The following is a 141,431-nucleotide window of genomic DNA, read 5'->3' on the forward strand; positions in this document are numbered from 1 at the left end:
AAAAAAAGACCCAATTGGGTGGGTGGGTGGGGGGCAAGGGTTTACAGAGTAACAACTTCTGTGTTGTTGTAAATTACCTCATCTGTATACCTTGTATTGGGACACTTCATTTCTCAGCACTACCTGTGTCTGCATTGATTAGATGGCAGGAAATGGAAAGCCAATCTAAGACACTTGTGTTGGCAATTACTCTGAAAGGTTCTTTAAGTATTTTTTTAACTTTGTTTGAAGTGCTCCCTCCCCCCTTTTAAGTTTGAAGTCATAAGTTCCCCCTCCCCACCTTGATGATTTATTGGTTGTAATTGTATTGTATTTGGTATAACTAAAACATAACTGTGCTGGGAAGAAGTTGTGCCATGAAGGTCTTTAATTTTTTTTTAATAAAAACATTTAAACAAATGAAATGTCCCTGCAGCCTGAGCAATATGCTTCTCCAACCGACACCGTGTGTGTGACAGATGGCTTAGTTCTCAAGTGCTTTGAATTTAATACTGGGCTGATGGAGATGTGAAATGGGATGAATTAAGGTTGGTTGAGGAGCACTGAAGTGTAGGAGTTTTTGACATTGAGATACAGTGAAGAGAGCATGATGTTGTTGCTAAACAGGACTGGTTTCATTCCTGCCCTCGTCACATACTTGGCTACTTGGCAAGTTACTTCTGAATCTGTTTCATCATCTATAAAATGGAGCCACTGCTTCTTTGGGATTAAATGAGAGTAAATGTCAGGTGTCTGGCACCTGTTATGCCCTTGTTCAACCTAATACCCCTGGCCCCTGGTATGGGGGATTAGTCCTTGGCCCTGACTTTGCAAGTAATTCACAGTATGATCTCTCCTCTGGCTCTCTTGGGACCAGTGTGTGTTCAGTCAGGGGAGTCTGGATGAGATGTCTTCTGAGTTCCCTTTCAGCTCTGACACTGATTTTAGAAAGTTTGAGTTAGTGCGTAAATACAGAGGTCCATGGAGACAGTTGGTTTGTTAGCAGAAAAGACCAGTGCTCAGTGAATGGCAGTAAGCCCTGTGGAAGGTCAGCCTTGGAGAGACCTCCAGTGCAGGAGGCGACGTGCAGTCTTGGTGCCTGGAATGAAGGTATTGCCGGTGAGCAAATGGGAACATACTTGGCAGCTTTAATAGAAACTACCAAAAGGGCTGGTAAAAGAGGTGAAACAAGTTTACTTGCTTATTAATGTCAAATGAGTAAATTCAACAACAGTATATACTTGAATTTTCATTTATTCTTTCTCATTTAACAACAGTTGAAAAGTTGAAATCAGGAAATGCCGTTATCCCAAATTCTTAGTTTCCTTTAAATGTTCAGTGCATCCGTATGTTAATAATATTGGGAGTTGAGAAGTGTGGTTTAGATAAAAGGAACCATTGTGTAATATCTTATATCTGAAATGCCTAACTTACATGAACATTAATTTCTCACATTTACTTTATCCATGAGACAGATAGGAAGAGTAAGTTGTTAGAGTGGGCCTATTAGAGACAGAGGAATATATTTGGTAAAATTAGATCTTCAGGGTATGGCTAATTACTGTAGTCCTAAAGTAGTAGAGAAAATTGTGGATTGGTTGACAGATTTTGAAATTTTTATTTCCTCTCAATCTTTAAATTTCATCTTGTTTCACCTGTTGTTAAGTGTGGTTACAATTAGAACTGACCTTTTGAGTATCTCTTGAAAAAATCTAGTTTTGTCACCACTCCCACTAGCAGATTTCTCTCCTGAGATTAGAATTGGGTTTGAGTAGTTGTTTAATCGTAACAGTCCTTGCCTGTACTTCCCTGCTGGTAATTTCCTCCTCCCTTGTGCTGATTGATGCTCCATCCTATGTAAAAGTCACCTCTCTCTGCTTCCCCCACTGCCGTCACTACCCCTGCACCCTTTTTCCTTATAACACCTGACCTTATTTTTGTCTCTCTCCCCACCTGCATGTAAAGTCCCTGATGACCTTGTATGTCTTACTAATCTGTGCATCCTCATAAAGAACTTTTTTTTTAAGTGTGTTAATATCCTTCAGAATTGAAGAGGATCAGATGGAGTAGCACGAGGAAAATGCTTAGCACCATACCAGGCTCATAATAGATGCTCAATAAATAGTAATTCCATCCTCCACTCCCAGTTCCACCTTCCCCCTCCTCCACACACAATAAATTAGTGGGAGTGTTGTTGAATAAAGAACATCTCAAGATGAGAAGAGCCTTGTTCATAGATGTGCAGCTATAATTATAAGCCACAGGCCAGGCTGGATTAACATGACAAAATGTTTATTTAATGTTTACTTATTTATTTTAATTATTTAATAATTTAACGAGCCCTTGGTGCAACCTTGAGTGGCTGAGGGCTGAGCAACGATCCTGACCAATTTAGTAGAATTAGGTGCTACAATATCCCCTGCTTTCCACCATTGGTATATAACAGTGTGAAATTCAGGCTGTTCTCCAAGTAGAACAGATACATAGAGGGTGTCACAAGGTAGTCTGGTTCTGGAGTCAATGTGGACAAGTGCTTTCTAGATTTCATAACTCTACTGTGATTCTGTGCTAAATTTAACCACTTCAGAGAAGCAACCTAGTAGAACTATAAATGCCCTGGTTCTGATAAGAGTTATGGCTGGCTGTGTAGTTTTGGCTCAGTAATTTAACCTCTCTGAATCTTCAAAACTGACTTAAATTATTATTGTAAAACATTTTAGATGTACCAAGTTGTAAAGAGGCTGTAACACACCCATGAACCCACTGCCCAAGTTAAGTCTATATTACCAATACAGATGAAGCCCCTTTTGCCCCTCTTCTCTTCCTCCCTGCCCCAGAGGTTCTAATATCTTCTTCATATGTAAAATTGGGGTGTTAATACCTATTTTACAAGGTGGTTATAAGATTAGATGATAAATGTTTGGAAAGTGCCTGGCACACAGTAGAGTTGGGCTAAATATTCACTTCCACTCTGAATTGTATAGTTGTGCAGGTTACGTGCAGAAAAAGATTCCATGTCTATAGGAATGCCATAGACTTGTGCATTTATTTCTACAGTTTTACAGTAGATGGCAGTAAAATACCTGGTTCTAGAAGAAAAAAAATCCATGCATTAAATATGACAGGTTTTCAACAGATGCAAGTTGTTTCTAATTTCCATGAAGGCCAGCATTGCCCTGTTCTCGCCCCCTCTCACTCTTCTTTAAGATTCTATCACTCTTATCTCCTCTGAATTTTTAATTTCTCTACTGAAAGCCAAATATTTTTGCACTATAGCAAATTACAGTCTGGATTTGCCTCCCTGCGGTCATAATCACCAGAGATTCTTAGTGGTCTCAACGTAAGAAGCTCTTCCCCAGGCACCTCCAGATGGGAGTTTATAGGATGGACAGTCCCTTTCTTAGAGAAGTTCCCGAGGGGATTGGTATTTCTGAGTCAGCTTTACTCTTGCATCATCAGCTTGGACAGAATTTTCTTGGCTCCTCTAATGATGAAAAGGAAAAGCAGCAGCAGCTGGCAGCTGGCTTCCTGATTTCACCCTGTGAGTCGGAGTCTCGGCTACAGCTAAACATTTGTAGACTTATCTAGAGAGGGAGGACTTTGCTTCTCTGTGTTGAACAGTTCTGGGAACTCCACGGTGAACTTCCTATGAAGAAACCTAAATACCCACAGCTCTCCACACCTCATTCTGTTCCCTGCTCACCCACTCAGCTCTGTCCCCTCGGCCCAGGATCGGAGTTTCTTATGGACTCATCTTCTTGACTGGTCTTTCCAGAATTCGTTTATAAAATATGCCGCTCAACAGACGTGTTGATGTCTGCGAGCCTGGTCCTACGCTAAACACTGGAGATTGGGAGAGATGAGACGCAAGCAGAAAGGCAGGAAACAAATTGTTCCCCAGGAAAAAATCATATTGCTAGTCAGCATGGTGGATTGAGCTAACTCGTAAGTACCCACCTCCTGCTCCAAATATGTGAGGATGCTGACTGACATAATTTACTTTCAAATAAATAGCCAATTTCAAAGAAAAAAGTGGAAATTCCCAGGTGGCAGAAAGGAAGACAGCATTCATCCTGAAGGTAAGTGGGTGTTGAAGTCACAGTGAGCCCCCGACACAAGGCTTGGATACAGATGGGCCTCAGAGCATAGGGGCTAAGGTTTGAATGCCCCCAGGGAGATAGGAGACAGCCTCAGTGCCTTTGAAGGTAAAAACAAAGAATCCCCTGGCACTTGAAAGAAAAGGCTGCTTCCGGGTAAAAAGATTAGAGGAAAACAAAATATTAGCTGTAGTTGCTTCTGGGAAGGGAGTTTGTGATGTTGTACAAAAACTCCTTAGGAAGAAAGAAGTCCTGAACTCTTGGGGGAGGAAGAATGGTCAGGAAAGCCTTCCCAGAGGAGGGACTGCTGGAGCTGGCTTGAGAGAGGTCCAGCCTTAGCAGGTTCGAGCTGCCAGAGCCCGCACTTGCCATCAGAACCCACGTCTCTTGCTTAGTTCGGCTTCCTGGACTGCCTTTTCATAGCTGTGCTTCCAGGAATCCCTGTCCAGGTTTCTAACGAATCATTATAGATAAACTTTCTTTCTCTTGCTTTTTGCTCTCTGGTCCTTTCAACAAAAAACACATTTATCCTCACACAGATCTCTAGGTCAGCTATAGTTCAACTGACCTAAACTGGTTCAGCCAAGCAGCTCTGCTTCAGGTTGAGGATTGACTGGGCTGGACTGGGCTCCTGTGTTGATTGGTTTCAGGTTTGCTCCATGTAGTTCCTTCTGGGTCCCATGCCGAAGTTGCGGCAGCTACCCAGGGCATGTTCTGGTGGATTGTTGGGGCACAAGAGGCCAAAGGACAGACACCAAGCCAGAGAGAAATCCAAGAAGCTCTAAGAACACCAAGCAAACTTATACACAACTAGGCATATCATATTCAGAATGCTAAAACAGAAGACAAAAATCTTAAAGGCAGCTCAGAGAAAAAAATGACATTGCCTACAGAGGAAGCTAAGAATTATCAGAGACCATGCAAGCTAGAAGACAGTGGAGTGACTTTAGTGCTGAAAGAAAAACAAAACAAACAGTCAATTTAGAATCCTATACCCACTGAAAATATCTTTCAAAATGAAGAAGAAATAAAGCTTTTTCTCAAAGAAAAACTGAGGGAATATATTGCCAGAAGAAATATTAAAGGAATATTAAATATTAGAGGAAGTTCTTCAGACAGACGGAATATGATGCCAGACAGAAACTTGGATCTACACAGTGAAATTAAGAGTACTGGAAATGGGATAAATGAAAGTAAATTTTTAAAAAAATTTAATTGCCTTAAAAAAATAATTGAAGTGTAAAGTAGGAGGTCATCAAACTTTCTGTAAAGGAACAGATAAATAGTTTAGGTTTTGCAGGTTATATGATCTCTTGCAAGCAATCTACTCTTTGTGGCATGAAAGCAGTCTTAGACAATAGGTAAGTGAGCATGGTTGTGTTTCAGTAAAACTATTTATGGACTCAGATTTGGATTTCATATAATTTTTATGTGCCGCAAATTATTCTACTTTGATTTTTTTGCCAGTAATTTAAAATTGTAAAAGCCATTCTTAGCTCATGGGCCATACAAAAGCAGTCAGCGAGCTGGTTTTGGCATGCATATGGGTCATCCTTTGCTGGCCCCAGGTCTAAAGCAAAAATACTAGCAATGAATTGTGTATTTATAGTGTACGTTAAATTTTTAAAATGTGAATAAATGAATTGATATATCCATATGATGAAATACTAAACAATAAAAAGTAATAAACTTGATACGTGCAACAACATGGGTCAATCTTAAAATAATTATGCTGAGTGAATACCAGACAAAAAAGACTACATACATTCCATCCATATAATATTCTAGAAAATGCAAACTAACTAGTGACAGAATGTAGTTAAGCGGTTGTCTGCAAGTGTGAGGTGAGGCGGGGTTCCAGGTAGAAGGGGAAGAGAAGGAAGGATTTCAGAAGTGAAGCAAAGCATGTGACAACAGCATGGAGAACAGAAGGGAGGAAATGGGAATCTACAGTTGTAAGGTCTTTATACTATCCATGAAAGCAGGATATTTGAAGGCAAATTGGTTAATTTAAAATGTGTATTGTAAACCCTAGGGCAATCACAAATTAATCTCCACCTCTTGCCTACTCTCAGTCCCAGGGTCTGGGGACTTTTCTTGGAAATTCTGAGACAAAGACGATTCAGCTATATTTCACAGGGTCAGATGCAGAAAGTATGTGAGAGCTAGGGCTGCCAGAATCATATTATGAACCCAGGGCCTGTGGGAGAATGCAGTCAACATGAAGAAATGGGCAGCTGAGAGAGAGAGGGAGAGAGGGGACGCAGAAGGGCAAGAACTTTTCAGTTACGTGAGCCAGTAAATCTTTTTGCCTGTGCTTTTTTTGGGGGGTGGGGGGGGTAAAATTTCCCGTCACTTGCTGTTTAACAAAATACCACAAATTGATTGAAGGCCTACAGGAGAGTATCTGCTGCTTTGAATTTCTCCAGGTAAGGCCTGCACCTTCTTTTAAAGCAGCGGTCCCCAACATTTTTGGCACCAGGGACCGGTTTCATGGAAGACAATTTTTCCACGGACCAGTGGGGAGGGATGCTTTTGGGATGATTCAAGCACATTAAATTTATTGTGCGCTTTATATATTACAGTGTAATAATAGAAATAATAAAATAATTATACAACTCACCATAATGCTGACAGGAGGCAGAGCTCAGGCGGTAATGTGAGCGATGGGGAGCAGCTGTAAATACAGATGAAGCTTCACTCGCTCGCCCACTGATCACCTCCTGCTGTGCGGCCCGCTTCCTAACAGGCCATGGACCGGTACCTGTCCGTGGCCCGAGGGTTGGGGACCCCTGTTTCAAAGGACTTGATCGATTAGGTCCACCCAGGCCAATCTTTCTTTTGACTACAGGGTCAACTGATTCGAGACCTTCATTACCTCTGCAGGATCCTTTCATCTTTGCCGTATAACATCACTGGAATCATGAGACTGAGATCCCGTGATAGTCACAAGACCTGCCCACACTCAAGGGGAGGGAATTAATTAGGCATGTATACCATGGGGTGGGAATCTTAGGGACCATCTTAGAATCCTGCCTGCCAGAGTGACCTAAGATGCCCCTGTGCCCTGTACTCAATCATGAATCTCTTGGTTTCTGGGATTTTCCATGTTCTCCCAGATTTCTAGGTTGCCCTCTGTCTGACCTCTTTTCACTTGGCTTTGCAATTGCCTGGTTACTTGTCTCTTCCCCTTTAGAAGTTGAGCAACTCAACATTTGTCGCTCTACGGCCCACCTCATAGCCTAGCACTGGTTTGGGCCATAAACATTTGTATGGATAAGTGGAGGTGATTCTTATTGGAGATAAGGATTAATCTAGATGACATCAAAGACCACATTCAATGCTAAAAAATTCGTTAATTAACCCTGCAGACTCCATCCAGTCCAAACTCTTTGAATATGGTTTAAGAGGTTCTGTCTAATTTGTCCCTGCACACTTCTCTGCCCTCACTAGTGTCAAAGTTCACTTTGTCTTTCATGCTGTGCTATAAGGACACTAAACCACTTGTAGTTTCTAGACCATGATTTGCTTTCTGTTAGCTTCAAGATGGTGTCTGTGCTATTTTCTCAGACTAGAATGCTCTTCCCTACATCAACTGACCTACATCAATTGACTACAAATGTGCAAAGGAACTTAATTGACTAAGTTTATTAATGGTACTGTTACCAACCCAAACTTGGGTCTGCTTGCCCGTGCACAGTAAAGCCAATCTACTGACACCAAGTTGTGGTGAAAGAAAGTGCAGCATTTATTGCAGGGCGCCAAGCAAGGAATCCAGGCAGCTGGTGCTTAAAAGACAAATTCCCTGATGGGTTTCAGGGAAAGGTTTTTAAAGACAGGGTGAGGGAGAGGGGTTGTGCAGTGCTTGATCAGCTCATGGACATTCTTCTGATTGGTTGGTGGTGAGATGATCGGGAGTCAACATCATCAACCTTTTAGTTCCAACTGGTCTATGGACAGCACACAGTTAACTTCTTCCACCTGGTGGGGGTTTCAGTATCTGCAAAACAACTCAAAGGATATGGCTCAGAATATTATCTACAGCCCTTGAGGAGGAACTAAAGGGCCTTGACTTTGTTCAATGGCTAAACTATTATTATTTTGTCTCATTTGACTGTTTTCCTTTCTTTCTGTATTTTTCTCACTTCTCAGATTAAATTTGTTTTTTGGAACTTGAGGAAGGCCTAGGAGGCTAAAGTTTTTCTACAGACAAGGGGCAGGCAGAGGACATGGTTGGCGGGTTGGGGATGGTGGGGGAGTCTGTCCTGGGAAGGCCCCATAGGGTCCTGCTCAGTTACAGTACCAAAGTGATTGTTAAAATTTACTAGATTTATGAATGGAATTGTAAAATTTGTCAGTTGAAGGAAAAACAAGGTTTGGGGATTTCTAAATTTAATACATTGAGTATTAGTTTTAAAAATCAAATGAACTTCAGAGTAATTTCTGCACATGAATGCTACCCAGAGGACATAAAAGAGGACTTAAAATGTGATGGTGGACCATGCAACCTGAATGAAACCAAGACGGGCCAGTAGTAATGGGTTCCATGTGCTAGACGCCTCAGAATAAAGAATTGTCATGGTAGGGGTCATCCAGCAACCAGAATCATGGGAGTTTCAGTGAGGGAGGCCTAGCATTGGAGATTTAAGAGGTGGGGCAGTTTCTGGCCACAGTGATAGGGGTGTGACCAAGGGAATGAGTGGCCTATTGAAGAGAAAGGACTGTCATTGGAGACGAGGCGGTCAACGACCTGATAAGACAGAGATGCTCCTTTTGGATGAATGGCCAGTTTTGTATAACTCAAAGGGAACACTGCTTACATAACCGTCTATGTGAACAGCGTCTTTGGCATTGTGCGGTGCACAATCTGCATAACCGTATGCGATGGTTCTGCTAAACCCTGACGTCACCAAGTACGATGACAGGAGTACCTGTGGGGAGTGAGACAGCAGGTAAAATTCTTGGTAAGCAAAAACAGAGTGAACAATTATGGAGTAGTTACTATATGCTTGGTAGTGTTCTGAGCACTTACCCAAGAACTCTTGTGAGTTCAGTAGTTTTATTATCATCAGTATCATTTTACAGATAAGAGAAACAAAAGAAATGATAAAATCTGCTCCTGAACACATTTCTTCAAGAGTGCCACGCGCTGCAAATTCAGTTGCAACTAACTCTCCGGGGCGCGCTCCCCGCGCTCTTCCTCTCACCGCTTAGGGCGCCTGCGCGCGGGTCCGGGTGACCGCCGGCTGCCCCCGCCGCCGCCGCCACCGCCGCCGCCGCCCGCCCGGCGTAGCGGGGTCACGTGCTGGCACGGGGCGGAGCCCGCGCGGGGACGCCTGCGCGCCGTGGGCTGACCAAGCCGAGCTTACCCCGCGGAGCCGGCGCTGGATCCCGCGGCCGCTGCCTCGTCTTCTGTCGGCTCCGCCGCCAGCCGGGGCTCGGGCCCGGGCCCGGGCCCCCGGGACATGGCCGTCCGGAGTGCGGAAGATGATGGTCCCACCTCCAGCCGCTGGGACGGCGGCGCGGGGAAGGCAGGTACGGAAGCCGGCCGGGGCGCCGGGAAGCGGCCTGCGAGGACGGCCTGAGGGACAGGGGCGGCCTTAGGGTCAGGGGACAGCTGCCGGAGGAGGGGGCCGGGGGACCCGGGACGACCGCGCGGGGTGCGAGAGAGGAAAAGGCTGAAGACCCGGGTCACGTCTGAAGTGGAAGAGATCCTGGAATTGGGGGTCAGCGGATGCTGAGGGGACCGGAGGAACCCCGGCTGCATACCCGCGCCCCCAGTGGGAAGGACGGGGCGGGCGGGGGCCCCGCGTCCCACCTTGTCGCATCTGGAGAGGAGAATTGGGTCTCCCTGAGAACCGAGGCCAAGCCTCGCCCCCGACCGAGACTGTCCGGCCACGTCCGCAGGCTCCGGGGGCCGCCTCCCTAGTAGTGGTCAGGCCGGTTTCCCAAACTTCATTCATCGGTCGCAGTCTGGAGTGACGCGGTGACCGTGGACCACATATTTCTTCTTTTAATTACCTCGAAATTCACCCTTTAAAGTGTACAGTTCAGTGGTTCTTAGTACATTTTTACAAGGTGGGGCAACCATCGCACTGTCTTAATTCCAGAGCATTTCTAATGCCAAAAAGAAAGGCCATCATTCCCCAGGCCCCATTCTCCACAGCTCCTGGCAACTACCAATCTACTCTATCTCATCCGGTGCCACCTATTTTAATGTTTAATTGTGTAAAAAACGAGTCTCTCTATTTTTTTATACTGTCTTATACTAATTTCCATGAAATCATGGTTTCGTTGTGCGCTGTTTTCAAATACCTTTTGCATACAGTTAATAAATGGAGAAGACTAAGGTAACTTTCCCACTTTTCCATCTTCTGGTGGGTGGTGCCCATAATAGAACCAACCACATATTCAACCCACGTTTTGATGAAGCACCTGGTTATTCACATTTTGTTTCTCTGGGTTCATTTTGTTATTGCCCTTTTCTCCTATTCTAATGCTGCATGGAAATGGAGCTCATTCCTCGTATTACTCCTCTAGGCCCTTTGGCCTTGTAACCCTTTGCTGATGTTTATATAACATCTGTCCTCATGGCATAATAGTCATTGCCTCAAGTGGTATGGGTCTTGTGACATGATGTAGTGCAGCTGTGCCTAGGTTGCGAGACTTTACCCTTGTTTCTTTGATTTTGCTTCTTTGGATAAGTGGGAGGAATTTAGAGATGAGAGGAGTTTGTTTTTCTGTTTTTCTTGTTTGTTTTTAATCATAGGAGAATTGACAAAGTTACTAATACTATTAACTCTCTTTTGTCGAGGTTACGATTAGATTGGTTTACTGTCTAGGATATTTGTCTCCATTTTGGGGGTAGTCTTTCTTCATATGTGCATGTCTTTATTTTTCAGGTAGTTAATGAATCTCTGATAATTTGGGTACTGTTTGTTGAAACTAATTAGTACTTCCAAAAACAGAGTTTCTTTTATTTTGTTTTTAATAGGATCCTTACTCAGAATAAGGTAAGGTTTTCCTCTCCCACTGTATTTCTCTGGTACAGATATGAAGTTCAGGCATAAATTTTTTTTTCAAGCATAAATTTTTAAGTTAATTTCCAATGTCAACATCAGGAGTTCAAGGGGTGGAGTAGGGGGTGTCTGTCTGGGAGGATCTCTTTCAGACTTGCTCTTTCATGGTTTTGATTAAGGCTAGCTCTGCCTATTTAAGTTTAACTTCTGTTTAAAGTCTGTAAAGCTTTCTTGACATGCAAACTTAAACCAAATAATCATTATGGAATTTTATTCTTGCACATAAGATTCATTTATTAAGCGTGTAGATCATTTACCTGATCTAAGTCACTGATGTGTATTTTGCTGATATGGAAAAACTTTTAGAGGAAGCATAGCTAGTGCTCATTTTTAGCCATTGCCCTTTCCTGTGTATTAAGTTCCCCAAGCCAGATGCTTTTGAAGATACCTGTTGCTCTAAGGAAGCAGAAATCTCTACCTGAGTTCCGTAGCCAGAGTAGGGAGAGGTTTGAGACAATAACAGACTCAGCCATCTTTATCTGAGTTGTTAAGAACTACTGTTTCAGTGCTCCTTATTTAAATGATCGTTTTAATAGAGAGCAGGCCAAGTAGTACCAATGTCATTCCTTTTTCCTTTGTTGAACGAATTACTTTTCAGGCAGCAGGGATTTATTTATAGCAGCATCTTATATTTTGCGGCCGGCTCTAGAATAGTCATTTCATTCTGTCGTGGTTACGAAAGCCAAGACCTTTATTATAAAGAAATTTGGAAGATATCAGCTTTGGAATATATAATACATCTCCCTTATAAGTGGAGCAATTAAAAAATTGGAGAAGAAAGGATTCAAGGGGATTTGAAAATGTGGGCTTTTATCGCAAGCCCAAATATCGCATTCTCAAGTCCAGCAATGTGTCCTACCCCAAAATCCATATGTAAAGTTTATCTTAAAATAGTTAGACATTAATTTTAACCTTTTTCCAAGCATCCCAAGAATAGCTCTGACTTTCCTCTTTCTGAGGTGAAGAGGATATGACGTGTAAATTAGTTGTGCATTTGAGACTCTGCAGAACCTCTTCTCCCTCATTGTGTAGTCTAGCAGTTGAATTCATCACTATGTAATTTATACATCTCTAGCTCACTTGAGTTTGCTGTTTTCTCCTCCCTTTTTATGTCACAGTCAAAGCCTGTATGTACGTTAGGTGCAATGAAATATTTGTCTGTGGGTGTGGCACACGTAGGAGTGCCTTCATCTGCCACTAACATTTAATTGCTAGAATATGGGATTGAGAAAGGCGATATTGGGGTCTGAACAGACAGCCACTAAAACCCACAATTGAGCAGCATTCTACTCTGGGAATCACCAATAGCTTTAGAAAAAGGTCAAAGTGCCTACAAATCTATGTACAGTTTTCTGGTGTGGATATTCTTAACAGTAATATGGGGAAAATAATGCCATTTACTATAGGCCAATTTTTCCAGAGGAACAATAGCTAAGCTAAATTATTTGTTCTGTTGCGCTCGTATGTGTTGAGTTCCCACAGAGCATCAGAATCAAGATGATAGCAGTAAATTTTGAAATGCAGGATTTAAGTAGAATCCAAACAGAGTTTTTAGAGAAATAAGTATTGGAGCTGTGGTTTGGGTTCAGAATTAGTTAAAATTTTGGCTTATTATTTACCAAAACCTACTGGAAATCCAACTGATTGCAAACAGTTTTATTTCCTCCAAGATATAAACAGTGATTTTCCTTTTCCCCCAGATTGCTGAATAGCTTAAGTGGAAAGAGGGGTAGGGTGGATATATGTCTTGAAAAATTGAGGAAAATTTTCCATACTCTTAGAAAATAGGTTAACAAGGTTTCTAAATGTCAGCTGCCTCGGTAAATATTTAGTATTACCATTTAAGTGTTCTTAATTTATGATGTGTAGGAAGTACAAGAGCACTCTAAGTTAAAAAAATTTTTTGATATCTGATTTTTTTCTTTGTTGGAAATTAATTCAATTCCTGCACATATTTTGTCTCAGCCTATGTTGTTATATAAAGTCTTTTCTGTTTTCTGTGTCTCAGTGATCCCTCTTTGGGAACATAGAGCCTTCTCTTCCAAAGGATGGCCCTTTGACCCAAAGTAAAATCCCTCCCTGTCTTCCCCTTCAGTGGAGGATAAATCCAGTCCAGACTCTTCTATTAGCTGCATTTACTGCAGTCCTTCCAGCCTCTCTTCCTTTACCTAACACTTCAGCCTCTTGGAATTTTTCTGTTTTCGGGGCATGATGTTTCTTTCATGTGACAAGGTCTTTGCACATACTCTCTGGAATGCTCTCCCTTCAGCACACTCTTCCATGTGCAAACTTTTCTTTAAGGAGGTACCACAACATATTCTTGGTGAAGCCTTTCCTGATTGCCTCAGAAGTAGTTATTCTTTCCTCTGGGTTTTCATGATTCCTCTGGGTTTTCATGATTCTTCATGGTTCTGTTATATCATGTGTAATAATTATGTTGCTCCCTACTGTGAGCCTCTCAAGGGCTGGGAGAGAGTCATATTCATGTTTTTATCCCACTATGGTGCTTACTACAAGTAGTTGCTCATTAAATGATCGACTGATAAATGAATGGATAGATCAATGGACAGATGGATGGATGGTAAGACACGCCCAAGCCAAGAACTTGAAGCACTTTGTAAATAAACATTTGACTAGTTAGGTGCTGTGCTGACAGGAAATTGAGACTTGATTTTTCATGATTTCTAGGTAGAGTAACCATTTAATTTAGCATCCAACCTGGGACATTTTTGAGAGTGTGGATGGGAAGAAGAGTTTGCTATGAACAGTTATGCCAGGACTATAGGTGTAAACCAGAAATCTCTCAGACAAACTGGAACAGATGGTCCCCTACTAGGTCACCAAGGAAAATAACAGTCTAGCCAGGAGAACAGGTTTGCCAGGGTGAAAAAGCACCTGGTCCTGTCTGCACCTCCAATTGCATGTTAACTCCAAACCAGTTGGTGCCTCTGTTTATATGGTTTATATCACAGTTCTCATAGATAGGTAACCAGGACCATTAGTACCAACTTTCATTTGCGTTAATAATGTGCAGCTTTATCATGGAAACAATTTGTAGACTGTTGCCTCAGAATAGAACAGTACTGAGGAAAGCTGCTTAGTGTCTGTTCTAAAACAGACATCTACCTTCTGATGTTAGTCCCTTCTAAAGCCTAACCTACTTCCACTGTTATTCCTCTCTAAAGCCTAACCTACCTTCCAGTGTTATCTTCCACTTTACATTAACTCCAGTGCCCTGCACCTAGTATATGCTACATAAATACTTACTATTTTTATTTTTTAAATTATTTATTTATTTATTTTGGCTGCTCTGGGTCTTAGTTACAGCACACGGGATCTTCATTGCAGCATGCGGGATCTTTAGTTGAGGCATGCGGGCTCTTTTAGTTGTATCATGCGGGCTTCTTAGTTGTGGCATGAGGACTCTTAGTTGCAGCATGCGTGCAGGATCTAGTTCCCCGACCAGGGATTGAACCCCATCCCCCTGCATTGGGAGCATGGAGCCTTACCCACTGGACCACCAGGGAAGTCCCCATAAATATTTTTTAATGAGTTCATTTACTGTTAAATGAAAGGGCCTGTGTTTCTGTCTCCACGCCTTTCTTCTGCTCTCCTCCCAGCCTCTCAGAATCCTCCCCTTTCTTTTTTTTTTTTTTTTTTTTTTCCCTTTCTTTTTAAATTGCACTCTTCAGTAATGCATTCTCAGATTAGCCTGACCCACAGCTGTCTGAACTCTTGGTGTCTGCACATACCTTTTTTGGGCAATTATAGTGTACTGCTTTGTGACATCTCTTTGGTGTTGTCTAGTTTAACTTTTCTTGTGTTTGCTGTTCCTAAAATCAGCCATTCTGGTGAAAACTCTGACAGCCTATTATTACCCCATTATTTTAGATAGAAAAATTATAATATGATGCACATTAACCACAAACTCTCAACCAGTCTCCTAAAAAACTAATTTAAACACAGCAAAATGCCTGTGTATAAATAAGAGACTACCACATAAGGATATAAGATCCTTAAAACAGTACTTCCTGATCATCAGTAATTAATATGGTTCTTGAGAAACCGTTGCTTTGTATGCAGTATCATGCCTCTCTTACCACTAGCCACACTGGAGACCCAAGTATACCCTTTGACATTCTACTTTTGAATATATCTCCATGTGATTCTGATGTTTTACCAGTTGTATTAGTGTGTAACCGGAGACTTTTTCCATGTGTGGTTTTGTTTAAAAAAGTAATATTGAGGACTTCCCTGGTAGCGCAGTGGTTAAGAATTCCCCTGCCAATGCAGGGGACATGGGTTCGAGCCCTGGTGGGAAGATCCCGCATGCTGTGGCGCAACTAAGCCCGTATGCCACAACTACTGAGCCTATGTGCCACAACTACTGAAGCCCACGCGCCAGAGCCCATTCTCTGCAACAAGAGAAGCCACTGCAATGAGAAGCCCACACACCGCAACGAAGAGTAGCCCCCGTTCTCCACAACTAGAGAAAACCTGTGGGCAGCAACGAAGATCCAACGCAGCCAAAAATAAATAAATAAATTTATTTTAAAAAGAGAGAGAGAGATGTATGCTCTGTAAAGTTTAGCATTAAGAAAGCACAGTCATTCTATTAGGAAAAACTGTTAGATATATCTGAATGTACTGAGCATTTATTATAATTGTGTGTCCTTTTTTGTTACTTATATGGCATATCTCCTTAGTGTTTTGCACACTATGTGCTAGTGAAATATCGGTAGATTGACTTCAAATATATCTACCTTACCTCAAACCAAGCAAGGAGATTGAGCCCTGAAGAGAAAATGTACAAATGCTGAATATGTGCCTAACGCCCTTTTCCCTTCTGTTTTGCAGACTTTAATGCCAAAAGGAAAAAGAAAGTGGCAGAGATCTACCAGGCTCTGAACAGTGATCCCACTGATGTGGCTGCCCTTAGACGTATGGCTATCAGTGAAGGAGGGCTCCTGACTGATGAGATCAGGCGGAAAGTGTGGCCCAAGCTCCTCAATGTCAACACCAATGATCCACCTCCTATATCAGGTAATTAGGGGTGAGGTGCTGTGAAGGGGAGCTTGTCTAGGAGGCAGGGAAAAAGAATGCCAGGGTCTTTGATTTTTATGCTCATTTCAAACCAAGAGTAGATGAGTAAACACCTAAAGCATTTTAGGATATGCTTGAGCCTACTCTGGAAATAAGACCAAACTGGTAAGTAGAATTTTAATAAAAAATGGAATGAGTTTTTATTAGGTAGGTAGGTAGCTAGCTATTACTGGCTAGTTAGGGGAGTTTATTAAAAATGTATATTCTGGGGCTTCCCTGGTGGCACAGTGGTTGAGAGTCCGCCTGCCTATGCAGGGGACACGGGTTCGTGCCCCGGTCCAGGAAGATCCCACATGCGGCGGAGCGGCTGGGCCCATGAACCATGGCCACTGAGCCTGCGTGTCAGGAGCCTGTGCTCTGCAACGGGAGAGGCCACAACAGTGAGAGGCCTGCATACAGCAAAATATATATATATATATATATTCTGGGAATTCCCTGGTGGTCCAGTGGTTAGGACTCCATGCTTTCACTGCCGAGGGCCCGGGTTAGATCCCTGGTCAGAGAACTAAGATCCCACAAGCCGCACGGCATGGCCAAGAAACAAACAAAAATGTATATTCCAGTTTACGTTCACTTAGAAGTGGGTTGTAGGAATATGTATTTTAACAAGAATCCCACCTAATTCTGACACACATGGACTGCGTTTTGAGAAACGTGGGGCTATAGGAAGAGGTAATACCTCTACGGTCCTTATAAAAACAAAAAAACTTTTTATGAGGAAATACTAAGACCATTTTGAATTCTAAAATTCTGTAATTCTATGAAAAACTGTTACAGTTGGCCCCTCCAAGTCCAAGGATTCAACCAACCATGGATCAAATATATTCTGTAAAAAAAAAAAAAACCTCCAGAAATTTCCAAAAGCAAAACTTGAATTTGCTGTGCTCTCCAACTATTTACATAGCATTTACATTGTATTAGGGTTTTTTTTAAAATTTATTTATATTTAATTTATTTATTTTTGGCCACGTTGGGTCTTCATTGCTCCGCACGGGCTTTCTCTAGTTGCTGCCAGCAGGGACTACTCTGCTATGGTGTGCATGCTTCTCATTGCAGTGGCTTCTCTTGTTGCGGAGAATGGGCTCTAGGCATGTGGGCTTCAGTAGTTGTGGTGCATGGGCTCAGTAGTTGTGGCTCGCGGGCTCTAGAGCACAGGCTCAGTAGTTGTGGCACACAGGCTTAATTGCTCTGTGGCATGTGGAATCTTCCTGGACCAGGGATCACACCCATGTCCCCTGCATTGGTAGGCGGATTCTTAACCACTGTGCCACCAGGGAAGTCCTGTATTAGGTTTTATAAGTAATCTAGAGGTGATTTAAAATATACGGGAGTTGTAAAACAACTATACCCCAATAAAAAAGAAAATTAATTAATTAATTAAAAAGTATATGGGAGGATGTGCATGGGTTATATGCAAATATTAGACCACTTAATACATGGGACTTGAGCATCTGTGGATTTTGGTATCCTTGGGGGTCCTGGAACCAATCCGCCTTGAATACTGAGGGGCAACTGTACTTATTTGCAAGGCCCATGTAGTAAAAAAAAAAAAACTTCCTTAGAATACAGTGCAGAATACAAAAGAAAGTATAGCAAAACAGTGAATCCACTTTGTCATTTATTCACTCCACAAAAATTTATTGCTTTCCTGCTATGTTTGGCAAAAGTCCAGGTGCTGGGGATTCTTTCATTCATTTGGCAAGTACTATTTGTGCTCCTAATGTGTGCCAGGTACTAGAGATGATTAAAACAGCCTCTGCTGATAAAAAGTTCACAGTGTTGTGGTACAGCCGAGTAGATGGTTTTTTTGTTTTATTTTTTAGTATACCTATTTATTTTATGGGTTTTTTAAATTAATTTATTTATTTATGGCTGCGTCGAGTCTTAGTTGCGGCACGCGGGATCTTTTGTTGCAGCGCTGGTTTCTTCTTCATTGCATCACACAGGCTCTGTTTCAGCATGCAGCCTTCTCTCTAGTTGTGGCGTACAGGTTTCCTCATTCTAGTTGTGGTACGTGGGCTCCAGAGGGTGAGGGCTCTGTAGTTTGTGGCACTCAGGCTCCCTAGTTGAGGCACGCGGGCTCGGTAGTTGTAGCGTGTGGGCTTAGTTGCCCCACAGCATGTGGGATCTTAGTTCCCCGACCAGGGATCAAACCCACATCCCCTGCACTGGAAGGCGGATTCTTTAACACTGGACCGTCAGGGAAGTCCCTGAGTAGATGTTTTTTTGTTTTGTTTTGTTTTTGCGGTATGCGGGCCTCTCACTGTTGTGATCTCTCCCGTTGTGGAGCACAGGCTCCAGACACGCAGGCTCAGTGGCCATGGCTCACGGGCCCAGCTGCTCCGCGGCATGTGGGATCCTCCCGGACCAGGGCACGAACCCGTGTCCCCTGTATCGGCAGGCGGACTCTCAACCACTGCGCCACCAGGGAAGCCTCCTGAGTAGATGTTTTAAGTTGCCCCTTGTTATTATCTTTGGAACCGGGCTGCCTCAGAGCAGTGATCTTTTTGTTGGAAGGAAAAGGCATTGCTGTATTCACACTCTAAATCCTGAGATGGTATTCTGTCAGATTCCAGATTTCCCATATCTTTATAAGATGAAGTCTGTGTATGCGGAAGTATTGTACAGGCTCCTCTAGTAAGTTTTGATTTCGGTTATGAAGGAAATGTACACTTTTATATATATAACAGCTAGAGACTGCCTCCTTACTTTCAGTTGGGCTTAACAACTGAACACAAGTACTGTCTCCTGTTTGCAGTGTCTTAGTTTTAGAATTGCAGGGTCGAGAGAGGTTAGGTTCTTTTTTATGTGAGTTTATCTTAATACTCCTTTCTGAACAGCTCAGTGTTCCCTAGACTTTACAGATGTTAGAGTTTTTCCAGTGGTCTGTGGTTTCCACATTCATGATCTTATTTGATCCTTACAGTAATCTGAGAGGTACACACGGAAGGGAGTAATCCCCATTGTACAGATGTGGGCTTTGAAATTCAGAGCAACTCCCGGTGACACACAGTAGCAGCCTGCATGCAGCTTCTGGCCTCCTGACTTCTCCTCTGCTGCTCTTTGCACCCTGTAGCCTCCTGGATAATCTGTGTTCCCTCCTCTTATGGTCATCATGACTTGCGTGAAACAGCGTGTTTGGAACTAAACCAGGGATTCCTCTCCAAATGTTGTATCTTGAGTCATGTCCCCTTCAAGAAAAGCCCGAGTATGTCTTTCAGGCCTTTTATGTCATGCCAGGATGTTTTGCTCCTGATGTGGCTTCCCAGATGTTCTTGCAATAACATGTTCTTTTTCCTTCAATAGGGAACGACCTACGACAGATGAGCAAAGACTACCAACAAGTGCTCCTGGATGTCAGGCGGTCTTTACGGAGGTTCCCTCCTGGTGAGACGTGCTCTCGGTCTTCCTGGGTGGGGGGTGGCGGGGTGGCTTCTGTCCCAGTTGCACTTACTTTCTTGTGTTGGTGCTTGCTTGTCCCAGGAAGCTTCCATCCCAGCACAGAGCGTGACCACACGCAGGACCCTACCTCCTCAGGGACCCATTGTGCTCCCCATCTGCCGCGTCATTCTTTCATTGTCTCAGTCAGTTCAGAACCGCACTGTGAAGGCCTGAGCCTAAAATAATGTGTTTTGGCCTAGAGGTGGTGGATGAGAGAAGAGGGTTTTTCCCCCTTCAGAGCCTTAGAGGAGACTTTATAGGGATTGCTAGAGCCATCAGTCAGGCTTTAAAGAGCCGATTGGTTTGGAAGTGGTCACTATAACAAGAACTATTAATATCTTCATTTATACATAGCGGTATCTTGCATATACGTATATTGGGGCCCTTGGACTGGAAGGAAGGCCAACCACTACATGTTTAAAGAGTCTGTTCCTAAAATTGTCTCCCCATCCCCAGGAATAATGAGAAGAATAACCATTGTCTCCAGTTTCACAATGAAGGAAACTGGCCAGCAAACCTCATCTATTTCTCTTCCTTTGGCAACTCCACCTTAGGTCCATGAAGAGAGGAGAATTGCTAGAGGGAACAAGAGCCTCTAAACCCATTTTCTCACTCTTCTGAACCCATGCTCTGGCATTGGATTTTGTCTGTTAAAGGGCCTCTTTCCTGCTTGCACCCTTGGTTCCTGGAAAGGCTCTTTTCCTATCCTGCTGGTCTTGAGGAGACCACGCAGGACAGATGCATTCCATGTTTTTCCCTAGGTAACCTGTTTTTCCTCTGAGCCCTTTATTCCTCTTCCGCTTATGTGACATCAGTCTATGATATTATTCTTGTAGGCTGAACTTTCCATGTGGTTTCATATTTTTTTACATTCACGTTCTTCTGAGCTTAGCTGACCTCTTTTATACTGAAAATTCAAATAAGGTTTACTTTTTTTCTCTCACTACTTTCATTACTTTACCTATCCATAGTAGTTGGTTTACTCCATGTTCTTTTTTATCTTTTCGAGTGTGCCTTTTTGAGAAGGGGTAGGTAGAAACGGGCAAGAGATGAGCTTCACTCTCACCTAAAAACATTTGTTCAGTTTAGTCTGGGCTCTTGTATTAGCTGTTTTCTCTCATAAGATCTGTTTTTGACTGGAAAACCTAATGGTGTAGGAAAGCTGTGCTGTGCGCCGTTCTTCTAAAACAGGTCATGAGGCCATTTTTATACTAAAAGCCAGATGAGCCGAGGAGCCACACTGACCGCTGCCAGAACTAGGTGCACGCGCCAAAAGGTCTCCCGAGACAGCCTTTTCTGTTTCCAGCTGCGTCTTTGGATCAAGGAAATCAGTACTTCCTGTGATATTTAGTTTGTTTCTGAGGGCAACATGCATCTCTCACGTTTTTTGTTTTTATATAATTTCATACCTACAGAAAAGTTGCAAAAGTAGGACAAGGAATTCCCCAGGTGGCTTTTACACAGATTTTCTTATATGTCAACCTTTTACTATATTTACCTTAGTATTGCTTTCTCTCTCTCCTTTGTGGTACACACATGCAAATTTTTTTCTGAACTATTAAGAATAAATTACACACATGGTGCCCCTTTATTCCTAAATATTTCAGGGTATATTTTTTTAAAACACGGCTCTTATTACATAATCACACTTAAAATCAGTATCACATTGACAGTATTTACTGCTAATACAGATTTTATTCATATTTCACCATTTATTCCAATAATGTTCTTTATAGGAAAAGGAGATACAAATTCATGCATTTTCCATTCAGTCTTCGTATCTCTTTAGCTTCCTTTATTCTGGAATAGTTCCTTTGTATTTTATGACAGGCCAGTTATTTTATAAAGTCTCCCTCAGTTTCGGTTTATCTGGTGTTTCCTCCTTTTAAGATTCAAGTGATGAACTCTTGATAGGAATTCCACCAAAGTGGTGCTGAGTTTTCCCTGCAGCACATCGGGAGGCACGTGCTGTCCACTAGTCACACTGTTGGCAGCATGACCTGTGGTGACCCGGGTTTTAAGATGGTGTTGGTTGGGTTCCCCCACTGTAAGGTAGCCAGTCTGTGGCTCTTTCCTACATGTCAGGCAGTATCAACAGTGTGTGTATCTTGAATGTGTTGCCAAATTGTTGTCATTAATTTTCTTTTATTAAACACTTTCTCTGCTAATCCACTGCTGACCGTCTTCCCAGCCTCTGTGTTACTAGGCTGCTTGCCATGTTCAAGTGCATCTCCCCTGCCCTCCCCTCCCCAGGCATGCCAGAGGAACAGAGAGAAGGGCTCCAGGAAGAGCTGATCGACATCATCCTCCTCGTCTTGGAGCGCAACCCTCAGCTGCACTACTACCAGGGCTACCACGACATCGTGGTCACATTCTTGCTGGTGGTAGGCGAGAAGCTGGCAGCATCCCTGGTAGAAAAATTGTCTACCCATCACCTCAGGTACCAGCACAAAGCAGCATAAGAGGATGGGTGTCACTCCTCAAGTCGCCCTGGGGATAACTCCTCAGCCCATTTCCTAGTCAGTGTTTTCAGTGGTTTGAACCCCACTCCACCCTACTGCCCCCAAACCCTGATCCCAGTATTTGGTCTGACCAAGCTCATTGAATTGTCTCCTTCTAGGGATTTCATGGATCCAACAATGGACAACACCAAGCATATATTAAACTATCTGATGCCCATCATTGACCAGGTGAATCCAGACCTCCATGACTTCATGCAGAGGTATATATGTGTCTACATTTATGTGTGTACGCACACACACACCCCTCTTCAGCTTTCTCCTAGCCTCTGTTTATTCTTCACAAGTGTAGCTCAGCTGCATCATCATCTCATGTCGATTAGCGTTACGTTCTTCCGAGTTGTCCTTTCCAGTTGCCAGCAGTCTGGATAATTCAGTTCTGTGCACAGTCTTGGAACACTCTTTGGGTGCTGTGCTTCTTGGGGGATAGAAGAGAGGTCACAGCCCATGCCCTTGAGGAGCTTACCTCTAGTGGAGGGAGGTGGACAAGGTAAGTACGCCAAGGTAGACTTTGAGGTTACTGCTGCAACAGAAGTACAGAGTTCTATAGGATCCAGAGGCGAGAAGGACAAGGCCATCTGTGGGTTGTTTTACTCACCACATACCAAGGAGAAGAAATACTTCTTTGCAGCTCTCATATGATTTTTCTCTTCTGTTTAGTTGGAAATGTGTCCTTGGCCAATGCCTGCCTCTGTTTAAAAAAGAAAAAAAAAAAGGCTGTGTCTTAAGGTGTTTCAGTCACCTCATGTTAACTAAAATCAATACAGTTGTGTTTTCAAGCCTGAGAATATGTGCCTGTGCCCCCCCAAAGGATGGACTTTCTCAGAAGGAAAATGGTGATGTAGTTCTCTGAAAACAGCTAATTCTTGTTGCTTTAGTTGGCGTTTGTCGGCCATTAGGAGAGACCCAGGGAGATAAGGCCACCAGGACCCTATTGTGATATTAGTGTCATGATGTTGGGTATATTGTAAGGACTTTCTGTGTTGTGAGAAGAAGAGGCTGAATTTGTAGGTGGCTGAATTTTCCAAAAAGCATGTTTCTCAAATGCTTTCTTCACACAGCACTGAGGACACAGAAGGCCCAGGGAGGGGGAAGGGATGACTCAGCAGGGAACCTAACATCTGGACTTCCTTGCTCCTAGTGCCGAGGTGGGGACCATCTTTGCGCTCAGCTGGCTCATCACCTGGTTTGGGCACGTCCTATCTGACTTCAGGCACGTCGTGCGGTTATACGACTTCTTCCTGGCCTGCCACCCGCTGATGCCCATTTACTTTGCAGCTGTGGTAGGTATAGACCATGAGCCAGCAGCTTGGTGTGCATCCTCAAACCCAGCTTGATCATGTTGCCTAAAGGGAAACCTGGTGATTATGGAAAGATGCCAAAGACAGCACTTCCCCAGGCTGGCGTCTCTGGACACTGTTCTGTGGAATGTTAATGGGAGAGTCATGGGAGAAAAAAATGTTCTGTGTAACAGTAAGTTTGGGAACTGCTAGTTAAACAGAGTTGTTAGATTTGTTTACTGCTTGATTCTTCTGAACCTTTAAAATGCTCGTGTGCGTTGTGAATTATCGGGGTTTCTGTTGACAACTCCTGGAGCTCGTACAACCCCAACTCCGGGTTTAAGAAAAGCAGAAGTGTGGCATTATGATAGAAAGTTGAGATGGCTTTTAGTCGGGGTTGAGGGGCCCCAGTTATCAGAGGGGCCTGAACCATCTGGCGTGAGGGTGGAGGTGGGCACTCACAGCACTCTTCATTGTCCTTTAAAGAGAGCAAGACCATTCTTTCTGCTGTTTCGAACCATTTCTTCTGTGCTGGAGCTAGGAATCTCCAGTAATCCTTCTTCTTTCCTTCCTCCTAAAAGAACCTCCTTCATTTAATTGGTCAGCCTTTCACGTCATGGGGTGGAGGTTTGCCTCAGCAGGAAGGGTTTGCCCAGTGGGAAAAGTGCTCAGATGTGTACATCATTATTTCCTAGATGAGTACAAGAATTTGCTGAACCTTTGGGGTGAGCCCTGTTTGGTACCAATTGAAATTCACCTCTAAGGAGAATGAAATGAAGTGGCCAAGGCCCTGTATGTTCTGCTCTCTGATGCAAGGCCTTGCTCGCCACAGATCGTGTTGCATCGAGAGCAGGAAGTCCTGGATTGTGACTGCGACATGGCCTCGGTCCACCACCTGCTGTCCCAGATCCCTCAGGACCTGCCCTATGAGACGCTGATCAGTAGAGCAGGAGACCTCTTTGTCCAGTTCCCCCCGTCCGAACTTGCTCGGGAGGCAGCTGCCCAACAGCAAGCTGAGAAGTGAGTGGGGCCACGGCACCGGCTGAACAGGGGTGTTCGTTAGTGAGCAGAAATGATGGAAGACGGTGTCTGCTGGGGACGGGGCTGAGAGTGGTGTTTCCAGAGACCTATGCTTATGCTAGTGGAATCCCCACTTGAGACTTCATGGGTCTTTATAAGAAGAGTTTTCTGAGCAGTGGATGTCTCTGCCCTTAGCCTATTTAATCTAGTTTTTTCCCTCCTTCTCTTATCCCATTCCCTTCTGTCTCCTTCTCCTCTGCAGAACGGCAGCCTCTACCTTCAAAGACTTTGAGCTGGCATCAGCCCAGCAGAGGCCTGACATGGTACTGCGGCAGCGGTTTCGGGGACTTCTGCGGCCTGAGGAGCGAACAAAAGATGTCCTGACCAAACCAAGGACCAACCGCTTTGTGAAGCTGGCAGTGATGGGACTGACGGTGGCACTTGGAGCAGCCGCTCTGGCTGTGGTGAAAAGTGCCCTGGAGTGGGCCCCAAAGTTTCAGCTGCAGCTGTTTCCCTAAATGCCTGAGAAGACACTTCCTCTTACATGACATCAAGGTCTCACCCTTCCATGGACAGATTGGGAGGGGGTGGAATTTCCTTTATTAAAAGGGTTTCTGTCAAGGGTTTTCTATTTCTGCACCCTTTCCCCGGTCCGTGGATGCCTTTGCCTCAGAGGCCAGTAGCAGAGCCTGCGTGACGCTGGGCACTCGGGTCCTGAGCACAGAACTCTTTCTGCCTCACAGTGGGCTTCTGAGTGGGCTCTCTGCTGCCTCCTCTTGTGTTGAGGGAAGTGGGTTTCTGCAGCTCCCGGCTGCCTTTGGAACCCGCTGGGCCTGGTCACTGGGGAGCATCTTGGCTGCTCGTAGTAAGCTGGACCGCTGAATGCCCTCCTGGCAGCTCCTCCCGTTCTGACTGCTTCAGCCAGACAAAGAAGGACGGAGCTGCTGCTAAAGAAGTCAGACCTTGGAATGAAGGCGAAGGGGCAGAGAAGGCCAGCCTGGGGGCAAGACTGGCCCCCTTTTAAGAACAGCTCCATTAGCTGGTCGGAAATCTAAGAGACACATGTGAACTAGGTTACTAGGTAAATCCTACCTATTTTCAGGCTAGAAATCACTTGGGCATTTCCAGTCAAACAGGAAGGAATGTTACGTTTTAGGGCGCAGACATAGGCTGGTTTTTGCCTGCCTTTTTTTTTTTTTCTCCTTATTCTCTTCCACAAGCCACATGACAATGCATATAAAAGACACTTTTAGTACTATTTTTAGAATTACATACACCCAACATGTAAAGTACCTGCACTTTTAAAGTAATAGTTCCTTCATGGAAAAAAAAAATCGTTCTCGTCAGAAGGATGAGCTTCTAAAACCCTGAAGTTTCCTTTCTACTCAATTATTTAACATTTCACTTTAGTCAGAGTTGCTATTTGTAAACAGCCCCACACTTCCATAGTGCCCTCTTCTTCTCCAGCTTCCCTTCCTTCCCTCCTGTTTTCCTCCAGTCACCCTTCTACTCCCAAATAGGCATCCACTCACAACCTTGGCTTTGTTTTTTGGGTTTAACTTATCTCCTCAACTGCTGGTCTCTCCTTCCTGGTAGGAAATGTCACTGGGAACTCGTCCGCACCCAGAAGGGGACAAACTGCATCCTGAAGCGTGTGGTGGGAGCCTGGGACAGCCAGCTCGAGGCTTCCTAAGGACTCTCCAGGTCTTAAGAACAAGATGGATATTCACTTCCTCTGGTACAGCTTTTCCAATAAGCGAAGCCAGGTTTGTTTTAGATTAACTGTGGCTTGAATAAAAGTGCCTTTTGCTGCTCTGAAGAACTGGGGTGTATAGTACGAAGCAGCCATGTATTTTTATTTTCCTGGTGTGTTGCAGGCACGTTCTCTCTTGGCAGGTGTTTTCTTAAAGTAAACATGCCAGCAGCACTCCACCCCACCACACCCAGACCTCCACGCCCTCCCCACGTGCCCACGGTGTGCAGAGTGGTTAGGAGAGGCATCTGCCCACACTCAGTTACACTAAGCACTTTACAGCCCCAAGCCCAAAGTGGCAGGTCATCCTCCATAGCAGGAGTCCCACCTGGGGCTAGCATGGTGTGGACGGATTAGTCTAGAAAGTGGTAGATTTATCAAGACAAAGGAAGTTCTTCCAGGATCCAGATGACGTGACAGAAGTTCCCAGTCTTCTCCTGCAACAAATTTGTCCTCTTGTCATCTTTCCAAATGGGCAGCATCGGCCCCTCCTGCCACAGGCCCTTGGGCCGGTCTGTAAATACTGAAGGAATTGATGGGGAAGAGGAAGGGAGGTGCATGTGATCAGGGTCCCAAGGCCATGGCTTTTTGGATCCCAGGAAGCAGGTGGCATGGACTTTTGTTGTGGCCTAGGAAGGAGGAAGTTCATTTGTTTTATAGCTTTTCTGACATCAGGATTATCCCCTGCCAATGAGAAGAAAGCATTATCTTTTTACCTTCAAGTGGTTTACTATTCTGTAAGGAATATGTGTAAATATTTTGTACAGAGCCCTGTATGAAATAAACAGCCATATGTGGCTACTAATCGCTTCTGTCATTCTTTCCTTGTTGGAGTGGCTTTAGCTTTAGACATCTGGCCTTGATGCTCCCTCCCTTCCACCCCTGACCTGGAGATGTGCTGTATCTGTGGACTCCTGGTTGGCCTTGACTTGCCCGGAGAGCTTGGACAGTACCTGCAGTCCTGTTTCTGTTTTTCCCGAGGCAAGAACCCACGTTGCCTTGGTCCACTGTTGCCTTGGCCCAGAGGGGAGACGTAAGGGGGCTGAAGGCTGAGCAGGCATCACTCGGCTCCCCGACCGTGTCCCACCACCGTAGGCCAGCTGCCCATGCTGTCCTTTGATTTGACTTGTGGAGGACACAGGGCTGGCCAGGACACCGCCCTGCCTCTGGGACCTCACCAGAGAACTGCATTGAAGGAGCAATTTGTTTTCAGTGGCAGTTTCATAGTTGATTGAATGTAAAGAGAATTTTGATAAATAGAAAACTGAAGGAAGGGTATGTGTGGTGAAATAAATATTTGGGTTTTGTCCCCACTTCCCCTGAAACCCTTAGAATTTTCTGAGTGATAGGAGTGTCTTTTGTTGTTCATAATGATTTCCTTTTGATCCCACCTGAGTTTATGCTAATGAAGTGAGTTAAGGTGGGACCCCTGGATGGCACAGGTCACCGGAAAGACCAAGTGATTAGAGCGTGAGAACTTTGAGCCCCACCACTGACCTCCTGGGAGGGGAGGGGAGGCTGGACATTGAGCACTGCAAAAACTCTTGATTCAGAGATCGGGAGAGCTGCTGGGTTGGCACACACATCAAGGTGCTGGGAGGGTGGCATGGCTTGGGAACACTGCACCCTCTTCCCCCCCGTTCCTTGCCCTATTCATCTCTTTTATTTGGCTGTTCCTGAGTTGTGTCCTTTATAATAAATCAGTACATGTAAGTAAAGTGTTTTCTTGAGTTCTGTGAGTACTTCTAGCAAATTATTGAAACTGAGAGGGTTTTGTAGAAACCACTGAACTTGTAGTTGGCCAGGCAGAAGTGTGAGTAGTCTGGGCACCCCATTTGCAGCTGGATCTGAAGTGGGACAGTCTTGTGGGACTGAGCCCTTTAACTTGTGGCATCAGATGCTAATTCCAGGAAGTGTCAGAACTGAATTGAATTGTTGGACACTCGGTGTTGGAAATCAGAGAAGTGGTGTCAGAAAATACTGCACAACACGCAAGGCTGAGGGGAAATTAGTGTAAAAATAATAGCTGAAGGGCTTCCCTGGTGGCGCAGTGGTTGGGGGTCCGCCTGCCGATGCAGGGGACACGGGTTCGTGCCCCGGTCTGGGAGGATCCCGTGTGCTGCGGAGCGGCTGGGCCCGTGAGCCATGGCCGCTGAGCCTGCGCGTCCGGAGCCTGTGCGCCGCAACGGGAGAGGCCACAACAGTGAGAGGCCCGCATACCGCAAAAAAAAAAAAAGCGCTGAATAACAAGTGTGGGTGTTTTGTAGAAAGATGGAGTGGGCAATGGCAATGGAAGGGTACGTGGGGCTCAGGCCAGGGAGAGCTTTGAGCTCTGTGGAAGGGAGTTGGGACTCTCTGTAGGCAATTTGGGGGATGAGGACGGGCCATGACCAAAACTGGGTTTGGAGAGAGTTCCTGGTGACATGATGGCAAGTGTGTTCCTTCCTGGTTATGTGAGCTTCTTCCAGTCACTACATCTCTAGAGCTCACTGTCAATGACAGTAAAATAGGGATGGTCCCATCCCACATGGACGCTTTAATGAACTGATGTTTGTGAAAATGCTTTACAAACTGAAGTTGTGCAAGTGTTTTGATTCCATTTCAGTGAACATTAATGGATCAATAAATGCCTTAAGCCAGCCCTGCACTTGGGCCCGGGGAGCTCATCCCCGGATTAAGTGGTGACTGAAAGGAAGAATAGGCCAGAGGCTTTTGCCAAATCCAACTAAAAGATGATGGGGCCTGAGGCTCAGCCTGGCTTGCTTTCTTCCTTTTGCTGCTGGTGACTCCCTGCTGCCTTTTCCTCACAAAGGCCCTTTACTTGCTAGTTGTCTTTTCTGCAGATTTACATTTGGTTGGAATTTGCCAAGCAGCTATTTTTTTTTTTTTTTTGGCGGTATGCGGGCCTCTCACTGCTGTGGCCTCTCCCGCTGTGGAGCACAGGCCCCGGACGCGCAGGCTCAGCGGCCATGGCTCACGGGCCCGGCCGCTCCGCGGCATGTGGGATCCCCGCGGACCGGGGCAGGAACCCGTGTCCCCTGCATCGGCAGGCGGACTCCCAACTACTGTGCCACCCGGGAAGCCCTGCCAAGCAGCTTTTGTGAGCTGGCAAGGCTGTGGGCTTGCCTCCAGCTTCCTGCTTTTTAAGTGAGTGGCTTTCACGGCAGCCCCGGACACTAGAAGACACATGTTACTCTGGCACGGGCTGTGGGGCCCATCCACCACTTCCTGCCCACATTAGCAGCTGCTCTTTATCTGAGCAATGTGCTTCCCCTTGCCTTCCCCATCCCTGGAGAAAAAGATTGTGTCACACAAGCACATTTGGGACTTCCGGCTGCTTCCTCAGGTAGATGGTCTGAGTCCAGGGCCTGTGGGGTTTGGTTTCAAGTCTGCCCTGGAGAGTTGGTGCTGGGGCCCAGTTTGGGGTGACCCCTTGGGAGGGGGAGGCACCTCCACTTGACCCTGCAGTAGGGAGCACTTGTGAGCCTGCCCCTCTTAGATCCTTCACCCACTGGCATGTGAAGTATGGCGCTGAAGATTAGAACCCCGGGACAGCCCTGCGCCCCTCCATTTGCCCTCCTGACCCATTTGGCTGCAGCAGACATAAACTCGATGCCCGCCTTGGTGTAGATGGAGTGGGCCAAGTGAAAGACGCACGCAGCCCATGTGGTCCCCCCCTCTGCCAGCCTCAGCTGATACAGCCATGGGTAAAGAAATGTTTCATTAACACTTCTTAGTACTCATTGGAGGAAGAATGGTGCCAGGGCACAGGAAAGGCCGTGTGAGGAGAGCTGGGGGTGACGAGGACTGTGGTGAACTGGATCAGGAACATCACGTGACTCTGGACCTGCCATGTGGAAATGAGAAGCCAGGATTACCAAGCTTCGACTTTTGCAGGAGAACTTGGGCATCTAGATTTTAAAGTAGCATCTCCAATTTAAAAATACTGGCAACCAATTCAAATTTCTAAAACAATACTGTGGCTTGCTGGTTTATACCCGTGCACCAAAAGAATGGTCTGCTTTCTTCCCTACAGGCCCCTAAGGTTCGCCAAGACAGGCCCTGGCAGGAGAGGGAGGAGGGAGGAGCCGGTGAGAGCAAGCGGTTAGCCCTGACCTGGGCCCTGCGCTCTCCTGCAGCACAGCTCTGGCAGCTCTGCTCAGCTTGCCGTTTCCTCCAGTCAGTGGCTCTGCCTGACTTTCTTGCTCCCGGGGCGGGGATGCCCCTCATCAGCCAATGCAGAGCAGGAAGGCACTCACGTTCTCTCACCTCTCTGCTCACAGAGCCTGGGGTCAACTCTTTTGAGCCTTGGCACCCAACGACAGGGTGGCAATGCCTTTCCAGGGTCTAGAATAAGCCCTTTCCGCCCCGCCCCAATGACATGCCCCAACTCCTGGAACCTGGAGTCCACACCTTGAGTCACAAAGACGCCCTCTGCCTGTTGTAATGATGATCCACATCCCGGCTCAGACAGTGTGCTGGCCTTCAAAGTGGGGGGTGGGAGGGGTGTTGGAGGGGTCAGAGAATGAGGTCAAAACAGAATGGATGCCCAGAACCGTGTTTTATCAGTCTCTGACCTGCAGAGTGGGCATAGTAAACAGCGCTGGACCAGTACTGTGCCATCTTGTCTGAGGTGTTAAAAATCAGGATCACAAGCTCACCCGCAACTGCAGGTTCACCTCTTCCTGAAATCTCTCTCTTCTCCAACACTGGATGCCCACTGAGAGGTCAGAAGTTTGCAGCAAGAACTTCCTGCCAGCCTGTAGCTGCTGCCTCGGCCCCTCCCTCCCTCCCCCTGAAGCCCACGCCGACCTGCAGACCCCGCCTTGGGGACTCTCAACACTGCAAGCTGCCTGTCCAGGCCAACGTTGACCCAGAGCATCCTGCCCCTCGAGTGGGCGCAGGGGTGCTCAGTCCAGTGCAAGTATCCCAGTGCTCAGCCGCACCTTCGTTCTACACCGACAGGGACCAACACGTCAACTTTTGGCTGCAATTCCCAGAGAGCTTGGGATCCTGCCTGTCTCCGTGTAGAGTCACAGCCCATGACCCTTTTGCTCCCTCTCACGACATCACACTCATCCCTTCCTGGGAAACCATTTTAATTAGTTTACACAGGCGGCAAAGAGGGAGATAAGGAAGCTGGGCTGGCTGGACTGTCTTTAGAAACTGCCAGGTCTTCCTCTTGGCTCTGAGCAGAATTAGCAGCAATTCTAAGAAGCCCCAGGCCTCCAACAGCAAAGCCAGAGAAAAGTCACCCCCAAAAAGCCAACAGGGGAGGTGGGAGGCTGTGAGTGCTCAGCGTCCTGCAGACGAGGGAGGTGGATGAGGGAAGTGTGGACTCACACGGGGCTCTCAGAGGCTCCATCCAGCAAGGCCTCCGGCCAGGGCTGTGTTTAAAGCTGGGTTAGGCAGAGATGGGAGCCACAGAGAGGAGATGAAGGGTCTGGTTGGCAAGCCCCAGGGGAAGGGCAAAGGCACTGGGGCAGATACAGCCGCGGACAATGGCCAGCTCGGGCAGGGCCTCTGCAATGCCCACAGCAAACAAGTCCATCCACACAGCTCAGGGGCCTTGGCCTCTTCAGGGCCCCTGTCTCAGCCAAGCGCAAAGGCATCTCCCAGCCCAGAAATCAGAGCCAAAGCACCAGCCCTGTCCCACAGCAGCTTGCAGATGTGGGGCTGGGTCAGCATGGGGACCAGGCCATCCTCAGCTCAGTGGCAGTTCTGACAGCTGGGGTGGCAAGGAGACCCATTCACCCGGCAGCGGCAGCCCCCGCTGGTGTCTCCCGGGCCCTAGAGGATGAGCAGGGAGAGGAGAAAAGGTCAGGACAGTGAAGACAGTGGGCCCCTCCCCCTCCGCCATGCACTCCATTACACCCCCAAAGCACAGACTCCCACCCTGGGCCTTGGGTCGGGCACACCCCCCTGCTAAGATGACCCTCTCAGCCCCAGCTACCGGATGGAGGCAGCCGTTAAGGCCTTTCTGGGCGGCCTTTCTGGGCTCCCGTAGCAGCCTCAATTCTGTGGTCTGGCTACCCACCCCTAGGCCTGGAGCCAGACAGGACTTGATGGATTTTTGCATATTCGGGGTGGGTCAGCACACTGGCGGCATGAGAGTGTGTTCCTTCAGCCTCCACCTGTCTCACTGTCTGCCTGTACGGATTACGCCGAGCCCCAATTCCAGGAACACTCCTCCCAACGACAGCCACCATGAGCCCCCATGCACGTGCTCACCGTGTGACAGATGCACCGCGCTAAGTACTGCTCTTGCATTTTTTCATTTGACTCTGACAGTAAACCTGAGGCCCAGCTATCACCTGCACTTCACAGACGAAGAAACTGTGACTCAGAGAGGGAGTGACAGCCTAACCACGGTCAGTGTGTGCCAGAGCCAGGGACCCACCCCTTTACCTGACTCCCACCCGCACCCTTGGCCGCTGTCCTCTAGGGCTGGGCTGGGCCAACATTTCTGTAAAGGGCAAGACAGTTCCCTGAGTTTTTGCCGGCCAGTCGGTCTCTGCCTTTGTAGTGCCAAAGCAGCCACAGACAGTATGCAAACGAATGAGCGGGGCTCCCACAAAACCTTGCTTATGGACACTAAAATTCGGCTTTCATATAATTTTTACATGTCATGAAATATTCTTCTTTTGATATGTTCAACCACTTTAAAAAATGTAAAAAACGTTCTTAGATCATGAGCTACACAAATGCAGGCAGTGGGGTTAGAACTGGCCCATGGGCTGACCTGTCCAATCTCTACTCTCAGGCACTCTCCCACAGCACCCCTGAGACCTCTGCTCCCTGGGGACTCACCCCGGGGCCCCAGCGAGGACCCTTGGTGACCCAGCAGATCTCGGTGTGGCAGACAGTGCAGCGGATCCAGTCACAGCCATCCTTCTTCTGCACCACGATCTGGCACTGTGGGCAGTGCATGGCCTCGCCCTGCTGCAGCATGGCCTGCAGCAGAGCAGGTGCTGACCTTAGGCCCAGCCCGTCTCCTGGCCCCCGCCCCACTGCAGAGAGAAACCAGCCACCCCCCCCGAGTCGCAGAATCACTCCCCCATGCTGCTCCACCCAGGCCCGGCTGCATGCGGCCTCCTCTCCCATGCGTCTGCAGTCTCCTCTCTCCACCCGGACACTCCCTGCTGCTCGCCACTCGTCCTGAGCCCCATCTCCGGATGGGAGTGATGCCAGCAGGAGCTCAAGCCTCCAGGGCTGGATGAACCACAGTCCTTTCAGAGAAGTCCCCATCCCTCCCCAAAACTCAAATCCCCGGCCCTCAGCCTTGACCCAGCCTCACCCTCAGCATCTCCGTCGTCTGCCAGGCAGCCACGTCGTTCTGAGCCCGCAGGGCCAGGTCGTCTTGGTACTCCTTGCAGTTCATCTGCTCGTGGATGGCCTGCAGCAGGATGAGGGGCTCGAGGTGAGAAAGTTCTCCAGGGAGTTAGAGAGGTGAGGGCCGGAGCAGGCATCCACATAAGCACTTAATGCTTCTGCGTGGTGTCAGTGACAGAGGCTTCCTTTGTAAACCACACACCCTGAGGCCAGGGAGGTGAAGCCAGGGTCAGCACATACGATAGTAATCATATATACCTATTTATTTTAAGTCCTGACAGGCACAGAAATCCCTAAGCCGCAGCCCCTCGTCGCCGGCTGTGTTCTGCCCTGGCTGTAGGCCTAATGCTCTGAGAGTGAGCTTGCAGGGCTGCGAGTAGGCTCAGCCCTGCCTACTCGCCCAAGACCAGTCTCTACTGTGGTCACCTGTTGAGAGGATGAGTCAGAGAGACTGACCACCAGTCTCTACTGTGGTCACCTGTTGAGGGCAGGGATGGCCTGAGGTGAGGGTCAGGCAGGGCTCAGTTCAGGACAGGAGTTGACACTCGGTCTGGGGCTAGGGCTGGGGTTGGTCTGTGACGGATCGGGGTTCATCAGAGGCCAGGATCGGGGCTCAGTCTGGGGCCAGGATTATTCAGAGGCTCAGTCCGGATTCAGGGCTCAGTCTAAGGCTTAGGCTCAGATCAGGGCCCAAGCCAAGCCTGGCCACTGACACACAGCTCTAAGTCATTGCAACCAGGTCAGTATACCAGCTCCCTTCCCAGGAGAACAAACTCGGAATGGCAGTGAGCTCCTGGCAGGACCAGAGTGACTGGGCAGTGTGGGTCCCTGTCCCCACCTTGCAAAGCAGGCAGTTGATGTGGAAACACACAGGGCAGGTGAACTCGTTGACGTCATCCTCAAAGAAGCACCATCCTTTGCAGTCCGGGGTCTTGCAGTGGTAGCTGAAGGCACTGCGGTTTTCCGCAATGGAGATGCCCAGGTCCAGAAATCGCTGGTAATCCTCAGGGCTCAGGAGCTGCCAGTAGACCACAACCTTGGTGCTCTGGGTTCAGAACACCTGACAATGTGCCCTCCTGCCCACCAAATATCCCTCAGGAAGCCCCCAACCCATAAAGTCCAACATAGCAGTGTTAAAAACTCCATTCAAAAAGTGGGTTAAGGGAATTCCCTGGCAGTCCAGTGGTTAGGACTCTGTGCTTCCACTGCATGGGGCGTGGGTTCGATCCTGCAAGCCGAATGGCTCAGCCAAAAAAAAAAAAAGGAAAAAAAAAAGTAGGTTAAAAGTTCTGGAGATGGATGATTGCACAGCAATGTGGCTACACCTAATGCCACAGAACTGTATACTTAAAAAATGGTTAAATGGTAAATGTTATATATATTTTACCACAATCTTTTAAAAAGGGAAAAAAGTGGACAAAAACAATAACAAGCAATTCCAGGAAGATGTGGTTAAACTAGCATCCTGGTACATAGCACTCTGAGAAAGCCACGTGGCAATAATGTTTCAACCATCCCAAACTTTTCTGACCCTTTGAGACTTATTCTACTTCTACAAGTTTATCCTAAGAAAATAATACATAAGAAGGAAGAGACACCATGCAAAATGTTCCCTGAAGCATTCCTTACAAACTGGAACTATTAATAATAATTAATATTAATAATTATTGATATTAATTATTAATAATTCCAGAAACTGGAATTATTAAGAGAGGAGAACTAAACAGGATGTATGCCATAGAGATTTATAATAATCTTTAGAAAGGTTTTGTAGCAAAATAGCAAAAGCTGTTGTCCCTACACTGGTTACAATGAGGTAAAAATCATGCCTATGTTCTATATCTTCACTGAGTGGTAGTCTTAAGAGTTACATTTGTCAAAACTCATCTAACTGCATGCTTACAACGGACAAATTTTATTGTGTGCAAGGTATACCTTAATAGTTAATTTAAAAAGAAAAAAAACCATGTCTATCCAGAGACACCAAAGGAAACAGGAGAAAATGCCATCAGATATTTTCTGGGATGGCAGAGTCGGTGCGTGATTTTCCTCTTTGATTTCTGTTCTGGTTCTTGTGGTTTAGGCATGTTTTTTGTAAAACAACCTCCACTGCATTACTCTGCTGATCCCTGCCCCTTCCTCTTTCTCTGCCACACTTGACTATTCTCTGAGGCTTTGGTCAACGTCCACGAGCTCCAGGGAAGCATGAGCCCTGCAGCTCCTTGGCATGAACTCTGGCCCCATCACAATGCCCCTTGGAAGAGGTGGGTTTTATAGGGAAAGCCTCTGGGCAGCGACTGTGGGTGCCAGGACATATGGAATGATCTATGTCTTGGGGCCTCTCCAGGCAAGAGTAAGGAAGCCAGAGCTGCCCTTCTCAGCTGCCCCACAAACAACAGTTAAAAATGGGGCTTCTCTTAGTGTAAAGGCTGGGAGTTCCCAAAGGCCCACCCCTTCTGTCTGCCCTCTTTCCCCTGAGGCAGAACCCCTTAGGTGCCAGGAAATACTCAGTAAAGTTTAGGGGGTTCTGAGAAGCAGCATTGTAGGAAACAGGCAGAAGTGATGTGGAGAAACGGGGTCTTGTATATGCAGTGATGGGGGTCTCTCGTTTGGACCTCAGCCACCTTTAGCCCTGCCTCCATGTTGGCCTGGGAATTCCAAGATGCCCAATTCTGGGAAGGCCATTCCCCAGCAGTTTAAAAACCAATGATCAAGTCCAACAGTCCACTTTACAGATGGGTAAATGGAGGCACAGAGAAGGGAGAGCACTTGTTCAAGATGACCAGCAGTCAGGGGCATAACTCGATAATAATAACATTAATAATAATAGAAAACACACACATGCAGACACATACAGCCCTGTGAAAGGTTGTTGGAGGAGTGGCCCCTATTTGTTCATGTCTCCCCAACTCCACACCCTTGGGTGGTTCCCTCCCACACAAACTCTGGGCTTAAGCATGTGACCTGCTTTGGCCAAAGGGACAGGAGCAAGTGAGCAGCCTTGGAAAGCGCTCCTGCACTGGCTGCTCTTGGATCCTTGAGACACCAGCACATGAGCAGGCCCTGGCCAGCCTGGGGTGGATGAGACCAAAGTGGAAAGAGGCCCTGTCATCCCAGCCATCACAGATAAGACCATCACGCCAGTCCAGCTAAGCCCAGTTGAGCTCTGCCAGGCCCAACCTGGACCAGATGAATCATCCAGCTAAGCCCAACCCAAATTGCTAACTTACAGATTCATAAGCTAAATAAATGGTGGTTGTTTTGAGTCTGGAGTAATCTGTTACACAGCAGAAGCTAACTGATACAAGGGCTAACTGATACCACGTATCAAGCACTACTCCAAATTGTTTACACGTGTCTTCCACTATAATCTTCACAACCCTTGAAATAGAAACTAAGTCTCTGACCCCAACCAAGATGAGAAAACCGAGGCACAGAGAGGCTGTGTATCTGACCTGAGGTCACCAGGCCATCTGGCCCCAGAATTCCCCCCTGCTAACTGCTCTGCTGTCTTTTCTTCATAAGGGTGTTTCTTTACTAAGTATTTCCCCTAGTTCCTGTCCTGCCCACCCCTTGGGCTTCCAGCATCCCACACAGAAAAGGCTCTTGATAAATGACTGGCGCCTGAGACTGGGACTCTCAAACCAGTTCCCACCTGCCAGCTCAGGGCCCAGTTCCCTGGGACAGGGGGGTGCCCCTTCCTCTCCCAGGCCTTACCGCCCGGATCTCCCTCTCCAGCAGCTTGCCCGAGCATGAGTAGGTGTTGTCAATGAAGGGGCAGGCAACCTCAGCCTCCTGGCTGTTGCGGATGGTGCCCTGTAGACACTCCCTGGGAGAGGTATGAAAGGGTGGGGAGGTTAGGGGTCATCTGAACCCCATCCCCCAGGACTCCAGCCCCCAGAACTCCAGCCCTCACATGGTGAGGCCTGACCCCAGGCGGGCTTCTCCTCAATACCTCCCTTCCTTCCGATCCCTCCCACCAACCCATCACTTCTGTCCCCCCCACTGCCACCTTTATCACTCCGGCCCAGGTCCCATCACCTCACCTGCAGGACTGCAGGAGCCTCCTCACTGGGCTCCCTGGGTCTACCATGTCCCTCCCCGCAGCCTCCCATCCCATCCCACCCAGAGCAAACCTGAGAGCCCCGGTGACTCACCCTCCCTAATACCTCTCTGTCCCCATCCCCTAACCCCCTCCATCCCTCTGCTCCAGCTACACTGACCCCTTGCTGCCACAGGCAGGCCAGGCACATACCCACTTTGGACCCCCTGGTCTGCTCAAGTGCAGCCTCCCTAGGAGCTTCCCAGACCTCTTATAGGGCTGGGCCTCTGTTACTTTTATCATAATCCACTGGTACTTAGCATTTGGCACAATTTACAATTATATCAGTGATTATTTGATTAACATCGGCCTGCCCACAGGAATGTAAGCTTCAGGAGGCGGAAAATGAGCTTTTTTGTTCACTCCTGGATCCCCAGGCCTAGCCCAGTCCCTGGCACCCAGGGAAGCTCATCAAATGTGTGCTGTGAAGAAGGACATGTTCTCCACAGCCCAGGGCCAGGTGTGGAGCCTCAGAGGGCAGACTGTCCACCAGCGAGGGTCAGGGCGGGGTTGGCACGGGCTGCCAGGCCAGAACCCAGGCCTTACATGGGCCTGGCGGTTGTGTGGAAGGTCGCATGCTCTGGCGACAGAATGCCTGAGCTGTGTGGCCTCGAGCAAGTTGCTGGCCTCTCTGTACCTCACATTCCTCCTCTGCAAAAAGGGGAGAGAGTGCCTACCTCGCAGGTTTCTGTGGGCGTCCAAGGAGATGTAAGAGCACTGCGCCCCACCCCCTTTCAGCCATGGGTACTGCGCAGCCGTGAGGAACTACATCGCTGGGGGTGGGGTCAGGGCCGCACCTGCAGAAGGTGTGCAGACACTCACGCAGCACCACGGCCTCGCCGGGCGCCAGCACCGAGTAGCATACGGGACACTCGGTAGGCTCGGTGTTCAGCACCAGGCTCCGCTGATCCAGTTGCACGTGCTGTAGGTAGTTCCCCTCCTGCTGCTGCTGCTTCCGCTGGGCACACGGGGGTGGGGCCGCGGGGCGGGTCAGGGTCTCAAGGGCGGGCCAGAAGGGCGCAGGACCAGGGGATGGGTCAAACCTGACGGCCGGCGGGGAGGGGGGGGGGGCGAAGCAGAATCCTGCGGTGGGGGTGGGACTGGGCAGCAGGCGATGCTGGGAAGGGAGGGGCCGGGAGCAGGGCGGGGCGGGAGGCGAGGAAACAGGGGAGTGGGGTGGGGGTGGGGCAGGAGGCGGGCCAGGCAATGGCAGGTTAAGGCTGCAACCTGGTGTCAAGCCAGGGAGCGATGGCGTTTGGAAAGGAAGGGGCCAGGGTCTGAGCGGGGAGTCAGGAGTAGCAGGGTTCCCATCTCTGCCAAGAAGCAGGGCAGGGCTAGGGCCAGGGGGGTGAAGGCAGAGCCGGGTCGAGGCCACAGAATAGGTCAGGGGTATGGGAGGTGGTGATAAAGCGAGGGAGCTGAGCAAGGCGGGAGAGAGAACAGGGTCCGGGCCAAGGCTGTAGATGGGACCAGCAGTGAGGTCATGGCCGGGGTGGGACAAGGGCAGACTGGGTCCAAGTGGGGGATGGGAGCGTCCGATCAGAATGGGCGAACGCTCAGGGTTAGGTATCTGTGTAATCAGTGCGTGCGTAACATGATGAGGGTGGGACTGTGGGAGGAGCAGGACGGAGGGCTGGGTCAACCTCCCAGGGAGCGGTGAAGGGCTAGGTCCAAGATCCTAGGAAGTCTGGGTGGGCCACAGCCAGGGAGGAAGGCGAGGTCAGGAATAGTAGGATTCAGAATGAGGTCAGGGCTGAGTGGAGCAAGAGCGAGGTCACAGGCGGACAAAGGGGCGGCGGATGGGGGAGTGGTCAGGGTCTCAGCTAGGATGTTGGGGTCAGAGCCCGGTACTGTCGTGTGCACAGTGAGAGTGTTAAGTCAAAGCCAGGGGCAGCGCCACAGCCCACTGTTGGGGGGGGTGGGGGTGGGGGGTGGCGGGGCAGATAAGCTTGGATGTGCATCACAGCTGGGGAGCAGGGTCTTAGCGACAGGATGAGCTCAGGGAGAGGCCGGTCACAGTCAAGTGCAGGGTCACCACCAGTGGTGTGATCAGGAGGGGGCAGCAACAGGGGGAGGAGCGGCAATGTGGAGGTGCCTCCCTTCCTGGCCTATGCCTCCCCCGTCCAGTCTGCAGGTGTCTGTCCGGGGTCCGCGCCCACCTGCTGGTACTGGCGCAGCGCCTCCTCCTCACCGGCCAGACGCGCTCGCTCCTCCTCGTCCGGCTGGTACGAGGCGGGGACCTGGTAGGCCTCGGGCCGTGCCCGGCAGCACATCTCGCAGCCGGGCCGCGTGGGCTTGTTAATGAAAGTGCAGCCAGGGCACTGCCAGCCCACCTGGGGGCAGAGGGGCGGTGAGCGCAGGGAGACGAGACGGGCAGGTCAGGGGCGCAGGGGCGCGCACTGGGCAGCTTACCGGCGGGGGCTCTGGCACGGCGTCGTTCTGCCCCCGCCCCGGCTCCTGGGGGCCCCCGGGCTTCGGGGGGACTGGCTCCAGGGGGCCCCGTGGCTGCAGCGTGAGGTCCTTGAAGCCCAGATCTGGGGAGGAGGGTTCAGGGGTGGCAGATCCCTGCAGCCCATTTCGTCCACACCCTGGGCCAGCCAGGAACCCTGGGCTCTGCACTGACCACCCCCCTACCCTGCCCCCTTCTATCTCTCTCCTTCCGGAGGAGTCTCCAGCTCGGTGGTCCTGCCGGGTGGGTCCAGACCTGGCCGAGTGTCCTGGCTCCCAGGGGTCAGAGCCCCTCCTCCACCCACGGCTGCTCCTGGGGCCTCCCAGCTTAAAAACCCTGTTTGAAAACTGATCTCCTGTGCTCCTAAGTGTAGCACCTAGAGGGTCGAACAACACTTCTGAGGTAGTCCTGCCAAAATACTGAATCTGAATCCATTCATGAGGGCACATGGGACAGAAAAACAAAAAACAAAACTGGCCTGGACTCTTCAAACAACAGGAGAGCCAAGGGAAGACAGGAGACCAAAGATTGAAAAAGACTGTGAGCCACCGAGGCCAAGGGCCAGGTCTTTCACTATAAAGGACATTAGTGAGACAACTGGTAAAATTTGAGCAAGATCTGTCCATTAGATCAATGGACCGTATCAATGTTAATTTCCTAAGTTTGATAGGTGTATGTAGTGAGAAAATGAGCCTTTTTTTTTTTTTAAAGGAAATACACACAAGTATTTGGGGGAAAGGGACAACGTGTCTGCAACTTACTCTCATAACAGTTCCAAAAAATTACTTATGCATAAATAAATACTGAGAGAATGATAAAGCAAAACAAATATAGTCAAATGTTAATATCTGGGGAATCCACATGAAAAGCACATGGGAATTCGTTATACAATTCTTTATACAATTTTGCAACTTTTCTGTAGGTCTGAAATATTTCAGAATAAGAAGTAAAAAATTTAGAATAAAAACTAGCTATTATCATATCCAATTTACAGATTTAGAAAACTGAAGAGCAGAGATGAGAAGAGACTTGCCTGAGGTCACACAGCTGATAAATGCCAGGGTGGGGACTGAACTCAGCCCCTCTCCCCTAGACCAGCTGTTCTCTAAATGGTTCCCCAAATGGCTCCTTCCTGGGATGTCCTTTGTCCTCTCTTCCCCACTACGGATAAGGTCTTGCAGGCACGTTCCTGACGAAAGCCCCTGGGCTCTGCTCCCTGCTCCCTCTCCCCTACAACCTCAGGAGAGTGCATGCCGCTCTGGAGCACAGCCTCACCCTCCAGCATCCGCAGCTGCCGCTCCCGCTGCAGCTCCTGAGGGTTGAGTGAGGTGTTGCAGGCTGACAGCAGATAGAGGTAGGCACTGGCCCCGTTCCGCCGCACCCCGTGGGAGTGCAGGGTCTCCTGGTCCCGGGCCAAGCGCTGCCCAATCACCCACTGCTGCAGGGTTGGCGGAAAGCCATAGTCCAGGAACACCTGGCCGGGAGGATGCAGAGGGAGTGTGGGGGGGAGGCGCAGAATAGAGAGAGGCAGGGCAAAAGGGGGACCTCCGCCCTGACGCGTCTTCCTTTTGCCCCCTCACTCACCATGTCCTTGAGGGAGGCCACCGTCATGTCAGGCCGCACCGTGAGCCAGATAGTGACTGTGTGCAACTGCGCATCCTCCACGCTCACCCACAGCCTGCGGGGAGGGCAAGGGGCCTCAGGTCCAACCCCAGCCGCCAGCCAGCTCCTGGATTCCCACTCCCCTGTGATTCCTGTCTCAGAACTCACTGCTTAGGCCCCTGCAATGGCTCCACATGGCTCTCAGAATAAAATCCAAACTCACTGTGGCATGGCAAGGGCCTCCATGCTCTGGCCCCTCCCAAGCTCTCCAACCTCTTCTATTATTGGCTATTACTGGCTCCTTAGCCAAACCACAACAGTTATTAACTGTATGCCAAGACTCTTCAAAGCACTTAACATGTATTAACTCATGTAATCCTCTCAGTGAACACATGAGGCAGGTATTGCTGTAACCCCTATTTTAGAGATAAAAACAGGAGGCACAGATAGGTTACAGTGGCTCTGCCAAGTAAACAATTAATAACTGTTAGAGGCAGGATTTCAACCCAAACAGTATTATTCCACAGAAAGTGGTTTTAAACACCAACCTTCTCAAAGATGCTCAAACTTTTTTGGAAGACCAAAAGCATGAAAAGGGAGGGCTAAGACAAAAAAAAACAGAACTGATCCCAGGACACAGAAAAATTAGGGTGTAGAACAATAACAGGAAAGCCCACTTAGAACCTCCAGAGTGATTTGGGAAAACGCCGCATCCTTAAAGCAAGAACAGCAAGAAACAATCAGAAAATGAGGAAGAATTCCTGTGAATGTAACAGTGACTCCTTACTATCCTAACCTTCAGGTCAAACTACAAGTTCACAAGGAAAATGAGAGATATTAAATTACACCATGAGGAGGCAATTCATAAACTCCGAATGTGGGAGAATTCTGGAGGTCAAAGACCAGGTTTCTTCAACCTAAGCGCCCATCATCGGATGAATGGATAAAGAAGATGTGGCACATATATACAATGGAATATTACTCAGCCTTAAAAAGAAATGAAATTGAGCTATTTGTAATGAGATGGATAGACCTAGAGTCTGTCATACAGAGTGAAGTAAGTCAGAAAGAAAAAGACAAATACCGTATGCTAACACATATATATGGAATTTAAGGAAAAAAAAAATGTCATGAAGAACCTAGGGGTAAGACAGGAATAAAGACGCAGACCTACCGGAGAACGGACTTGAGGATATGGGGAGGGGGAAGGGTGAGCTTTGACAGGGCGAGAGAGAGTCATGGACATATACACACTAACAAACGTAGTAAGGTAGATAGCTAGGGGGAAGCAGCCGCAAGGCACAGGGATATTAGCTCGGTGCTTTGTGACAGCCTGGAGGGGTGGGATAGGGAGAGTGGGAGGGAGAGAGACCAAGAGGGAAGAGATATGGGAACATATGTATATGTATAACTGATTCACTTTGTTATAAAGCAGAAACTAACACACCATTGTAAAGCAATTATACCCCAATAAAGATGTTTAAAAAAAAAAAAAAAAACACTAACAAGATAATCAAGGAAAGTTGAATATAAATACAGTATTAGGGAATTTTAAGTAATTATTGTTAATTTTTTAGGTGTAATAATGGTATTGAGGGTTTTTTTAAGTCATTTTTTAAAGACATATCAAATTACTTATGAATGAACTAAAATCTGAGACTTGCTTTAAAAATACTCCAGAAAATACCTCAAAATTCCTCAGGATAATGATTTTCAACACCCAGCCAACTATCAGGGAAATAAGAAATTTTTAGACATGTATAGACGCCAAAAGTTTACCATCCACCTCTCCACATGAAAAGTTTTTGAAATACAAGAAAAAAAAAAAAGAATAGCTGAGTCTGATGCAGGAGAATGGAAGAAAAGTAAAAGGAAATTTAAAGAAGGACGAGATCTTAACCTTCAAGACATTCTTCTGCAAGCAACAGGGGTTTTGAAACATGAAAGTGCATAAAGTTTCAACTGCACTACTTATTCTACACTGAGTAATATTTCCATAATCAAAATACTATAAATGCTATTTTAGTGGGTTTACATTTTTAAAATCAACCTAGAGGCAAAGCATAGAAGCCTGAATTTTACTTAGGAAACAAAAACTAAAAGCTATAACCTTAACACCAATAACAGAAAAATACAGTTGGAACCCTTATATCTAATGTCATCAGGATCAGTGGTGATCAGTTAGTCAGAAAAATCGTTAAAGCAGAGAACTGCAAAAACAGCTGCAGACTTTAACAATTTTACCTTACAGGATACAAATGCACATTCAATGGCCAATCTCTAGGTAAAAGGCCAATGGCTTTTCTTGAGTACAAATCTGCTACTGGAGTTCCCCATGATTTTTTCTTTTTGTATGAACCACACGCATTATACATGGTCTATGACTTCCAGTATCAGCTTCTTTAAAGTGGAGCAAAAACTTACACTCTCAAAGCATCTGAGTACAGAGCCCTTCTGGATTTTTACCATATTTTTTACAACTGTCCCACCCTAAAATGATAACAGGTATTTTTGGTGCCTCATCTCTATCTTGTCTTTCTAAAGCAATCAACTTAGTTTTCATAGACACAATTCTCTTTTAGTACTCATGTTTTATAGATTGATGTAACAGCTAATTAAATTATGCTGTGGCAGTAACAAGTGTAACTGATATAAACAAGCTGTGTGTAGTGGTATGGTTTTTCGTTGTTGTTTTTGTTTTGTGTGTGTGGTACGCGGGCCCCTTTCACTGTTGTGGCCTCTCCCGTTGCAGAGCACACGCCCGTGCGCCACAGCTACTAAGCCTGTGCTCTAGAGCCCACAAGCCACGACTACTGAGCCCTTGTGCCACAACTACTGAAGCCCAAGTGCCTAGAGCCCGTGCTCCGCAACAAGAGAAGCCACCGCAATGAGAAGCCTGCGTACCACAAAGAGAAGCCCGCGCACCGCAATTAAGCCCACGCACCGCAACAAAGAGCAGCCCCCGCTCACCGCAACTAGAGAAAGCCTGTGTGCAGCAATGAAGACCCAATGCAACTAAAAATAAATTAATTAATTAATTAATTTAAAAAAATAATGCTGTGATAACTAGATATTCACAAGCAAAAACATGAAGTTGGACCTCACACCATATACTAAAATTAACTCAAAAGGGATCAAAGACTTAAATGTAAGAGCTATAACTATAAACCTCTTAAAAAAATAAATAGGGATACACCTTTATGACCACGTATGAGGCACTGGTTTCTTAGATGACGTCAAAAGCGCAAACAACAAAAGAAAACAGATAAACAGTCCTTCGTCAAAATTAAAAACTTGTGCTTCAAAGGACACTATCAATACAGTGAAAAGACAACCCACAGAATGGGAAATGAAAATATGTGTCCATTGTATACATATACACCACATTTTCTTTATTCATTCATGGTTACTTAGGTTGTTTCCATGTACAGTATATATACACAGTGGAATATTATTCAGCCATAAAAAGAAGGAAATCCTTCCCTTTGCAACAACATGGACCTTGAGGTCATTATGCTAAGTGAAATAAGTCAGACAGAGAAAGACAAATACTGTATGATCTCACTTATATGTGGAATTAAAAAAAACCAATGTCAGAGAAAAAGAATAGACTGGTTGGCAGGGAGGGGGGTGAAGGTGGTCAAAAGGTACAACTTCCTGTTTTAAGATAAATAAGTTCTGGGGAAGTGATGTACAGCATGGTGACTATAGTTAACAATATTGTATCATACATTTGAAAATTGCTAAGAGAGTAAATCTTAAGAATTGTCATCACAAGAAAAAATAATTTATCACTATGTGAGGCAATGGATGTTAACTAAACTTACTGTGGTAATCATTCCACAATACATACATATATTAAATCATTATGTCATACACCTACAATGGTTCTGAGGCTCAATTTCCAACCTGTGGAAGGGGGAGGAGGGGGAAGGCTTCCCACACACCACTAAGCAATTTTCAGATACCAGCAGGGCTCGATTCTGGCACTCTCTACCCAGAGACAGCGTCAGCTTCCACAGGTTGAGGGCTAAGTCCTACAAGACTGCCCCACCACTTCACACATCAATTGAAAGCCCAAGTTGTCACCTGTTCTCTGACTGACTGGTTATAGGTTAGGGATTCCAACGACCTCCTCCTTGGGTTAGATTATTTTGCTAGAGCAGCTCACAGAACTCAGAGAAATATTTACTTTCTATATTACTGGTTTATTATAAAAGCCTATAACAGCCAGATAGAAGAGATGCATAGGCAAGGTATGTGAGAAGGGGTGCAATTCTCTCCAAATCTCCAACCTGGAAGCTCTTCAAACCCTTTTTGAGTGTTTATGGAGGCTTCATTACATGGGCATGATTGATTAATCCATTGGCCACTGATGATCGATTCAACCTCCAGCCCTTTTCCTCTCCCCGGAGATCAGGGTGATGGGACTGAAGGTTCCAATCCTCTAATCACAGGATTGGTTCCTCTGATGACCAGCCCCCATCCTTAGGTGATCTAGGGGCAGTCCAAGAGTCACCTCACTAACATAACAAAAGGCACCTTTATCATTCTCATCACTTAAGAAATTCCAAGTGTTTTAGGAGTTCTGTACCAAGAACAGGAAGAAGACAAATATATATTTCTTATTATAAAAGTCACAATACCTTAAACTAACTATATATGTCAATTATATCTCAATAAAACTGGGGAGGGCTTCCCTGGTGACGCAGTGGTTAAGAATCCGCCTGCCAACGCAAGGGACACGGGTTCGAGCCCTGGTCCAGAAAAATCCCATATGCCACAGAGCAACTAAGCCTGTGCGCCACAACTACTGAGCCTGAGCTCTACAGCCTTCGAGCCACAACTACTGAAGTCCGCGTGCCTAGAGCCCATGCTCCGCAACACAAGAAGCCACCGCAATGAGAAGCCCAGGTACAGCAACAAAGACCCAACACAGCCATAAAAAACTGGGGAAAAAATATGTCCATATAAAAACTTGGACACAAATGTTCATAGCAGCGTTGTACATGTTAGCCGAAAAAGTAGAAACAACCCAGATGTCCATCAACTGATTAATAAAGAAAATATGGTATATCCATACAATGGATTATTATTCAGTCATAAAGAGGAATGAAGTTTTGATACGTGCTACAACATGGATGAATCTAGAAAACATGATGCTAAGTGAAAGAAGCCAGACACAAAAGGTTATATAGTGTATGACTCCACTTATATGAAATTTCCAGAATAGGCAAATTGCTAGAGATAGAAAGTAAATTAGTGTTTGCCTAAGGTTGGGGGGATTGGGGAAAAAAAGGTAGGGAGATAAGGAGTGACTATTAGCAGGTATGGGGTTTTGGGACTTCCTTGGAGGCCAGTGGTTGAGACTCCAAGCTTCCACTGCAAGGGGCATGGGTTCAAGGGGCACAGAGCAGCCAAAAAAATTTAAAAAAAAAAAAAAAAAAAAAAAAAAGAGTACGGATACAGGGTTTCTTAAAAAATGTCCTAGAATTGGTTACAGTGATGGTTGCACAACTGTGAATATACTAAAAGCCTTGAACTATAAACTTTAAATTGGTGAACTGTTTAAATTGTTGAATATGGTCTGTCAATTATATCTCAATAAAACAAAATCAAATGGGATCCACCATTGAAAATTAGAAACTGTAAAACTATTGTCTTACTACACAGCAGGAAAAAAGCAGGAAAAAACAATGTTTATTGAGTGATTACCATGTGCCAGGTACTGTGCTAATAAGCATTTCGGCATCAAGTTTAAGCCTCCTGGGGAGACTAACAGCATCCATTAACCCTTGCCTTGAATTCTAGTGCAATACCTGGCTGTATTTCACAGCCTCCCTTCAAGCTGAGTGTGGCTGTGAGAATAAGTTCTGGCCTTGGGAGTTAAGTGCAAGAAGTGTGTGCAACTTTCTGAGCTCTGTTCTTAAGAGGAGAGTGGGAGGGGGTGCCTTTCTTCCTGCTGACAAGAATGCTGATGCAATGGCTGGAACTGGAACAGCCATTTTGGACCATAAGGTGAACCTCAGAATGGAGGCCATGAATGGCATAACAAGACAAAAGCATGAGTCTCTGAGGACTGCAGGGAGCAGAGCCTCCACATCTGGACTGTGTACCATCAAACTTGTTGATACCACTGTTAATATGTCTCTTTCTGTTATATGAGACCTAACACCCTAATACACTTCCTAACAATTCTAAGAACAGCTACTGATCTTGCCCCATTTTTTATTTTTATTTATTTATTTTTTTTTGCGGTATGTGGGCCTCTCACTGTTGTTTTGTGGCCTCTCCCATTGTGGAGCACAGGCTCCGGATGCACAGGCTCAGCGGCCACGGCTCACGGGCCCAGCCGCTCCGCGGCATGTGGGATCTTCCCGGACCAGGGCACGAACCCGTGTCCCCTGCATCAGCAGGCGGACTCTCAACCACTGCACCACCAGGGAAGCCCTGCCCCATTTTTTAAATGAAAAAAACAAACTCTGAGAGGTGAAGTGACCTGCCCTAGATCTCAGAGTTGATTTGTAACAGAGCTGGGGTTTGAAGCTAGGTCTCCTGACACCAGAACCTGCCATTAAGAATAACTTAACGGGCTATATCGCAGCCCACTGGGGTTCAGGAAGCCCTAAGTCCCTGGTCAGCTACGTACTCCTCACCTGATATCCTGTGTCAGGGAGACCTCAGGCTTCAGTTGCACGTTCAGGGGCACCCGTTGCTCTGCCAGCCATATGGCACACTGCATAGCCACCTGTTCATCCCCGCCAGCCACTGCTCGGGTGAGTCTCTGGGCCACCTCCTCAGCTGAAATCCACAGTGGAAGCAGGTTAGCACAGGGTTTATTTTTCAGGAGCTGGGGTTAAGGGGGTGAGGAAGGAGGTGATCCTTTGTACATGCTGCTTCCTCTCTGTCTTCCTGGTGAACTCCTACATATCTTTCAGCACCCAGCTTAAAAGTCCCTTTTCTCTGGGAGGCCTTCTCTGTCACTCCCCACTCCCACTCCCCACTCCCCCTCCCTGCTCATTTGGTTCTGTTTTCCCTTCATACTCCCAGGTCCCCCCATACTTCCGCTCATTTATACAACAAACATTTACTTAATTCTTACTGTGTGCCGATCACTGTCTCAGAAACTGGTCTTCAACAGTGAATAAGATAAACAGGGTCCCTCTTCTCATGGACCTCCCAGCCCAGTAAGAAGACAATTAACAAATTTAACAAAAGAAAAAGATTCAGATTGTGATCCACGCTGCCAAGGAAATGAACAGGGTAAGGAAATCAGGAAAGCCTCTAGGAGGAGGTGACATTGAAGCTGAGAAGTGAAGGAGGAGAAGTTGGGTATGTCAAGACCTGGTTAGGCAAAAGCGTTCCAGGTACAGAGAAAGGGAAAGGGAAAGGCCTTGGGCAAGAAATGGCTGGATTAGAACAGAAACCTGTGGGGCTCCAAGCAGAATGACCAAGGGGCCCAATGGGGGAAGGCAGAGGTCAGCGAAGCCAGCAGGCCTGTGGGCTACCCAACTGCCCTGGGCTTTGTTCTAAGAACAAGGAGCACAGGAGGGTATGTGAGCAGGTTGGTGACATGACCTTACTTAAGTTCTCCCACGCTGGGTGGAAGGGGCCAGGGGGAAGGCAACGACCCTTGAGGTCTGCTCCCTCACCAGCCTGGGGGGTCTCCTGTGTCCTCTGGGAGCTCCCTACACCCCTCCCAGCAGAGCTGGCCCACTGAGGCCTCAGGGGCATCAAATAAATGAATGACAAGAGGCCCCTGGAAGGAACCAGGCCCCAAGGGAGGAAACTGAGGGGCAGGTGGGTAGAGGGACGACAGGGTTAATGCCCCTCCCCCCTCCCCACCCCCGAAGTTTCTCAGTCGCCTCCAGGCTGTGCCCACCTTTCTTGATCTTCTCGTCCATCTGGCGTGGTTGTGCCCATCCCCCCAGGCAGGGGCTGCAGCTCCGGGGAAATGCCACCTCCCGGTCACTTGCTAGAGGACGGGCGACCACGAGCAACTCAGTCCAGGCCGGTGACCTCTGGCGCGGCCCAAGCCTTCTTTGTGCCTCGGTGTCCCCGGTGGCAGTCGGGTAGCATCACACTACCCGAGGACCGGGGATGGGGCCTGGGGTAGGGAACCGGCCGGGACCCCGCGTGGGAGGTGAAAGGGGGCACCAAGGCAAGCCCGCAAAGGGCAACAGAGGAAACGGGACAGGCCTGGCTGCGGGGAGGGACGACGCACAGCCGCGGCGCTGGGAGTCCCCGAGGAGGGCCTCCCCTTTTCCCTGCTGGGGAAAAGCGCCCTCCGGGGCGCTGGATTTCAGCCCAACTCCCTCCCCGGCAGAGCGGCCCCAGTCTGTCAGGAGACGGAGGGAAGCAGCCTCCATGGAAAAGAAAGTGAAAGTGGCGGCCCCGGAAGTGGGGCGGAAGAGTCTCGCGGGATCCGGGTCTCCCCGCCATTCGGGCGACGTGGCAGCGGCCCCTGCTCCGGATCTCGGCGGTCCGGGGCGCTCTGTCCCGCAGTTCGAGGCGTTCCCACCCCTCCCCCGGCCGGACCCGGACTCCTAGACCCTCACTCACCGGAGTAGCTTAGCCAGCAGCGCCGCGGGAGGGTTGGGGGAGTGGGCGGGGCCGGGAGGGGCGGGGAGCGACGTGGAGACGCCCCTGCTCAGTCCAGCTGCCAGGACTGCGGCGGGCCGGCCGGTCCTTGCTCCTTTTGCAGAAGAAATAGAGGCTCTGTTTGTTTCTGATCTGTCCGAGGCCACGCAGCCGGATTTAAATCTAGGCCGGACGGCCTCAGGAACCCACCCTTAGCCAGCCGGACGCTGCCTCTCGGCGGTCACTCTCCACCGTTTGATTGGGCCACTAATGAAGTTTATTTTCTCCGGGGACAGGCTGGAAGCCCTTTGCATCCTCCAGTCTTCCCACCCCTGAACTTTTCTCCCACCCCTCATCCCATAGATCAACAGATCCTATGGGCTCGGCCTGCACGATAGTTCCAGAATCTGTCACCTCTCACCTCCTCCACACCCCATCCCAATCCACTTCCATCCTTTCTCCTCTGGCGTACTGCACCAGCCTCCTCATTGGGCTCCTGGCTTCCCCTTTTGGTCACCACAGTCCATTTTCCACCCAGCTGCCAGAGGGCCCTGTTAGAATCAAGCCATGCCACTCCTCAAAACACCCCCAATAGCTCCCATCTCACTCGAAGTAAAAGCTGAGTTCCCCCCAAGGCCTGCAACTGCCGCCGCTCCTTCTCTGAATACTATCCTCTTGGCTCACTCCACTCAAGACCCATTGGCCTCCAGATCCTGGAACAAGGCAGACACACTCCCACCTCAGGGCCTTTGCACTTGCCATAGCCCAAATATCTTCATAGGTTGCTCTCGCCCTTTAATTTGGGCTTTAGCCAAAAGTCTTCCCTGTCCACTCTGAAATTTCACACACACGCACCTAAATCTAGCATTTTATATTCTCCTTCCTGGCTTCATTTTTTCCCAAAGCATGTATTACTATCTAACAGCATATTTTACTTCTTTATCTTGGTTATCTTTTGGCTGTTTCCCTCTTCCAAAGGGTGGGGACTTTTGTGTGTTTTGCTCATTGCTGTGTTCCTGGTGTCTAGAACAGTTTCGAACACTTAATAGTTGCCCATGGATTACATTAAATGAATGAAGGAATCTCAGACTTTCATCTGGGATCAATTTCTTTTTGCCTGAAATATATCCTATAAGGCAGAGGTTCTCAGCCTGAGCTGTATGTTTGAATCACCTGGGGAACTTTTAAAAATCCTATGCCCAGGTCACATCTCAGATCAATTGATCCAGAATATCTGGGGTGGGTCCCCAGGTATCAGGAGTTTTTAAGCTCTTTGGTGAGTGTAATGAGAAGCCAAGTTTGAGAACTGTTGTATTAGAAGTCCCTGTAGGGTGAGTCTTCTCGTGACAAACTTTCTTGGTTTTTGTTTGAAAAATCTTTATTTAGACCTCACTCTTGAGAGACGTTTTTGCTGGGTATAGAATTCTAGCTGGCATTTCAGCACCTTAAAGACAGCATTCCATTGTCTTCTGGCTTCCATTGTTGCTGTTAAAACATCTTCACCTGTCAATCTAACTGCTGTTCTTTCTTTAAATTGCTTTATTGAGAAATAATTTATATACTATAAGATCCACCCATTTAAAGTGTACAATTTAATAGTTTTTAGTACAGAGTTGTGCAACTATCACCATGATCTAATTTTAGAACATTTAAAAAAAATATTTATTTTTATTTATTTGGCTGCGTCGAGTCTTAGTTGCGGCATGCGGGATCTTTGTTGCAGCACGTGGGCTCTCTAGTTTTGGCATGCAGGCTTAGTAGTTTCGGCACATGGGCTTTCTAGTTGTGGCGCACGGGCTCTAGAGCGTGTGAGCTTAGTTGCCCTGCGGCATGTGGGATCTTAATTCCCCGAACAGGGGTTGAACCCACTTCCCTTGCATTGGAAAGCAGATTCTTAACCACGGGACCACCAGGGAAGTCCCTAATTTTATAACATTTTTACCACCCCCCAAAGAAACCCTGTACCCATAGCAGACACTATCTCCTACTCTCTAGCCCCCTCTGCACTAGTCTACTTTTGGTCTCTATAGATTTTCCTATTCTGGACACTTTATGTAAATTTAGTCTTACAATATGTGGTTCTTTGTGATTGATTTCTTCCATTTGCATAATGTTTTTGAGGCTCATCCATGTTGTACTGTTGTTCTCTTGAAAGTAATCTCTCTGGTTTTTTTCCCTCTGACCGCTTTTAAGATTTTTTTCTTTGTCTTTTCACATTTTCACTATGATGTGTCTGTAAAAATTTATGGAGTCTCTTGCCTCTGTGATTAATGTCAGCTTTCTATCTCACTAGTTCCCTCTTTAGCCACATCTAATCTGTGGTTTGACCCATCTGTTGAATTTTTTATTTTGGTTATTGTATTTTTCATTTTAGAAGTTCTTTTAGGTTTTCAAATCCACTTTGTTACTTGATATAGTTTTCTATACTTTGGCCATAGTTTCAAACTTGTTATATATTTATTTAAGCACATTAAACATTTCTGTTTTATAATGTCTATCTGATAGTATTGCTGTCTGAACTCTGAGTGTCTGTTTCTGCTGGTTTTCACTCCTATTGCCTTGTTTCCTTCTTCTGAGCCTGCCGTTTTATAATGGTCACGTTCACCTGAGCCCTGAATTCACCAGCACAAATTTGTACTGGAGGCAGATACGTTCTTTCAGTGTTCTGGTCTTAGCCTTCATCCTTCAAGGGCAGAGCTGGCATTCACTTTGGACATTTTTCATCCCAGTGGGTAGACTCTGTAGTCATTCAAACCTGGGTTCAGTCCCATAGTTACACTATCTGTGTGGCCCTGGACAAAAGATTTCCCCTCTCTGGGCCTCAGTTTCTCCCTCTGTACAATGGTGATCATCATTATCCCTCCCTCATAGGGCTGTTTTTAGGATCTGTGTCAGTTATTGGTTATTGATACATAGCAAATTACCCCAAAACTTAGCATCTTAAAACAATATAAACATGTAGATCTCACAGAGTTTCTATGGGTTAGGAATTCAGGAACAGTTTCTTAGGTAGTTTTTGGCTCAAGGTCTCTCAGAGGTTGTAGTTAAGATGTTGGCTGGAGCTTCAGTTATCTGAAGGCCTGACTGAGGCTGGAGGATTGATGTTCAAGAAAGCCCACTCATAGGCCGGGTTGGTGCTGGTTATTTGCAGAATGTGTAAGTTCCTTACCACATGTATGTCTCCATAGGGTACTTGAGTGTCCTAGCAACATGGCAGCTGGCTTTTCCCAGAACAGATGATCCAGAAGAATAAGGCAGAAGCCATAATATATTTTATGGCCTGTACTTAAAGTCATACTCGTTTATTTTCACAGTTTCCTATTAGTTACACTGTCAGCCCAGCTCAGGGTAGGAGGGAACTATATACAAGGGCATGGATACCAGGTGTTGCAGATCATCGAGGGCCATCTGGCTCTCATGTATCAAATGAGATAGTGCATATAAAGCACTTAGAACATGCCTGGCATGTAGTATGTGCCCGTAAACATTAACCATCCCTAATAAGTGTCCTGGCTCTGCTCTAGGCATGTAGGATCTACACAGCAACCACTTTCATTTACAAACATTTATTGAGCAGCTCTGTGTGCCAGGCACTGTTCTTGGAGCCAGGGAGACAGTTGTAAACAAAGCATACCCTTGGACTTATGAAACTCACGCAAACAAATGATAGAGAATGTCCTGCCAGGTGGTGCTAAGTGCTGTGCAGAGCCACAAAGCCAGGTGAGGGGAGAGAGAACAAGGAGGGAAAGAGGGCTACATGTCTCTCCCCAGGATGCTGGTACAACTTAGGTGGTGGCTGAGATTTTGACCTGATAAAGCCCCCCACATCTGTGAGCCCATCCTAGCATCATAGGCAGGTAGAATTTATGCCCTCTTTACACCCATTTGCAAACAAACCAGAGAGGTGCTAACATGAGCTCTCTGAGTCCCCAAGGAGGCAGGATTTCTCCAAACACAGAGGTTCTCCAACTCGGATGCTCAGCAGCATCACCCAGGGTGATTGTTAAGATTCAGAACCCCAAGTGTTCTAACTCACTAGGTCTGGGCAGTGTCCAGGGATCTGCATTTTAAACAAGCACCCTAGGGGACTGACTGACCACCTCTGAGAACCCTGTTCTTCGGGCTTCAGCGTGTAGGGGAGGGCATGCCCGCTCTGAAGAGTCTCTAGGTCCAGCCTCAAGGGAAGGGCAGGGCTTAACCACACAAAAGGAAGGGAACAGTCTGAGGCCCAGAGACACCAAGCAGTTGGCCCAGGGATCTCCTACCTGCAGGTTCAGTTTTAGGTACACTGTAGTCAACTTACTTGATCAAGTATACATCGTGTAGTATATTGAAGAAAAAAAAAAGGCCACATATTATATTCAGGTCCTCCCACTGAGAGGGAGAATTAATTTCTCCACCTCCTGGATCTGTCTGTGGGACATGCTGATGTGACAGAAGCACAGCTTGGGCACTGGGATTTGTTCTTGTTGCTTTTTGAAACCCCAAGACCACCACAGGAAGGAGCCAGCGCTGAGTCTGTTGGAGGCTGAGATCACGTAGAGCCGAGATGAGCCATCCTAGCCAAGGCTCCCTGGAGCCTGCCGATCGGCAGACAAGTGAGTGAAGCTGAGCTGTCCTGGTGAGCCACCCTTTGCCTGCAGCCGCATGAGTGACCAGCTGAGCCCAGCCCAAACTGCTGACACAGACAATCACGAACCACTATGTTTGGGGGTTTGTAATGCAGCAAAGACTGATACAGCCTAGTTACTGGGGAAGAGAATTTTCCTTCCTTCTCTTGTGGCAAGTTTTTCTTAGTCATGGTAATTAACATTAACTGCCCAACAGACAAACTGCAAATTGCAAGGACTTAACATAGGAAGCTTCATTTCTTGCTCAGTAAAATCCAGCGTGGATCTGGTGGTCCTCCTTTATCTTGTAGCTAAGGGAACGCATGGCCTCAAGTAGTTGTGGAAGGGAAAGACAGGGATTGAGGCCCATCAGCTTTCAGTTGCTTTAGCCCAGAAGTGACCACTCCTATGTCACTTCTACACACACACCATTGGTCAGAACTAGTCCTGTGACTGTAAGGGAGGCTAGGGCATGTAGGGGAGCATGGGACTTATTGGCGATGCTTGTCTTTGCCACAAAGAACATACCAGGTATAATTAATTTCTTCATTTGTGTGGTTATCTGTTTAACATCTGTCTCCTCTGTTAGACTGAAGTCTATGAGGGCAGGGACCACGTTGCATCCATCTTGCATAGGACCTGCTCTTCCGTTGGTTGGCATTAGGAATAGTTGTTGAATTGCTAGGTGAATGAATAATCGGGCAGGCCACAGTGTGATATTTTGTGTTGAGCTCCCAATTGCATGTAAAATCCCCAATTAAATTTCTAACAGTCCCTCTCTCCCTGTAATATATAAAGTAATATATATGTATTACCTTTGATATTGTAAAACTCTTATACAGTGATCATTCAATGAATACAAAGAGAACACGAAAGTCCCCACTAATTGCAGTCAGGGGTGTGGTTATGTGCATTGTATTGCTTGGCGAGAGTGGATGTGTATTTTTTTTTTTGGATTTGCATTTTTATGTGACAGTTTTCTTGTGGCTGCCACAGCGTTGCCTTGGCAAAAGTTCCTGCTTCAAGGCAAAACCAGGTGGGTTGTTCTCTCTGTTGTGTGGTTTTGGATGAATCTTTTGCTCTCTCTAAACCTCATTTTTCAGGAATTCAGTGGCTGTCCAGTGGTCAGGCCTCCACGCTTTCACTGCCATGGGCCTGGATTCAATCCTTGGTCGGGGAACTAAGACCCCACAAGCCACGTGGTGTGGCCAAAATAAAGAAATAGTAAACCTCATTTGTCTTATCTGTGAAATGACAAGAGCATCTGCCTCATAGAGTTGTCATGAGGCGTAGATGAGTCTCTCCGTGTAATGTAGATAAAGACCTGCCACTTGGCAGTCCCCGTTTTCTATAAGCTGTCCCCCCTTGCCCTTGTTCCACAGGCACCAGGGAGAACACAGCTTGTGAGGGAGCTGGGGCAGGATCTATGGGAGGGTTTGGGGGAAGGGTGAAAGTTGGGGACTGCTCCATGAGACCCTAGACAGAGCTAGGCCCTGTTCTGGGTGATGCTGGGTGCACAGAGAGGAGGCTGACTTGTCCCTGTCTGTATCAGTTAGCATTTGCTGTGTAACAAAACACCCTAAAACTTAATGGCTTAAAACAATGATCATTTTATTTAGCCCATGATCCTGTGGGTCAGTTGGGGAATTCTTCTGGTCTGGGTCAGCCTGACTGAACTCTGCATTTGTAGTCAGCTGGGGGGTCAACTGCTGGCTGGAGGATCTAGGGTAGCTTCCTTCACCTGTCTGCAGTTAGCAGGCCATTGGCCGAGCTTCCGCAGTTCTCTTCCTCGTGCTTTCTCCCGCTACCTCCTCCTTCTCAGAATTTGATTTTGTTCATTTATCACTACCCCACCCTCCGAACCCCCCACACGTAGCATGAGCCTCAGGGAGGCTGCTCCCACCTACAGCTGGAGAACTGGCATGATTAATTAACATAACTGCATTTCCCTTGCTGGTGATTGGCCAGGAGGTCACAGTGGCCCAGTTCTGGCCAAAACGTCTGTTAGGAGTGCTCCTGGGAAAGATTTCCCCATCCCATGGAAAAGCTAGAGAGAGAACAACTAACTCTGACTGAGGACTTGTTACGCCAGCCACTGTTTATTCGAAGTGCTTTAGCTAAAATAACCCATTTGATTCTCTTGAGTTAGGTATTATTATCCCTCATTTTACAGATTAAGAATCTGAGGTATAGAGCGATTCAGAAACTTGCCGAGCGTCAAACAGCTAGTGAATGTTGGAGCCAGGATTTAATTCCAGGTAACCTGACTCCGGAGTACTGAGTTCTCAAGTACTACCACGCCACCCTCCTTCTTCCTCTGGTCATGGGTCTCTCTTATGTGACACCTGGGACTGCTGTAGCCATTGTACCAGCAGTTACCTGGGACAACAGAGCAAGAGACAGAATGAGCCTAGGGAGCCAGGTCCTTGCTAACAGCTCTGAGAGCCGAATCAACCAGCGTGAAGCCCATTCCCCGCCTGTCGACCTCTTGCTTTGTGTGAAATACGTTTTCTTCTTTTCAAAGCCACTTTAACTCACGGTTTCAGTTACATGCAGCCAAAAAGTATCCTGAGACACCAAGACATCCAGAAGGAACACAGGGAATGAGGGAAGACCTACTGGGTCTTCTGTTCTCATGAACCACTCAAGCTGAGATTGACACACAAGGCCTCTGGCCTTTCACCCTGGGGCTGGTTTGGAGGCAGGGAAAACTCATAAGAGATGCGGAGGAGAAGATGGATGAAATAACCAGGAGAAATGACAGTACTTCATAATTCCTTTATTAGGCACAAGATAAAAACATATACTCATGGCATCCAAAACCCACAGTGTTGACATAGGGTCCTGGACCCCAAGTGTCCCCAGAACAGAGCTTGGGACTTTTCAGGAGGCCAGGGGACAGAACCTGCCTGATCCTGGCCCCCAACTCTGGTGCTCAGGTCAGGGGCCACTGAGGTGTACAGGCCTGGCCCTTCACTCCAAACTACTCTTTGAGTTAGATGAAGACCAGCCTCACCATTTGCACTCTTGATCTTCCAGCCCAAATCCTTGGCTCAGGCCTGGATGGAGAAGCCCTTGACCAAGAGGACAGAGCTGCTGGGAGCACAATTCCCAGCATGGTCTGGGCTCTAGAGTCCTGAGTTAGAGGGGAGGGGCCTGGAGCCTTTGGCACAGGGATGCTTCCCTTTCTCTGAAAAGGTGCAAGATACAAAGACAGCTGGGTTGTTTGTGAAAGGGACTGTCCCATGTCAGAGGTACCTGGGCATCAGCATGAGTGGATGCCGATACCTGCACTGTGGGTGCTCAGTGTAGACACTGCCCGGTGGGCATGGAAAGTGTTGTCAACTCTGAGCAGGAGCTTTGTCTCTGTCGTTCACTGCTGTGTTCCCAGCACTGGGAGCGGCGCTTGGCACAGTGAGCTCCCGAGGACTCGGTGAGGCATGCGCTCACGTGCACAGGTGTGTGCATCCAGCACGCTCCACACACACCTCCTCCTCTCTCCCTCCCAGAAGGCACTTAAGGTTCGGCTCAGTTCAAAGAGGCAGGAGAGAGCTTAGAGATACCCCAGCCTCAACTGGCAGTCTGGGGCTGAGAGTCCAGTAGGGTCGCGTTAGCCGTAGAGACACACATCTCTCTCTCCCTCCTCCTCCACCTCCTCCAGCCCCAGCCCTTCTGGGACCACCTGGTCAGCCTCGCAGAGGCTGGATCGTGAGGGGGGTGTAGGGATCACATTCTCCCGCAGCCAAGGGTGCAGCAGGATGCCTGAGGCCGTGAGCCGCTCAGCTGGCTCCCTTCGGAGGAGGCAGCGGACCAGGCAGCGGGCCGGGCCGAGAGGCCCTCGGGCAGGGCGAAGGCCCCACCGCGGATCTTGCCAAAGAGCAGAGCAGGCTCTGAGTCCTGGAAGGGGTAGTGGCCAGCCAGCATGGTGAAGAGGGCCACGCCCAGGCTCCAGATGTCTGCCGCCTTGCCCGAGTAGGATGGCTGGGAACTGAGGATCTCGGGGCTGGGCACGCGTGCTTGTCCCACAAGGAGTCGTCAGGCCCGGTCAGCACACAGGCATCCTCCAGGTTCTCCAGCACCAGCTTTGTCCTGTGCAGGGGGAGAGACAGGGGGTCAGATAGTGGGACCCCCACGCCACCACCCCACATTGTCACACTTAATGGCACCCATTTCCCAAGTGCCTGCTGGCATTTGCCAGACATGAGCCAGTCCTGCGAGGCTGGATCATTGATTAATCCCGTATTACAGATGAGGAAGTCTAGGCTCAGAGAGATTAAGTCATGTCTTAAGGTCACAGAGCAATTAAATTTGAACTAGGACTCTGAGAGGAACACATTTCCCAGCTGTCTGTGGGGCAGGGGCCCAGTGTGGGGAGGTGTGTACTCAGGTGGCTGAGGGCATTAAGCCTCTATTAAGCCAGATGCAAACTTAGGGTCTAGGCAGGTAACAAAATTAGAAGTAGGAAGTGGGGACTGTGCCAACTAACTCAGCACAAACCCTGCCTAAAAAGGGCACCACGAACAACATTACAGTCAGTATTTGGAGTGTCCTCTGCGAACCTGACCCTGGGCTAAGCTTCTCCCTGGTGTATGTCATTTCACCCTCATACAACCGATGAGCAAGAGGCCATTTTGCAGCCACGGGGAGCAGGGCTGGGATTGAATCCTGGCTCTCTCCAGCCCAGAGCCAGCGCTATGAGCTGCTTATGTAGTTCCCAGGTGGCTCCATGGTCCCCTTTTCCACAAGAGAAGTCAGAGATCATATTTTAATGAAAAAAATCCCAGCTTTTAAAAAGTTAGCAACCAATTTTATTTATTTTTTTAATTAATTAATTTTGGCTGCACTGGGTCTTTATTGTGGTGCATGGGCTCTCTAGTTGTGGCGCAGGCTCAGTAGTTGCGGCACGCGGGCTTAATTGAGGTATGTAGGATCTTAGTTCCCTGACCAGGGATCGAACGGGGGCCCCCTGCATTGGGAGCGTGGATAACCACTGGACCACCAGGAAAGTCCCTTTTTTTTTTTTTTTTTTTTTAAATTTTTTGGCCATGCCGCGTGGCCTGTGGGATCCCAGTTCCCTGACCAGGGATCAAACTTGGGGCCCCCGCAGTGGAAGCCTAGAGTCCCAACCACTGGACCACCAGCGGATTCCCGCAACCAATTTTAATTAAAAACACAAACGAACAGGAATGTGGGGCAAAAAAAAAAAGGGTGTGTAGACCACCATTTGCAACTTCTGCTTTAAATAACTCCCACAGGGCTTCCCTGGTGGCACCGTGGTTAAGAATCCGCCTGCCATTGCAGGGGACATGGGTTCGAGCCCTGGTCTGGGACGATCCCACATGCTGAAGAGCAACTAAGCCCGTGTGCCATAACTACTGAGTCTGCGCTCTAGAGCCCGCGAGCCACCACTACTGAGCCCGCATGCCACAACTACTGAAGCCCACGTGCCTAGAGCCTGTGCTTGGCAACAAGAAAAGCCACCACAATGAGGAGCCCGTGCACCGCAACGAATAGTAGCCCCCGCTAGCCACAACTAGAGAAAGCCCGTGTGCAGCAATGAAGACCCAACGCAGCCACAAATAAATAAATTAATTATAAATAAATAAATAACTCCCACAGAGCACTCTAGACTACTTTAATAGGAAGCTTACTATTACCACTGCTATTAGTCTTGTTCCCATGGCACCACTTCCCGGGTGCCTGTCTGAAAATGCTGACTAGTCCTGTGAATCACTGCACAGGGGGTGGGCTGAGGTGTTAGCATTATTGACCCATTTTTCAGATAAAGAAGTCAAGGTTCGGGGCTTCCCTGGTGGCGCAGTGGTTGAGAGTCCGCCTGCCGATGCAGGGGACACGGGTTCGTGTCCCCTGGTCCGGGAGGATCCCACATGCCGCAGAGCGGCTGGGCCCGTGAGCCATGGCCGCTGAGCCTGCGCGTCCGGAGCCTGTGCTCCGCAACGGGAGAGGCCGCAACAGTGAGAGGCCCGCGTACCGCAAAAAAAAAAAGTCAAACTTCAGTCAGGTGAAGCCATTGCTCAAGGACAAACTGCAAGTTAAAAAGTAGAACCAGAATTTGAACCCAGGTTTGTTTGATTCCACCATCCCTCCTCTGATGGTGCTTCTCAAACTGTTGCCTTGAAAAGGGAAGAAAGTACTTTCCTCACTTCTGGGTGGTCTGGGGGTGTTGCACTCACCCTAAGCTCAAAATGACTTGAAGCTGTGCATTAGCTTAAAAATCATTACAAAACTGACGCTCTACTTCTCACGCAAAGCACGCCCATTTTAGCACAGAATGCAAAAGGGATTAGAAAACCACCCTTAGGCAAACATCCTAGGAATAGCTGCTACAGGCAGAATGGATGGTGGCTGAAATTAGTGGGTGAAAGTTTAAGGAGAAACAGGACATTTACATGCAGAGCCCGAAAGAACCTCATAGTACTGATTAATTACAAGGTATTGCCCAAGGTATTTATTATTATTTTTTTTAATTTTAATTTTTTTTTGGCGGTACGCGGGCCTCTCACTGTTGTGGCCTCTCCCGTTGCGGGGCACAGGCTCCGGATGTGCAGGATCAGCGGCCATGGCTCACGGGCCCAGCCGCTCCACGGCATGTGGGATCTTCCCGGACTGGGGCACGAACCCGTGTCCCCTGCATCGGCAGGCGGACTCTCAACCACTGCGCCACCAGGGAAGCCCCCAAGGTGTTTATTAATTATAAATGGTAAATTAGGAAACTTCCAGTGGAGAAACTTGGTAGAAGCCACCTTAACCAAAGATTGAGGTTAACATCACAGCAATCCGTATCAGCAGCCCGTATCTCCTGATAGGATGGGCTGAGAAGGCTCTATGGCTTCTGTGGTATTCTTGCCAAAAATGCATAACCTCAATCTAACTGTGACCAGAGCATCAGTCAAGGCCTTATCCGTGGCCACGCTCACCTCTCCGGGTCAGTAAAGACGAAGCGCTGCAGCTTGAGGTCGCGCAGGACCAGCCCGTGCTGGTGGCAGTGTGCCAGGATGGTGGCCATCTGGCGGAAGACTGCTGCCGCCTCGGGCTCCAGGAGGCGCCGACGGCGGCGCACCAGGCTGTGCATGTCCCCATGCGGCCGTGGGAAGAAGGTGTAGAGGTGCCGCGTGCCTGTCAGGACCTCCACCGGCCGGGCCACATGGCAGTGGTGGGGCAGCCGCAAGTAGGGCTCCAGCACCGCCAGGGCCTCGCAGGCCGGGTACACCTGTGGGAGCATGGTGTGAACACAGGTGGGGACCCCGTGGGGCCCAGGTCGGCCTTGCAGCCAGTCACAGCCAACTACTGTGTGCTGGGCCTTGTGCCCTAGCGCTTCAGCAGCAGGTCACTCAATCCTGACCAAGCGGAGGGCCACACGGCCAGCAAGGGACAGAGCTGAGACTGAATCCCTGTTCTCCATCATCTGGGCTCTTAGCTGCGAGCTCATGTGGCCTTAAACCTCAGATAATTTAAAACAACAGGTAACCTGAACAAAAATAACCCCCCCAAACAGAGGGAGTCCAAAAGAGGAGATCATGCAGAAGTAACCCATCCTTCTCCTCATCATCAATATGGCTACCATTCTCTAGGATTCACTGCCCACCCACCCTTTCCTTTATTCCACAAGCAGGCATTGAATGCCTACCTGTACCAGCCACTGGGGTGCTAACTTGACTGACAGCCATGGTCCCTGCCCTCCTGGTGCCCATAGTCCAATACATGAGACAGTAAACAGGCCAAAAAAACTAAATACTTACAAATTCTGATAAGAATTACAAAGGAATGCTGGAATAAAGAGTATTCTGGCAGGGGGCACCTATTTTAGAAAGTGCAGTCTGGAAGGGACTCTGAGGAAGTGACCTGAATGATTGAGGTGCCCAAGGGATAAGCTTTCTAGGTGGGAGGCACAGGAAGTGCAAAGACCCTGAGGCAGGAAAGAACCTGAGCTGCTCTAGAAACCCAGCCAAAGATCAGTATGGCTAGAATGGGGTGGGGGAGGAAGGTGGGACCCGTGGTGAGAGTGGGGAGGTTGTGGGGAAAGATGCTAGGGGCTTTATGGACATGAGATGGAAACCTTGCCATATTCCTGAAAGGATGTTCAGAGGAAGGTGACTTGGAAGCCACACAGCTAATCAGTGGTAGAGCAGTCTACTCACTTTGGTTTATCTGCCTTTAAACCCTTTGCTTGTTATTTTGTCTGTGACACACAGAAAATAAAAATAAATCATATACATATTTAATCCATGAAAAAATGTAAGTAGATGTGTTAAAACAAAACAGTTGGGGTGGCTTGGAGGCAATAATCCAAAAACGGAGACTTTTTTAAAAGTCAGGGCAAGCGCATCCCTGCCTCTGAGCATTTGCACTTGCTTTTCCTGCCACCTGAATGTTCTCCTCTAGATACCCCCAGGGCTGGCTCCCCCAGTGCAAGTCACTGCTCAAAGTCACCTCCTCAAAGAGGTCTTTCTGGACTTCCCAGCTAAGATCACCTTCACACCCTCCCCTCCCCACACCCTTCTCTCCCAGCTCCTAGTTTTTCTCCATAGCAGTTAAGATCACCTGATGTATATTTTACTCATTCACCCCCAGCGCGAACTGTGGAGGCAGAGCTTGGTCTACTTTTGAGCTACAACATGCTACATGGTGCATGGTGCACGGCAAATACAAGTGCTCACTGAGAGTTTGTTGAATTAATGAATAAGGCAATAATCTAGGAAGACAGGATATAGATCTTTCTACACATCGACCAGAAAAGCCTAGGCAATGTGGAAACGGCAGGTCGGCCCCCACAGTTCATGCTGGACATAGGAACAGGCACATCCCAGAAGATTTCTTTAAATGTTCCTGAATGTCCGGGACCATGTGAAAGCATGGTGCTTCTGGCTCCAGCTTGCCATGGTCGTTCCTCTCAGCATGGACCTCCCTCCCCAGGGGAACAGAAAAAACCTGTGGTGCTGCAAGAAGGGGACCCAGAGTTCAGGGGTTCCTTAGAGCACCTGGGGTAGCCCTGGGGACCAGCATCAGGCAGCCCAGAGCCCAGTGTGATGTCCAGATCTGGCCCTGCCCGCTGCACCCCCATCAACAGGAGCTGGAGCCACCGTTGCTGCTCCTCCCAGTTGGATGGAGGCTTCAGTCCCTCTGCCTCTCTGTGCCTTCCCAAGGGGACCCAGCCCCCTTCTACCCCTCCCTGTGTACCTGGGTCTCCCTATCCTCCTTACCCCTGCCCACCAGAGCAAACCTGCCCTGCTTGTATCTGAACCACCTGTCCTAGCATGAGGCCCACGGCTCTGGGCTTAACCTGCTTGGGCCCAATCTCAGCTCTGACACCTCTTGGCTTTGTGAGGTGGCAAGTAACCACAGCTTTCTGAACCTCAGAGCCTGTCCTCTATCTATAGAATGGGCCCAATAATAGTAACTACCTCATAGACTATGTGAAGATTAGAGGAGTGATGCAGACTAGACAATCAACATAGTACCTGGTGCACAGTAAATACCTACAATTATGCTTTCTCATCTCTGTCCTTGTGAGCTGAGACCTGGCAGTGTCCTGTATGGGTCACTTGGCCCTGCCTGTTGCCTGAATTCTGCCAAGAACTCTGATTTCTGTCAGGAACCCTGGACTGTGCCCTAGGATCCAGGCTTGATGCCATGTGGCTTCATGCATGGCCCTTCTCCTCTTGACCTCAGTCTTTCCATCTGTAAAATGGCCACTGGTAGGCCCAATGACCTCCAGGCTCCCAGGAGTTCTGATGTCTACCATATCTCATCTTACCCTGTGCAAATACTTTAAATGGCTCCCCACAGCCTAGTGGGGGCTTCTTCCTAATGCTTTCACAACCAGTGGCAGCGAGCTCTCATCTGCTGGCCCTGTCTGCACCCCCTCTCCACTCCGGCCATAATGAAGTCCTTTTAATTCTCTGAAGTGCCATGCCCTCAATCCTGTAGGCCTCTGTTTCCCCTGCCTGGAACTCCCTTCTCCCACTTTTCCCTGGCTGACTCCTACTCAGCCTTTTCTGACTCTGCCTTTGAATATACTAGAGGCTTCTCTGTGCTCTCATGGCCCCTAAGCTCCACCCCAGCAACACTTATCATACTATGGGGCCTAAGCTGTGAATTCCCCCAGGGCTGGGACCATCTGCTTTACCTCTCGGTTTCAGCCCAGCCTGGAGCTTGACAGAGAGCTGGGGATTCACTGGTTGCTTCCCCAACAAAAACAGAACTAAATTAATATAAGGGTCCCTCAGCCCTGGCAATCCTTTCCCAGCCCCCTGTGATGCTTGGGGACAGTGGTCCCTGGGGCATGTACCTTGCAGATGTACTCCGTGCCTGTGGGGCAGTGCAGGGTGCGGTAGGTCCGGCTGCCCTCCTCAGGCTCCAGGAGAACATAGGGTCCAAGCCTGGAGGCAGTGGTCACAGCAGGGGTGTGAACTGGAGCAGGGGGTGGGCTCAGGGGCAGTTGGCAGGAGGGCAGCCTGGGCTGGGGCCCACATCGAGCATGTTTCTGGGTGGGACACTCTGTGTCTAGGTCATCATCCAACTCCAACTGCTTCTTCCTGGAGGGGGCACCCTCAGGAATAGCCAGAGAGGTGGCTTGCATCTAGAAAGAAGGGGAGAAAAGCACTAAAATAAGGCTGCTCGGTGTCCCCTCTTTTCGTCTGCTGGTGGGAGGATACACTGGCACAGCCTTTATGAAGGGTGACTTGGCGGTATGGATTAAATGGACAAATGCGTATACCCTTGACTGGGTGTCCCACTTCTGGGAGTTTATCCTCCAATTTAAATGCCTACCAAAAAATTAAATATGTGAAAGGCTGCTAATCAGAGCCTTGTGTCTAACAGCAAAAAGCAGGAAATTCCCCCAGATGTCCTGCAGTAGAAGACTGGTTAAAACATCACGGTACAGCCACACAGTGGAATACTATACAGCTCTGAAAAAGACCGGGAACTCTCTACATACTGATGCAATGATGCAAGTACAAGGTTATCCCTACAGCCCATATGATAGAAACAATTAAATGTCCATCATTAGGAGACTGGTTAAATACATTATATTTCTCTATATGTGGAACAGTTGTAGCCATATAAAAGACTGAGGAAATTCTTTATGTGCTAATTGGAAAGATCTCCAGAGTGAAACGTTAAGTGAAAAAAAAGTACAGTGGAGAGGTGGACTTGATGGTTGGTGAGAGGGAGGAAGAGAGACTTTGCACTGTATCTGTTGAGTGCTGTAGTATAGGCAGCTATTACCTCTGAAAGGTAGGGAGGGATGCAAGGAGGGGGCGGGGGAGTAGGGATGATGAAGGATGATGAATCAATGAAGTGTATACTAAATTTACATATGAATGGATGTTCTGGAATGAATATACTTATTGTCAAGTGAACAAAGCTAGCTGCTGAACAATGTACCCAAGATGATCTCATTTATGTAAAAAACCCCACCAGCATGTAATATGATGTATCTGCATATTTGTATATATAGGTGTGTAAATGCACAGGAAAAGGTCTGGAAGGACCCAGACTAAATTGGCCACAGTAGCTTCTGGCCTCCTGAGAGACTCCAGGAGAGGAAGGTATTTGGTAGGGAGGCAAGGGAGTTTTCAATTTCAATAATTTAAAATAAAGATTCCACATTCATTTAGTGCTTGAGTATTTCAAATCGGATGGAGTGTATTTCTTTTTTAAAATGTGAACTTTGTCTACATAGTTAGTCCACCAGCCAGCTCAGTTTTACCATCAGGTGAGAATGAGGCAGGGAGGGGAGGTCTCTCAAAGCCCCAAGATTCACTCATTCAACTTCAGAGGAAGCACCCCGCACCCCCACCCCGGGTACAGCTGTGTCACTGTGTGTGTGGTGGGTGGAGGAGAGGGCAAAGGCATGTCAGAGAGGAAAGGTTCTCTCCAGGACCCATCTGCCCACCCATCCAGGCTCCAGATGAGGAACAAGGAGGCCCAGGTATGAGGTGTGAGAGGGAGATAGACTTCAGCCATGTGAAGACCTTCCCAACAGTCCTAGGCAGGATTAGGGGGAAACATCACTCAGTCAGTTCTCTGACTGAAGCCCATCTCTCCAATCATGCCAAATGCATGGGCTCCCAAATGCATGGGCTGCCTTGGGAGGGAGGGAGCCCCCATCTCGAATGAAGGACCATAATCCCGTCTTGGTAAGAATGCATTAGGGGGTGACTGTAATCAGATATTCCCTGGATGTCATCCTGGCTCAGACCCTTCCTGGCTGGAGAGCCCTAGGCAAGTTCTTCAAAACTCCTGAGCCTCCATTCCCTCATCTGTAAAGTGGATGTAAACCCCATAAGCTTTTTGTAATGATGAAATGAGAATACAAATAAATTAACATGGCCCTGTTGCAGGGTAGGTGCAGGAAATGGTCACTGCTGTTGGTTTGTTATTATTATTATCATTATTACTCACAGCTGAAGATGCTGACGTGCTACCCTTGGGAGTCTCAGAAACTTCTGCAGGGATGAGGTTAGGATGACACTCCTTACTGCACTGGCTATTCAGAGAGTAAAGCAAGATGATCCCTGTCTGTGTAGATGCTTTGTGCCCTGCAAAGCCTGAGACTCCCTGGAGTGGCTCTCCCATGGCCACATTGGCACCCCAGGCTGCTTTTGCCCTATCCAGGGCTCAGAGCCTGGTAGGGCCTGGGATGAGCTCCGTTGGACAGATGGGGTAACTGAGTCTATAGGTGAACAAGGGAATTTGCATGCCACAGGGCAAGATTAAAATCTCTGCAGTAGGATGGAGGCAGCCCCTAATTTCTACCTCTTGCTGTTCCCTGACACTCCCAGGGGAATAAGGGCGGGTCATACCAAACACACATACTCACACAACCCAGGGCAGACGGGTGTACACACGCCCCCCCCAAAACACACTCTGTCCAAGCCAGCCAGCCAAGGCACACATACAAGGCAGAGAGGGGCACCCACATTATTAAGAGACACACACCTCGCCCTCCACCGGCAAGCTTGCACGCACACGCACACAGAGCTCTCCCAACTACCATACTCACGACTGCAGGACGGATACCAACAAGGCCACACGCTCAGTCTGACCCCCCGCCCACCCCGCCCCCACGCCCCCACAGCGAAGGCAGTGGGCGGCCTCGCCCCGTCCTCGGCAGCCGGGATCGGAAGCCGTGGGAGAGGAAGCGGCGGAGGGGCGGGGGTCCCGGAGCAGAAGGTTCAGCGGAAACCGAGGGCCGGCGAGGGGGCCTGGGAGGGGCGGGCAAAGGCAAGGAGGCTGGGCCCCTGGGCTGAGATAAGAGGCCTCGCCCCCACACCCCAGAATCAACAGGTACAACACACACGGTCGGCAACAACAGAATACGCGCGCATCCTACAGCTCGCAAACCGGTAGCCGTCAGGCCCGTCACACCCGTGGCCCATGCCCTCACGCCGCGTCCTGGCTGCCCTTGACCCTGCGCCGCCCCCGCCCCCCCGCCCACGGGCACCGCCGTCCCCGCACGGCCCGCACCTGCCGCCCGGTGCTCAGCCCTCCGCATAGCTCGCAAGGTCCCCGGAGACACAGCCCCACCCGGACCCCACTGGCCCACGCGGACCCCAGCAGATCCGCAAGGACACATTCCACAGGTAGACAGGCTCCCCCCGGCCCCCAGTGACCCCCACAGACCTCCCCGCACCCAGCCACACAACTCCCCTGCCCGCCCCACACTCACACAAATGCGGACACTACACACCCTCCGCCCCCGGGACACGCTGCCACGCCCCGTGGGTACGCATCCTCCCGCGAGCCTGCTCGGCCACGCTCGGCGACCCCACGCCCTGTGGGGCCGCGTCACCTGGGCCTGGCGGGAACACCCAGCCCAGGTCGCTCCCCGGACCGTGGGTTTCCTTAAAAGTTGTGTGTATGTGTGTGTGTGTACGTGTGACACGCGACAACGCCAGCCGCCCCGAGGCTCCCGGCCGCCCCTCAGCCCCTCCGGCCGCAGCCTCCCGCCCCCGCCGGGTACCCTGCCCTCGCGCGCGACGGAGTCCTGGTGCCGGCCAAGCTCAGAGTCCCCAGGCACCCCCGGGTGGCCCGCGCTGCTCCGTCGTGGCTGAGCTTGGCTCCGGGTCGGGCTCTGGCTTCGGTCCCCAGCAGCCGGACGCGTGCGGAGCCGCCGCCGCTTCCGCTGCGAATGTCTCGGGGACGCCGAGCGCCGGGCTACAGCTCCGACGCGGGTGATGTAAACCTGAGCTAATCAGCCACTGCCTGATGCCCTCAGGCCCGGGATTGCACCATCCCCTGAGCCCCGCCCCCCGGGGTCACCTCCGAGGGCGCCCCGCCCCACCCCTTCCGTGCGGTCCGCTTGCGGTCCCGGAACCCCTCCCGGCCCTCTAGGGGTGTCTTGTCTCCACCCCCGCCCCCTGCCTACCCCTCCCGCCCCGTACTCGAAGATTCAAAGCGATGCCGGTGGCTGGCTCTCCCTATCACCTTGGAAAAAGCATTTTGCTTTTCTGAGTCTCAGTTTTCCCATCTGTGAAATAGAAGAACATCCTTCTTTCTCAGGATGGGGCGGAGGAGAAAAAGAGCAAACCGTGACAGTTTTCTGGGTGCCCCGCCCACCCGCGGTAATAAAGCACTTGCCCACCATTGCTTTATTAAACTTTTAGGAGAACCCTGGGCAGGCAGGAAGCTCCATTCTCCCCCATTCTGCTAAGGGGCAGCCTGAGGCCCAGCTATGGGAAAGCAACCCAGGAGCTTTGCAAAGACCACAGACTTAGGAGCTGACTCTGGGCTCAGCAGAACCACTGTGGTGCCCTGGGGAGGCCTGGGTTCTGGTGGGCTTCACAGCACTCATTTAATAGAGGCAGTGCAGCCTGGTAGTTAAAAGCAAGTCCCCTGGAACCGGCCTGCCTAAGTGTGCCCAGACCCTAACTCTGCCCAGACCCACTGTGCCCAGACCCACTGTGCTACCTCAGGAAATGGATTAAAAAAGTTAACAAATGTTAAATGCTTAGAATGCGTGCGTGGCACATGGTAGATGCTCAGTAAACAGAGGGGAGACAGTGGAGGCTCAGAGAGGGACGGCACCTGTAACAGGACTTGCACCCCAGGTGTGGGAAGCCCAGGTGCCACTCACTGTTTGTTGAAGCATTCCTGTGCAGCCCCGGGGGTCCAATCCCTTTAAGGCCTTGATGTCTGAATTCACCAGTGTCGAAAAATAACTCCTCCAGGCAGAGATTGACGGGAGGCAGGTGGAGTCACCTTTGTTTCCTTGGTTGCAGAACTCCAGGCACCAGCTCACCGGTGTCTCAGAGCCTTCAGGGCACACCAGGGGGTTCTGGGATCTCATTTAACCCTGGAGACTCCCATGCCTGGGAGGGATGAATGAACTCATTTTCTACACCAGGACCTAGACTCAGCTGGACACTCCCACAGCTGTAGGGGGCAAGGAAAGGCTGGGATGTTGTTTTCCCAGCACCTCTCTGAAGCCAGACTGTGGCTGCGTTTGCTTATACATTCCTAACTTTGTTTCATGCTGTGTCAGACCCTGTTCTAAGTGCTGGGAACTCAGCAGTAACAAGACTGACTCATCCCTGCCCTCACCGATCTTATAAATCAGTGGGGAGACAGACCATTCTCAGGAAAATAAAATCAATAAACCAAGATCATTTAAAATAGGTCATGTGTCATGTATTTTCTTGAATAGCATAAATTTATTCTCTATCAGATATGACTGAGGGCTGGCTATTTTCAGTAGGGCTCATCAGGAAGGTGATGTTTAAACTAAGATCTTAAGGAAGAGAAGGGGTGAGGAGTGCAAAGATGTGAGAGGAGACAGAGGAAAGAGTAAGTGCAAAGGCCCTGGGGCACTTAAGGAACTGTGAAAAGGGCAATGTCACTTCTATTCTATAGATGAGTCAAGGTGAGGGGCTTACCCACGACCACCCAGCTTAGTATATGAAGCAGATTTGAGATTTGGAACTGGGGCAGCTGACTCCAGTGCCCACAATGTCCAGGGACATTTCACAATCTTTGCAACCCAGAAGCCTCCTCCAAGACTTGTGGGTATGGTCACTGGAACTGTACCTTGGGCATGGACCCCAGGTTTGGGGACCTTATCACTGTTAGGGGTATCAAATCCCAATTCTCTAGACCAGCACTTTTCAATAGAACATAACAAAACCAAATATGTAGTTTCAGATTTTCTAGTTATGGATTAAAGAAGCATAAAAAGGACTTCCCTGGTGGCGCAGTGGTTGAGAGTCCACCTGCTGATGCAGGGGACGCGGGTTCGTGCCCCGGTCCGGGAGGATCCCACATGCCGCGGAGCGGCTGGGCCCGTGAGCCATGGCCGCTGGGCCTGCGCGTCTGGAGCCTGTGCTCCACAACGGGAGAGGCCACAACAGTGAGAGGCCCGCATATCGCAAAAAAAAATAAAAAGAAACAGGTGAAATTAATTTTAATAATATAGTTTATTTAATCCAATATATATATAGCATATTATGATTTTAACAGATAGTAAAAAATTGTTAATGAGATAACCTAAATTTTTTTCATACTAATATCTTCAAAATCTGGCATATATTTTATGCTTAGTTTGGACACAAATCAGCATGGAAGCTAAATTGTCAGTGGTTAAAGTAAAATTGTCAGTGGATAAAGAATGTTAAAGTATCAAAACAATTAAGGTTTGTTTAATGGAGAAAATGTTTTACCTGTTTTAAAATTAAAATTAAAAAAAATGAAAAATTCAGTTCCTCAGTCACCCTAGACACACTTTTAAATGGTCAATAGCTACCTGCGGCAAATGGCTACCATATGGAGTAGCACCACCCTAGACCAAGAATCTCCGGCACAGGGTCCAGCAAGTATAGCAAAGAAGTGAAGAGCCTGTTGGGTCTACAACAAAGCTGCCAAATAGCCTTGAGCCTCAGCTTCTGCGTCTATAAAATGGGATTAATTATACCTTCCTTGCATTGTAGTCTTCAGGATTAAATGATTAAATGTACTGAAACATCCTTATGTCATAGTCAAACCACATTTCCTGGGTTCAAATCTTACCACTGCCGAGTAGGGAGATTTTGGGTAATTTACTTAAGCTCTCTGTGCCTCAGTTTCCTCATCTGTAAAATGGAGATTTTAATAGTATCTACTTCATTGGTTTGTCATGAGGATTAAATGACAATGTTTGTGAAGTGCCTGGAATATAAACGCTATATAATGGGACTTCCGTGATGGTGCAGTGGTTAAGAATACGCCTGCCAATGCAGGGGACACGGGTTCAAGCCCTGGTCCAGGAAGATCCCACATGCCGCAGAGCAGCTAAGTCCGTGTGCCACAACTACTGAACCTGTGCTCTAGAGCCCGCGAGCCACAACTACTGAAGCCCGCGCACCTAGACCCCGTGCTCCGCAACAAGAGGAGCCACCGCAATGAGAAGCACATGCACTGCAACGAAGACCCAACGCAGCCAAAAATAAATACATTTATTCTTTAAAAAAAAACAAAATAAATGCTATATAAGCATTTGTTTAAAAGTGAGAAAATAAAAGGAGACCAACACTCCCCCCTCAAATTAAATGCAAAAATGTGCACTTCCCTGAAGAGAGAGTTCAGCTTTCATGAATTTCCTTCTCTCCAGGCTCAGAACATCCCTCTGCCCAGGTCCCTGAGCCAAGCAGGCTGCATTTCTATTTGCTGTAGTTCTGAGGACCCTCAGCAATGCCGGGAGGAACTCAGAAGGAGGAGAGGAGGTGAGGTCTGGGGACTGCTGTGCTTAACTTCCTCTCCACCCAGGTGTTGCTGGTGCCTGCTGTATGCCTGAGATTCCACCAGAATCTGTCCTCAGAACTTTCATCTTTAGGTTTTCCCCCACAAAAGTGGAACGATGGCTTAAAAAGGGTTCTGGTTGCATTCCAGATCTGGCTGAAGCCACTCACCCTGTGAGATTGTGGGCAAGTCTTCTCCTCTTTGGGAGCCTTAATTTTCTTATGTGTAAACTAGGAAGAGAGTTGGATTAGGTCAGGGTTTTCCCAAATATGTTGCATACAGCAGTAGTAGGTTTTAGGTTTTAGATGGTTTTAGATGGTTTTAGGATCTCAAGACTCTATTAAATAACATTGAATCATATTGTGATACACGTATTTCCTTTTGATTTTCTTCCAGTTCCTGCAATTACTGGGGGAGAAAGTCTCATTTAACAGTGTCTGTGTTCTTAACACCTCAATGTTAAGGAAGGGAGAGCAGAGCTCAGCTAGAAACAGGATTTAAGAATTTTGTTTTAAGTGAGAGAGTGGCATGGACATATATACACTACCAAACGTAAACTAGATAGCTAGTGGGAAGCAGCCGCATAGCCCGGGGAGATCAGCTCGGTGCTCTGTGACCACCTAGAGGTGTGGGGTAGGGAGGGTGGGAGGGACGGAGACGCAAGAGGGAAGAGATATGGGAACATATGTACATGTATAACTGATTCACTTTGTTATAAAGCAGAAGCTAACACACCATTGTAAAGCAATTATACTCCAATAAAGATGTAAAAAAAAAGAATTTTGTTTTCCTCGTATTTAATTTTACAGTTACTTCCTCTTTATGGCAAATGATAGAGGTCAGTGATTTAAATTTTTTTCGCTTTTAGATGAATTTACCTAAGTTTTAAAAAATGAGCTGATTGAAAGAAAAACATTACGGAACTCATAATACAGGTGGGTAAATGGATTTGGGCCCATCAATTTGGGAAAAACGGTGCGTGATTCAAGAGTTGCAGCTCTGGACCTGTACTCCTCTTGGGGAGCATTTATTAGGAGACCGGGCACCTCCCCCGTCTCTGGGGCTTTCCAGGGGCTTCGCAGAGATCCCTCAGCATCCGAATCTGGTTCAGGCTGGGCCGCAGAAAAGGCAGGAAGGCCAGTGTTTGGGCACAGCGCCAGCCCAGTGGTGGTCCCGTTGCAGGCACGGCTGTGTTGGGTGATCCAGCTCTGGCCCGTGGGCCTGGCTTTTCTTCATGGAGAATGTGATTCTTGTGCCCATGGATCCAGCATGGCCCTGTGTGGGTGCCTCCCTTACATCACCTGATGCCTCCATAAACTTCCTCACCAAGTTGCTGTCTTCATCCCTGGAGGCAGATGAGGAAACTGGGGCTCAGAGAGGTGAAATCACTGCCTAAGGAGGGGCATTTGGAGCCAGGTCTGGCTGAAACCCTGGGTGGTCTTTGGGTACACCGCCTCCTTGGCCTGTCCTAGCTGGATGACACTGAGCAAGTCACTTAGCTACTCTGAGACCCAGAGCCCTCATCTACCAATGGAATTGAGGATAGATTCCTCCTGATAGGGTTACTGAACTGCTTACTGTTATGGGGAACTGTTATTGGATTAAATGGAGAGTTATGTGAGTTAATTACGAGTAAAGAGCTTAGACGAGCTCCTGGCACACGGTAAGCACTTGATGATAAGTGATTAACATTATTTCCGGGGGGCCCGGGCTTCTACCTCCACCCCCAAGCACACACCCCTTGAGAGCTGAGCATCCCCCATGTGGCATGCCTAGGCTGTGCCCTCCATCTGCTTTCTCATGTAATCCTGGCCACAACCCTGTGAGCTAAGAGTGAATTTATGCCCATTTTACAAGTGAGGAAACCAGATGTCAGAGAGAGGAAGTAGCCTGCCCAGGATCACACAGTAAGGCAGGGGTGTTGAACCCAGGTCTGTATGGCTCCAAAGCCCATGTTGGTCCACTAATTCAGGAGTCTCAACGAGAATGATTGAAAGTTCCTGGGGAAGTCCCATGCCCTCCTCAAGTGTGAGGGGTCCTAACCCCCAATTGTGGTGGGAGGAGCTGGAAACCCAGGACAAAAGCTGGTTTCTGGTTCTGACCTTGCCTCTGACAGTTGGGTGACCTTGGGCAGCCACCAGTTCTGCTCTGGGCTCAGCCACATAATTATTACTGTTTTGTGTGTGTTGGGGGTGGCACTCTCGGAACTTCCAGGGATCCTGACTCCCTCCTTTACCTTCCCGCTGCAGGGAGGAGAGAGCCCCAGATCCACCCGCTCCTGATACTGGAGTCCTGCTGAGTTGGGTTGCTGAATCATCTGATCCCTGCCCTGCCTTCTTTTTGATCTGCCTCCTTCCTGTCCTGAGGCCACCGGGGCCAGGGAAGGAAAGGGATTATGTGTGTTCAATCCAGGCCACTGCCTGCCCCTTCCCTTTCTGCGCAAAGCTTGCAGGGTGTGGAGTGGGGGGTGCCGAGGTGTTCAGCCAGCAGCCAGTTGCATCAGAAAGCCTTGCGCAAGGCGCCCTCCTGGGTCAGGCATAGAGCCCTGCCCCACAGCCCTACCCCCGCCCCACCCCTAGCCCGGGGCCCCCGGGGTACCAGAGTGAGGATGGAGACACTGAGCCCGACTTGGCCCCTGGGGCCTGACCTAGCCAGGGCCAGAGAATGGAGGGGAGGGTTTGGGGCAGGTGCTGCTCATCTCTCCGGGTGATGGAAATTAGGCTGGAAACTGCTCCTCAGCCAGCCCAGGTCAACCCACCCGCTCAGCCCCTCCCTGGAGAAAGAGGAGATTAGGCCAGTGCCCTGGACACTGACTGAACCCCGATCCTTACTAGTCATAGACTGAGCCCTATTCCCTGACTGGGGACTCTGACTAAACCCTGACCTGAACCTTCAGATGTAGCCTGAGCCCTGATCACTGCCCACAGCCATGGCTAGATCCTGACCCTGGTCCCAGGCTGAGTGCTGACTTGGTCGTTGACGGGGCACCCACCTTCTTCCATCTTGACCCCTGACCTAAATTCCAAGGCCAGCTCCTGACTGAGGTATAGTCCTGCAGACAGACTCAGCTGTAATCCACTACCCTTGACCCCAGTCCCCAGATAAGCTCAACTCTCACCTCAGGCTTGGTCAGAGATTCTCTCCTGAGAATCGGGAGCTGCGCTCAGGCCCGGGCATCAAGAGCTTGGCACCTGCCGGCCTCCCTTGTGGGCATCTTACCCCCTCCGAGGATGAGGATGGCCAAGGGGCTGGGTTGAACTGAGGGCCCCATGGAGTTGTCCTCTGACTAGCCCAAGACTGTGACTCAGCAGGGTGGGGGCTGGATGTGGAGTCAGGCAGGGCTTCTGGGGAGGTGCTGGGCAGGTGCTGAGTCAGTGCAGGGAGAGAGAGGACAGTGTCTCTGAGGTTAGAGATACAGGTGGGTTGTGGGGAGGCCCTGGGTCTGGAAACAGATGGTGTGCGTGGCAGGCTGGGACCATTAATATAAAGCACCTCAGCCCAAGTCCTATCTACCTCCATCTTCCCATTTATTGACCATTTTTCCATCGCTCATCCATATTTTTCTTTCTCAGAGCATCCTGTTCTTTCCCTTCAGAGCACATATTAGAATTTGGAATTATAGATATATTTTATTATACATAATTATTATATATTGATTATATGTATATCTGTCTCCCCCACTCAGCTGTAAGCCCCCTTAGGGTAGGCACCTGCTGGTTTGGCTCACCAGCATATCTCCAGTACTTGGTATAGTGCCTGACACGTGGTAACTATTCATCCCTCATCCATCCATTTACCATTCACGTGTAACCCATTCCCCACTGTTTATCCATTCAACTTTCTCCTACCATCTCTCTATTCTTCCATCTACGCTCCATTCAACCATCACCCATCCAAACTCCCACCACCTATATATCTCTCCAGCATCAATCAAACCATTTATATATTCATTCAACAAATATTTATTGAGTACCTATTACCTGTCAAACACTGTTCTAGAGGCTGGAAATACTGCAGAGAAAATAACATGTATATATCTGATGTAACAGATGATGTAATAAAAACGTGCTTACATCCCAGTAGATAGAAAATATGCAAGAAATAATTAACATAAGAAATACTTAAAGTATTAGGGTATGTTAGAGGGTGATAGGTGCTAGAGGGAAAAAGTAAAAAAAAAAAAAAAAGGAAAAGAGTGGGGGAGAGAATCAAGAGGATGGGTGGAGGTAGGTAGGAGGTAGGGCAGTCCAGTGGATGCCATGAGACTGTCTGGAGGACACATTGTTCAGGCAGGGGGAGTGGCTCATGCAAAGTCTCCAAGGGGAAGCCTGTTTGGTATGGCTGGAATGGAGCAAGTGAAGGGAGGTGGTGGTAGATGAGGTCAGAGAGGTAAATGGGGGTTCAGACCATCTGGGGCTTTGGAGGCCTTTGAAAAGACTGGAGAGAGAGGAGCAGTGTTGCAATAAATCAGCTGAAGAACTCTGGTGGCTCAGAGCAAGGCAGTAGCTATGCAGGTGGTGAGATGTGATTTGATTCTGGGTATATTTTAAAGCAACAGGCTTGCTGTTGTTTCAGATGTGGAATGTGAGGGGAAATGGTTTGTCAAGGATGCCCCCAAGCTTTGTTGGCCTCAGCAACTGCAGGTATGGAGCTGCCATCAGGTGAGATGAGCAAGGTGTTTGGGGGAAAACCAGAGATTCAGCTTTGGTTGTGCTGAGTTTGAGATGTCTTTTAGACATTGTAGAGGAGCCGTCGGATAGGCAGTTGGATGTACGCACTGGAGTTCAGGGGAGAGATATGAGCTGAAGATATAGATCTGGAGTCATGGACATGAGGCTGGATGAGCGCAGCAGCGACCGAGTGCTGGACCACTCCAGCAGGCAGGGTTGGGGAGAAGCCAAGGAGTGGCCCGTGAGGAGTGTCCTTCTGACAGCCAGGAGAGTGTAGAGGCCTGGATGCTAAGTGAAGAGAGAAGGTGTATCAAGGAGCAGGGCGTGTTCAACTGTGTCAGAAGCTATTGATCGGTCAAGAAGACGAAGGTTGAGAATTGAGCATTGAATTTGGCAACGAGGTGACCTTGACAAGAGCAGTTTCAATGGGGATGGGGTGGGCAGGTAGAAGTATGATCCAAATAGATTTAAGAGAGAAGAGGAATCAGAGACAGTGAGTACAGACAATTTTTTCAAAAAGACCTTTGCTACAAAGTAGAGTAAAAAATGAACAGTAGCTGTGGGGAAGACTGAAGGATCAAGGAAAGGCTGTTGTCCTAAAGATCCATCCATCTACCATTTATTCATAAATCCATTCAACCACCATCTACCATCTACTTGTCCATCCACCATTCACCATGCATCTGCCCAAACATCCATTCCTTATTCATAAGCTAAGAAGTTTGTCCTGAACCCCTACAGGGCACCAACTCCCATGCCAGACACTGGAATGTGGGGTGGAGGGAAAGAAATGCAGAACCCAGAATCTGGCAATGGTAGATACTCAGTTTAAGTTCATTGAATGGGTTAAAGAGCAAGAAGACAGGGTGCCTGCCCTCCAGGTGCTTGGTCTAGCAGGAGGACACAGAATGCCAGAGCTGGGGCAATATCTGGGTATGATCTAATATAAACCAGAGAGAGGAGGTATCTTGCCTGAGGTCACCCGATGGGCCAGCAAGGGAACCAGGATTCACATCTGGGCTTCCTGTCTTGGCAGACAGGTTGAGACAGGTTTTTTCTCTTCCAGGATCTGTCTGGGGGATGGAATTTAACTGGGAGAAGGAAATGTGTGAGAACATGGCATTTTCAAGAGGACGGATTCGAAAATATTTTTATTTATTTACATTTTGGCTCAAAATTCAAAAGGTACAAGGTGTCGTACTTGAAAAGTCTCCCTCCCATTCCTGTCTCCTCTTTTTGGAGGCAACCGATTTCCTTGTTTCCTTTAAGACATAAGTTATGACTGTTTTCCCCTTTTTACGCAGATGGGGGCATACATTCAGTCCTTCAGATCACTTTTTTTCTTCCTATTTAACAATTTGTCTTGGGGATTATTCCTCATCGGTTCAGAAAGTCGTTCTTGTTTTTTTCTTTTTTTTTCAGCTTTGTAGTATTCTGTTGTGGGGATGTACTAGTTTACTGCAACCGTCCCTTGTGAATGAACATGTCATTATTTCCAGTCTTTTGCTGTAACAAAAAGTGCTGTGATGTTCATACACGGGGGAGTAGCGAGAAACTCTGAGCTAATTTCCTAGAAGCAGAATGGCTAAATCAAATGTGTGTGCATTTGCACTTTTGATGGAGATTTCTGGATGATCCTCCATCAAGATTGTGCCAATCTACCTCCTGCGGCAGAGCTTGTGAGGGCTGTTTCCCCACGAGTTCGACAGCACAGTTTTGATCTCTACTGATCTGATGGCGGTGTGGGGCGGACACTGGAAGTGTCTTCAGGCAGCTTTTGTATGTTTCTCTTGGGCTGAGGGATGAATCTTTTCCCATTTTACAGCCACTTAGGCAGCAGATGTGGAAGAGGCACTTCTCAGGGTTGGCACCACCCAGGCTGTCTAGGTGGTGGGCAGTGAGTGCCCCATCTCTGGGGGAGGTGACCCAGGGGAGGTGAGAGGGGGCCCGGCCATCCGCCTGGCAGGGGCTGTGCTGCCGCGAACAGTTTCAGCTCCCTCTGCTTCCTCTGCTTCTGGATCCCCACCTCCTCCCAGGTGTGCGCTGTCTCCATCACTTCCCCCATCTCTGCACCCCAACAGGCCACCCCAGAGTCCCCGCCCCCTTCCTTAGGAAGCCCTTTCCCTCTTCCCACCATTTAGCCTTTCCTTGGCCTAGAGCTTCTGGAAGGCTGGGGGAAGGTGACAAACAGCCCTCCTACCTGGTCCCTCAAGACACCAGGGAAAACATTAGAATCTCAGGCTATCTCCACTAGTCGGGCACTCAGTGATGGTCAAGCTCACACCCCTCATTGTGGGTCAGAGTGCAGAGTGTGTGCGGGCGTGCATACGTTGGTGTGAATCACCTGGATATGTCTCTGTGGCGGCGCGGACAGACCTGGGCTGGAACCCCTGCTCAGCCTCTAATCAGGCCCCTGAGAGCCCAGTTCTCAGGAGCAGACCCCCTGCCCGCCTTGCTGAGTCACCTCCTCCTCCCACCTCACTCCTTCCCTCCAGCCACTTTCCTTTTATTGTAGTCCTTGAACAAACCAAAATTTTCCTGCCTTGGGGCCTTTGCCTTGCCTGCTCCATTTGCCTGGAACTTTCCCAGGCTCCTACTTCTCCTCCTTCAGGTCTCAGGTCAAATGTCACCTCCTCGAGAGGCCCTCCCTGACCACTCACAAAGTATCGCGCCCCACCCCAGTTCCCGCGGTCTGTCTCTAAGCCATAACTCCGTCTTATTTTATTCATAGCACTTGTCAAGGTTTGAAATGATCTCTGTGTATTAAAATTGTCTGTCCCTCCTGCCCCCACCAGAAGGGAAGAACCCCGAGGGCAGGGATGCCGCACCCCCGTGTCTAGCACACAACCTGGCACCTACTAGGTGTTCAATTAATAACTATTGAATGAACGAATGCAAAGTGCTCAAGTACAATGCCTGACATAATAAAACTCAATATTGCTGGTTATTATCATCATATAAACGCTAGGGGCTAACATGATTATTTATGAGGAATAAACAACTTCATTCAGCACTCCTTACAGTGACTATTTACTTGAGTCCCATGTGATGCTGCATCCTGGGAGAAACAGGGACATGAGACCCAGTGGATGCTGTTGAGGAATAGACAATATAGCTGGGAAGACAAGGACCGAGGAAAAATAATCATCATGTATTGAGACAAGACTGGAAGTGGTTATTATCAACCATTTTTTAGATTAGAAGCTGAGGATCACAGAGTCTGACACGCCTAAGGTCACCCGGCTGGTCAGTGTGTCTCCAAAGCACTTAGCACAGTGCCTGTGCCAAGAATGGGGGCTCAGTGGCCAAGGTGTCATTCGCACACCTGTTTGGGCCTCCCTGGAGCGTTTCTGGTGCTTGGGATGCGGGCCACACGCCTGGGCACACCCCTTGCACATGGCACTAGGGAGGTAGCTTTGGGCTGCATGTGTTCCTCACAACTCTGGGGCTCCTGGTAGAGAGGCTGGTGCTGAGGGCCACTGGGGGTCTCTCTGCCGGGAGGTCTTTAGCCCTGGGGCCCAGGGTGCAGGCTGATTGGAAGCAGCAGCTTCGATGTAGGCAGGACAGGGGCAGGTGGAGGCCTGGGAGGGGAAGAAGGAGGAAGCTGCACTTGTGCTCATGGGACACACGTGCTGGCAGACACCAGGCTTCCGGGTGCTGGTGTATATGCGCGCGTGCGCGCGCACGCACACACGAGCTCTCTTGCACGCTTTTGCTCCCCCAGCCCGCTGAGGACTGCTCACACTGGCTGAGCCACTCTGAGGATCAAGGGTCCTCCCAGTCCCCTGGCCTGACTGGCCTCACGGGAGCTCTCAGCTTTGCAAGGCAGGACTGTGTCCGCCCTGTTCACCGAGCATCCCAGTGTCCGGCCCAAGCCCAGCCCAGGGGAGGCACTCAAGAATTGTGGAGACGATAAATTCATTGCCTTTCTCCTCCCATCATTAAGTTATTACCCTTTCCTTCACTCACTCACTCGCTCACTCAGGGCCTCCAGGATGGGGCAGTACTGCTCCCTCCCTCCCCCCTCCCCCCCACAGCCTGTATCCATGAAGTGCCCATTAGATGCCAAGTCCTGGCAGATCTTCTCCTGCCAAACCCGGTCCTGGACCCTGCCTGGGTGCACCCCCAGTGGACATTCTGTTTTCCTCCCTCCTTCTTCCTGCCCTGACCGCACGTCCCAGGCCAGATGTTTATGAAACCCTATAAGTTCTTCCATCATCAGGCTCGGCCTGATGCCCAGGGTTTGGCTTTGAATCATGTGCTCTGGGGCTTGGCGAAGCTCAGACTGGAAGCTCACAGCCCTCCGTTGACATCAACCCAGGCTGAGACCCGGAGCAGGACCAGAGTCACTGGGCCCATCACCACACACACCCAGGGAGCACACCTGTGAACAGACGTGTGACGGTGTGCCCTGGAACAGAACGTGATGTGTCCAAGGTCACAGGGAGTGTCCATGTAGGAATACCACCACGGCACATCTGTTCACTCATGAACACATCTGCACAGCAGTGGCAAGAAACTCCACTTTCTAGTATCACAGGACCAGGGTTTGAATCCCAGCTATTTAGTGGCTGTGTGACCTTGGGCAAGACACCTCACTTCTCTGAGTCTTACCTTTACTTACTTACACATAGTAGATGCTCAATAGACAAGGCAGCTAAAAAAACTCAATAGGAGAATAAGTGCATATACACACTGAGTGTGTCAGTGTATCTACAGGATGTCATCGTAATAACTTACAGCCTGTTGGGAGTGCACATGAGTGTATATTGTTGTGTACCCACTCATGCAACATATTTATTCAAGGGCTTGTGTATGGGCCCACCAATGGACACATGGACACATGTGTCTGTGAGGCCATTTGGGCTGATTATTTTTTCCAATAAGGCACACCATTTCTGGGTGGTTTTCAGAGGATTTTCTGATTACCTGTCACGGCAGGAATTGGTGTTTATCTGGGTAGACACGCACATGCTTGCCCGCGTCTGTGTGGACCTGTAAGGGGTTATGAGTGCAAGCCCATCCCTTACCAGGTTGGTTAGCTGGTAGAGTCTGTGGGGATTGGGTCACGTCTGCAACTATGGATGTCAGTGTTATGGGGCATTGTGGAGCTGGGCTGTTGGGGTTCAAATCTCACCTGTGCGACCCTGGGCAGGATGCTTCAACTCTCTACGCCTGGTTTCCTTTTCTGGGAATTGGAGGTCATGGCAAACACCTTAGAGAGGTCTGAGGACCAAAAGAGTTAGTTAATGTGAAGCGGTGAGCACAGAGCCTGGCACAGACAAGTACAGTGTGTGCTGTTCTTTGAATCTCCCTGCGTCTGTCCTGTGATACATTCCTCGTCCTTCAGTTACAGCACTAGTTCTATTATACCGTCGTTGTCTGCCTACAAAGACTGTCCTGTCCTCTAGATTATGAGTCCCTGGAGGACAGGACCATGTCTGAGTCATCCCTAATTAGAACCTGCGCATTGCCAGCTAACTCTAAACCTCAGATTTGTCCTCTTCCCTGACAACAGCTAGCATTTATTGGGCACTTCTAGGTGCCAGGCACGACTGTAAGCTCCTTGAGTCTTCAAACGATCTCAAGGGATTGGTATCCTTGTCCCTATTTTAGAGAAAAAGAACCCTAGAGGTTAAGAAAGGCGCAGGCTCACACAGAGACCCGAACCCCAGCAGGCTGCCTCCCTCACAGCCCGCTCTCGACTTGGGATGAAGAGTTTGGGGCATGACTGCTGCTGAGCGCCTGCAGCACGGCGTTCTGGACGCCCCACGGCGGGCTCTCTCTCATCCCACATCCGCTAACACCTCCCCATCGATATGAATATCCCTTTGTTTCCCTCTCTCACCCTGGGGCATCTCAGCTCCCTGCCCTGACACAGCGCTGCCAGAGGCAGGCTGTGTCCCCAGGTCACCCCTTCTTTGATCCAGTAGGGTGTCAGGTGGAGGAGCTCCCTTGAATCTGGGCTTGAGAAATAACCTAGACACCCGCCCACCCCCAGCGGGGATCGGGGAGGGGAGGCAAGCCCACAAAAGGGAGGGGCAGCCTCGGGGTGGCGATGCATTGGGTGCTCAGGCTCTGGACTAAAAAGGGGTGGACCCTGCCCATCAGCCTCCCTCCCTCTCCCAGGTCTCCTCACCTCTGAGAGGAGAGGGCATGCAGGCTGGTGGAAGCAGCTTCCCTCAGGTAGAGGGAAGCTGTCAAGCAGCTGAGCTTGCCATCCCCTTGCAGGAACACTAGAAGGCACCCTTGAGGCAGCTGTGGCTCTGAGGCTATTTTGGGCCCCCGTGTGTCCCTTGGGTCTTCAGGAGCCCCTGAAGCCCAAAGCCTTGTGTATTCTGGTGTTGTTGGGTGGCGCAGCCTACAAATGTCAATCAGGTCAAGGTGGTTGATAGTGTTGTTCAAGTCTTCCACACCCTTACTGATTTTCTGTCTCATTGTTTCTTCACTTATCGAGACAGAGAATGGAAATCCATGCTGCGGCCTGGAAACTCTCTCAGTGAGGTCAGCTGGGGTAATCGTAGCGCTCCTCTCTGCATTGGTTTCCTGGTCCATTCCTTAGTTCTTCCAGGTGGAAGAGTGAACCTCATTCCTGTTACTCCATCTTGACCAGAACAATTGTATTATTTTGGTAACTTTTTAAAGAAAATAATTTTAGATTTATAGAAAGAAGAGTGGCAAAGACAGAACCGAAAGTTTCCATATACACTTTAGCCATGTCTCCTTGCTCTCTTGCAATCGGTGACAGTTTCTTGGCCTTTCCTTGTTTTTGTGACCTTGACACTTTTGAAGAGTGCTTGTCACATGTTTTGTAGAATGTCCGTCAATTTGGGTTTTCCCGTGATTAGGCTGAGGTTACGGATTTGGAGGAAGAACACCACGCAGGTCAAGTGTGCTTCTCATCACATCATTTCAGGGGTCCAGAAAATCAACTAAACTTGTTATTGGAGACGCGAAACTTGATCATTTGCTTAAGGTAGTGCCTGCCAGATTTCTCCACTGTGAAGTCACTCTTCTTCCCTTTCCACATTCAGAAAGCAAGTTGCCAAGTCCAGCTCACGCTCAAGGGGAGGAGAACTAACCGCCCGGAGGGTGGAACATCAAAGGAGCTGTGGGCATGTGTTAACCCCCCCCCCCGAAGTTAATAAATATCTGGAGGGGAGATACTTTGAAATGACACAAATCTACTGTTTCACCTTAAAGTTTCACCCGCTCATTTTAGCATTCATAGGTGGGTTTCAACTGCAGCAATGATGACTGTAGTGTGTTTAGGGAGATTTCCCTCTTTCTCTCAATCCTTCCGTATTTATTAATTAAAAATTCTTCTGCAAGGGAGATTTGTCTCTTCTCCCCTATTTATTAAGGGTATTCAATCAATTATATTATTTAAAAATTTTTTAAGATTAGTTATTTTAAAAAATGTAATACATTCACACCGTTCAGAATTCAAAATGGGTGAAAGAGCATGTGGTGTAAGGGTCCCTCCCACCCCCACACCCATCCACCCAGTCCCCAGTGCCCTCCCCAAAGGCAACCGAAGCCAAGAGAGATCTGACGCATATACCAGCAATGTCCGTAAGTGTTCTTCTTTTTACACAAGTGGTTTAAAGGAAGTCATAATGTTGTGTACCTTGCACCTTTTCACCTAACAATTTAACTTGGAGATCAGTTCAGGTCAGTACATAAAACGCTTTCTCATTCGTTTACGTAGTATCCCAGTATGTAAATCCACCATGATTGATTGACTAGTCCCCTATCAGTAAACATGTGGGTTGTTTCCAAATGTTTTCTGTTACAATGCTGCAGTGTTCCAACATGTGCAATTGAACCTACAGATCTATCTGCACAAGAGGGAGGGGTCAAAGGGCATGTGTACTTCCCATTCTGATGCTGCCAAGCTGCCTCTCTTGTACGTCGTACCAGTTTACATCCTGTATTAGTTTCCTAGGGCTGCTGTACAAAGTACCATAAACTAAAACAACAAAAATTTATTGTTTCACAGTTCTGGAGGCTAGAAGCCTGAAATCAAGGTGTCAGCAAGCTGTGCTCCCTCTGAGGCCTCGAGGAAAGAATCCTTCCTTGCCTCTTCTAGCTTCTGGCTGTTAACCAGCAACCCTAGGTGTTCCTTGGCTTGTAGACGCATCACTCCAGCCTCTGCTTCCAACTTCATGTGGCTGTCTTCCCTCTGTCTGTCATATCCAAGTTTCCCTCTTCTTATTAGGACACTGTTTATTGGATTAGGGCCCATCCTAATCCAATATGGCCTCATTTTAACTTTATTATAGCTCCAAAGACTTTATTTCCAAATACGGTCATATTCGCAGATTCCAGGTGGATATGAACTTTTGGAAAACACTATTCAACTCAGTACACATCCCCACTAGCAGGGCATGAGAGTGAACCTTCTTCAACACTCTTCAAGGATTGCAGTGACATTTGGCATTATTGGGAATTAATTTTGGTTATTGGATTCTGCTTCTCCAAAATGGGATGCTCTATGGGGACAAGGCTGTGGGGAGGCCTGAGATTTATTGGGGTTACAGACAAGCGTTGGCTTCCCATGTGGCAGCTGGAAAGGAAAGCTTATGTGACATAGATATTCTGGAGTGGAGCTACCTCCGATTTCTGGGCCATTTTGTCAGTGTGAAATTCTCTCCCTGGTTCTGATTAGCTGTGAGAGCTAACCCAGAACGTCTAGGTCAGAGGTCACACACAGCAGCTCATGGGTTGAAGCTGTCCCCGGGAATATTTGTTGTGAGCAGTGCTCAGTCATATTTTGAAACAGATACTAATGTTTAAAAAGGGATACAACTCGGGCTTCCCTGGTGGCGCAGTGGTTGAGAGTCCGCCTGCCGATGCAGGCGACATGGGTTCCTGCCCCAGTCCGGGAAGATCCCAATTGCCACGGAGCGGCTGGGCCCGTAAGCCATGGCCGCTGAGCCTGCGCGTCCGGAGCCTGTGCTCCGCAACGGAAGACGCCACAACAGTGAGAGGCCCGCGTACTGCAAAAAAAAAAAAAAAAAAAATTGGATACAACTCATATAAAATTTTGGATTCCTAACTTCTCTGAAAAAAAAATCTATTAACACTATGCTCGTATTTCCACAGAACGACGAACATCTGGATACATTTGTGGGCACTTAATATTGTGACCCCAGCTCTGGGCCTTCAAACCAAGGGGCAACATAGTGCAGGGGCCCAAGCTGTGGCCTCCTCAAGCCGACTGTCTGCATTTGAATCCCAGCTGTGCATTTACTTGTTGACCTTGGGCAAATGGCTTAATGTCTCTAAGTCTCACTGTCCTCGTCTATAAAATTAGGATTGATTTATTCAACACATTTCTATCGAGCATCTACTATGTGGCAGGCACTGTTGTAGACACTTGGGATATGTCAGTAAACAAAGCCAGCAAAGATCCTTGCCCTTGTGGAGCACGTACTGTGGCAAGGGTAGACAGGTAACAAATGATGCTATAACACATAAGTAAATTATCTGGTATTTGAAAAGTGGTAAATGCTATAGGAAAGCAAAAAACCAAAGTAGAATATTACTCAGCCATTAAAAAGAATGAAATAATGCCATTTGCAGCAACATGGATGGACCTAGAGATTGTCATACTGAGTGAAGTTAGTCAGACAGAGCAAGAGAAATGCGATATTGCTTATATGCGGAATCTAAAAAACATTGATACAAATGAACTTATTTACAAAGCAGGAACAGACTCACAGACTTAGAGAAGGAACTTATATTTACCGAGGGAAGGGTGGGGGGGAGGGAGAGTTAGGGAGTTTGGGATTGACATGTACACACTACTAGATTTAAAGTGGAAAACCAACAAGGACCTACTGTATAGCACAAGGAACTCTGCTCAATATTCTGTAACAACCTAACTGGGAAAAGAATTTGAAAAAGAATAGATACATGTATATGTATAACTGAATCACTTTGTTGCACATCTGATACTAACACAACATTGTTAATCAACTGTACTCCAATATAAAATAAAGAGTTAAAAAAAAACCAACCCAAAGTACACAGGGAACAGGGAATGGGGGCACAGTCACCTTCTAAGATAGGCTGCTCAGCAGGAATTCCCTGGTGGTCCAATGGTTAGGACTCCTTGCTCTCACTGCGGAGAGCCCAAGTTCGATCCCTGGTCAGGGAAATAAGATCCCACAGCCCCCAAAAAATAGGCTGCTCAGGGAAGGCCCCACTGAGAAGGTGACATTTGCACAAAGACTTGAAGGAAGTGGGGGGATTGACCAAGTGCTGAACTCAGGAAGAACACACCAGCAGGGAACGGCTAGGCAAAGGCTTCAGGCAGGAGCTGTGCTTGATGTTGAAGGAACAGCCAGGAGGCCGGTCTGGCTGGAGAGGAGACAGGAGCGGGGAGAGTGGTGGGAGCCGAGGCCACAGGGGAAGAAAGTGGGAGAAGGGTGTCAGCAGATCACGTCAGGCCTTGTAGGCCACAGGGAGGATTTTGGCTTTTACTCTGGGTAAGGTGGGAGCCACGGGAGGGTTCCAAGCAGAGAGGGGGCACTGTCTAACCTATGTCATCCAGGATCTGTGTGACTGCTCTGTAAAGATTAGAGAGCGTGTGTGTGTGTGCGTGTGTGTGTGTGCGTGCATGTGTGCGCACAGAAGCAAGAAGCCGGGAGACCGGGGAGAAGCTTGTGCAATAATCCAGATGAGAGCCAGGGAGCTGGCCTTGAGGATGGCGAGAAGCACTGAGGTACCGGGTGCATTTCCAAGGGTGAATTGACAGGACTGGCTGGTGGCTTGGATTCAGGCTGTGAGGAAAGAGAGGAGTCAAGGATGACTTCAAGGCTTTGGCCGGAGCTGCCACTCTCCGAGGAGTGGGCAGCATAGGAGGGGCAGGTCTGGAAGGGGAGGGGTGGAAAGAACAGTTCGGCGTTGAGTTGAGATTCAACATGTAGGTGAATTCAGGTGGAAATCCAAGCCTGGAGCCTGGGAGTGAGATTTGGGAAAAATAGTCCCCACCTAGGTGGTTGTGAAGGTTCACCGAGCTCATGTCTGTGAGGCCCTGAGAACAAGGCCTGGCCCCAAGTGAGTGCTAGTGGAGGTTAACCGTTCTCATCTTCCTGGAAAAGATCCCACCTTTGGCTCCAGCTCTGGCCCTCAGAACCCCCTCCTCACATCCCTCTCAGGGATGGAGACAGAAATTTGTCAAGATGGCTGAGAAATTTCTTATCTCATCTGTAAAATGAAGATAATCATCCACTTTCTCAAAGGATTATCGTGAGGTGCAAATGAGAAATAATGGATTTAAGTGCCCAGCACACAGTAGGTGCTCATAGCAGTTTCTTTCTTCCCTCCCCAGGCCCTGGTGGTCAGGGAGAAGAGAAGCAAAAGTCAGTATCCATCCCAGCTGTTTATTAAGAAAGGCAAGGGGCGGGGGCGGGGGGGGGGGCGGTGGAAGGGTGCAGAATGGGGAGGGGCAGTAGGGCCTGCTTTGTGGAGGAGGACTGAGGACCCACCCAGGAGGGCTGCCCCCACCCCCATCCCCACCACCTTGAGGCTAAAGGGGGAGGGTAGAGGCATGAGCCTTGGGCATCTCTCTCCAGCTGTCTTGGAGCTCCCCCTAGTGGTAGAGAACAGAGATGATGCATCTGGCTGGGGAGCCTGAAGGATGGAGGGGTTGGTGCCTCCAGGAGGGCACATTTGTACAGGGTGAGGTCAGGACCTGTGGGTGATGGTTTCTAGGTGGGTGGACTCGGAGGGGCAAATACATCCCAGTTCTCCTGCCCCCTGGCTCTTAGAGACCATTTACATGCATGTCCAAAGTATCTTCTGAGCCACCTGGGACCATTAGGCATCAGCTGGTCTCTGGGCCGAAACTGTGCCACCCCTGCGGGTCACCTGGGAGCCAGGAAGGTGTGGGGCCTGCTCCCAATGTGCAACAAGATCTGTTCCAGGAGTCTACAGACGTGGGTCCGAGTTCCTGCAGACTGTCAGCCTCCCTCTGCCACCTCATCTGTAAACTGGGGTTAGTAATCGTTCAGGATGGGGTGGACTGGGGGGGGCTCTGATGCCAAGATGTATAGAAAACATACTGTAAGGAGGAAATGTTTTTGCACCATCCTGGTCCAAGTGAGCATCTTGGACCCATCCTGAGGCCTCCTGGTGCAGCTGACAGAGGGAGGGGTCAGTGGATAAGAATGACCCCACTACCCCTCCCCTTATCTTTGCCTATGGAAGGTAATACTTACATCCTGGGGAGAAATAGAAAGTCATGGAACTCTAGAATCTGGTCCAAACCCTTCATTAATGCAGAGGCAGGAACTGATGGTCTGAAAGGGTAAGGGGTTTGCCCAAGGTCATACAGAGGAAAGAGTGGGGATAGGTTGAGGGAGTTTTCTGCCCCTGAATGGCTTTGGAAAGGAGGAATGGGTGGGAAGTTTTGGGGTGACTCGGGGAAGGCTGGCATCTTGGAGGACTTAGGGCCCTACCTCTGGGAAGGGGACACAGAGATGTGAGCTCCAGACTTTCTGACCTGGAGTTGGGCTTTCTGGGGGCTAAGATGGAAGGGGCCCCATTGAAAGGGGGAAGTTAGGGAGACAATGAGAAGGTGGGATGTGGTGGGGCGGAGGAAGGTTCCAGACCCCAGGCCTGGCTCCTCCTCTGGCCGTGAGGACAACTCAAAAGTCCCGCTTGGGCTGGATGGTCTGCACAGAGGATTGCCCAAAGTGGCTGGCGGGTGGTGAGAACCAAGACCGGCCACTGGCGTCGTGGAAAATGGGGGACAACTGCTGCTCCAGCTCATCCCCGAAGACCTCCATGTGGCCATCGGTTTCAGTGTCCAAGGGTTCTGCCTTGGGGTCCTGGCTCAGCCAGCCAGTCGTGGCCCAGAACATGCAGATGGCCAGCAAGATCCCGGCTGCCCCGCAGAGCACCGTGCCTGCCAGGCGGCAGGTGCCCAGAGCCTTGTTGTAGTCGGCTGCCCGCTGATCCAACACCAGGAACTCGCCCTCTCCGATGCCCTCCAACTTGGGGGGCACTGCATAGCCAGTGGTCAGGGCTGCCAAACCCAGTAGCAGAAGCAGGGTACCTGAGGATAAGCTGATCTGGAGAGAAGCAGACAGATCGGGAGGCAGTCAGGGTCAGCTGGGGCCCCAGGCCAAGGGATAACCTTGGATCCCAATTGGACTTAAAGGTAACCCCTTGGTCCAGCCTTAAAAGACGAGATCATAGACACACCTGTTAGGATCTAATTGACAAGGGCACAAACTATCACGTTCTATTTGAGATCTTGAGGCCTCTGAATTAATTTCCCTTTCAGCTCCCACCTAGCAGTGGACTTCTTCTGCCAGCCTTCAGTCCCCCTGAATCATCATTTGGGTCCCATCTTATCCCCCTGTCCCATCTACCCTCTACCTCTATCCCTCTGTCGGGTTAACTTCTACACATCCCTCAAATCACATGCATCTCAAACCTCACCTCCTCAGGGAAGCCTTCCAGGATGCCCCTGGACTGGGTCAAGTCCCCAGCTCTGCACTCATGCAAACGCTGTGCCCATTTGCTCTTCAGTGCACTCACCTTGGTGCACACCTGGACGTGTACCTTGGTTACTATGTAAGTGATGTCTGTCTGCCTGCTACACTGGACTGAGATCTGGGAAAGCCATGAGATTAGAGACTGCCTGTTTTGGCTCCCAAGGTGTCTTCCATGCCTAGCATGGTGCTGGTACCCAGCAGTAGCTGAGCGAATGTTTGCAGAATGACTAAATGAACCACAGCTAGGAGCTCCTCAAAGACAGGGACCACATCGTCTTAAATTCTGTGTCCCCAAGATCCTAGCACACTGCTTGGCAATAAGAAGATGCTCAAAAACTTAAAATATGTACTTTCTCCTGGAAGTCTTCCCTGATCACCCCAGGCACTGAGGGCATTTCCTCTCCTGCCATCCTCTGCACACCTGGCCTGAGGTTGTGCATTCTCTGTGCAGGTTGGCACCTCGCCTTCCCACTAGAGCGAAGCCTTTTGAAAGCAGAGAGGGACCCTCTGTCTCAGGCTTCCTTTAGTATTTATCAAAGAGCATTGTAGGGACCCAGCTCACTGCCACTCCCATGCCTTTACTCACATGGTGCTCCCTAACTGACCACTCTCCATGGCTGGTATGGACATTGACTGTTCGTTTCTCTCACATCTTCTACTGTCCTGGCAACAGTCCCCCAGTATATCTTTGGGAAGCCACAGGAAGATTTAAGTGAGGTGAACCCTTCTTCCTGCCAGTCAGCATATACCATCCCTCTGGCCACAGTAATTAGCTCAGGGCTGGGCAAGTGACCCAGTCAGAGCCAATGCAATACTTGCCAGGCCTTCTGGAAGTGAAAAGCATTGCTTCTTTTCTGAAAGAAATACTAGTTGAAATTCTGATTTCCCTTGGAAGGTGTGGAGTGAGAGACTGAGGGTCAGCTTGGGAGCAGTCATTTGGAGAACACATGGGGAGAGCCTCAAACTAATGGGCTGCAAGGATGGGGGTACCATGGGGAGCCTGAAGGAAATCTTGAGTCCTCAGTGTGATGCTTTGAACTGCTGGAGCGAACTTTGCCTGAAGGCCCCCAACCTCTGGTCTCTTCTATAAAATGAGCAATATTTTCCCTTTATTGTTGAAACTCATTTGAGTTGGGTTTCCTCTTGTTTGAACATGCAAGACCCCTAATTGCTACGCAGCCCCTTTTCTTTCTATCCACTGATCCCACCTCCTCCCTGAAACCACAGGAAATCACAGGAATTGCTCCTCCTTCCACCTTACCTTCCAGCACAGTGAGGGCCAACGTCGGTGAGGGCACAGTACAGGAGGCCCCTCAGGGTCATCGCTGAGGGGGGTACCTGCACAGTCCTCGTAGAAGAGGTGCAGATAGGAGCGGACCCCATACCACTTGCCATCTTCCACGTTGGGGCCTCGGCTGCAGCCACAGGGACGCTCGCAGCTTGGCATCCTGGGTCCCTGTGGGGTAGGCCAGGTGCAGTGGACAGAGGGAGGGGGCAGTGAGGGTTGCCCATGGTGACTCTCCAAGGCCCCCAGAATCTTTGTGCTACTTTCACCTCTCCACCCATCTTAGAGAGCTCACACTCACAGCAGAGCCTGTCCTTCTGGAATCCTGGTCTGAGTAGAGCGCGAATGAGCCAAGGCACTGAGTACTTAGCCCACAGCCTGGCACTTTGTAGGTGGCAATAAATTTGCATGTTTCCTGTGGAGGCCACCCAGTGGCTGGAACTGTGGGTTCTGGAGCCGGACTGTCTGGATTGGAATCCAGGATCACCACTTCCCGGCTGTGTGATGTCAGACAAGTGCTTTCACCTCTCTAAGCCTCAGTTTCCTCATCTGTAAAACACAGCTGATAATCATACCTGCTTTATACAGTTTTGTGTCTGGTGCCAAGAAATGATAGCTTCTGTGACTATTATTACTGTAATTTCTTCATTATTATCTTATCCTGAACTTCTAGAGCCCCATGTCTAGAGTGAGAGCTTCTTATCCCCATCTCCTCTTCAAATCTCTTCCCCTTAATTTCCCTGCCTTTCAAGGTATTCTGGGCTGAAAGTGACACGGTTGACACTCGTCCAATCGGGTGGAGCTCCCCAAGCTGCAAGGTCCTAAAAGATCCCTCCCCAGGGCTGCCCCTCAGAAGGCAACAATCTCCAAGTTCCAAGGAATCTTGACTCCACAGAAGGTGAAAGTCAGGGGTCCTCAGGCTTAGGTGTTCTTAGGCTCAACATTAGATTTCTAAAGAAACCTATCTAAGGACCTTTCTTTTCACAAATGGAGACACTGAGGCCTAGGGAATGGAAGGTCCTTGTGTATCCAAACATCCTTAGGACTAAAAGCAAAGGGGGTGGGGGTTGCTGGGGAAGGACTGGGCTCCCCCCCATCCCATGATGGCCCTCAGTCCCTCTGAGCAGTTTCAAACAAAATGAAGCAATGTGCTTACACTGAAGGATAAGACAAATTTCTAGTCTCCTCTCATTTCCAGATGTGATCCTCAAATCCCTGTGTAGAGAGACTCACCAGCACACAAACACACAGCACACCAGAGACATACACAGATAGACGCACATACACACACACAACACCACAGACATATACAGACAGGCACACATATACCACATAGAGACACACAGAGCTAGACACACAGCACAAAGAGACAGACACTCAGACACACCACACACACACACACACACACACACACACACACAGAGCCACAGTGTGTGTTGGAGGTGATTCTATGGATCCACACCAGCACACAGAAGTGCTGCGTTAAAGCCTGTCTATAAATCACAGCTCTCCACAGCCCTCACCCAAATCTCAGGGGGAAAAAGGGAAAAGGGGTAAGAGACAATACCCCCCACCCCCACTGACATACAATGGGGAAAGGCAGAGATCAAAAGCCAAAGACAGAGAAAGAAGAGGGCGAGTGGTGGGGGGAAGAGCCGGCACTCGAGGGAATAGGGGAGGGGGAGGGGTGGGGCTCTGCAGAAGGCGTGGCCAGAGCGGGCACCGCCCCGGGAGATTTCAGCTTCCTCATCCCGGCCGGCGGGGCGGTGGGCATCAGGGCAAAGAACATTAACCGAAGATCCTAGGGGACGGGGCGGGGAGGGAGCTCAGGGATTATAGGCCAGGGTTAGCTCCTCCTCTCGTGCAGCTCACTGTCCCTCTCCTCCAAATATACATCACCCGATCCTGCTGGCATCGGAGCGGGAAGGTGACCTTGACGCTGCCTCCCCCTCGACCGGGTCCCTCCCCCTCCTTTTAGGGTTGCCGGGAGGCGGACTGGCGGTCTGGGGGAGGGTGGGAGAGGATGCTGAGAGCCCCGGACCAGGGTTGCCAAGGAACTGCTGGGGAGCTGTCCTTAGGCGGGATGGGGGAGGAGCTCCGTGAGAAGGGAGAGGGAAGAGGACGGAGCTACTGGGTCCGAGGGGTGGAGGCTGCGGCGAGGAGGCGAGCGGTGACAGCCACGAGGGCCCGAAGATGGGTGGAATCTCTCGTATTTATGGGGCCTCGCTCAGTTCTCCTTCCCAGACCCCCAGACCCGCGCACTCCAGCGTCCAGTGTAGCTCAGGCCTGAAGGGACGCTGTCTTGGGGGGTGAGGCCAGAGAAATCAGGCCAACTTCCCCCGCCCCCACCGCACACTGTTTCTGAGCCGACCACCAGTTCCCCAGTTGAGATTAAGTGCATCCTTTCCCCTAGAGGGAAACTGAGGCAAAGAGGGGCGGGAATGGGTTTTCTGCAGAGGTGGGTGGGGTCTTGTCCTCTGAGGCCTCCGCCCAGCCTACCAACCCTGAAGTGTCTCCGGGCGTTGGGCTGGCGAGACCTCTGCCCCTGCTACTTCCCCGAGACCCTACCTCGCAAAGCCCGAGACACACCAGGGCTGGGGCGCCGCCGTCCCGCCCGAGGCGGGACACGGCCGGGCTGGGGATGCGGCAGGGCTGGGGGTTCTCCAGATCCTGGGAGGAGGCGGGGTGGGGGTCGGGCCGAGCGTGGGGCAGGGCTGAGCTCACCTCTCCGTCCGCAGTCTCCGCCGAGCGGGAGCGGGAACGCAAGCAGAGCAGAAGCAGGTTGTGTTGGCGCCTGCGCCGCAGTTGGGGGGCGGGGGTGACACGGGTGGGGGGGCGCCGGCGCGCCCTGAGGGCTGGCTCTGCAGATTTCGGACCCCTGCAGGATTGCAAGCCCTGGTCCCCTTCCAAGAGTTCCCTTCTCTCTCTGAGACCCCAGGCCCCTCGCGGGGACCCCATCATATCCCTCGACCCCACCCCCTCATGCAGTCCCTCAAACTCCTCGTCTGACTGTCCCATCACTCCCTCAATCTCCCAACCATTTGACTGAAGACGCTTGACTTCATTGAGCCTTCATTTCTGCACTGTATCCTCTGTTCCTCTCTGGGCCTCAATCCCCCTCATGGAGCCCTCACCCCAGTGCACAAACGCTCATCTACTGGCTGCGCCCCCATCCTCTTCATAGACTCCTGGCTCTCTCGTTGAGCCCCACCTCTCTCCCGCCGGGTCCCTACCAGGAAGTCCCCTCCTGCCTCCATCAGGAGCCCCTTATCTGACTGCAGTCCTCACACTCTCACTGAGTCCCCCATCCTCTCTCCATTCTCTCCCTCTTCGAGCCCCTGCCCCTTGCTGAGGATCAGCGCCCCTTATCTTGAGAAGGGAGCTGGGGTTGGAGAGAAGCTGCTGGGAGAGACAAGTCCTTTCCCTTCTGGAAGGATCCTCCCTTGTTCTCTCTCCCAACCTACCCCTAGCTCCGTCCTGGACAGTGTGTCCTCTGGCCCATCTCCCTGGAGAGCCAGCCCTTGCCAGGCAGCTGAGTCTACTTCATTCCTTTGTCGTGTGCCCACCCACAGCCTTGGCTTTGTCCCACATTCACTCTATGGGCTTGGCAAAGTCACCACACCTCTCCAAGCTTCTTCAGGCACCATTGTGCACACGTGCTTTCGTGCCCTGAGTGTCCGTTCCGTCTCTCCTTGGGCTGTGGGCCGGGGACACAGGGATGCATAAACTCTGCAAGGTGGAGACACATCCTGTTCCTTCACTGTTGTATCCCCGAGCCTCACAGGGCACTTGGCATTGAGCAGGCAGCTCAATAAACATCTACTGAACACAGACGGCATTGAGCAGGCAGCTCAATAAACATCTACTGAACACAGACTAATAAAAACAGCGAATATATGATTCTGAGTGTGAGCAAAGTACTTCTCTAAGTGCTACATATGTACTACAGCCATTTAACCGTGTGTGTGTGTGTGTGTGTGAGAGAGAGAGAGAGAGAGAGGAATTCCTAGAGCTCAAGACTGAAGCCCTCCCATGTGACAGGAGATGAACCTGGAGAGGCAGGCAGACGTGAGACCCTTCAGGGCCTCACAAGCCAAGGTAAGGAGTCTGGACTTCAACCCAAGAGTAGTAGGGAGCCATGGAAGCGTTGTAAAGAGGGGAGGGGTGTGATCTGATCTGCACTCTGAAAAGATCCCTCTGGCTGTCGATCCCTGGGAAGAACAGGATAAAAAGCCCAACGGAGGTAGGTAAGAAATCCGTAAGGAGGCCCCATGTCAGAGATGACGATGTCTTGGCCTAGTGGGCTTGCACAGAAATGAATGGATTCAAGAGTTGTTGCGGGGGAGGGGGGTAAAATGAAGTGCAGGAATAGCAGAAGATTGGAAACAACCTGCAGCAGTTTTAAAACATGGCTGCAAATTCCTTAGCACTTCTCCTGCAGCAAGGTGGAATCTAGGTACCCTCTTTTTGTATCTCGGGTGAGCTGATGACTGCTTCAACCAATAGAGTATGGTGGAAGTGATGCTCTGACTTCCGAGGCCAGGACATGAAAGGACAGGCACTCCTCCTGGAACTCTAGCTCTTGGAGACCTGAGGTGCTAATGCAAGAAGTCTGCCTGCCTTGAGGCTGCCATGCTAAGAGAAAGCCAAAATAACATGGAGAACCCACAGAAGTCACCACCATCCCAACTGAGCTTGGCCTTTGAGTTATCCCAGTTCAAGCACCAGACAAGGGAACAAAGAAGCAACCAGGTGATTCTACTCCACATCTGTTAGAATCAGCTTCAGCTCCGATGATATGAGAGAGGGGATGGCTGAGGTTGGGGAGGTGATGGGAAGGGATGAGGTCGAATGTATAGGTGGATGGTCTGGCATTGAGCCAGCAGCATAGGAAAGATCCAGTACCCTCTGAGACCTGGGGAAGGAGAGGAGGAGGGCCACTGAGAAGAGATGCAGGTTGGTGTTTGTGCGTTGAACTCTGGAGTTAGATCCAGATTCGAATCCCTGGTTCGGCCACTCTCTGCTTACATGGTCTCAATGCTCTGAGCCTCAGTTTCCCTAACTGTAAAATAGAGATAATATCAGCAATTGTGTCTCAAAGGGGTTATAAGAGTGAAATGAGGTGTGTATATAAAACACTTAGCAAAGCACCCGGAACGGAATAAGAACTCAATACACTATTGTCATTGTTACTACTATCTTTATTGTTTATGGGTGAGGAGGGTAGGAAGTTGAGTGACACCAAACGTGTTAAACTGAATGTTCTTGAGGAAAACAAGAGGCATTATCAGTTAAGAAAGAGGAAGGTTTGGGGGGGGTATAGCTCCAGGGTAGAGCATGTGACCGCCAAAATAGAAAGGTTTTAGTTCAACACCCTTTCAAAGGGTGGTGAAGCAGACACAAAGGCCACATATTCTATGATTCCATATATATGAAATATCCAGGCTCAGAAAATCCATAAAGACAGAAAGCAGACTAGCGGTTCCTGGGGCTTCGTTAAGGGAGGAATGGGGAGTGACTGCTTGATGGGCTTCCTTCTGGGGTGATGGAGGCATTCCATCACTAGATGGTGGTGATGGTTGCCCAACGTTATGAATGTACCAAATGCTGCTAGTGATAAATTTCATGTTACGTCTATTTTACCATAATTTTTTAAAGAGTGGTAAAGATTTGGAACACTCAGTAATAATGATGGTGAGGATGGCGATGGATATCACTTACTGAGAATTTCTTATGTGCCAGGATAATTTGACTTCTCAATAATCTTATGAGATAGGAGCTCTGATAATCCCCATTTTACAGATGACAAACCCTGGGTTTGGGAAGGTAAGTCACTTGCCCAAGGCCTGCCGCAATGTGACAGAAGCTGAATTTGCTCTGATGGCTCTGAGGCCATGATCTGTGGAGACAGGGGTCTGCAGCTGTGACTTTTTTTGGCAGTGTCAGGAGACCTGGGAGAGAAGAAGAAGGCTTCTGGTACCCCAGCTCCTGGCGAGGCAGAGGAGAAGGTGATGGGTGATGCAGAGAGCAAGGGAGAGAGCAGTTCCCATGATGGACCTCACGATGGATCCTGGCTTGTTGGGGAAGGATGCCAAGGCAGCCCAGGAGGGGAGCAGATGGATCTGGAGAAGACTCAGGGAATCCAGACTGAAGAGCTCAATGCAGTCTAAAAATAAGTGGATGGGAAGGAAGGGAGTCTGAGGTCAGAATGTGGGATCCTGTAGTTAAAGATTTTAGATGTGCAAACTCGTAAGAGATGAGAAGGTCTAAGCCAGTACCATCCAATAGAAGTTTCTGCAAAGATGGAAGTGTTCTATATCTGTGTTGCCTATACTGGCGCCACTCACCACATTTGGCTATTAAGCATTTGAAATGTGGCTAGAGGGACTTCCTTGGGGGTCCAGTGGTTAAGACTCTGCGCTCCCAATGTAGGGGGCACGGGTTCAATCCCTGGTCGGGGAACTAGGATCCCTCATGCCACACAGTGTGGCCAAAAAAAAAAAAGAAAAGAAAAAGAAAGAAATGTGGCTATTGCAACTAAGGAACCGAATTCTAAATTTTATATAATTTTAATTACTCTAAATTTAATTTTAAATAGCCACATGTGACTAGGGGTCACCATATTGGTCAACCAAGTGTCAGTGGTACAAATCTTGTTGCCAGGGCCCTACTTTGGGCATGACTACTGCCATCTCAGACCCCCACATCCATCCCCATCCCCCCAGTGCTTTTGCCCTGCCCCTAGTGGTCTCTTCTCTACATGGCAACCACGATGATCCTTTAAACTGTGAGTCAGATTCTCTCATTCCTCTGCTCAAAACCCTCCATGGCATCTCATCTTACTCCAGGTAAAAGGGAAAGACTGGTGGATTAAAGATGGCCACAAGGGACTTCCCTGGTGGCGCAGTGGTTGAGAGTCCGCCTGCCGATGCAGGGGACATGGGTTCGTGCCCCGGTCCGGGAAGATCCCACATGCCGCGGAGCGGCTGGGCCCGTGAGCCACGGCCTCTGAGTCTGCGCGTCCGGAGCCTGTGCTCCGCAACGGGAGAGGCCACAACTGTGAGAGGCCCGCGTACCACAAACACTGCTACTCCAATAAAAACGAAAAATTAAATTAAAAAAAACCAAACACATACAGACTTCCCTGGTGGCCCAGTGGGTAAGGCTCCGCGCTCCCAATGCAGAGGGCCTGTGTTCAATCCCTGGTCGGGAAACTAAATCCCACATGCACGCCACAACTAAGAGTCCGCATTCCACAACTAAAGATCCTGCATGCTGCAACTAAAAGATTGCACGTGCTGCAACTAAGACCCAGCGCAGCCAAAATAAACAAATAAATAAATAAGTATTTTTTAAAAACCCCACACAAGCCCCCCTCCAAAAAAAAAGAGCTCTTTGGGGTAAGAAAGCAGAGAAACAAAGCAAACCTAAGGACTATGTGTTGAAACATATTGTGGGTATGGTTTTGTACATGAAACTGGCTGTAGTCAAATGGATAAGAAGCCTAAGTGTTTTTTTTTTAAGATTTATTTATTATTTATTTATCTATTTTTATTTAATTTTGGCTGTGTCAGGTTTTTAGTTATGGCATGCAGCATCTTCATTGAGGCATGCGGGAATCTTTCGATGCGGTGTGCGGGCTTCTCTCTAGTTGTGGCGTGCAGACTCCAGGGTCCGTGGGCTCTGTAGTTGTGGCACATGGGCTTAGCTGCCCCATGGCATGTGGGATCTTAGTTCCCTGGCCAGGAATCGAACCCGCGTCCCCCGCATTGTAAGGCAGATTCTTCACCACTGGACCACCAGGGAAGTCCTGAAGCCTAAGTTTTTGAGTTAACTGTCTGCCAAAAAAAATCACAAGCCTGGGATAAAAAGCCCATGACTGTTCAAATCTCAAAATAATCCTAGGAACCTACATCCATTAGCATGGCTACTATCAAAAAAAACAAAAGCAAAAACAGAAAATGACAAGGGTTGGCGAGGATGTGGAGGAACTGGAACCCTTATGCAATGTTGGTGAGAATGTAAAATGGTGTAGCTGCTATGGAAAACGGTATGGCAATAATTTGAAAATTAAAAATATGATCTAGCAACTCCACTCCTGGATATATGCCTAAAAGAACTGAAAGCAGGGTGTCTTGAAGGGGTATTTGCACACCCATTCATAGCAATGTTGTTCACAATAGCCAAAAGGAGGAAGCAACCCACGTGCCTGTCCACGAATGAATGGATAAACAAAATGTGGTATATGCATACAATGGAATATTATTCAGTCTTAAAAAAGAAGAAAGTTCTGACACATGCTACAACATGGATGAACCTTGAGGACATTTTGTTAAGTGAAGTAAACCAGTCACAAAAAGACAAATACTGTATGATTCCACTTATATGAGGTACGTAGAGTAGTCAAATTCATAGATTCGGAAAGGAGAACGGTGGTTGCCTGGGGCTGGAGAGAGGGGTAAATGGGCAGTTATCGGATTCCTGAGCAGAGAGTTTTAGTTTTGACAGTGGTGGTGGTTACCCAACAGTGTGGCTACTTAATGCCACTGAGCGGTACACCTAAAAAATGATTAAGATGGTAAATTTTATGTTATGTATATCTTACCACAATTTTTGTTAAAATATCAAAATGTTAAAAAAAAAAAAAAAAGATCCTAGGGTCCCCAACAGCTTATAGGCAGGAAGTGAACTGAAAAAACCTGTGGACCTCCCAAGGGTCACAAGGCAGCTCTGGACCTTTTTGTCTTCCAGTCCATTCCTTGTTCTTTCCCTGCTCTGGAGAGCTGACCCCTGGAGGCTGTATTTCACAGCCTCCCTTGCCAGCTGGCCTCCAGCTGAGCTCAGCCAATGGGAGGCAGAGGTGGGTGGGAAAAAGGGAGAAGCTAGGGTTTTTCTGCCCTTCCTCTCCTGGCTTTCCTAGCCTCTCTTGACTGATGCAACCGCCTCGTCTGAAATAGTAGCCTCTCCTCATACTTTACCGCCTTCATTACATGACATTATTGTATAGATTTATCAGTTTCTTGATTGCGTGTTTCCATCCACCGGAGTGTAAGCTCCATGAAGGCAGGGATTGTGTCTGTTTTGCTCATTGATGAATTCCCAGTTCTTAGGACAGTGCCTGGCACAGAGTAGGCACTCAGTAAAGATTTGTTGAAAGAGTGAATAAATTTAGTAGTTGACTCAAACACACACAAGAGAACAGGGAAAGTGCCTGATAGGTATTCATAATCTGAAATAAAAGCCAGAGATGTCAGGTAACTTCTTTAAGTGTTACAGCAAATCATCCACTGACTCAAACCCAGGCTTCTTGCCATTCTGGGTTTGTATCCAGGTCTCCAAAGAGATTCCTTGGTCTCAGATTTTTTTGGAGGAGAAAAAGCAGAACTTGACATTCATTTAGTTAGTAGGAAACCCTGAAAACAATTGAGGGTGAGAAACTGGGTTGCTAAGAAACCTCTGAGGAAGGGGGAGAGTACTGATGTTCATTGCTAGGCAACCTGGAAGAAGCTAGACAGGCAGGTTCCATAGGCTCCTGGAAAGCCAGGCTGGATATGCTCTTAAACACTTCTAGTCCAACCACCTAACTGTACAGATGGGGAAACTGAGTCCTCAAAAGGCAAAGTGATTAGCCCAAAGTCCCTCCAATTTCTCAAGAAGAGCAAAGACAAATGGCACGATAGGGCATTTTCACTGGGTAGAGCTGATAGCTGAAGAAGAGTCTATAAGACAGTAGTCAACTGCAAAGAGCCTTGAATGCCAGGCCAAGAACTTTAGACTTTATCCTGAAGGTGATAGGGAACCACTGAAAAGTTTGCAGCAGTGGTCAGATTTATGTGTTCAGATGATCCCTTGAGCTGCAGTCTGGAGACCCAGGATAAAGTCTAAATGCCTTCAAGGCCCTTCATGCTCTTGCCAGTCTATCTCCTCTCTCCTCCCAACCCCTCCAGCCACAACCGACTTCCTTCCATGTCAGCCTCTCTTGCTGAGTCTTCCCACTTGCTCTCACTGGTGTCTGGAAAGCTTTATCCTTCCCCCATATCTGCCTCATCCTACTATTCTAGTTTTAATTGCTGCATAACGAACTGTCCCCAAAACTGAATAGTGCAAATAACTGTCATTTCATTTTGCTCATGGACTCTGTGGGTCAGGAATTCAGGCAGCGCAAGAGGGGGCAGTTTGTCTCCGTTCCATGGTGGCTGAGCCTCACCTGGGAAGACTTGAATGACTAGGGGATGGAATCATCTGAAGGCTTCTTCACTCATGTGTCTGGAGCCTTGGCAGTGCCTGTATTACCTGGAGCACCTGCGCGTGGTCCCTCCACGTGTTTTGGGGTTTCTTGATCATGTGACAGTCTTAGGGTTGTTGGACTTCTTACGGTGGTTCAGTGTGACCTAGCCTTGGAAACCTACAGCCTCATTCCTGCATTCTAGTAGTTACAAGTAGATCACGAAGACCAGCCCAGATTCAAGAGGGAGGAAATTTATGGGAGGAACGTCAAAGAACTTGTAGCCATGTCCTAAAACCACAGCAATGCACTGAGGTCTCAGTCACAGCTTAAACATCACCTCCTCCAGGAGGTGACCTGACCACACCCTGCTGCACGTCTGGATTAAGGGCCTCCTCTGTGTCCCCCCAGCCCCACTGTCCATCTCCATCAATGTATTTCCACCCCTGTGTTTATGGGTCTTTCTGCTGCCAGACCTGAGGATTCAGTGAGGATGGACCATGGCTGTTTTTTTCACCTTTGTACACCCAGCACCTAGCACAGAGCGTGGCAAAGCAGGCCCTTAATAAATGTTTGTTGCATGGGTGAGCAAATGAGTGCTTGATGAGCTAAGGCATGGAGCCCAGTGCAGAGGCCATTCCTTCCTCATGAAGCTTACATACTAATTGGAGAGATACATACAAAATAAAACTTTATATGATAAATGCCAGACAGTGATAAATGCTATTATGAAAAATAAAGCAAAGTAAGGGGATAGCGTAAGGGGAGGTGATACTTTATATGAACTGTCAGGGAAGACTTTTTGACCTGAAGGAAGTGAGAGAGCAAGCCTGGGAGAAGAGCATTTCAAGCAGAATGAACAGCATGTGCAAAGGGCCTGTAGTGGGTGTGTGCTTGGCAGTTTTGAGGAACAGCAAGGAAGCCAGGGTGGCTGAAGCATGGTGAGAGAAGGAAAAAGTAGCAAGGATGAGTCCCAGGGTGGGCCACACGCCAGATCACACAGGGTTTCACAGGCCTTGTTGAGGACTTTTGCTTTTAGTCTGAATGAGATGGGGGCCATTGGAGAGTTTCGAGCAGAGACGGTGTATGGTCTGATTTATAGCTTAAACAGATTCCTCTGGCTGCTCTGTGGGTAACAAGACTGAATGGGGCAAAGGAGAAAGCAAGGAATTCAGTGAAGTGGCTGGTAAAGGATACTGGGCAAGAGATGATGGGGGCCAGGACCAGGAGGGTGGCCATGGAAAAGGTGAGAGGTGATAGGACACAGGACACATTTTGAAGATAGAACCAATAGGCTATAAGGGATATGAAGCTATGAGGAAAAGAAGAGTCAAGTTTGCTGGCCTTAAAAGGCCAACTAAAGTAATATGTGAAGAAGTAAAGATGTGGGTGGGGGAGCAGGCTTGGGAGGATTGGGGAAACCACACTTCATTTTTAGACATGCCAAGTTTCAGGTGCCAATTAGATATCCCAGTGAAGATGACAAGAAGGCAGCTAAACATAATGAGTCTGGCAGTGTCGGGATGGAGCTATAAGCTTAAGAAGCTACGGCTATGATAAGCAGAATTCTAAGATGGCCCCCAAGATTCCCACTCCCTGGTGTGCGTGCCCAACATAACCTCTTCCTCTCTGCGTGGGTAAGACCCGGGAGCATGATGGATGTCACTCTTGTGATTAGCTTACATTATCGGCAAGGGTGAAGGGACTTCATAAATGTGATCAAGGTAAATGTGATTAAATTAGTTGATATTTAGTGAATCAAAAGGACCATTTCCCTGGGTAAGCCCTTTAAAAGAGAGCCTTCCTTGAGCCAAGTGACTTGAAGGTGCAGAAAGATTCTCCTGCTGCTCCTTGACAAAATAAGCCTCCACACTGATAGAGGGCCTGTGAAGAAAATAACTGAGTGGCTTTTAGGAATCCAGAGTGGTACCAGCTGACAGCCAGGAAGAAAATGGGGGCCTCAGTCCTTTAACCACAAGGAACTGAGTTCAGCCCGCCACCCCGTGATTCTGCAAGAGGACACTGAGCTCCAGAAAGGAATGCAGCCCAGACAACAGCGTGACTGCAGCTTTGAGAGATCCTGAGCAAAGAACCCAGGATTCTCTGCTGGGCATGCCTGGACTCTGGGCCCACAGAGATTATGAAATAATAAATGCATGCTGTTTTAAGCGGTTAACTTTGTGGCGTTTCATTACATAGGAATAGATGGCCAATACATCAGCGTATAGGCGTTTTTAAAGCCCTGGAACCAAGATAGCTCAAATAGCCCCGGCCAGGAACCTGACCCAGAGATGAATCAGAGAGCATGAATGGAGGGGGATTAGAGTGGGACACACCCTGCAACCTCTCCACCGCGCGCCCGCAATGCTTCCTACTCCTCTCAGCCACTAGGCGTCCCCAAAGTCCACATAAGCAGGTCTCGCCCCCACCTTTCACAGGTCAGAATCCATTTCCTTCAGAAATGGAAGGAACCAAAATAACAATAAATGGTCTCTCTTCTATTCGTATTTCCTCCTCCCCCACATCACCCGGGGGAAACTAAGGCCTACGAAGGGAGGCGCTTGCCCAAGGCCCGCAGTACTCTAGCACCGTCTCAGGCCTGGCGTTTTACACGCCCCCTGCCCTCCCCCTCCCAGGGCATCGTGAAGGGCAAACACAGACTTTTAGCCTCTCTCTCCAGCTTAGGCCAGGGGAGGGACTGCGAATGAGAATGACATCAGCAGAGGGCCCTGAGTGACTTGCGGGCTGAGGCCGGAGTTTCTGATTGAGGCTGACTGGAAAGGGTGGAAAGCGTGCAGCCCCGAGGTTGGGGCTGACAGTGTTGGTGGAAACGAGACTCCTCCTGAGGGAGTGGGTATCAGAGGTGCCCAGCTGCAATTGCTGGGCCAGTGATCCCCTTCCCTTTGTCCAGCCCCTTCCACCATCCGTTGCAGACTGGGTTGTCCAGAAGCAGACACTGAGACTGAGTTTGGGGTGCAAGATATTTATTAGGGATAAACACCTGTGAAAAGAAGAGGGAGGAGACAGAATTGGGTTCAGGAAGCCAAACTGCGCTGCTGACCAGGCAAAGCCTCAGCCACCCTGGAGGGGACCTGGGGTGAGGACCTGGAGGGGGTGGGGGTGGGGCAGGTACTCCCTGTATCTGTCCCACCTTGCACTGAAGTGGCAGGCTTTTACACCTGTGCTCATTCGGACACCAGATGCAGGCTGCCCTGGGTGAAGTGGCTCTCTTCCACCTTTTCTTTCTTAAAGGTTTTGTTTTGATTTGTGGTCAATCTCGCTTCCAATCAGAGGCCAAGAGGAAGCGCTCACTGTAATTCCTGAGGCCCCAAGCCCCTTTCTATAGGTGCCCAGCCCTCCCAAACCTGCTTTAGTCCTCTTTTAAAGCATCTGTGGGTATCCCAGTCCCCAAATACCCTCTCTGAATGAGACTTGCACACTTGGCCTTGGTTCTTACTGGGGAAACAGGCTTTGTCCAACCTTAGGAATTCATTGGATCTGGTAGAGGAAGAATTAGGCGGACAGGTGTAGGGGGACAAAGTTTTGAAAAGCCTTCGTCTCAGTTCCCAAAACACACTGGTAAGAATCTCATGGGCAGGAATCACTGTGGCTTCTGCTGCTGTTCTTCAGTCATTCAAAACATCTACACTGGGGGCCAGTTATGTGCTAGGCATGGGGACGAACCCCACTACTGCACACCCGGAACCGCCAGCCTAACACCATCTGCAGATTCAAACAGGGAGGGAGAGGCAAGCACCCTGAAGTAACACTTCACCAGGAGACAGAAACCAAAATTTGGGGCCCTGACCTTGGCTGCTTGAAGCCCCTTTACAAGTTGCTTCTGCACCTTGACCCTAAGTTTCCTCCTCTGGACAATGGAATAATACAATTTATGGAGGACCATGTTAAATGCTTCTCGCCTCGAACTTCATTTTACCCTGTGAAGCAGGTATTATCATCATCCCTGTGTTACACATATGGAAAGAAGAGGCAGGGTGAAGTTAACATGCTCAAGGTCACACAGGTGCTCAGTGGTGGTGCCAGGCTCAACCCTGATTCTTAATCTTAAGGGCAGGGTCAAACTGGCCCCCTTGGACTAGGTGTGCCTGCACACGTTTCACTTGGTCCACAAGGATTTAAAAATATTTCACTCAGCTATCATTTTGAAATTGAGATGTTCACAGAAACATCCAGATTGCCATCTTCTCTTGAAAAATCTAGCCCCCTGGCCACAGTGCGCTGCATTCCCACAGGGTCACAACTGGCAGGAAGTGAGCAGTTGCTCCCTTTGAAGTGGGTCATGAAGCCAGTGTCCACCCAGACTCTCTCATTCATGTCACCTGCCTGGCCTCTGCAGGGATGAGTCTGCCATCCTTAATGAAGACCAGAAGAACTGAGATAGAGGGAGCAGAGAGGCCTAGAGGGGCCAGGTGCCTCCTTGCCCTGGAACCCCCAGCTCTTCCTGCATGGTGCTAAGTTACATGGACTTGAATCTGCCAAACTGTTTGGGGAGGGTTGAGGAAAGGCAAAGACATGTAGAAGCACAGGGCGAGATGGGGCAAATACACTTTATTCAGTCCTGGCAGAAGTCCTGCTGTGGGTGCCCGTGCCCCCTCCCCTCAGCTATGAGACTAGTTCTCCAAGACCACAGACAGTGACATCTCTTCACTCACATGACGTTTTCTGGGATTTTTCATTGTCTTTTTTGTTGTTGTTTTTCTTAAAAAAAAAAAAAAAAAAAGAAAGAAAGAGAGAGAGAGAAAAAGAGAGAAAGAGAGCGCGCGCAAAAAGGCCCAGAGCCGGAGCACCAAGCTTAAAGGAGGCAGCTGGTGGCTTTGTCAGCGACGGGAACGCGTGGGGCAGAGACCTGCAGAGACCCTGGGCAGGGGTCCCGGAGGACTCTGGGACCGTTTGTTCCTGAGATTTGTGTGTGTGAATGAGAGTGTGTGCACACCCAGGAGGGTGAACACACGCCGGTGAGATACAGGTAGTGAGGGCAAATGGGGCGTGGGGAGGCCGGAGGGGCGGGGCTTGAGCGGGGAGCTGGAGTAAGAGGGGTAACAGCATCAGGGGCAGGGTTTCCGAGGGCACCCGAACTGGATGCAGCAGCGCTAGGCGCAAACGGCCCAAGACTACTCTGACCCTCCCTTCAGTCTCACTGGCCCAGTCGATGGTCTCTCTGAAGCCAGCTGCTGAAAAGTGCCACTTCATCTGCTATTACGCCTCAGTCTCAACCCCCTAGTACCAACGTGTCTGTTTCTCCCACTGAATACTGTAGGCAGAGGGACCTGGCTGACAGGAAGGGGCGGTGGGCTTAGGAAGGAGCCCAGGCTGAGAGTGTGCCCTGAGGTGATAAGGGCACTTGGCGGGGGGGTGGGGGGGGGCGTGTGAAGCATAAGGACCCTGTCCCCAAACAAACTGTTACGTGTCTTGGTTCTGAGTTTTCTTTTTCTCTCCTGAAGGATTTCCAGAGAAAGACCCTGCCCCCAATTCCCAGGTGGGGGAAAGAAAGGTAGGCTTCTTGGAACCAAAACAAGCTGTAGAGGCAGTCATGCAGTCGGTGAGAGGTGGGTGCACGTGGGTTGGGCGACCCCGTAAGGGAAAGGGGCTATGCCACTTGGGAGTTCCAAGCTCCACACCAACCCTTCCGGGCCGGCTAGTCTCTTTCTCCCCCTTCCGAGTGCTCCTCCCATTTAAGGCAGTGACGCCCCGTCGGGTTGAACGGAAGCCGTGGCTCCTGGATCAAAAGATTTCTCAGGATCGCTCTATATCCGCCCCCCTTCTTCCTGGATCTGACAGGGGCGTGAGGTTCGACTGGGACCAGCTCCCTCCTCCCAAGAAGCATTAAGCATGCGCGAGAAGGGGGCGGATCCCAGTGTTCCCGGGGAAAAGGAACGGGCCCCTCCCCCTCCCTGGGAGGGAGGGGCAAGGGAGGAGGGCGCGGGGCCGCCCAGCTGCAGCGCCCCCCCAAACAAGACAGGAGGCGGGCCAGGCTAAGGCGGAGGGAGTCCGGAGCAAGGGCAGGGGCGTGTCCTCCGGCCGTGAGGAAGGGCGTGTGCAAAATGGGGGAGGGGTACAGGTCTCTTGGAGAGGACGGGAGGTGTATCGGAGGGGGGGCTGGCTGCTGGTGGCTGTGCGGGAGGGGGTAAGATGGGGAGGGGCTTGGATGTCGGAGAAAGGGTGGGGGTTGGGCTGCCTTGGGGTGTGTCTGCGGGGGAAGGGCATGTCTGGATTTGAAGGGGGTTGGGCACGTCTAGGAGGGGGGAGGCTGTGCGGGAGATGGGGTGCCAGCCTCGGCCTCCGAGGGGCCCCAATACCTGATTCCTGTATGTAAACAGCTGGTTTAGGGGGCGTGCGCGCCCCGCTGACGGTGGGCTCAGTAGGTGAAAACCAGGTCGGCGATGCTAGACGGGCGCCAGTCCCCTGCGATCATCTCGGTAACCTCGGGGGTGCAGTAGTCCGGGAACTCGAAGTGCGACGTGCCCGAGGCGGGAGGCAGGTCTGGGTCGCGGTCCAGGGCGCTGCAGTCCAGGCCGGCAGGACCGGGGGGCAGTCTGGACAGAAAGCCCAGCGGCTCCTCCCCCGACGCCACCGTCTCCTCTTCGCCTTCCTCCGTCGCCGCCGCCTCCTCCTCCTCTTCCTCCGGCTCCTCGTCCTCCGACGGAGTCGGGGAGGCGGCGGTGACAGCCGCCCCCTCGCCCGACGGCCCCTGGGAACGCTCCGCTTGTCCCCGGGCGGCCCGCCCCGCCGGGACCATCCTCCACAGCTCCCGCCCAGGGGTCTCGACCAGGCGCACTTCCAGCAGCTCCTCGTCGTCGTCCTCGTCTTCGTCCTCGGGCGCCGCCGCGCCGCCCCCCAAAGGCCCTCCAGCCGCTCGGCGGCCTCCGCGGCTAGGCAGCTGCGACCCGGGCTTGAGCCGGCTGCCGCCGCCGCCGGGGGGGCGGGGCCGCGCCTTGGCGGGCGCCCCCTTGCTCTTTTTGCGCGGCCGGTACTTGTAGTCCGGGTAATCCGCCATGTGCTTGAGGCGCAGCCGCTCCGCCTCCCGCACGAACGGGATCTTCTCCGAGTCCTGCAGCAGCTGCCAGCGGCGGCCCAGGCGCTTGGAGATCTCGGCGTTGTGCATGTCGGGCCACTGGTCCATGATCTTCCGCCGTTCGTGCTGCGACCACACCATGAACGCGTTCATCGGTCTCTTAATGTGGCCGCTCGGGGTCTTGCACCAGCCGGGCTCACGCGCCCCCTCCTCGGCCGGCCCGGGCCCCGGGGGCGGCGGCCCGCCGTCCCGCTTGGCCCTCGCGCCCCTCTGCTGCACCATCGCGCCTGGGCCCGGGGCCGCTAGACGCCGCCGGGGGCCGTCCGCATCCTCAGCGGCTGGGGGTGGGGGAGGAGGCAGCAGCGACGGAGGGGCGGCCCCGCCCTGCAGCTCGGCCCGGCCCCCGCGAGCTGGGGAGCGAGAAGCTGGGCGCTCGGGCCCAACGGACGGCGGGGGGAGAAGGTCAGCGGCGCGGTCTCAGGCGGGTTCGGCGCGCCCCCGCCGCCTCCGGCAAGTTGCACCCCGCAGCACGCCACACATTGTTTTGCGGGGGCTGAGGAACTGCACTCCCAGGGCCCCCGCGGGCTCTCCTTGCAGCCTCCTGCTCGGCCGCGGCCCGCGCGCGCCTCTCTCCGCCCCGCCGCCTTCCAGTGTCTTTCTCCCCGCGCGGCCCCGCCGGCGCGCGCGCCACCCCTCCCCCTCTCCGTCTGCGGGCCGCTGCGGCGCGCGCGGGGCCGCCCCGTGTAAACACCGAGGTGCCCGCTTGGGCTGCGGCCGGGCCACGCCTCGCGCTCGGGCGCCGCGTCACCCGTTGCTGGGCAGAGAACCTGGTATTTGCATCTCCCAATCGCTGGCTGCCGAAGTGGGGCGGGGCTCGCGCTGCGGGGCTGGGCGGTCTTGTGGCTGGGATTGGGGGTGTCGGATGAAGTCGGTTTCTTTTCTTAGGCTGGGGACTAGCGGGAGAGTGGGGGGGGGGACGCCGAGCGTGCTTCCCTTCTGGCTCCAGAAAGCCTGTCCCCGCCCCGCGTTGCCTTTGAAATTTTAGCTTACTCAGTGACACCTGCCGCCAGGTAGGACCTCCGCTCCCTCCTCTTTCGGGGGCGTCTTTTTTAGCCGCCCCAGAACAGAAGGTGAGGAGACCTAGGCTCAGGAAAGCTCCTTAAGGGGACAAAAACCTCATCGTATCATTGATGTAGCCCCTGCCTAGTATCCAGCCATATAGGCGCTCAACAAATGTTTATGGGCCCAATGAACCGAATCCTTTTTATATTTTTCTTCTCTTTTGAGGCACCACGAGAGACCTGAGAAAGAAGGGCACATGACGCCCACTTTCCAGGTAGGAAACACCAAATATCTGCAGATTAGGGCTCGAATCCTAGGCTTGCGGTCCCAGCTCTCTTCCCTCAGCGCACGAAGGGGCCGGGGCACCTCGCCTAACCAGCCGAGGGTCCTGAGTAGGACGAACTCTCCGTTTTTCACACGTCTCAGGCGAGGTTCGAAGATGCGTGGGTGCCCCATTCCCAGGTCCCACGCCACACCTAGACCAGCCTGGTGCCAGACTAGGGCGCGATGCCCCTCCCGGGTCTGGAGAAGCGTGCGCGGGCACGGGGGCGGAGCCAGGCCAAGGGGCGGGTCCGAGGCGCACGCTCGAGGCGCGTGGCGGGGAGGGGCTGCGCGCTCCCATCTCACCACGTGTGAGCCCGCTCGGGCATTGCTGGGCGTGTGCTGCCCCTTGGGGGAGGTCACCTTCACCGCGCAGTGGGCCCGGGCGATGGGTGGGGGCGCTGAAGTGTCCCTCCACGGAATCAGGAGCTGGGAGGGGTCGGGATGGGGGTCTCTATGGTAGCATTCTGCTGGGGCATAGTGGGCAGTATCCGGATTGGAAGGTGCGTGTCTCAGGCTCTAGACCTCACCCACCCCCGGGCGGGTGGGCGCGGAGAGCCCAGCCGGAGGGTGTGGGGTGGGGGAGGGAGGACCTGCGTGCGGCTCCGCAGACGCTGGGGGCGGGGTGATTGCTCTGGGTGCCCGGGAGGGAAATTGGATCTTCGCCGGCGGGAGGGGGCGACTCTTAAAGGCACAGGGCACTCGGAAGGAGAAGGCTCCGCTCCCGACCAAATGGTTTCTCCGTTTACTTATTGGACGCTGAGATCTGGAGACACCCGAGTTTGAATCTTAACAACGGTAGCTTGTACGGTTCATTGCTCAGTGGAGTCAGAATTTCTGTATTCATATTCCGGGTGCCTCTTTTTGCGTGTCCTTAAAATAGGAAAAAGCAATTTCTTCCTCATATGGTTATTTTACAGATTAAATGGGATAATGGATGTAGACACATCCCTGACATCTAGTAAATGCACAACAAATATTAGTTATCAGAGACTCAGGGCACCACCAACCTAGAAACACCAACATAACAAGAAAAAAAGGCATCAAAGTAGTGATCCTGGGAAAAATAAAAGCTTTAAAAAATTTTTCTAACACTTTTACACTTTTCCTACTTAATATTTGTCTTATTTTAAATTACATAGGATGGGCACTGCCGTCTTTTCAGTGCTTAGGGCCTCTCAAAGGTCTTACTGTGGCCCTGTAGCTGCTGCCATTACTATTATTAGAGCTTGAAGTACTGGCCTCCTGGATATTCCTCAAACACAGAAGGCTTGGACCCACCTCAGGGCCTTTGTACATGCTGTCTCCTCAGCCTGGTAAACTCTTCACCCCCATCCCCACATGGCTGGTCCATCTCATTCTAGCCTCAGTTCACATGGACTCTCCAGAGACGCCTGCCCTGACCACTCTCTGCTACCGCCCACCCACATTCCCCTGCATCTCAGGTACACAGACTTGTTGCTCTGTGACATTGTTACCATTGTCCATGATTGGTTCAGTTCATGTTTGTATATATTTATTTATATATAATATAGTAAAACCCAGTGAAATCAGGGCTTCCCTGGTGGCGCAGTGGTTGAGAGTCCACCTGCCGATGCAGGGGACACGGGTTCGTGTCCCGGTCCGGGAAGATCCCACATGCTGCGGGAGCGGCTGGGCCCGTGAGCCATGGCCGCTGAGCCTGCGCGTCCGGAGCCTGTGCTCCACAACGGGAGAGGCCACAACAGTGAGAGGCCCTCATACGGCAAAAAGAAAAACAAAAAAAACGAAAACAAACCAGTGAAATCAGCAACCCAACACAGGAATTGGAACATGATAATAACCCACCTTTCCCTATGAACTTCTCTCCCATCCCATCCCCTGCTTTCCCTCACCTGATGTAATGTCTATCCTGAGTCTTCCCTTACACTTATAAAAAGCTTAGCAGCTTTATTGAAATACCAGAGTATTCATTCATTTAAAGTATACAATTCAATGACATATTAAGGGAGCTGTGCAACCATCACCACAATCAATTTTAGAATATTTTCATTGGGACTTCCCTGGTGGTCCAGTAATTAATACTCTGTGGTCCCAATGCAGGAAGCCTGGGTTTGATCCCTGGTCAGGGAACTAGATCCTGCATGCAGCAACAAAGATCCCACAACTAAGACCCAGTGCAGCCAAATGAATAAATAAACATTAAAAAAAAAACCAACAAAATATATTCCCTTGCTTCTAGCTTTAAAAAAAGGGTATCATGCTGTATGTAATACTCTGGTATTTACTTTCTCACTCAATATTATAGTGGCAAGATTCATCTAAATTATTGCACCCGTGTGGGGTTCATTCATTTTCCACTGCAGGAATGTACCACAATTTTTCTATCTAGTGTCCTGTCCCTGGACATTTGTATTATCGCCAGGTTTTTGCTCTTATGAGCAGTGTTCCTGTTAACAATCCTAAATGTGTTCCTGGTGCTCAAGTGCAAGAAGGTCTCCCAGGTATTTTATGGGAAGTGTGGTGGCTGCATCTGAGGATATGTGAGTGCTAACTTTTATAAGGTGATTCGAAACTTCCAAGTTGTACCAATTTACTTTTCCACAAGCAACATAGAAGAGATCCTCTTCGTCTATATCCTGTCCAAAGTTTGGTATTCTTAGATATCTTAATTTTTGCTTGCATTCTTCTAACTCATCACCCTTTCTATTTGCTTCATAGCATTCACCACATTCCGGAATTATTTTATTTGTTCACTTGTTTTTTGCCCATCTCCCCTCCACTGGAATGCCAGCTCAAAGAGGGCAGAGATTTTTGTCTGGTTTTTTTCCTGCTCTGTCCCTAGGAGAGTGCCTGGCACACAGTGGGTGCTCAATAATTATTTATTAAATGAAAGTCAGTGCTCTATCATAAGTGTGCTCAAATTCCTCCGGGAGCCCAGAGAAGGAAGTGAAATTTTGGAACCCAAAACCCAAAACTCCAGTCTGCCACTGGGATGTGGTAGTTATCAGTGCACACAGGCTATCCTGAGTCCTTTCAGATAGGTGCCCCAGAGTCTAAACCTTGCAGGCCACAGGAGTTCAAGGCTGGGCTGACCACTGAGCTGTTCAATCCAGACTGTGGTAGATAGATGGTAAGGTTCTTGGAGAGATGCTGACCACTGCTGCCCCACTGGTCCAGGCCACCATCATCTCTTATCTGGGTACCTGCCCAGCCTCCTTTCTGGTCCCTGTACCCACCATATCTCCTTCCATTCCATTCTCCTCCCTGAAGCCAGAGTGATGGTGTCTTTCAGTCAAAAATCTGATCGTGCGTCTTCCCTTGTTAAAACCCACCAGTGGTTTCCCCAGTACTCTCAAGATAAACACCAGACTTTCACCTGACCCACTAGGCCAAGCTTGGTCTGACCCCTGCTCACCTATCTGACCTCCTCTCCCAATTTCTCGGTCTTGATCCACTCTCTAGTCACACAAGTCTCATTTCAGTTTGTGGAACAAGCCAAGCCTCCCCACAAAGGGTGTTGTGAAGTCCATTCCCTCACCCATTCCAGCACTCCTGCCTCTGTCTGCCTCCTTAGAGCTCTCCTAACTCCATGTTCCTTTTCTTCAGTGCACCAGTGACCTGCCTAGCTCATTTGACACTCAGAACAGATGGCTCCCTTAAATGACATTATTTTCAGCAACAGTCATGAAATATAATGAATAATACTAATGATAATGGCCAGAAAAGAAATGCAGATGGTGACAATACTCTTTTATTGAACTTTGTATACATAATCATGTCGGTAAAAATAAATATTACAGTACAAAAGAGGAAAAGAGTATTTGATCCATACTTTTCAATTATATTACTATATTTCTTTGAAAAATGAAAGAAAAAAACACACCCACACTGTGGTCTGTTGCAATAATAATTCCATTCCATTCCATTAATTACATTACAGTTTAAAAACAAATAAGAAATCACTTTAAAAATAAGAATCAATTTTAATATTAAATATATGATTCAGGGGCTTCCCTGGTGGCGCAGTGGTTAAGAATCCGCCTGCCAGTGCAGGGAACATGGGTTCGAGCCCTGGTCCAGGAAGATCCCATATGCCACGGAGCAACAAAGCCCATGCGCCACAACTACTGAGCCTGCGCTCTAGAGCCCGCGAGCCACAACTACTGAAGCCCGTGTGCCACAACTACCGAAGCCTGCGCGCCTAGAGCCTGTGCTCCACAACAAGAGAAGCCACCGCAATGACAAGCCCGCTCACCGCAACGAATATTAGCCCCCGCCACCCCCAGCTCGTGGCAACTAGAGAAAGACGGGGCACAGCAACAGAAGACCCAACGCAGCCAATAAATGAATTAATTAATTTAATTTAATTAATCTATAAAATATATATATATTTCAAATTCGGTAAAACACAATTTTACTAAATAATAATAATATTATATATAATACTATTTTACTAAATAATAAAATTTGCAGTTACCACGCTTGGCCGTTCACTCTTTGTTTCACTGTATTAAATTTTAAATACAACAGCTTCAAGTGGTCACATAGAATGACAGAATTGAAGCAACTCAAGTTCTGGTTCTTCAGCTTCCTAATCACTGTGCTATCATTGTTTATTTTGAATCTATTGTTTAAACACAGCCATATGTTGTACCAAAGGGGCTGGAGACACAAGTACTCAGGAAGCGAGCTTGAACAATTCTGGACTGTTACGAACTTATTCTCAAAACTAACGCGTGTAGCTGTGTCTGACTTGGTGTGTGTTAGGGGCTGAATGTATAGCTGGGAGTGCTCTGAATTATCTTCCTTGTAGGCGATTATGTTTATTAGTGTACAAGTGATTAAAATCTGCTGATTCGAAGCTTACAAATATATCATTAGGACTCAAGGTAGACCAACAACTTGATTTTCAGAGAGGAATGTCTTACACTGACATGGTTTAGAATGGCGGGCACATGGTAATAATAAAATGCAGAGAGATGTTCAATCAGTTTTATTGTTCTCAAATTCTCCGCAGACAATACACCCTTTCATTGCCTTCAGAGCCCCACTTGGTACACCACAGCAGAGCAGAAGCTCCATAGGATCAAAGGACCCACCTAACTTCCACTCTCCCCAGCACTTAGCAGATCTTGGCACAACACAGACTCTCAATACCTGTTCAGTGAAGGGAGGAAGGAGCCAAATCGGGTGTGGGCGTGGCTGTCACAGACACCATCATGCAACTCCACCCACCCCAACTGTGTCTAGCTCTGAAACATCAGTCTTTGAACCAGCACGGTCCTCAAAGACATTCATAATAAAGAGGGAGAGCAATAAGAACAAGGTAATTCATTTCTTGATTCATCTAAATGTCTTCTTTGAAAAATTCAAAGATTATGATCGTGTGTGTGTGTGTGTGTGTGTGTGTGTGTACATTACAGGGCTCTTTTACTGAATAATGGTATAGAACTGCACATGGAGCTCTTGAGCACTTAAGTACGGCTACTGCAAATTGAAATGTGCTACAGTGCAAAATTCTCACTGGTTTTCAAATACTTAGCAAAAAAAATTAAAATATCGCATTAATAGTTTTGAGATTGTAACATTTTGGATATATTGGGTTAAATAAAATATGTTAAAATTAGTTTCACCTGTTTCTCTTATTTAATTTTTTTTTTTTTTTTTTACTTTGCTTGCATTATATTTCTAAGAGGCAGTACTAATAGAGAAGATGGAGGTTTTCCTCATCCTTACTTGGCAAAATAAAAAGTTGGCAATTTTTGTCCATCTCCAAATTTTCAAATGAATAGTTTTTTTTCAGAGAGGAGTTTTTTAAACTTCTCTGTGAAATCCCAAAGTCTTAAAGGTCCTGACAGAATTCTGGGTTGCCAGTCCATAAGATGTAGCTTGAGACTCAGAGAAGCACAAGGCAGCAAGGAGAGACCAGAACTGGAGGCATGTTCATGGGGAGAAGAGGACAGCATCAGGGGCATTTTAGCAGCACCAGCAGGGCTGATGGAATTGGGGAATAATCAGATTGGGGGAAGTAAGGGGACGGTGACTAGATGGAGGAGCTGATTTTACCTGGACAGTGGGTTCCATCTGGTGTCTCACATCACACCCCATCGGTACATCTCCACATTTCCTAGAGTACAATTCCCACAACCTGATTCTGAAATTCATTAGACTTTTCCTTTGGAGGTGACCATATTCTTTATCATGAAAGGGGACACTCTTAATAATTATGCCAGAACAACAGAAATAAACTGGGACTGCCTGGGGAAACTGGGAAATAAGTCATTCCCACCTTATTGGCTAAATATAGAGGACTCCCATAGGTGACTCAGAAGTCAAGCATGGAAATACTGGGGCTTTAAATAATCAAAGCACCCAGGATTTGAAGTCAAACTTTGTTCAATGTCATGAGTTTTTAGGGAGTTACTTCAACTGATTTGCCTCAGTTTTCTCATCTGCAAAATGGGAGAGCATAATATTTCAGGACATGGAGCATGGTAAAGAGTCAATGAGTTGTGGGACTTCCCTGGCAGTCCACTGGCTAAGACTCCGCGCTTGCACTGCAGGGAGTGGTGGTTCGATCCCCGGTGGGGGAAGAGAGATCCCACATGCTGCGTGGCACCGCCCAAAAAAATAAATTAAAAAAAAAAAGTCAGTGAGTTGTAACAAGAGCAACAACAGAAGTACTCTATTGTGTGTATTCTCTTCAAAAGAAAATGTACAAAAAGGCAAAACTATAGAGACAACAAAAAGATCTAATGGTTGTCAGGGTTTGGGGTGGGGAGAGGGTTGAATAGGTGAAGCACAGGGGACTTTTCAGGACAGTGAAACTCTTCTGTATATTATAATGGTGGAAACAAGACCTTATGCATTTGTCAAAACCCATAGAACTATACATTAGAAAGAGCAAATATTAATGCATGAAAAATTAAAAAATCATTTATGACTGGGGAGAATCCCAAAATGGAATGCAGAATGTGACAAAACAAACTGTATTACAAATGTATGAAACAGCCTCATTAAAGGGGGTGGGGGAAAGGAGCTTGACTTAAGCAACTTTAGAAACGAGCGGGGTCTGTAAAACTAAAAGCAAAAGAAAGTGTACGTAAAGTTGATAACGTTTCCCACAGGGGTATGGGTTAACAATGCTGATGCTGCTATACATTTTTACCGGTGAATGGTGGGAGCCAGGTTTCTCATTGTTGGAGTGGGAATTTACAGATGAGCAAGAGGAGGAGGCTAGAATGATTCATGTGGTAATGGATTAGAGCTGGAAAGATAAATAGGACCTTACCTTTAGCTTAATAAAGATGCAGATGGTTACGTACAGAAATATTCTTAGATATGTTTATGTACACAGGTTAGCATATACACATATATTTCTTTGTTCTGTTAGTTGAAATAGGAGGAATCCGGACTTTTGAGAAACAGCTAATTCTAGGACTGGGGCAGGGGATATACAAGATGAGTCGGGGGCAACATATAGTGCCAGAAGGTAAGGAAGTGCTCAAGAACAACAAAAGACACACAAAGATGGGAATATGTCAAAGGGACACAGGAGCCAACTAAAAGAGCTGCCAAAGGCCAAATCTGGACCAATTTGAGCAACAAAATTAAGCAGTACTGGATTATAACTGAAAGTATGAAATAAGTATCTATGAGTCCACTGATGTAAATAAATGACTAAATAAATAGAGGAAAAGAAACACATCTTCAGTGCAGAAAAACTCCAAATAACTTACATAGATACTCCACCCTCAAGGGGGTAGAACATTACTCCCCACTCCTTAAGTGTGGGCTAAGCATAGTTACTTCCTTCCAAAGAGGAGAACACGAAAAGGAGTAAAAGAAGAGCAACTTTACAGAGGAGAAACCTGACAGGTACTACCTCAGCCAGGTGATCAAGGTCAACACCAACAGTGATAAGTCCTGTTGATGTCTGAGAAACTGCCACAGCCAAGAAGAATCTAGGAGACATGAGATAAATGCAATGTGGCATCCTGATGGAATCCCGGGATAGAAAAAGGACATTAAGTAAAAACTAAGGAAATCAGAATAAACTATTCATGGTAACTAATGCACCATATTAATGTAAGATGTTGATAATAGAGGAAACAGGATGGGTGGGGGATATAGGAACTTTGTATTATCTTTGCAATTTTTCTGTAAATCTAAAACTGTTCTAAAAAATAAAATTCATTTTTAAAAAGATGGCAGTGTTTTAAAAACACATTTAATTTATTTAGACTTTAGAGTGTTAAAGCAATTACATAGTCTGCCTTAAAAATGGAACTTCTTCAATGGATTAAGAGAAATATTCATTTATCCTACAGTTTTAATATGTTTTGTCCAATAAAAGTCAGCCACCAATTGCTTAGGTCAGTGTCTCAATGACTCAGCGTCTTTCATCTGTATGCATTTGAAATACAAACAAGGAAAGATGACTAGCTTCTTGATCATTTAAAATTAAATGAAAATACCTATATTGAAAGAAATCCACGTAGAGCAGACATCAACCCCATTGCCTAAATTTTCATTGCCTAAAATTGTTTTAGTAGAGAACGACATATATTGTTGTCTAATTGGAACAGTTTTGCTCTCTTAAATAAAATACCAGCCAAAGATTATTCAGGCTGACAGAGGCTTTACTGCTAGTTCCTTCTAATTTGGAGAATTCCTTTTTTTGAAAAATCGAGTCTTGTTGCTTCATTGAAGCTGGAGGGAGAGCAGGACCGAAGCTCACTGGCGGGGTCACTGAGCGGAAGGCAGGACTCTAAGCTTAGGGACCTGCCCATTGGTGGGCTGCCGGGCAGCTGTGGGGCGGGGACGCCTGGGATGGAGCTCATAGCCCATTGGCTGCGTCGCCGGAGGATGGTGTAAAGGACCGCCAAGGCCTGTGCTGCCGGTTTCCACGGCAACGGAGGCTTGAAAGAGCCACTCAGATTTCGGCGTTCGTTCCCAACTCCCCCCTTCCGGAGGGGGGATGGGCGGCCTGGATTTGAGGGCTGGTGGAGGAGGCGTGGGGGCTGGGAGTTAAGGGGACAGGGCGTTCCTCCGACCAAACCAACCTAGCAAAGCAGCATCTGAACTGGGTTCGAGAAACCTGGCCTGCGTGCTCACTGGAAAAAAATCAGACAAACAGGCGTTAAAGACGAAAGAGAAAAATGACATATAATTCCATCCTCCCTTGACCTCTCCTTTGGTAACATTTTGCATGTGAACTAACACAAAGCCTAGCACAGAGTAGGAACGAGATACTTAGTGGGAGGGAGGAAGGGAGGAAGGGAGGAAGAAAGAGGAGAGAAGGAGGGAGGATCCCTGATGTGGGCAACGTGGCGTGAGACAAGTGCCCGCCCTTTGAGGCCGAAAGTCCGCAGACAGACCTGACGGGGTATGACAGCCTTCAGTATGGGGGCTTGAAGGAGAGAGGTCTCGCCGGCGCACTGGAAGGACGGAGGAGGCGGCAAACAGGATCGGGACTAGGCATTTGGGAGACCTATCTCTGTAGTAAGACCGGGTTCACATTCCCAATGGCCCCAGATGACAGTGCTTCAACTCTCCAGATACCAGTGTCCTTGTATTTGGGGAATGATAAACAGTACTCACCTCGTTGTGTTGGTGTCAGAACTGAGTTGAGATAATGCATGTCAACCTCTTAATACGATGCCTGAAACATAGTAAACTGCAGTCACCAGCAGCTATTACCTTAATTGAAGACAGGGTAGGATTTGACTAGGTGGAGAGAATAGGGGGTTATCCTTATGTGGGTGAGGAGGGAGGAGCAGTGTGGAAATCTTACAAAAGAGACCAGTTCGGATGTCATATAGAAAATCATGGGAGATGATAGCCAGAGGACAAAAAGGAAAAACTAACGATGAGAACTACTGTTTACTGAGGGTCTGGCACTCTGCCAAGCCCTTTACATGAATTTTTATTTCATTTTCTCATCAGCCCTGATAAGGCAGTTACCATTAAACACATTTTTCTGGTAAGGAAACAGGCCCAGAGAGCTTACATTTCTTGTCTGAGCTAAGAAGTGGTACAACCAAACAGGGGCATTTGCAGTGCCCAGGACAAGAGTTCAGTTGGAGGCCCATATACCACATGTCTCTGTAGTTAGAAGTGATACCTCCATCATCAGTCTAAGGTGTTAAATGAAATATGTTATCTTCTCCTCCTTGACGGATCTACTTTCACAACAACCTGGAAAAGCCAGGTTCGAATTAGAATTCCAGGACCCTTGGAGGTCTGTGCCAGGGTGTGTTGGCCCAGCGAGGGCTGCCCCCTGGATCCTGCATCCAACCCCTGTCCAGCTACCTCCTATCCCATCAGTGAGGGACCCAGCACGTATGAGTGGACACCCCAGCCGCCACATCCAGCTGTCTCTTGCAAACAGCTACTCTGAGACCTAAGCCTCAGGTCTGTAAGGGGTGCATCAGGCAGTGCAACCTGCCCTCAGCTGAGATGAACCCAGGGTTGAGGCCACGAAGGTTCTAATTGAGCTTAGAGGTATTTTGGAAGGGAATTCTGGGGTTTCAGAGAATGGTCTGGAAAGGGAGGGCACAGACTCTGGGTGGGCAGTTCCTCTCGTGCCTACAGATTCCCACCCCACCCCCTGAGGAGGGGCAGGGCTCAGGGCCAGAGCTACTCTTGCCAGGGATAAGGGAGTGTTTTGTTGAAGCTAGGCATTCACAATCCACTGTGCCTCACAGTGCGGGGGACATGCAGGCTAAGTCTCAGTGATATGCCCTCAGAGGAATAGGGGAGGATGGACCTGACCTCCAGGCTGAAGGAAACCCTTAACAAAAGTGAGAAGACTGAAGGAGTGAATTCGATTTTTTTAAAAAAAAATTATAATTATTTTTTAATTGAAGTACTGTTGATTTACCGTGATTCAGGTGTATAGCAAAGTGATTCAATTATGTATATAACTTTTTCAGATTCTTTTCCATTGTAGGTTATTACAAGTTATTGAATATAGTTCCCAGTACTATACAGTATGTCCTTGTTGTCTATCTATTTTATATATAGTAGTGTGTATCTGTTAATCCCAAAATTTGAATTTGCTTTTTGAAGATGAATGAATAAGCCCTTATTCAGTAGAGAGTCAGTGACAGGTGTGCTAAGGGATACTTTGAGTGTCATTTACAAAGGACAAGGAGGATACACACTACTGTATATAAAATAGATAAACAGGGCTTCCCTGGTGGCGCAGTGGTTGAGAGTCTGCCTGCCGATGCAGGGGACACGCGTTCGTGCCCCGGTCCGGGAGGCTCCCACATGCCGCGGAGCAGCTGGGCCCGTGAGCCATGGCCGCTGAGCCTGCGCGACCGGAGCCTGTGCTCCGCAACGGGAGAGGCCACAACAGTGAGAGGCCCGCGTGCCGCAGAAAAACAAAAAAAAAAACAAGGACCTACCATACAGGGAACTACATTCAATATCTTATAATAACCTATAATGGAAAAGAATCTGAAAAAAATATATATGTAAAACTGAATCACTTTGCTATATAACTGAAACTAACACAACATTGTAAATCAGCTATACTTCAATTTAAAAAAAGGAATAAAAAAAGGATAAGGAGGTACATATCCTGATCTGTAACCACAGCCAAGTAATTTCTAGATCATTCGTGCAATAAATATTTATTGGACTTTTACTATGTGCCAGGCACAGTGCGAAATGTTGGAACTATAACCAAGAGCAGAAAAAGTCCTGGTCTCTGCCCTCTGGGAGCTCAAAATCGAGAGACAGAGGCAGATATTAATCAAACCGTGGCATAAATAAACATATCATTGTACCTGCAGTGACCACTAAAAGGAGGGGAGTGTAAGAGGGTTTTGTCTAGAAGGTTAGGGAAGGCTGCCATTAGGAAGTGGCATTAGAGTTGAGCGCCAGGGAACGTAAGGGTTAACCACGGGCCTGGGAGGGTGAATTCCTGGAATGAGTAGCAGAAGCCCAGCCAGGGTGAGGGGGTGAGGCCCAGAGGAGGCTGGGCGACCAGGCAGGGCCTGGTGGGCCCCAGGGGGGACACAAAGTCTTTGAAGGTCTTTTAAGCTGGGGCTTAATGTGATCAAATTTTGTTTTGCGGACGATTTTCCTGGGTGGAAGGAGACCAAGCTTGGAAGCAGGGAGACCAGTGAGTTGGCTTGGCCACTCTAGAGTTTTAAACTTTCCCAATCAAAATGTCTTATTTTTAAAGGTAGAGGAAATGGACTCCCGTTTCTACAGAGTCTACAGGAATTTCTTCGAAGTCTTGTGTTGTGTTTTGCATTTTTTTCTTTAATTTTTTTTTTTTTTTTGTGCCAGAGATAGTACATGAAATAGTTAGAAACAAAACCAAAGAAACCCCCCAGGGATATACCATGGAAAATACATTTTCCTTCCAACCCCAATCCCAAATATCCAGTTCTTCTCAGAAGCAACAGTTATCAATTTCACTAATATCCTTCCAGATGATTCTATACATAAATAAGCCTATGTATATATTTATTCCATCATTTTAAAATGTAATATATATATCAATTATCACATGGTACACTTTAAATATCTTACAATTTTATTTGTCAATTACACCTCAACAAAGCTGAAAAAAGTAAAATTAAAATGTAAACAGTAGCATACCATACCTTGCTTTGTTCACTTTAAAATGTGTCTTAGATGGTTTTTATTTTTTTTTTATTTTATTTTTTTTTGCGGTACGCGGGCCTCTCACTGTTGTGGCCGCTCCCGTTGTGGAGCACAGGCTCCGGACGCGCAGGCCCAGCGGCCATGGCTCACGGGCCCAGCCGCTCCGCGGCATGTGGGATCTTCCCGGACCGGGGCACGAACCCGTGTCCCCCGCATCGGCAGGCGGACTCTCAGCCACTGCGCCACCAGGGAAGCCCCTTAGATGGTTTTTAACAGCTGCATAGTGTGACACTATTTGAATGTGCCATAGCCTAACTGCTAATGATACATAACTGATAGATAATCAGGTTGTTTCCAGTCCTTGGTACCTTAAGTAATGCATCAGTGAACATACATAACATCTGACATATAACATCTTTGTGCATCTGTCCAAGTTTAGCTATAGATTCATTTCCTATGACTGCTGTGTTAAAGATTATGTAAATTTAAAATTCTGATAGTGCCAAACAAACTGCTTTCCAAAGATGTTGGTCCATGTTTTATTTTAAAACTCTGCAAAGTTTGCATTCTCCTCCATAATATATCTGTTTATTTCCATGAAACATGTCCTCCCCCAAATATTCTTAGTCACTCTGACAAGCCAGCAAGTGGTGCTGTATGGATCCACTGGCTCTGCCCACGTCTGGTAACGCTCGCTCTCGTGGAATTCCACCTTCAACTTGGTATGATCTGACTCCTTAGCTTCCTCTTATACCATTCCACACTCCATCATACTGAACTCCTGGTTGCTCTTTGTCAGCCACACCTGAAGTTGACATGAAGTAGGGAAATGGGCACTCTGGCTGAGAATAAAGTCCCAAAGGGGCCCAGAAGCCTCTTGCAAAAGGAGTTGTATGCTAGGCTGACTCCCTAGAGCAGTAGAGAGCCCCAGAGGGAGTGAAAGGGTCAGAGTGCTAGATTGGCATTTTAGGAAGATTACTTGTTCCTTAGTCCACCTCTTTCTCCCAACACTCTAAAAGGCCTTCACCAATGACCTCCACATTATTCAATCCAATGGGCACTCTTCAATCCTGACTTATGAATCGTGACATTTCTCAAGGCCAATTTTACTTGACCTCTTGCAGCACTCAATACATTTAATCCCTGCCACTTATAACTATCCTCCCTTGGTTTATGTGTCTCTACACTCTGCTTTTCCTTCTCCCTTTCTGGCTGTCCTTTATTAATTTGTCACGATATCTTTTTCCATCAGGGAAAACTCTCACATGTCAGAGTTGCATAAGGTATGGTCCGAGTTGCTATAATCTTTCTCCCCTATGCTTTTTCTCATGACCCATTAGGAGATTATAAAATCAATTTCATGGGTCATATAAGCATTTATAAAAGAATGAAGCAATAGAATAGAAAATATCAGAGCACACCACCCACAGAGATAATATTATTTCTTTCTATATATAAACTTGTTTCTATATAAACTTGTTTCTATATATAAACTTGTTTATTTATATATAAGTATACACATGTATATGTATATGTTGGATGGCTGCAATGTAAAATGTATACCTTCTGTGGAATGTGGTTAAAGAGTTTGAAAACCATTGCTATAGGACACCTGTGTTTATATCTCAAGCCCAGAGCTCTCCTCAGAATTTAAGACCTGTGGATCTTGAACCACCCATCCCACACCTTCTTTTAGACATCCTCTACGGGGATCTCAAACTCAACGCAGCCAAAATCAAACTGAAGACCTTCATCCCAAACTTGGATTTTCTCCTCTATTCTACACCTCAGGGAGTGGCCCCACTATCTATCCAATTGCAGAAGCTGGAAACTTGGGTGTCATCCTTGGTACTTACTTTTCCTCCAGCCTATGTCTAAGTCTTGTTGACTTAAACTCCTAAACATCTCTTTACCCTGCCTGCTTTTCTCTATCTGCATCATCCAGGTCCAAGGTACCCTCAATCTGTCACCTTGGTAAACTGGACTTCTCTACACTTGGGCTTCTCTCTGACCCATTCTCTAAAAATATAACCCTGACCATGTCACTTCCTTGCTCAAAAATTTTTCAATGGCGCCTCATCATTCGTAGGCTCGAATTCTAAACATGGCTGACCAGACCTCCCCAAGAGATCTCCAGTCTTATTTCGTACCATCATATCCCTCTCCCTCTCCCTCTCTGCATTGTAGCCACACTGGCTGTGCCAGATGTGGATGGTCGGCAGACAGCTCCCATTCACACTGTTAGTGTGCTTTCTGTGCTACTCATGCTGGAAAGCAAAAGCATTTCCTGACTCCCTTGCAGCTAGGGCTCCAGCAATTAGGTACACTTACACGAGGTTTGGAAGGTGGTAGTAGGCAGAAGTCAAACAATTTTGGCTGATTTTGCTTTTAAGTAAGGTTGTGGAGACTCTAGTGTATGATCTCTGGCTTCAAGGGCTTGACATTCCACTGTTCTAGCAGTAGCATTGGCAGTGGCATCCTGTCCTGAGTGGCAGCTTCCGCAGTGTGTTCTCAAACTCGGCCTTTCCAGTGATGGCCTCCTGGCTCCTTTCTGACTGTGAGAGAGGTAGTAGCTCCCCTGGTAGTTCAGTTCCATGGTGTTCTAGGAATCATTCCTAATATCCAGCCTAGAGCCCATCACTTTCCTCAATACCTAGAGTGGTTTGTTTCTAAACACTGGCTTTCATTTGGTTTCTAGAATCCACTGTGCCTCCTCCCACTATAGGGTTGTTATACTTGTTATCCTTACGCAAACCTAGGCTCATACCCTTACCACCACTTAACCCCCACCCCCACCTTTCAATTAACTTCTTATATAATCTTTTGATCTCAGTTCAAACATTTTGTCTGGGACGTTATCCCTGACCCCCCCCAAGAACAGATCAGTTTTCCTTATTAAACATGTCACTCTGTATGTTTCTTTCAATGCATTATTACAGATTATATATTTGTGTGACTCTAGAATTCCAGCCCCAAAGTGCTTGACTATTTTGCTGCAATTCGTTGCCTTGAAAGAGTTGGTGCTTAACATACGAATGTTAGAGTGTTAAATGAATGGAATGAAGGCGGCCAGAGTGGAGGGTGTTAGAACAAAATCAAGCCTCTTAATACACTGACAAACCCTGTCACTTCCTCTTGGCCTTTTCCCAACCACATCTTCCTGTGACTCTCCAGCCAGCCTGAACACACCCTGTGCTCTAGCCTCCAGGTCTTTGCACAGGCTGCTTCTGTTGCTTGAATATCTTCTCCTTCTTCACTTGACTCCTTCATTTTGCAGGTTTCAGTCCAAACATCATCTCTTCTAGTAGAACTGCATTTGAGACAATTCTATACTCTTTTCTAGAACATTAAAAAATACTTAATATTATTTTAAAAATTGCTTCCTTATTACTTATCTGTAGCTCCCTCTGCAAGTGCACAGTCTTATTCACGGGTGTATGCAGAGTGCCTTTTGTCGGGTCTGGCTCTTAATGGCCTTCAGTATTGTTGTAAGCTGAACGAATGAATGTCAGCTAGTCAGCCAGCCTCAGGCTGGGGATCTCCACACACTTCCCAGGAGCCCATGAACAGTGAGGGATTGTAATTTGGGGGCTGCTCGATCAGGAGAGGAAGCTGGGGGAGGTTTGTTCTGCTCCAGCCCGTGGCTCAGTCCCCAGACTGCCAGGCTGGAGGCCCTGAAGCGGATAGGGGGGCGGGGAGGGGAAGGGCAGGGAAACAGTTTCTTCCTCTGCTCTCTCCAGTAGAGTTGGGGGGGAGGGGCAGAGAGAGGGAAGATTCCTTCCAAGGAGGCTCCTTGGCACAGTGCCTGCTAGGAGGAAGGGGGAGGGGACTATGATGAATACAGGCTTTTTCCCCCCACGTCAGGCCTCCAGCACAGTGCGGGAGGGAAACCCGTGGCAGAGGAGGGGGAGAGGAGGGGGAGAGAGAGGACAGAGGGAGGGAGGGAAGGAAGGAGGAGGGAAGACTGTGTTTGCCTTGGGAGACAGGAAGGAGAAAGGCTGAGCTGGCTCTGAAAGGCAGGATTCTGAAGAGCCAACCAGGCCTCAACTGTACCAGATGAGCTCTGGAAATACCCTCAAATCACTGAGTCAGAGAATCAATATACTGGGAACATTAATTCTTAGGATCAGATCATCTTATCATCTCGGGGCTAGAAAATCCCTCAGAGGGTTGTGTCTGGAGTCTCCAGGGCTAGCTTGGAGGAGTGAGTCAGCTCTATGGGAAATTTCCTGGACCCTTTCTCTCTTCCTCCCTTACAGTTGGAAAAGATGGCATTTTTTCTAAAGCCCATGAATACTTTGCATCCAATTCAGTACACTTGCAATAACTGTTAAGATGATGAAACTGATATCCTACCTCAGTTTTCCCCACTGGTTTATAATCTCCTGAGGGCAGTCCCTCTCAGTCAGGTTAGTACCATTCAGAACTGTGGTCTCAAACCTGGCTGCCCATCAGAGTTGCTTGGGGTGCTTACTAAAAATATTTCACTCACTCCAGTGATTCCGATTGCTCGGAACTGAGTTAGGACTTAACACTAGTTTTAACAGCATGCTAAGTGATTTTGATGCAAAGGTTTAGGTAACAACTCCCAAGGGCCTGGGAAAACATAGTAGGTGTTAAGTGTTGCCTGCGGGCTGGAAATGTATATGCAGAGTAAACAAATGGTGTGTGGGAAGCCTCGGTTGAACTAGGGTCTGTGAACCTATGCATCTAACATTTTGAAAGGAAATAGTGCGGCAGTGTTAGCAATACAAAAGATAAATATTTATTCAGAACGAAACTTTAAACAATCGATTTTACATTCTAAGCCACAAGAAAATAGCAAAACATAAAGGAAAGACAAAAACTAAAAGAAAAGCAGTGAACTGTCTTTTCTACTTTAACTTGATAACACTTAGTAGACCCAATGCCCTCTAGCTTGGCCTATTTCCCAAGTACATTTTAGAGTTAACAGCTCATTGGAATTCTGTTTTTCTCCTGAGAGTCCGGAGGTTGCAGATGAGCTCCAGTCGGCTGCTTCTCTGGGGACGCTAGCTATTGAGGCTAAGATGCAAATGTAAACCTTTCTTTACTCAGGAGCACCTCTATTTCTCACTGATGGCAATGAACGGGGAAGGGGAAGGCCACAAAGGAGCAGGGCCACTTTAATCCAGATATGGTACCCCAGGGGGCAATGAGTACACCCTGGATTATGTTCCTTTGTCCCTTCCGTATCTCCCAAGTATTCTGAAGCTCCTGCCAAATCTGCTTCCTTCCCCAGATGATTTCTTAGCATTCCCCTGGGCTCATTATTCTGGAAAGAGCAGACTTCCTGGGCCCTCAAGTGTTGAGGAAAATGTTGTGAGGTGTGAGAGGTAGTGGAATGAGCACCGGGCTTGGGGTCAGGGAACTCTACTCTAGGCTAGCTCTGGCACCAGACAGCTACGTGATTTTGACCCAGTCATTTAACCTCTCTGGTCCTGTTTCATCTGTTGGAAAACCAGTGGATTGGTCTAGACCAATTTTTAGGTCCTTTCCAGCAGGAAAATTCCAGATTCGATTCCATGATTCTGTGAAGAATGGCTTCTGAGCCACTGAAAGCGCTGTCACAAAGTCCATGCATTTTAATGCCATAAGAGAGGCCCTTGGCCACCATTCAGAGCTTATTGACTCAGGTTACATACACTCCTAACAACACTGGTTTCACAAATTCTCAGACCACATAGATTAGAAGCAGCAAATTAAAAGGGGAAGGGATGAGCTGCAAAAGATAGACACCCTGACAGAAGCCAGGGTCAACAATGTTCTCAATTCAACAAACATTGATGGAGTGCCGACCGTGTGCTGGGCCCCTACCTAGCACTGGGGCACAAAGATGAGCAAGGCAGCTGGAAGAATGAAAATCCGGGGAGAAGACAAGGGGTGGGGAGTAAAAAGTACCAGAAAAAAAATCTCCAAATACAAAAATGAAAATAAATTTTAAACAAGGGAGGGGAGACATATCTGCACACTACAGTTCTCGGTCGGTAGTCGTAACTGATGACAGAGTCACCAAATTCAGGAAAGGCTGAAATGGAGTAAACTCAGTTTAGGAAGGCAAAGTGAGATGTCTCTTGTAGTTTTAAGATCTCCTTCAAAAACGATAAAAAAATGGTTTAAAAAAAAGTTTTGGCACTTAAGAGGGGTAAGCTGGCTCTGTGTTCACCCTGGCAGGCAGGCGGGTGTTCAGTGCCCGGCCACGCCGGTTAGTTGAGCTGCCACGGAATTGTGAACCGCTTTGGGACACTGGGCAAAGGCGTGTCCTCGTTTGCCACAGAGGTTACACACGATGCCCTTCCGGCAGTAAGGGCTCAGGTGCCCCTCCTCCCCGCACCTGAAGCACCTGTCCTGTGTGCAGCTGCCACTCATGTGGGTCCGGGAACCACATTTAAAGCACGTCTTGGGCTGCCCCTTGTACCAGCTGTAGCCCCTCTCGGCCCCCAGGAAGAAGGCCCCCGGCAGGTGCCTGACCCCGCCCTCCCCCTGGCGCAGCTCGATCTCGCACTTGTACTCCCCGGTCCAGATCCCAAACCTGTCGGTCACTTTCACCGGCACGGCCAACACATCGCAGTGGCGCTTAAGCCAGGTCACGATGTCCTCCACGTCCACCGTCTCGTTCCGGAAGAGGATGAAGAGCGTCTTCAAGCTGGACTTGCTCCGCCCCAGCACCACAAAGTTCTCCCAGCAGTCCTCCTGCTCGCGCTTCTCCTCGTAGACGCGTAAGAATAGGGCCAGCTTCTCCGCCGAGCGGAAGCTCACGTCGAACTCCCGGCTGCCAGGGATCTGAATGACCGCGTAGATGTCGCTCGGGTCCATGCCGATGGAGCGCAGGATGAGCGCGCCCACCACGAAGTCCCGGGTTGGGCAGGCGCCCTCGTCTCCCTGGAAACAGATGCGCACGAGGAAGCGGCCCTTGCCCGGGCCCGCCGCGGGGCCAGCCGCCGTCGCCTGCTCGTCCTGTGGGGGCCGCTCGGCCGCGTCTTCGGCCGCGTCGGGCTTGGCCGGGGCCGCCATTTCGGCCTTCTTCCTCCTGCCCGCCTCGGTTGCGCCCTTCTTCTTGCGGGCGTCTGTCGCCTCGCCGGCTGGGTCTCTCCGGCGGCCCTTCGGGTCCCCGCGGCCGGCCGGGGGAAAGTCACCGAGGCCCGGCGCCGCCAGGCCCGCGGGGACGCAGAGCCCGCCGCGCGCGCCGTTACCGCCCTCCTCCTCCCGCCGCGGAGGCCGCGACTCGCGGAACTCGCCCTTCTTCTCGGCCAGGTTCTTCACCACCTGAGCCCAGCCCATCTTCTCGCGGCCGCCCTCGGCCTCCTCGGCCCGGGCCACCGGGCGCGTAAGGGACAGGAGCTGCGTCCGCCCCCGCTTCCTCTCCTCCTCCGCGCCGCCGCCGGTGGCCATTTTACCTCCTTCCCAGCATCCTCCACTCACTCCCGCAGCCAAAGGGCGCCCATGGCGCGCGCCCGCCCGCCCGGGGCTGTGGGGGTTTGGGCTTTTTTTTTTGAAATTCGACGCTTCTCTCCCCCGCCCCGCTAAGGTATTTACTTGCGGCGCTCGGCGGTCAGCGGCCGCGGGCCGGGAACCCCCTGGTAACGGCCAGGCCGCGTTTCCGTTAGTGCTCGCTCCAACCCTACCTCCTCGGCACCGAAGTGGGATGCGGAGCTTGGAGCGCGTCCCTGTCCCTCGCGAGGTTTTGGCAGCCTTGGGCCTCGCTCTCGAGGATTTGGTATTTCGCAAGCGGTCCTCGATGATTTCATTCAAGCAGTTTTACTAACGGCCCACAGCCCGAAGGCGGGAGAGAGTTGAGGAAGATTTCGCCCATTTTGTTTTCATTTTTGTACCTTTTCTATTAAAAAAAAACAAAGACAAAACTTAGCCCTTCCTCCTCCCAGAGCAGATCACAATGCATTATTTTTCCAACGTTGGATTATGGACATTTTCAAACATACAAAAAGTGGAAAGAATTTTGCAGTGAACATTTTAACTTTTAAACTATTTTATCTTTCATTAAAATTGTACTATACCCTATCACACTACGCCTGTATCCATCACACCTTATTTTTTGATACATTTCCAAGTAAGTCATACTGAATTATTTTTTAAGAAGACCTCCATCATATTCATGATGACAATTATATTGAGCGCTTAAGTGTTCGATACTGTTCTAAGCACACTGCAAGCTTTATCACATGGAATCTTCCAAAACAATGTTGCAATTATACCCATTTTACAGGAGGCAGGGGCTTGGAGATGGGAGTTAAATCACTTGGCCAAGTGGCAGAGTTAACAGGCAGCCTCCACGCGTAGGTAGGTGGCTTATACTTCTACTTCTTTGCTCTGACATTTTGGATAAAGGACTCTTTGGATCAGACTCTCCAGGAAACGCCTTCACACAGATTCCCTAACTAAAGTTAGCACTGGACGCAATCCTTATTCCTACCTCATCTGTCTCAACTGGTGCTTCAGAAGCATTGATAAAATTTGGGTAGTTGAGGGGGTGGGGTTAATACCACCTTTTGTCATCTTGTTTTCTTTACCATAGCTGCTTGTGTTTCAGGGTGCTCCAGTGATCTTTCTGGGTTTAGTGAAAGAAAAGGATTGTGGACTCAGGGAGACCCTAGTTTGAATCTGACTGCTTCAAATCTCAGCTTTGTCACGTGGGGCCAATGACCTCAGTTTTCACAGCTCAATTTGCTCATCCATAACAAAGGGATATTAATATCTGTAAGGAACGGCACCAAAGACGGAGGAGAGCTTTAACAAGCTTTATTTGGGTACGCTCCCAGACGAGGTTCACTGGTCCGAGAGAAAGGGGGCCAGAGAAGTCGCGCCTGGGCGAGGGTTTGGGCAGAATTTATAGGGGAAGAAGGGAAAGGGGTGTGGTGAATCCGGGAGGGCGCAGGGTAGTCCTTATTTGGTGGTCTCTTCGGGTATCGTGGCAATATCTGGTGCCGGTCGCATCAGTCTTGGGACCGTTAGTCCCGCCCCTCAAAAGGCGGGAAGGCTGGGCCGGATGGAAAGTCCCCAGGTCAGTTCCTGGGACTGGGTGGGTGGGAGCTCTGGGCTGATGCAACCTGTGAGTCTGATTGCGTTCCCCTGCCTCGGGCCAGTTGGCCTTACATCCCGACATCTTTGGTGTAATGGGGTGGCGTTCTGATCTCTGGCTACTTCCTGCTGAATGGGGGCGTCAAAAGGGGAGTTGGGCGACCAGAGGTCCGAGGCTTAAGGAAGACCAGTGGGGGGTTCTGTAGGAAGCAAGGTGTAAGGGCCGAGGAGCATTTGGTTTGTGGCCACCCGAGAGACTTCCTCCATGCGCCTGCGAAGGAACCTAAGAAAACAGGGAGCAAGCATGAACAAGATACAGATGAGAATTAAGGGGCCTAAGATTGGTGTTAGCCAGGTATAGAGGGTGGATCGCCACCAATCGGGAATTGGGGAGGTGGACTGTTGGTGTTTGCGTTGGAGTTCTTCTCTTAAGCGATGGAGGGCGTTTACGTTGTCTTCGATGAGTCCTGTTTCATTGATGTAATAGCAGCATTCCTCCTGTAGGAAGAGGCAGGTACCTCTTTTGTCGGCCGTCAGGAGATCCAGGGCTCGTCGATTCTGGAGAGCGACTCGGGCTATGGAGGTGATTTGGCGCTGGAGAGAGGAGATGGAGGCGGCGGAGGCTTCAATGGCTAGCTGGAGTTTATGTTCTAAGTCGCGGGATGTCGAAACACTATGTGTCAGAGCTCCCCGCCCGCCCCACCCCGAGGCCTGCAGTGACAAGGGAGGAGGCGAGAGAGATGCCTGCGACCAGAGGAAGAAAGATAGCTCTTTTCCGTCGGGTAAAGGGCGGCGTGATTAGCGAGGAAAATTCGGCTTGGCTATACAGTGTGAGTTGTGGGACGAGAGTAACGGGGATACATGAGAAGGGGAAAGAAGAATTGATCTTTTTTGTGAGGGAACCATTGCACCACAAAAACATGCCTGGTGGTGCTTCAGTTGATGTGTTTACCGTGAGGGATGAACTGCAAAGAAGCCCAGTATCAGCTAGATTTGGGCGGCTGCCGTAACAGATGGTGAGATTTTTTGAATCAAGGAATATGGGGACTTTTAACGGGGAAAAAGGTGGGTTTTGGGAGGTGTAGGAAGTAGAATTGAAGGGCTGGTCGAGTGGGACAGCAGCCAAGTGTGGCCGGCCAAAAGAGGCACATAGAAAGCAGTCGGAGATGTTACCTATTCCTGTGTGGTTGAGTATCTGTACTGCTTGACGGATGAGGGTCAACCAAGAAAAAGGATCCTCTTTGTGTTCGGGGTGGGGTAGTTGATGTCTTAGGGCTTGTTCTGTGTCCTGGATGGCAGTGGCTTGTTTGCTCAACTGTTGGATAACTTTGGGAATCAAGCTAATGTAAGAGCGAAAAATCTTAAAAGACCCTACAGGATAAGTATCAGTTGCCCATCGGTAAATTTTTCCTTGTACCCCTTGTCCCCATCTTGTATCCCAGGGATCCTTGATGTTAAGGGATAGGCTACCCCTGCCATCCTTGGTGACTAGGTAAGATTGTCAGAGTAAGTCTCTAGTGCCTAATTTTGCCACGTGGATGTTACGTGAGCGGTAGGGGCACCCCCCGTATGTGTCTGTCCACCAGTGACAGTAGTCTTTAGTTTGGTTGTAGGTGAAACAGACAACGGGAGATTCCTGGCCTAGTCAATTACCTTGCCAAATTAAATGTGGGAAGGAAAAGTTAACGGTCACCATGGCCTGGCATCCGCCTGGTTGGCAGTCTCCTGTCCCCAGAACCTGGGCATGGGCTCGACCATCAGCTTGCCATGTCCCGTGGATGTAGAAGCGCCATAGGGACGTCTGATGAGTCCTGGGTGGCAGGAGAAGTAGCAGGAGGAGAGGCAGGGCGGTGGATAAGCCGTAACCTTGTGGGACCCAGCGGTTGGGTTGACTAGTTTTCTGAGGTTGGGGCCACTTTAAGACGGGAGACATGGTACCAGGAGGAGTGTCCTAGAAGTTTGGCCGCCATGAGGGTGGTGAGGACCACTGTATGCGGGCCTGTCCACCGTGGCTTAAGGGATTGGGGGTGTAAGTCCTTGAGGAGGACACTGTCTCCAGGTTGTAGAGGGAGAGAGGAAGTTTCAGAGACAGCCACTGTCGGTAGATGACGGTCAGCATATTCGCGGAGAAGACGGCGAAGCAGGGAGAGGTAGGGAAGGTAGGAGGCTAGGGGTGGACTCTGGGTTGGTAGGTCGTGAAGGAGGAAAGGGCGGCCGTAAAGCAGTTCAAATGGACTGAGGCCAGTAGGAGTCCGAGGTGAGGCTCGGATTCGGGTAAGGGCTAGAGGAAGCAGGTCGGCCATGAGACACGGACCTCAAGGGACAGTTTGGTGAGGTGGTCTTTTAAGATCCCATTGGAGCATTCAACCTTACCGGATGATTGGGGGTGGTAGGGGATGTGGAGTTTCCAGGTGATCTGGAGAGCCTCGGTTACCTGTTGAACCACCTGAGAGACAAAGGCGGGTCCATTATCCGACTGGATGGAGACCGGCAGACCAAATCGGGGGATGATGATTGAAGCAGGATGGTGGCGACCGTGTCTGCCGTTTCTCGAGTTCTTGGATAGGCCTTGATCCAACCTGAAAAGGTGTCAATGAGAGTGAGCAGATATCGGAAGCGTTTGCAGCGGGGCATATGGGTAAAGTCGATCTGCCAGTCTTCACCAGGCTAATGTCCACGCATCTGGTGTGTAGGAATTCGGGGCCGTAGGCTTCCTTGTGGGGAGACGGATGCGCAGGTTTGGCAGGCCATGTGAGTCTTTGAGATAGCCTCTCTAAGTTCTGGCAGATGAAAGACGGGGTCCAAAAAACGGAACATTGCTTTTGGACCAATGTGTAAGGATTTATGGATGTCTGATAGGAGGCTGGCTGCTTGGGCCAGAGGTAGGGCAATTTCGTTGTCTATAAAAATCCATCATCCTTTGTTGTCTTTGTGTCCCCCTTTTGAGAGTAAGGCAGCTTCCTCGTGCGGGGTATATGTGGGTTGGGTAGGACTGGTGAAAAATAGAAGTGGAGCTGGAGGATCCCCTTTTGTAAGCTCTCGGGCCACGGAATCGGCCTTCGAGTTACCTTGTGCTATTGGGTTGGATGGGAGTTGATGACCCCTGCAATGGATAATTGCTACTTCTTCAGGAAGCTGGAGGGCCTCCAGGAGTTTTGCAATGAGGGAAGCGTTGAGCACTGGGGATCCCTTAGTGGTCAGAAATCCGCGTTCCCTCCATAGTGCTGAGTGGCTGTGTGCAATGAGAAAGGCATATTTAGAGTCTGTGTAGATGTTAACCCTTTGGTCTTTGGAAAGGTTAAGGGCTCGTGTAAGTGCGATCAGTTCAGCCTTTTGGGAGGTTGTTCCTTCTGGGAGGCTGTTAGCCTCGATAATAGTTGAGATAGTTACCACCGCGTAGGCTGCCCGTCGGCGTCCGTCAGGACCGAGTATTGAGCTACCATCTACGAAGAGGGTGCGGTCCGGGTTTAACAGTGGAGTATCGAAGAGTCCCTCCCTCGGCGGGCTGAGGGCCTCTACGACTTGGGGGCAAGAGTGGGAAGGGGAGGTCGCGGTGTCGGAAATGGGCAAGAGGGAGGCCGGGTTTAGGCGGGGGGAAAGGTCAAGGGAGATAGCAGGGTTTTCGATGAACAGCAGGTGGAATTACTGGATGCGAGAGGGACCCAAGAGAGAGAGAGACTTATGGCCGAGGAGGTCGGCCAGTCGGTGAGAGGAAAATACAGTCAGCTGGCAGGCCAGGGTCAGTTTGAGTGTTTTTTGGTCAGTTCGGCTGCCGCTGCTAGGGCCCGAAGGCATGGTTGCCATCCCCGAATAGTTGGGTCTAGCTGTTTGGAGAGGTAAGTAAGCCACGGGGCGGTAGGAAGGCCCTACAGGCTGGGCAAGGAGTCCAGTGGCTATTCCGGCCCGTTCATCCACAAAAAGGTGAAAAGGTCGGTTTGGGTTGGGCAGAGAAAGGGGAGGAGAAGATATCAGAGCGTTACGGAGGGTGAGAAAGACCTGTCGAACGGCGGAAGGAGAGGTGAGGGGTCCTTGAGGGGTTTCTTTAGCGGCTAGATATAAGGGTTTAGCGAGGAGAGCAAAGTTAGGGATCCAGTGTCGGAAAAATCCTATAAGGCCCAAAAAGGAGAGAATTTGTTCCGCTGTTTCTGGAGACTGGAGTTCACAGATAATCCGGGTGCGTTCGGCTGTTAGACCTTTTGTGGTAGGGGTAAGGTGGAGCCCCAGGTAGGTTACAAGAAGTTACAGATAACTGAGCCTTGGCTGGGGAGACCCGATAACCAATAACCGCGAGAGCCAAGGTAATTAAGGAGATCTGCAGTGTGTTGTCCTGAGAGGCTGAGAGACGGGCTACAAAGGAGGAGGTCATCTACATATTGAAGGAGTGTGCTGGGGGTAAGGGAGCAGGAAGTGAGGTCCCGTGCCAGCGCCTGACCAAAGAGGTGAGGACTGTAGCGGAATCCCTGGGGAAGAACTGTCCAGGTGAGCTGACTGGAAGTATGAGTATCCGGATCCGTCCAGGTAAAGGCGAAGAGGAAGTAGGAGTCGGGATGTAGGGGGGATAGTGAAAAAGGCATCTTTGAGATCCAGAACCGTAAAGTGGGTTGTGGATGGGAGGATATGGGAGAGCAAGGTGTATGGGTTTGGTACTACTGGGTGGAGAGGAATTATGGCTTCATTGATTAGTCGGAGGTCCTGGACCAGGCGATAATCCCCAGAGGCCTTGCGGACAGGCAGGATGGGGGTGTTGCAGGGAGAGTCAGTGGGGATAAGGAGTCCCTGGTTTAGGAGTCTGGTGATAATAGGTTGTAGGCCCCTAAGGTGAGTCTCAGAGATGGGAAATTGGGACCTTGATGGAAATTTGGAGGGGTCCTTTAGGCGGATGAGGACGGGGGAATGGTGTGTTGCTATTATGGGCTTAGAAGTATCCCAGACTTGGGGATTGATTGGGTTCGGTGTGATTGGAAGAGGGGGATAGGAGAGGGAGGGTTCTAGAGACAGGCCGAGAAGAGGAAGCAGGAGTTGGGAGGAGGGGACCTTAGGGTCAAGTCTAACCAGTTGGAGGGAGGCCCCTAAGTGGAAAAGGACATCTCAGCCTAGCAAGGGAACTGGGCAGGATGGTATGACTAAGAAGGAATGAGTAAAAGGGAGTCCTTCGATATGACATGGGAGTGGACCGGTCTGGAGTGGGAAGGATGGTTTGCCATCAATACCCATGACCGAGATCTGGGAAGGAGAAACTTGCCCGGAATAGGTAGGCAGGACCGAATAGGTAGCCCCCGTGTCCACCAGAAATGAGGTGGAGTTACCCACTACCTGTAGCGTTACCTTGGGCTCGGCGAGGGTGATGGGGATCTTCGAGTCCGGGCGCCGTCAGTCGTCAGCCAATCCCAGTAGTTCGAGTGGTAATGCCGTTGGGACGGCCTGCCCCCCGCATGGAGACGCTGAGGGAGGGCCAGTCGTAGGGCAGTCACTCTTCCAGTGGCCCGTTAGCCCGCAGCTGGGACAGGGCTTAGAAGGAGGTAGGGAATTGGGACATTGGCGAGCCCAGTGCCCCTCTTTTCCACACTTGAAGCAGGCCCCTGGTGGGGTTGCCTTCGGCGGGTTCCGTGGATATTGTCCATGGGAGATGGCTAGCCGCAGGGCGTCTACGAGGGCTTGGGTCTGGAGGGCCACCTTTTGGTGCATCCGAGCCTGTCGGCTGGATTCTGCCAAATCCTCACGGCCATTATAGACTTTAAAGGCCATCTTTACCAGATCTCGAATAGGGGTTTGAGGGCCGTCTTCTGCCCGTTTTAATTTCTTTCGGATGTCCGGGGCTGATTCGGTAATAAAATGGATGGCTAGGACCGTTGCCCCTGCCGGGGTGTCGGGATCCAGCCGGGTGTAGAGAGTTAAGGCCTCTGTAAGGCGATTGAGAAAGATAGCTGGATTTTCGTTAGGTTCTTGGGTTATCTCTTTTAGTTTTTCAAAATTGACCGCCTTATGACCGGCAGCCTGCATGCCAGCCAGGAGGCATTGGATCATGAGGTCGCGTTTACGACGGCCATCCTGGCCATCCTGATAAGTCCAGCCTGGATCGGTGTCAGGTACGGCAGTCGCTCCGACAGGCATGGAGTTGTCGGTAAGGTGAACCTGATCTGCATGGTTTCGGGCAGCAGTTTGAATTCTTTCCCTCTCGTCAGGGGTTAAGGTAGAGGACAGAACCACAAAGATATTGTGCCAGGTTAGATAGTAAGCTTGAGAGAGGTAGCGAAATTCTTTGATGTAGCGGGAAGAGTCGGCAGAAAAGGAGCCTAGTCGCTTTTCTATTTGAGAGAGATCTTGGAGGGAAAAGGAACATGAACTAGAAGGTCTGGGTCCTGGGAGTCGTGGTGGTGGGAGCGGGTATGTGAGCTGACTGGCGAGGAGAGGGGTGATGCGAGAGAGACGGAGGGAGAGGAAGCGGGGGAAGGGGGGGCCAAGGGGGAGGTTGCCAGGGGGAAAGGGGGAGGGGTGGGGGGCGATGGAGTGGGCTCGGGAGGGAGAGGGGCCGGTCCAGGGTAGGGTGGGGGTTGGAGAGGAGCTCTGGAGAGGGGAGAGGCGAGAGAATCGGGAGGGTCGGTTAGTGGGGAGGAATCATCGTCCAAGTGAATTGAGGTTTTGGATGGAGGAGATGTTTGTTTGGGAAGGAGGATTTGAGAGGTAGAACAATTGACGCAAAGGGAGGGGCGAGAGTGCAAAAACCAAAGAACCTGGACAGGGGACCTCAGACCATTTGCCCGTCCTGCGGCAGTAATTATCTAGATCACGGAGGATGTTAAAATCGAAAGTCCCTTCAGGAGGCTATTTGGATTGATTGTCTAGAGGACATTGTGGCCAGGCCACAGTGGAATAGAAAATAAGCCGTCGGCGACGGAGATCTGGGGAGAAACCGAGGGCTGTAAAATTGGCTAGGAGACACCCCAGGGACGTCTTAGGATCTGGTTTCGATTGTGAGGTTCCCATGACCCCCAGTCTGTCCCTGAGTGAATGGAGAGGGAGAGAGGCGTCCCTGGTCTCAGTCTCCAATTCACGACGGGTCGGAGAGCGGTCAGGCAATTGGGACGTCTTCACAGTTGCCCGAGGCCCGGAGAGAGGACGGAGGAGTCCCTGACGCGGCCGTGATTAGGGACAGGGAGTCCGGTGGGCAGGGACTCTGGGGGTCAGAGGGAACAAGGGAGAGGACTTATCCCGTTTTCTGCCGGATCGGGTGGATGAGTAGAGGTTCCCCGGTTGTCTCCTGGGGGAGGGGAGGAGCGGCCCGCGCGGTAACCCGCGGGGTTTTGTACCCCTCCCGGGTTTCGGCACCAAATGTAAGGAACGGCACCAAAGATGGAGGAGAGCTTAAACAAGCTTTATTTGGGTACGCTCCCGTGCGAGGTTCACTGGTCCGAGAGAAAGGGGGCCAGAGAAGTCGCGCCCGGGCGAGGGTTTGGGCAGAATTTATAGGGGAAGAAGGGAAAGGGGTGTGGTGAATCCGGGAGGGCGCAGGGTAGTCCTTATTTGGTGGTCTCTTCGGGTATCGTGGCAATATCTGGTGCTGGTCGCATCAGTCTTGGGACCGTTAGTCCCGCCCCTCAAAAGGCGGGAAGGCTGGGCCGGGTGGAAAGTCCCCAGGTCAGTTCCTGGGACTGGGTGGGTGGGAGCTCTGGGCTGATGCAACCTGTGAGTCTGATTGCGTTCCCCTGCCTCGGGCCAGTTGGCCTTACAGTATCTACTCTCAGAGGACGAATGTGGAGGTCCAAGGAGACAACCTGTGCCAAAGAGCTTAGTCCACAATGGGTTTCCAGGGAAGGTTATTCTTCCTTTCTACCGGTGTTGGATTTTTTCCTATTTCTCTTGCAGCTCTGCTTAGCATCTGGGAGTCCCTGTGAGTTCTTAGGATCTTTCCCTTTACTCGGATTCCAGTACTAGTTTCAGGAAGACAGCATCTCCAACTCTTGTGCTATTTGACCTTCCGATTCCCTCACTTTATAACTCCCGACGTGCTCTCATCCATCCCTTCTCTGCCACACATCCCCAGAATCGTACTGGGATCATTAACCAGAAGCATCAAAATCTTAGGTTCACACATTCCACTCTTTTATTCTTTCTGCTTGCCTGCTCAGATCTTTCCATGGTGAGCGTATTTACATAGCCAAAGAGAACCCATGTATTTTAGATAATCTCTCTTATTCCTCTCACCCTAACTCCCCACCGCAGGTAACTAGCACACAATCAAATATCTACAAGGCAGGTACCTTAAATAAGGAAAAGTGCTGGGAAAACTGGAGGGCACATATTCTACCTGAAGGGGCGGCTGCTAGTCAACTCCAGCTAATTATCGTTCCCACTGTGGCCAGATTTTCCTGTTTTTAAAGTGAAGCCTAACTCTAGTTTCTTTTTTTTTTTTAATGGGAAACATTCTTCCTTCTCCTTCTTCTTCGAGGTTGTCTCAGCTATATTTGGATCCGCTGTATAAATTTTAGAACCAGCTTACTAAATTCCAGGAAACCACTTCTGGGGATTTTAATTGGGTTTGCATTGCATTTATACAGAATTGCCATATTGTAATGCTGACTCTCCCCATTAGTGACCCTCCTAGATTTCTCATTTATGTAAGTCTTATTTTATGAATTTCAATAACATTTTATAGTTTTCTTCCTAAAGATTTTGTAGGGCATTTATTCCAAGGTGCCTTTGTTGCTGTTGTAAATGGTATCTTTAGAAATCACATATTTGTTTTCAGTATTTAAAGGAAACATAATTGAATTTTTTGTATTGAACTCATATCTAGCAACAATGCTGAAATCTTTTAAGATTTCCAATGGCTTTTGGAATCAATTTGCTTTTCTATGTTGACAATCATATTGTCTGCAAATAACGAAGGTTTTTTTCTTTTTCTGTTTAGATCTTACACTCTTTCTTGTCTTACTGCACTAGAAAGGACTCCTTATGTAACCAACATATATTAGGCAT

General features: G+C 49.1%; 6 protein-coding genes across 9 annotated transcripts; 1 reads left to right on the forward strand and 5 right to left on the reverse strand.

The window, feature by feature from the left end:
* Positions 1-9,406: 9,406 nt before the first annotated feature.
* Positions 9,407-27,072, forward strand: TBC1D20 (TBC1 domain family member 20). Its single transcript, XM_022592783.2, has 8 exons — positions 9,407-9,611; positions 16,013-16,198; positions 19,565-19,645; positions 21,953-22,139; positions 22,320-22,421; positions 23,360-23,501; positions 24,331-24,518; positions 24,781-27,072. The coding sequence occupies exons 1-8, from the start codon at positions 9,542-9,544 to the stop codon at positions 25,034-25,036; spliced, it is 1,212 nt and encodes a 403-aa protein (XP_022448491.1). The 5' UTR covers positions 9,407-9,541; the 3' UTR covers positions 25,037-27,072.
* Positions 27,073-31,337: 4,265 nt separating this feature from the next.
* Positions 31,338-50,326, reverse strand: RBCK1 (RANBP2-type and C3HC4-type zinc finger containing 1). 4 transcript variants are annotated; one of them, XM_022592780.3, is made up of 12 exons: positions 49,639-50,326; positions 48,413-48,557; positions 41,739-41,832; positions 41,430-41,628; positions 40,118-40,239; positions 39,865-40,038; positions 38,383-38,663; positions 37,321-37,432; positions 34,442-34,621; positions 33,569-33,667; positions 33,082-33,213; positions 31,338-32,061 (listed from the first exon to the last, which is right to left on the reverse strand). In XM_022592780.3, the coding sequence occupies exons 1-12, from the start codon at positions 49,658-49,660 to the stop codon at positions 31,981-31,983; spliced, it is 1,641 nt and encodes a 546-aa protein (XP_022448488.1). In that variant the 5' UTR covers positions 49,661-50,326; the 3' UTR covers positions 31,338-31,980. The 4 variants fall into 4 exon arrangements, with proteins under 4 accessions (XP_022448488.1, XP_022448487.1, XP_022448490.1 ...); XM_022592779.2 differs by having other exon boundaries at positions 33,082-33,225; positions 49,639-50,320; XM_022592781.2 differs by having other exon boundaries at positions 31,339-32,061; positions 33,082-33,225; positions 38,503-38,663; positions 49,639-50,314.
* A 7,378-nt stretch (positions 50,327-57,704) lies between these two features.
* On the reverse strand, positions 57,705-69,290 carry TRIB3 (tribbles pseudokinase 3). Its single transcript, XM_022592778.2, is given in 6 exon segments — positions 57,705-58,774; positions 58,777-58,950; positions 58,953-59,035; positions 61,885-62,177; positions 65,256-65,546; positions 68,937-69,290. Coding segments are annotated over 5 exon segments (1,059 nt in total). The 5' UTR covers positions 68,937-69,290; the 3' UTR covers positions 57,705-58,556.
* A 20,721-nt stretch (positions 69,291-90,011) lies between these two features.
* Positions 90,012-92,414, reverse strand: NRSN2 (neurensin 2). Its single transcript, XM_022592777.2, has 2 exons — positions 92,128-92,414; positions 90,012-90,437 (listed from the first exon to the last, which is right to left on the reverse strand). The coding sequence occupies exons 1-2, from the start codon at positions 92,311-92,313 to the stop codon at positions 90,012-90,014; spliced, it is 612 nt and encodes a 203-aa protein (XP_022448485.1). The 5' UTR covers positions 92,314-92,414.
* A 14,512-nt stretch (positions 92,415-106,926) lies between these two features.
* Positions 106,927-110,112, reverse strand: SOX12 (SRY-box transcription factor 12). Its single transcript, XM_022592775.3, has one exon. The coding sequence runs from the start codon at positions 109,689-109,691 to the stop codon at positions 108,753-108,755; it is 939 nt and encodes a 312-aa protein (XP_022448483.1). The 5' UTR covers positions 109,692-110,112; the 3' UTR covers positions 106,927-108,752.
* An 18,031-nt stretch (positions 110,113-128,143) lies between these two features.
* Positions 128,144-131,476, reverse strand: ZCCHC3 (zinc finger CCHC-type containing 3). The gene has a single exon (XM_022592774.3). It carries the CDS (start codon positions 130,809-130,811, stop codon positions 129,606-129,608), a length of 1,206 nt encoding a protein of 401 aa, XP_022448482.2. The 5' UTR covers positions 130,812-131,476; the 3' UTR covers positions 128,144-129,605.
* Between the last annotated feature and the right edge of the window lie 9,955 nt (positions 131,477-141,431).

This window comes from Delphinapterus leucas, chromosome 15 (assembly GCF_059928025.1).
Source record: "Delphinapterus leucas isolate spDelLeu-1000000601 "Yukka" chromosome 15, BTC_Dleu_Yukka2, whole genome shotgun sequence".
NCBI classification, from domain to species: Eukaryota; Metazoa; Chordata; class Mammalia; order Artiodactyla; family Monodontidae; genus Delphinapterus; species Delphinapterus leucas.

Bases quoted from the DNA above. Each gene is read 5' to 3' on its own strand.
- NRSN2 (XM_022592777.2), bottom strand. From the start codon at position 92,313: ATGCCAAGCTGCGAGCGTCCCTGTGGCTGCAGCCGAGGCCCCAACGTG. The intron at 90,438-92,127 runs GTAAGGTGGAAG...GCTTCTCTCCAG, and splicing joins GGCCCTCACTGTGCTGGAAG to ATCAGCTTATCCTCAGGTAC.
- SOX12 (XM_022592775.3), bottom strand. From the start codon at position 109,691: ATGGTGCAGCAGAGGGGCGCGAGGGCCAAGCGGGACGGCGGGCCGCCG.
- RBCK1 (XM_022592779.2), bottom strand. From the start codon at position 49,660: ATGGACGAGAAGATCAAGAAAG. The intron at 38,664-39,864 runs GTGGGCGCGGAC...CCGTGTGCCCAG, and splicing joins CGCTGCGCCAGTACCAGCAG to CGGAAGCAGCAGCAGCAGGA. The intron at 34,622-37,320 runs GTAAGGCCTGGG...GTCTACTGGCAG, and splicing joins TGGAGAGGGAGATCCGGGCG to CTCCTGAGCCCTGAGGATTA.
- ZCCHC3 (XM_022592774.3), bottom strand. From the start codon at position 130,811: ATGGCCACCGGCGGCGGCGCGGAGGAGGAGAGGAAGCGGGGGCGGACG.
- TBC1D20 (XM_022592783.2), top strand. From the start codon at position 9,542: ATGGCCGTCCGGAGTGCGGAAGATGATGGTCCCACCTCCAGCCGCTGG. The intron at 16,199-19,564 runs GTAATTAGGGGT...TTCCTTCAATAG, and splicing joins TGATCCACCTCCTATATCAG to GGAACGACCTACGACAGATG. The intron at 22,422-23,359 runs GTATATATGTGT...CCTTGCTCCTAG, and splicing joins CTCCATGACTTCATGCAGAG to TGCCGAGGTGGGGACCATCT.